Genomic DNA, 135,625 nt, shown 5'->3' with positions numbered 1-135,625 from the left:
TCTAATAGTCAAGGGGAAACATTTTTTATATCGATTAACCGATTTGCAAATATTTTTTATTAACCAAAATTTAATACCAAATTTTTCGTTTTAAGTATTTGTTCAATTTGATTCAAATATAAATACATGTATATTTACAAATAATCAAACAGTATCCAATTTCACAAATAAAGTATTCTTTCTGTCCCACTCAATTATGCAACTTTCTTTTGAACATAGTTATTAAGAAAATTTGTTAGAAAATTAATTATTTTTAATTTAGTTGACGTGATAGTTATAATCGAGTAAAATATATTTATTTATTTAATATTTTATTAGTGAAATATATATTAATTAATTTTGACATAAATAATATTTGCATTTAGACAAATTATTTATGTAATTATTCATCATAATACTAATTTTTGAAATAAAAAATAATAGTAAATTATTTATATCAAATTATTGTGTAATTACTTAAAATATAAATTAAAAAATTTGTGTTTGGTTGGATTTTATCCAAAAGAATTTACTATTCACCAATTTTTTCTCTTAAAGTTATCAATATTTTTATTGTTGATATTAAATTAAAAAATATTTTTATATTACAAATACAACATTAATAAATATTTATATAACATCATACTATTATTCAATTTTGAAAAATTTAATATTCAAAACTTAAACATATAACGAGCTAGAGTTTATCCCAAATTTTTTCTTCCAAAAAATATCAAATGAAATTCCTATTTTTTATTTTATATTATATTATATTAAAAATTAATTTATATCAAAATATCATATTAATACATATTCAAATAACATCACATAATTATTCAAATCTAAAAATTTTACTATCAATTCTCAAACTCAATATTCCAACTACAACCAAACACATTGTTAAATTTATTCATTGAATTTTTACTCCAAAAATATCATATCAAATTCTTATTTTTTTACATGATATTAAAAATTAATTTTATATTCAAAATATCACATCGATAGTTATTTATATAACATTAAATAATTATTGAAATTAATAAAAAAATTACTATATAATCAAAATTCAATCTCAATCTAAACTTCCAACAAAATACACCGTTAAATTTTACTATTTTTTTTTCTAAATATTAAATCAAATTTTTATTTTTTATTTTTATATTATATTAAAAATGAGTCTATTCACCAATTTCACCCTTCTTAAAATGTACAAGTTAAACTTTTATTTCTCATTTTTATGTTGTATTAAAAATTAATTTTACATTGAAAATAAAATATCGTATCAATACATATTTATATTATATCAATCAAAATACAAATCCAATTAAAGTTTATCAATTACAGAATATATATTTTTAAATATCAAAATTACTTTTATTTTTATTTTTGAAATTTTTTAGCTCAGTTTAGTTTAAGTCCGATTTTAGATAACATATCCGAGTCGAGTTTTCGGACTTTTAGGTCATTTAACTTTATCAATTGTAATTAAACATAACTAAAATTAAAATTTTGAAATAATTGTGAGTTAAAAAAAAAAAATTCAATTAGTTAGAATTAAATTTTTATAAAAAATTATTAATTTTTATTATTTTAAAAAATACTCCCTCCCTTCTATCACGGACATTTTTCTATTTTTGTTTATCCAGTAACAATTGACATATTTCTATTTTTGGATAAAATTTACTAAATCAAAACATATTTAACAATCAACTTAATTAAATCTATAACATATAATATCATAAATTATACAGACCTACTCAAAACTTCTTTATTTATATATCTTTCCTAAAAAAATGAATATTTTATCTACATTTAAAACTTAACATCTTTTATAAAATTAGTTTATGTTAATTATATATAAAAAAAAAAAAATTTTACTTATATTATCAATTATATTTTCTAAAAAAAAATATTCATATTGCATATATATATTTTTTTGAAATATAATTTTTAAAATATTTAAATATATATTTTTATTTTTTAGTTGTATATATTAAAGTTATTATAAAAATATTAATATTATTAATTATATAAAAATAATAAAATAATATTATATATTTCTATGATTAACTAATTAAAAAGGAGTAGCTTATTTGTATATGAAAAAAAAAAAAACACAAAATGATGCGGATGCTAACGAGTACTATCTTCAATTATTAAAAAAAATTATTCAAAATAATTAAGAACGGTTTTTTCAACAACTTTTAACTTATCGAAAAAGGCTTTTAGTTGTTGACTAGCGTTCAAATTAATTTTTTATTTTAATTTTTTTTATTTTTTATTTGTCTATAAAATTAATTAATTTCCACATATATTAATATATTACGTTTTATTATACTATTTATTACATATTTGAATATATCTCAAATATATTATTTTTTTAACTTAAAATAATCATTACACTAATAACTTATAAAATTCTTTTTATAAAATTTAAATAATTATATTTTTATTTTAACTTTTTTTTATTTGTCTATAAAATTAATTAATTCCCACATATATTAATATATTACGTTTTATTATACTATTTATTACATATTTGAATATATTTCAAATATATTATTTTTTTAACTTTAAAATAATTATTACACTAATAACTTATAAAATCCTTTTTATAAAATTTAAATAAAATTATTTTTTTATATGTCAAATATTTTATTTATAAAAATTTTAAAATTTGTTAAAATAAAGATATAAAGAATATAAATATTATTAATTCATCTTTATATTTTTTATTACATATTTTTTTTATTAAAAATAAATATATTTATTTAAAATTTATAATTTTAATGAAAATATATACTATTAACTAAAATTAATCTAATAAAAATACTTCCACCGGAAGGGTGTCATTTGTTTTTTGCATGTAAATTTTTTTAATATTAGTATTATGTTGGATTGTAGTAAAAAGGAGAAAAATGTCCCTATTAAGTATGGTGTAATATAAAAGTAATGACATTTGTGTAATATATTGTAAGTTGAAAGGATATTTATTATGTTAAGTAGGTAGTACAGTTACTAAATTAAGAAATGGTAACCTTGTTTTGTTTTGGAACGGACGAAAATGAAAAATGATAACCTTTCGATGGGACGGAGGAAGTATATATATACTAATAAGTTTTTTTTATATATTTATTAATTTTTTAATGCAATATATATCAATAAAATTACATTTAAAAAAAATTAAAAATAAATATTTTAATAAAATTTCCTAATTTTTAATAATTAATAATAAAATTTTAAAAAAGCCTAGCCACTAAAAGTTCAGCTAAATATTTTTTTAAAAAAATATATATAATATCTTTAATTGTATATACACAGTTTATACAAAATTGATTTTACCAACTAATACCTTAAACTAGTCAAACCTAATCGAATCAGCTATAAGTTAAAAACTAACAGCTAATTGTCAAACACCATTTTTATAAAATGAGTTTACGTGAATAAAAATTTTACTTACTTATATAATAAATTTTATTTTCTAAAAAACAAATATCCATATTGCATATATTTTTATTAAAATATAATTTTTAAAATATTTAAATACATATTTTATTTTTTTAATAATATATATTAAAATTATTTTAAAATTATTAACATTATTATTTATATATAAATAACAAAATAGTATTATAATAATTTTTTATTATTAACTAATTAAATAATATATTCTCATATATCCTACGGCCAAACGAGTAGCTTATTGTATATGAAAAAAAGAAAAAAGACTTAATTGGGCGGGGTACTAAGGAGTACTATTTTCAATTATTAAAAAAATTGTCCAAAATAGTAATAAGAAACAAATTCAATCACAGAAATAAATAATACTTTCTCCGTGTGCTCATTTGATCGGATACGGATTTTAATAAAAATAAAATATAATAATTTTTTATTTAAAAAAAAAACGAGAATATTTTTCAATAACAACTCACAGTAACAAGTATCTTATGAATATAAAAAGATAAATAATTCCAAAGTACATCCTGATAATACATCCAATCTTGCTTTCCTTTGGACAAAAAAATAAAATAAAATAAAAAAGAAAGAAAAAGTTGTGACATTCGAAAAGCAACATATATATATATATATATATGTTCTAGTCATAAACTTTATGTTATACTATACTATACTCAAGCTTTTGCATCTACTGAAGATTCACCTTCACTTACCTGTCCTGATGCTTCATCCCCGCCGTCGATTCTTCCATCGATCGACGACGGATGGCGATCTTGAGAGGGTGAAACGCCGAATTTCGACGGATGATCGTATCTACAACCGGGGCCGTACTTGCAAATGCCATAGCGATGATAGTGCGTGCATATCGGCTGATCCTGGACGACGATAACGAGCAGGATTAAGAGGAATGAACATGCAAAAATGTCGAAGAAGGAGAGTTGCCGTAATACTCACCGGTCTTAGCGGCAAACCTTTGTCGTTGAGCGAAAACAAATTCATCTTAGTGTGGGAGTCGCGGTTCTTCGGGTGGTGGAATTTGCAGTTCGATTTGAATTTGCAGTCTCCGGTTTTCAAAAAGAACGCGCATTCGGGCTCGCCGGGTCGTTCTGGATATTCCTCGACGGGAAAATCGCCGGGGAGATTGTTTAGAGCAAATGCCGGTGGCATTGGTAGACTTTTTTCTGATGTTTGGTAGCCAACAGCCTAAAATATCGACGAACATTAGAAGTTGAGATTTAGCTAAGAAATAATGTTTTAAATAAAGTACCTGATGAAAACCATTCCATTCGGGAGTTGGGGCGACGCCCCCACCTTGGGTCGGAGGAAACATTACTGGAACGAATGGAGGAGTATCTGCAAATGGGATAGGTGAACCCCATGAGGATCCAGTCGATGGAGAAATGCGCTGTGTTGAAAGTGTTCCGCCATTTCCGGGGCTGTTGTATCTTGAAGAAGAACCACCTCCGGCCACGGTTTCAGGTTCCGGATGATGGAATCTGCAGTTTGAGCCATACTTGCACGACCCGTTCCGCATGTAGTAGGGACATTCTTTTTCCCCCTGCAACGATATATCTCCAACTAAATGTAGTCACGAAAATGGATAGGAGGAAGTTTTTCTGTGTATTTTAATAGATCGATGCAGGTTCAAGTAATGGAAAGCAATGAAAATTGATAAGAAGAATTTCTGTGTGTAGTTAAAACGTTCGATTCAATTTCAAGTTGCTAGAAGCAACACAAATGGATAAAAGGAACTTTCTCTGTGTACTTAGAAAGTTCGATTCAAGTTCAAGCCATGAGAAGCAACAAAAATGGATAAATTAAACTTTTCTGAGTATTTAAAAAGTTCGATTCAAGTTCACGCCATGAAAAGCAACAAAAATGAATGAGAGGAACTTTTCTGGGTACTTAAAAAGTTAAATTCATGTTCAAGCCACGAGAAGCAACAAAAATGGGTAAGAGGAACTTTTCTGAGAAATTGAAAAGTTCGATTCAAGTTCAAGCCATGAGAAGCAACAAGTTCGATTTTTCTTCAAGCCATGAAAGCAACAAAAATGGATAAAAGAAACTTTTCTGAGTATTTAAAAGGTTCGATTCAAGTTCAAGCCATGAGAAGCAACAAAAATGGATAAGAGGAATTTTTCTGAGTATTTAAAAGGTTCGATTCAAGTTCAAGCCATGAGAAGCAACAAAAATGGATAAAAGAAACTTTTCCATGTAGTTAAAAAGTTCGATTCTTATTCAAGCAATGACAAGCAACGAAAATGGATGAAAGAAAGTTTTCTAAGTATATAAAAAGTTCAATTCAAATTCAAGCCATGAGAAGCAACGAAATCAAGAGTTTTCATATATATCCACTGGATCGAAACAATCTAGGCCAGAAAGGATTTACCAGTCGAATTGGCAGTCCCAAAAAGTTGAACTCAGGATTATTTTCTGAGAAACTTTTGTTCGAACCATGAGAGTATTTGCAGTCCTTTCCATATCTGCAGCCCCCAAACTTCAAATAATACTGCAGAAATTATGCAAGAACGAATCAGTTGTCGAATCAAACAAACATAAGACAATAAAAAGATTAGTAAAGAGAAATGGTGTGCCATGTAACAATAAATAAAAAGAAGCAGCAAACATTACAAGAACACCAAATAGCCGAACATGAGCCCCGCCAATATATATTACGGGCCTAGTGTGAGGAGCAAAAGATCTTTACCCAATTGGAACAGAAAAATTGAACAAAGAATAGACATGATAGCAATAACAAGAACATAAGTGATCGACCTTGCATTCAGTTTGCGCACCCCTTTCATAGTTTTCTTCCCAGATTTTTGTTTTCTCTTTAACCTACAAAAATAAAAATTCCTATTAGATAGATATCATGACTCGAAGAGTCGTACAAATAATTACCAAAATAAATCAATGTGCTATACTTTGGAATGAAGCTTATTGATCATTAGAATACCAAAACTACCTTCTTTACGGACTTTTAATAAAAAAAAAATGTCGAGACTCATTCAATTGATAACTACAGTCTTTGATCAAATAAAGTGATCAAAAAAGAAGGCACATACGAAACTACAAACATTCTACTAGTCCTTTCGAAGAAATCTCAACTATCTTCCTGGATGTGAATAACTCATTTCAAACCATCATCATTAAGCAAAGCCATTCGATTCGCAATAGTATAGCTGAAACAACAGTAAGGCTCTGTTCTCTTTGAAATTTTTATCAGTTTATTTCCTATACAATCCTTGCGATTTATTATAAAAATATATTGCTATTTTCTTTCGCTATTCATCACATCAAACTATTATTTAAACACGAAACACAAATACAAACAACACATCCTAAGCAGACATAAGCAATTTCTGTAGAACAAGAAAGACTGGGTTTTAACAAAATTGAAATTTTCAGTCAGTAAATGCTGGATCAAGAATCAGCAAATCAATCAAATGACTGGAAATCATAAACAAGAAGCATCCATATTGAAGTCTGTGAAAAAGATAATAACCAGCTTCGAAACCATAACCTTCAGTTCCAAGCTAATGCTAATTAATGGCTGCACAGAAACAAACCTGATTGTTCTTCCTAGGCGGGTGATTAAACTTGCAGCTAGAACCAAATTTACACGATCCGAATTTCATATAATAAGCACAATCATCGGCATCGGGACGCATAGGATAGTCGATCCTCCTCCGATTATTACTCCTGTTATGTCTCCCTGACTTCATCATCATCATCATCTCCTCTCTAGGCACAACTTCATCACCATTATTCCTTTCATTCTCAATTTCATCACCTCCATCTCCATCTCCATCGCCATCGCCATCGCCATCGCCACCGTTCTCCTCCTCAGCTGCTCGATCCTCCCCAACAAGATCCCCTTCCGCAATTGCCCTCGATTCAATCTCCGCCTGCTTAATCGCGAGCTCAAGCAACTCCCTCTCGAGAAATTCCCCCAATCGCACCTCCTCCTCACCGGCAAATGGCTGATCATCAGCAACCGGATCGCAACGCGACTCATCATCGATAATGGAAGGCTCCAATTCCCCCAATTTTGCAGCTGAGGGTTTCTCGGATTCTAGCGGCTCCGACGGTTCAGCCATTCTACATCTCAAAAACAAAAACACCAAAACCCTAAATTAATTGACTCGAATTGTCCTGCTACAACACAGTACAGTACAGTACACCAGGCACATCGTAGGGCGCATGAGGCTTGAAAATTGGTTGTGTACCGGGCGGCGGGCGCGGCGTGTGATGGGCGAGCGAATTCGTACTGGTCACGGACAGATGCTTTATTCTGGTCCTTGTCTTCCCCGACAGGTGGCCGTACGTCGTTCGCCCATGTCTGATGGCTGACTTTGAGAGACCTCTGTTTCTGCTGTACGTAACTGTGTGTGTGTGTGTGTGAGAGAGAGAGTGTACTTTTTGAGAAAAAGAAAGGCTCCACATTTTCTTTGCATGCATTTATTGTCATTATTAGGCGCTGTGCTGTATCATGTCTTCATTCTTATTTTGGACTCCCTCCATTTTTCACAAAATTTATTTATATTTTTTATTTTGATTTCGTCTAATGTAATTTATTATTTTTATTTTTAAAAATATAATTATACATTTTAATTATATTTTAAAATTTAAAATTTAAAATTTTATTTAAATCATTTATTTATTTTAATTTTAATATATAATTATTTTTATTAATATATTTTTTAATTACTTATTAATTATATTGTATCTAAATTCTCATATTTACAAGTAATAAATTCAAAATATTTTGGACGGAAAGAGTATAATATTTTCTTATTTTTACACAGGTTTTGTTTGAGCGTTTGAAATGATTTAAAATAAAATTTTGATTTATACTCCCTCCATCGAGGGATATAATTAGTAGATAATTAAGAATGTATTAATAAAAATAATTATCTTATAATATAAATAATTATAAATTCAGATTAAGATAACTAATTAGTTTAATTAAAATTTTAAAAAAATAAAATTTAAAAATTTAAAATGAGATTAAAGTGTGTAATATAAATAATTATAAATTCAGATTAAGATAACTAATTAGTTTAATTAAAATTTAAAAAAAAATAAAATTTAAAATGAGATTAAAATGTGTCATCAAGAAAAGTGACATGGCAAGTGGGACGGACAGAAACGGCAACGTGGACATAATATCTGAGACGGAGGGAGTATTTTTTTTAAATGATATTTTGATAAAAATATATATATAATTATTTTATTAATCGTATAAACAATTTTAAAATCATAGCCACACAACCTATTTACTACAAAAATAATGTCTCTTAAACTATTTTTAAGCAAAAAATCATATTGCAATAATATACTCACATTAAAATTTTATATCAAAAAATAAAAGTGTACCGATAGAGTATTAAATATTAGTTCTATTTAAATATATTTGGCAAAGTTATTCGTATATTTTTATTTTATTTCGAAATTCGGTATAAATTTTATATTTTACAAATTTTAAAATTGCACGTCTTTCTTATACTTTAACAAATATTGCATTAAACGCTGTAATTATACTTAATAAATATAAATTAATTTTTTTACTCCCTTAGTTTCAATATAAATGACAGTTTTCTATTTATATTTTTAAGTAAATTTTTATTAGTTTTAAATATACTTAATAAATACATCTCAATTTGATTAAATTCTTTACATTTATACATCGACTCATCCAAAACTTTTTTAATTTTTATCTTTCTTTAATAAATAAATAAATATTTTTATAAAATTTAAAGTTTCCTATTTTTTTATAAAATGATTTTTATGTTAATTATAAATAAATAAATAATTTTTTATTTATTTATATTATATAAAATATAATTCTTTATAAAATAATATGTATTATATATATTTTATTGAGATATAATAATAAGAATATTTAATCATAGTTTTAATTATATACTTCAAAGTATATGATTAAAAAGTACTTTTGTATGTCTCAATAAAGTACTTTTTTACTATTCTTGTATGTTCATTTAAAAGAATTTTTTTAAAAATCATAATAATAATAATAATAATAATACAATAATAATAAAATACCTTTAATTTTTACATAAATTATAAATATAACATTACACATACAAATATTTATTATACATAAATTCAAAGGATAAAAATGTCCAAACCTCTTTCACACTTTCATTAACCAATAAAATATTATTATTTTTTAGTTTACTATAAAATTTCAAAGAGCCTATTTGAAATAGACACGAGGGAGTATATTAATTCATATTCTAAGATAATATCATTTATACTCCCTCCGTCTCATAATTATGTATCTATTTGTTTTTTGCACGGAGTTTTAGAAATATTAATATTATATTAGTATTATATTTGGATGTAATAGGAGTTTTATGAAACTTTTTTTTAGCAAGACACAGAAATATTTTCTAGCACTCTTTGTCCTGCATCTAACTATTTATTTCCAAATATATGTGAGGGAAGAGTTCAAATGTGATGGTTAAAGACATAGACGCAAAAAATATTAGTGAAATATGAAAAATATCGGAACAATTGACATATTATAATGGGTGTTGTTGCTGTATTGGATCTTTGATACAAATGAAGTTGGTTGAATTTTATTTTTCCTTGATATATGGTTATAATCGGTGAAAAAAAAAACGTAAAACCCGACAATATTGCTATAATATCTTGCATGAATACTATCAATTTAGGATAGTAAGTGTTTGATATTCTGAAAGTTTGAATTTTGAAATTGCATCATAGCATTTTGGAAAGGTTTCTGCAGGCCCGCGCCTTGGCACACGGTAGTCCCTCGTAAAGCAGCTCTGAGTTACAAGGTAGGACCTATACCCTGCAAACTAGGCGTTATATGTCCAACTCCCACACCACCAAGTCATCCTTACGGGACAGCTCCGCCCTTACCTTTTTTCTTTTTTTTTTTTATGACGTGAAAACCCGCAGCCGCTACTCGAAAGCACGCACTGGGTAAACCGTCCGAACCTAATATCCTGCAAACCAGATTCGACGGGCTTAATCTATAGGTTATAGGCTAAGTGTAAGTCAAAATGATAAAAATAATAAAATAAATATGTTTAGTATTAATATATAAATGAATAAAAATGTAATAAATTTATTTCTATATTTGTATATTTTTCAATTTCATAATATATATTTTTATTATACAACGCAATTATATATAATTATATAATTTAAATTATTATATCATATAGTAATCAATTTTATTTTAAAAAAAATAGAATATTTTAAAATACATAGTGCTCTTTTGGTGGATTTACATAAATTTTTACTATTTATTAATTTTTTTTCAAAAATATCAAATTAAATCCTAATTTTTTACTTTTTTATATATATAAAATTCAATTTTATATTCAAAATATTATATCAATACTTATTTATATCATATTATATAATAAATTTTAATTCAAAACTCAAACATTCAAAACTCCAAACAAAAACAACAAGGTGTTTTCAATTTTTACTTTATATCACATTATACCAAAAATTTTACTTGGAATTTTGAATGAATATAGTATTTGTTACCTTAGATAAATATATATATATATATATATTAAATTACTAACGTTTTGTGGATAATTAAAATACATATTATGTATATTTATTAATACATATTATATTTTTAATAGTATTCATAAAAAAAATGAATTAACTTAATAAAAATTAGTAAATTCATTCGTATAACTCTTTTTTTTTTCTTTTTTTTTTCTTTTTTTTCCGCCCCCAGCCGAGCACTCCGTCTCGGCCACTTATTAGATCACCAATTTTCATTAAATATTTTATTATTTTTAAAAAAGAAGAAACATAAATCTTCAAAACTTCTATTGAAAACCCACGAATACAGCCTCTGCTTCTTGTTAAACGAGCTAAACAAATTCAGATGTCATTGTTTGAATTCGACTCAAATTTGTTAACCTTACATATTTGGCTCGGTTCGTTAAAAATTTGAGCTAAAATAATAACTCGAGCTCAAGTTTAGCTTAAATTTTATGCATATTTTATATACTCTGTTCGTCCCACCTAGCATACCCGGATTATCGTAAACATAAGAATTTATAATAAGTATAATTAATAAATAATTAAGAATATATTAGTAAAAATAATTATCTTATATTATAAATAATTATAGATTTAGATTAAAATAACTAATTAGTCTAATTAAAATTAAAAATAATTACTATATATAAAATTTAAAATGAGAATAAAATGTTAATTTTTCAAAAAAAAAAAAAGCGACCTGAAATGTAAAATAGACAGGGACAGAAATGACAATATAGACACGCAAAGGACAGAGGGGTATTTTTTAATATATAAACCAAATATATCTAATTTTATTCATAATTATTATCATAAAAATATTTTATTAGTAAATATAAATCTTGATATAAAAAATTATGAATATATAAATAATATAGCTGAGCTACACGCGAGTCCGCGAGACGAACTCAAACTTGGTTTGTTTATCTCTATAAACGAGTCGAATCGAGCTGTTAACGAGCCGAGTCGAACTTAACTCACGAACTATTTAATTTGTTTAACAGCTTTACCGACGACAAGAACTTCCCTGCATGCTTCAAATGCGCGCATATGTTCACAAGATCATCATCATATAAGTAATTCATTTCCATATCCTTCGAGGGCGCGCTAAGCAAAAGGTACTACAAAGTTGCAGCTAATGGACAACCGATTCACTAGATCGAGAGCATGTTGGAATAAATACGGTTACCTACCAAGAAATTTGTACCGTATCCTTTTAACAGTGGCTTACCAAAGTTAGTTACCGTTGGGAACCGGGCTTGCATCAGAGAGTTCTAGAGATACTGGGCAATGGTCGCTGCCGTAGAAACCTGTAATAGTTCAAACCCGATGTCACACATTAAGCACACAATACAAGAGTTTCATAAACCTCTACCATTACCTTCTAGCTCGATTCCTTTCCCATGGATTTCACAAGCGACGATTCTCTCTTTCAGCTTCTCTGAAACAATGAAATAGTCGATTCTCATCCTCTTACCACGATACCTGCAAAAATAAGATTCACGAGGAACAAAGATTCATTTCTTCAATAGAAATTACAATATGAAGAAGATTCATCTTTTCAAATATCTACGAAAACTTGGGGATTGTTCTTTGAGTTCTTTTTTTTTTACTAAGCAATCAATACGTTTTCCCATAAAAGTACATAATTAATTCTCATAAAAGATTTATATCCAACCACTATGTTTTTGTGCTGCGGTACTTTGTAAAAAAATTTGAATTGAAAATTTGTTTGATGTAAATAGAGATAGGTACCTAATGTGATGATGTTTCGAATAGAAAATAGATTGTATATTTCATATATTAAATAAAAAAATAAATATATGATGTCATTTAAAAATAATGTTGAAAAATGTTCTAAACAAACTCTTACTTCCCAATAGGATTGCCGGACCAAGAGAATCCACTCTCCATGTCTTTATCCTCGTGCAGGTTCCTATACGCATCCACAAGCTTTCCCCTGGGATATGATGGATATTAATGTTTGAGCTACGTCGACCATGTTCAAGCATATGCACTATAAAATAAGCTGTCATTTTTAAAAATCCAATATAGTACCTATGGGTACATAAGAAATGTATTGAATTGATTCTTTTTAATGAACCGATCCTATCGCAATTTAACTCGCAGGTCATGCAAAGGTTATGGACAATTAGCTCACTATTGAAATAGAATCATAAGGAACCAGATTCACTGAAAGAATCAATAGCAACATAGGTTGTAATAAATCACTATCTCAGCAAAGCAAGAAAGAAAATGGACTAGTTTACCTTGTTGAATGAAATTATAACTCAAATTTATTATTCTAGCAAAAGTTTATATTTTCCAACAGGATCTGATTCAATTTTATCCAGCTCTATTTCAAGTAAGGGGTCCTAATTACTTCAAAAAAACGAGTAATTATAGTGAATTTTGAAGAATAATTTACCTACCTAATCCTTTGTAGTTAACATGGCTAGAAAATATGAAATTCAACGGGAATTACTATAGACAATTATATAAATAGCCGTTTGGATTCATAAGACGTACTCCTTTAGAATGGAACCAAATCGTTTCCTCTCAGATATTGTGAATCCAGGTTGTCCGCAATCCTGCATCATGTTTTTTGGCAGATGTTAGTATCAATCCACTTTAAAATGCTCTCTTTTTTTTTTTTGCTTTCTCACTGAGTAAGCTTTCAGTGAACCATACGACCAGTTATCTATAATAAGATCATCAAGGGAACATATCTGACATTAGAATGCCCTTATTCATGCTTGTCGATAACTTCTTCAATGACTGGAACTATTACTCTACATCCATACTGCGGTTATTTAAAATAGCAAAGAGTATAAAGGATTACCTCTTTGTTAGGTGGAACATAGCCATTGAGCTTTGCTGCACTGAAAAATTCTGGATGACTTACATCAATATCTTGATGGCTGCAGAAGGTGACAATTACCGAGATAAACGGACAGGATGTCTAATTTATTAAGTGTGCACAAAAAATATAAATAAATCAAATAAATGCTTTTGCAATTTCTTTGGCAAGAGTACATCGTTACATAGGACAGAAACAGTCTATCGCATTACATCATACAAAAATCTTCACATTTAGTTTTCACACTATGTTTAGTGTCAAAATCCATTCTACAGCACCAAAGTAGTAGAAATGTAATTATGTATATTATAAATAGTAGGTGGTACGAAGGCCTCCACCAAAACCTAGGATCTAAGACGCAATACTTCTTGGCATACCACCAGAACCGAACCGTAAATATAACAATTCAGGGGGAATAAAGAGGAATGCAGCAGACAAAAGGGCGATATGGTAATGCAGAATCTGTTAATAAAAATACCTTACATTAAGATCTCCACACCAGATAAGGGGCTTATCAGAAGTTCTAAGAACAAATTCGAGCATCCTCTTATCCCACTTTCTTCTCCTCTGAAATGATGATTCCTCATCTTTCCATCCATTGTTAGGGACATAAGTGTTTAGCAGACGGAAGGATTCAAATTCAGCCAGAATAACCCGGCCATCTGGTTCGTGCTTGGAACCTAAAAGGGAAGAAATAATATGATCGGAATATTCCCCATTTGTATGAATAAGTGTTAAGCAACGTGATCTAAAAGCCAAATAATGCATACATCAATTCGCCCTACTGTTAAATTCCACAAGAATGAATTGCTAGAAAAAATATTTCTTTCTAATATTTGATGGAGCGTACAATAGTTTTAGCTCAGGTACACAAGAAAGAGAATCTTAATTGTAATCAAGAAACCAGAAGTCTTTCTATCACTTTATTTTTTCTCATTTTGTTGAAATCAAATAAAAAAGTATTCGGTTCCAAAGTATGAACTACCCCCCTTACTATTGAAAGACCCTATAAAAAGGGTTTCAAACAAACCTGTCTGGTCAAGTGAGAAAGAAACCTTTTTCGGCTGGAAGCACTTTTTTATAAACAATGCAGTTCCGGCATACTTTGAATCTGATAAAGACCACCACACGTTATAGTTTTTAAATGGAAGACTTGATAGAGCACGCATCACAACCTGTATAGTCAAACATAACAGATTCATTATAGAACTCATACATTTGGGTTCATCATCATAAACATCATTCCATTTAAATTTTCTGGTTCGGATCCCAAACAACACATTGCATCTTCACATAATCAGATTTTCATAGTTGAGCATATATGAAGCTACAATATTCATAGCAGATCAACTTATAATGTCTTCAAAATTTTCAAACATGAATATAAAGCACCTGCTTCTCCTCACGTGAGGAGCTTGTATCATCTTTGAGATCCCTCGGATTTTTGGGCGCACCTTTAGAACCAGCAGCAGGCATTCGAACTTCCTATCACCATTGAGTACACAAATGCTCATTCAAGGTTTCTTATAAGAGATCAAGACACTATGAGATGGAATATGAAAAGCAAAAAAAAGACCAAAAAGTAGGATAGAAACAATCATATATAATCACAAAGCATACAGAAGGAACAATCCATAAGTTCGTGATTTCGAACCTATTTTCACAAACATTGCATCAAACACATAATTACTATTAAAAAGATTCAAATCTAAAAAATACTGAACACTGCCATGCCACATCAGTTTTCTGAAATCCTTCATAACCATACACATTTGCTTGCATACGAAAAAATCAAATAAGATTCAATCAAAACACTAATGATACATTTTCTGCTCTCTTCCATCAAGATCACTGGACAAGCAATAACAGCTATTCTGCCAATCAAAACACAAATAAAAATCAGTGTGTAAATTCAACAGACAATCAAAATGTCAGTTTAAATCCTTCAACGGTAACACGATACACACAATTAAGACAAAAGGCAAATACACCACTACCTCCGAAGTTTCCAAATTGGCCAAATTCCCAAAACAAAAACCTAAAATAACAACAGCCTATCTAAACCCAAGAAACCTAGAAACCAAACTAGAACAAACAATGTCGGCAAAATTGAACAAACTTACCTGTATCGCAATGACGTCAGGGTCCATGTTCTGGACAAACGACGAGAATTCGGTCCAGTTGTTCTTGATTCGTAAAAGCAAACTGTTGGCATTCCATGTCAAGAATTTCGAAGGATCTCCCATAGAGGGTTCGCAGGCCTCTTCAATTTCAGCCGCATGAACATTTTCTGCGGCTGTTTGGCAATCGTTGGCCGGCGAAGAAGAAGAGGAGAGAGCAGGTTTCTTGAAGGAACCGTCTTTCTCTATGGGCTTGAAAAATCTCTTCATTCTAAAATCTCTGGTCTTCTGCTGTGCGCTTCAGCCAATTGATACTGTATTTTGGTGCACTTGGAGTTGGCCGAGTTTTTTTTTTTTTTTTGAATAAAAAATGATTTAAGGAAATTATTGAATTTTAGTCCACTAATCAAGGTGGTTTGTTGTTCTTGATTTTATTTTTTTAGAGATAATTTGATGTGGATAATCTTTTATATTGTGATTTGATATTTATATGTTTATTTGATTTGTTTAAAAAAAATTAATTTGAATTTAATATAAAAATAATGTATAATGAATATTTTTATAAAAGAAAATATATATATATTTTATAAAAAAAAAAATGCAAAGTTTAAGCCATAGAAATTTGTCGTTTGAAAGCTAAATAAACATAAAATTATTTGTATCATTCCATGGATTTTAATCTGGGCTGTTTTAAGTATTTAAAAGAAAAAAAAAAAAATCAATGATCTTTGATTAAAAAAATTAATTATTTTAACTACTTGCTATATATTCGGAAAGTCCATCCCAATTAAAAATAGAAAAATTTACAATAATTACTTTCTTAAATCCTACATTTTCAAAATATAAAGATATATACAGTTATCACAAATGATAGTCTTTACAATACATAAATAAAATACATTATATAATTTACTGGAATGATGTTCTTATAAGAACATCATAATATATCTTTTTAATCCGTGAATTATTTATTATAAATAAAATAATAATTAATTATATAATTCTTTTAGCATTCTCACATCCTATTTATTTACTAGCCTTAATTTTATCGAATAGAGATTCTCTTTCTCGTCCGCCTGTCACCTTGTCTCCACCGACCATGCATTTTGCGACCACTGACGACCCCGCCGCCGTCAAACACGCTAGCCGTCTCCGCCCTCGATTCCCTTTATATTTACATCTATGTACTTGACAATCGCAGCCGATGATATCTCTGGCAGTGTCCAACACTGTGAAACACGTTAGCCGCCTCCGTCCTCGATTCATTTTCTATTTACGCATCCGCAGTTGACGACCGCCGATACGACATCTCTGGCCGCACCAGCCGTCATCTAATATATTTTCCGACCCCGCTCTTGATTTTCCTGGTCGTGTGAGGTAGGAGTAGGGGGAGAGGTACGGCTGGTTAACGATAAATAAATTTGGTGGTTGTGTTTTCAGTATTGCATAATTTTTTTTATTGTAATTGTGTGTAAATGCGCATTCTTGATTAGTCTCTTTTTTTAAAAAAAACATCCGCACAGTTATTCCTAAAAACTTTTTTGTTGGTCTTCGAACACGTACAATGTATATTTATAACACATATGTTATTTAACTCAGGATAAACTGATGATACTAAACCTTATTGTGCATACTTTTATTTCATATTATGGTTCATATTTATGATTTATATATTGCAAAAGTTATGATATATTGACCATATTTAAATGATGAATTATATTAGATATATACTTCACAATTATATTTATTAGTATAATATATAACTTCAATAAATATGATATATATATATATATATGATATAAATGATATAAATTGAATATAGGAATGTTGCACGTATAATTATGATACATTTTATTTTATAATTTATATATTGCATAGTTATAATGTATTGGTCAGGTTTAAACGATGGACTATGTTAGATATATTTTTCACTTTTTTATGATGGAGCGCCAACATCTGAATATGTTCAATTATTATTGGGTCAACTTTACTGTTATTTATGTACCATTTTTTATTGCAGCAATAGTGAATGTATTGCACATTATGATGATTACTTTTTTTCTTTTCTTTTTTTTTTCATTTGTTTTCGCACGGCAAATCTTCGTATGTGAGTATCTACAATATGACTTGCATAATTGGAGCTTGAAAAAAATGCATTAGTCCAATAGTCGTCACTTGAATAATCAAATTATATACAACGCTATAAAATATGTTGTTTATTTTAATGTAATATAGTTTACAGAATATAGTATTATGATGTCGCGAATATTGAGTAATTAAATTACTTTTCTTTCTTTTTTTTACACAGTGCATGACTGGATAAATATTTTATATATTTTTTAGCCATTTAAATAATTAAAAAATAATGGATATGATTTAATTGATTTAGAGATTATTTTAACTCTCCATCATTTTAGAAGGTTGACCATAATTTTAAAGGCAAATTAGTATAATTCAACACTTTTAAATTTGAATAAGGTATTATGCTCTTTACCTTATCGGTTTCAAATATGATTTCACAGAGCAATTGATTAAAATTTATTATAAAATTTATCGTTTTTAAGTGAATACTTACATAAATTTTACAAAAAAAAAAAAAAAAATGATCATATCTAAAATCCTCTCAAGAAAATCATGCAAACCATAACTATTGAGTTCGAAAATTCGAATAAATTTAGTGTATCTCATTGTACTATTGGAAGTATGCAATTCACCCACTATTTCGGTCATTGATTCAATAATTTTTGTGTTCAACTACTGATATGTTGAATGAATAATATGATTATGATGTGTGTATCTTTAAAGTGTTCCAAAAATAGAAATATGATGTAATAAAAATTTGTCAGTAGGTTACTTTAGCGATATATAAAAAATAGAAAAACTTACCGCATTCTGTATTTTCTAGAATGTTATTTTCGTCTATGCCATACGGGAACTCACTGGAATGTGCATCATTTTGTTCTATCTTGTTATGCGCTCCTAGTTCTTCACTATATTTTTTCTTCGATCAACGTCGGTAGATAATGTGAAATTCTTTTTTTTTTCTTTTTTGAACCGAAACATATAATAAGCATGACAAATATCTATCTATATTTGTGTTCTCTTGATTAATGCATAAATTAATAATTGTTTTATTTATTATACAAATCAAATTACATATCTACCCTTATATATAATCTCAACCGTTGATCAATATCTTTATCCGATGTCGGTGATTTTTTCAAAATCCTCCTAAATTATAAGATCAAGAAAATATCCGGATTGCATATATATATATTAAAATTAATAGATAAATTTACACTAGTATTTAATCCGTGCTATGCACAAATTATTTTTATATTAAATTATATATTGATTTAATCTTTTTATAAATAATACTTATAATTTATTTATATCAAATCAATTTTAAAAATAATGTACACAAAAAAGTTATTTTATAAAAAAAATAAGAATAACATAATAGCTAATTACAAAAATACATAAACAATAAAAATAAAACTACTACAATAAAAATAAAATTTTTATATATTAAAACTTGTCGTAATTTTCTGTATACATTTTTTTAAATATTCTTTCAAATAAAAAGATTCAAATTTGAACATAATTTACATAATTGAAAACTCTATTAAAATAGTATTATACTCCCTCCGTTTCATATCTAGAGTTTTAAAAAATATTCGTATTTATATTGAAATGTAAGTATAAATAAAGGTAAAAAAGACTAAACTACCTTTAGTATTGTATGATATAAAAGTACTAATATTTGTGTAATATATTATAAATTGAAAGAATATTTATAATATTAAATAAATAGTACATTACTTTAAAAAAAAAAAAAAAATACTTCCGGACAAAATAGAAATTCTACAAAGAATTTTGGGAAGAAAATTAATTTGCAGATAATTTGAAGAGAAAGTTTTTGAAAAATTGATTTTTAAGTCAAGCCCAAGCTTAAGCTCAAACTAAGCCTAAACCTCAAACCCAATTTTTCATTAATAAATATTGTTTGTTTGGGAGATTGGATTGGATTTACACTATTCATTCAATTTTTTTCTCAAAAAATATCAAATCAAACACCTATTTTTCATTTTTTATATTATACTAAAAAATCAATTTTATATTCAAAACATCACATCAACTCCTATTTATACAGCATCATACAACTATTCAAATTCAAAATTTTTATTATTCAAATCCCAACTCAAAATCCAAATCCCCAAACAAACACACTCGTAGTGGATTATTGTTGTATGATATTAACTTATTTGCTATATGTGTATTATATTAATATAAAATTTGTGTTGCTTTGTTTGTCGAATACTAGTGTTTATCAAATAAAATAGTCTTATAAAAAATATAGTAAAAAAATAAAAAGTTAAAATTAAATTCTAAAAAATCTATTTTATTCATAAAAATTATGTTATTATATTTTTCTTTTATTGCCCATAAGTTATTTAGAATCATAATAATCAATTTATCGTTATTTTAATAATTAATAACCAATTTTTTTTATTATTATATATATATTTCATTATTTTTTATTAATTATTTAATAAAATTTTAATACTATCTTCGTCCGGTTCTAAGAGTTTCATTTAGTTTTTTTTTAGTGTTGATCTTTGAATATTAATTATTATATCAAAACGAGTAAAAATTAAGAAAAATTGCAAAAAATGCTTCAATTAGTGTCTTATAATACTAATAGAAGGAAATTTGTAAAAAAAATTATACAAACATAATGATATTTTTAATATTAAGTATAATGATGCAAAAAATAAGCTAGACCTGGTCGATGGATGGATGGAGTAATACTTTATTTTATTTTTTTATCTATTCCCTATTTATATTAAAATATTATTATATTTTTAATTTTTGTATCTGTAATTTGATAGGAAAAAGAGACAAGTTGAAAATAAAAATAAATACTCCCTCCGTCCGTGTTAACGTAGATACAAAAATTTAGGTAAAATATAATTAGTAGATAATTAAGAGCTATATAGTAAAAATAATTATTATTTAGTAAAAAATTTAAAAGAAGATAATTAAATAATTTAATTAAGATTAAAAAATTAAAATTTAAAATATAATTAAAATGTATAATCAATTTTTTAAAATAAAAATAAAAATTTATATGGGACGGAAGAAAATAAAAAATTGTGACAATTACGCTCGCGACGGAACTATTTTGGTCAAAATTGGAAAAACGGTCAACTTAAATTAAACCAGAGGTGTAAAAACGGATAACGGCCAAACTGGTGAGTATCTGTCGGAAGATATTTCTGCGCTCTTCACATCCTCCAGACAAAATTGAACTCCATTCATTATCTTGCTCCTCGAAGAAGTAGCAGCAATGGCTGCTTTGCCATCTACATATTTTTTCAACAGGTCGATTTCTCTCATTGGCTTATCGGATTTGCCATCGCAAGAGCGCAGTGCAAGGGGAGCTCGGTGTTTCACGAAAGGTCTGATCGGAGATCCGAGAATGGATACTTACTTAATGATTTTACTTTTTAATTTCGATTTTTATGCACTATTGAGTGCTCTGGATTTTGAACTCTAGTTGCTGCGGAAAGCTCGAGTGAATTGAGTGTGGTGCTGTTGGAGATTAAGTTGCAGTTTTAAGATGCGCCGTTTAATATTATGAGCAAAGTTTACTTGGATAATCCCTTGATGTTTATATTGAGTGGAAGTGCTTTTGTTTTTGGATAATTTGGTGTACAGAAATAGGAAGCATGCCTTTGATGAACAATTTTAGGTATTTTGGGTTTTGTTTCGAAGAACTGATGCAAGCATAGTTTGAAGCTGAATAGTGCATACATGATTTGGGCGTACTTTTACTTTTTGTAAGAGCTTTTATGATCAGTTTTAGTGTTTCATTTCAAAGAATATTCTCTCTTTGTGCTAGAGGCATTAATTCGATGCTACTCCGACTTGAACTCTGTGTTCAATACAAGCTTTTCAAACACATTTCCTCAATGGATAATTTATAAAACATGTGTGTGAGGAATGTTTATTGACCATTTTAGAGAAAATTGTTTTTAGGTGGTGCTAGAAAACGTGTATGGAACCTTGTTTAGTTACATTGACAGCGTAAATTTCACAGAATGCTATGTCAATGTCTTCATTGCCTTAATTTACATGTTATAGTTCAGTAGATGTGTTTTACATCTTTGAATTATAATTACAGGAACTTATTCTAGGCATTTTTCTAATCGAGGAATTTCCCCGTTCCTCAAAGGTGTGTTTTTCCCCTCTCTATCGAAGACATTACACTCTAAAATTCCAAAATGCAGTGGCCCCTCAAACATAAGCAGTGACAACGGCAAGAGCTCAAACCAAGAGAAGGTATGTTTCGACACTCCTTTTTAAACAGTAAGTGTAGTTTATAATCTTTGTGAAAGTGAAGCTGTTTTATTTTTAAATTTCTGACATTTGCATTGTGAGTTCTTTTATCCATGTTCTGTTTGAAATTTTCAATGTTGTCAATCCTAAATTTGCAAGATTGTCAAAATGTACATACAAGAAAAAGTGACTGTAGCATGGCGGACGAGCATCGATCAGGATTTGTTTGTCAGAGGAATTAAGGAAATGATTAGTGTGTATCATTGCATTATATCTTAGTACTTTGTTTTCTTATATCTATGTCATAATTGTCAGCTTAATGGATGTTTGAAATGCAGATACCTTTTGGATATACAAGGAAGGATGTTCTACTAATTGGACTTGGCCTTACGGTTGTTGGAATTGGCCTGAAGTCTGGATTGGAGGTATCCCTTCATTCTTCACAACATTTTATTTTTAATTTCATTCGAATATGAACTATTCACAATTACATTTGTTGTCCTTTTCCTACTGGTAATACAGAGCTTGAAGATTGCAAAATCTCAAATGCTCGTTATGATACAAGCATATGATCTGTTTTGCTAGACTGAATCATTTTATTGGAATCTCTTGCAGTATCTTGGAGTCGATCCATTGCAGGCTGGGAATGTTGTTCAATTAGTTCTGGTTTTAGGGCTCACTGTAGGATGGATTTCTACTTATATCTTCAGAGTCTCAAATAAGGAAATGACTTATGCCCAACAGCTTCGTGACTATGAAGACAAAGTCATGCAGGTCAGTCGTGTTAACTCACGGAATTTCTACTTGCAACTACCCGAATTCCGTACTTCAATTTCAAATTCCACACGCCACCATTGTTATTTTCACTTATTCCAGCTAAATTTTGTCCCTTTTCTGCAAGGGTGTTGGGGAATCTGTGAAATACAGGGATACAGACGAATTAACTGGATAATCGAATGGATCCTGTAATGCATACCCTGCAAAAGTTATAACTCATCCCCACTGGATTGAGAGGCATTTAACTTTGGGATAATCCAATCTACACTCAAGAATTCTGGTCGAACATTGAGTCTAAAAACGAGATTATGTTTTTGTTCTTACTTTGAAAATGACCAAGAATCTAAATTTAAAACAGGGAAGTAGCTTTTAGTGTTAACGGTGCAGCCTTTAATGAATGGATGCGCCTACTTTTGAATGGACATGGATTTTCATTCGAGACATGTCCGTAAGAGTCCATTTAGCTTTCGGGTACTGTCTCACTGATTGACTCGATATCATTTCAATTTATACGAGCATGAACCTCTTAATTTGTATTATAGTTGAACACAATATCCCTTGAATCTTGAATAAATCCAGATCACACAAAAAATTGACAACATATGGTACTTCAATCAAGTTTAGATTGAATTTGGTTTGTACTTGAGTGCAAGTTTTGCACACAACTGCTCACTTAAAGTAGCTGTTCCCTTGTTTCTTAAGTTTCTGTATCTCGATTTGAAAGATTGAATTTCGAAGTATAAAAGCTGAAAATCCGTTGCAACAGAAAAGGCTGGAGAGCTTGACGGAAGCAGAGATAGAAGCATTGCTCGAACAAGTTGAGGAAGAAAAGAATCGATTGGCTGGTGGTGAACAAGTGAAATAACAATGGTCTTTCGAGAGACTGGATCAGTGGTGAACAGAAACCAGGTAACAACATGCCTTTCATGTACTGTTATATTCCTGTACAAATTAGTTGTCTGTCTTCACCTTAGAAAACTAGGAATAGAGAGAGAGATTACTTGTTTTATTGGAAAGCTTAAACTTGATTCCATATGTGTAAGGGTGATAATTATAAGAAATTTGAAAGAAAAATAAAAGATTTCATATGACAGCTTGAAGCATCGGGAGTTCTTCGTGCATGAATCATTCATTATTCAATATAGGATATGGTTTTTTTTATATGAATAAGTGAAACTAATGAAACATGAATATGGTAGTACTATGATGTTTTTCATGTATTCAATCTTTTATTTATTTATTTTTTTAATTGTGGGAATCCGCGGAAAGTGCCTGCAAATTAGGCCCGACAGGCAAGTCGGTGAACCATGTGTGGCAGGTGGACCTAGAGACATCGGGTTTGAACCCATGACCTCCCGGTCATAAGTTCACTTACGGGACATGTATTCAATTTTCAATTCGATTAAAAAAAGGTTTGCTTTTGTGTTTTGGAGTGTGTTAATTTGATTTGAAATGTGGTGTCGATTTGATATTTTATTAAATAGTATTTTAATATTGTTGTCGTAAAAAATCGCTACCGACGGCTTAGTCGGAAAAACCTGTCGGAATTGATTTGTTCGTAGGATTTTCGGCTTCAAGATCCAGGCTATCTGCTGATGATCGAAAAATTAATGTAAAAAGAAATCAGAATAAATAAGAACAAAACTGGAAAAAGAATAAGGAAGTTATAAATTAATTTAAAGAAACACTGAAAAAAATCTAGAAAAAATAGAGAAGAAGTAATGGCGAGAAACAAAATTAAAGAAGAAGAAGATGAATGGATGAATGGCGTGTTCTTCCTGTGCTTTTATTTCTTTTGAATCATGTTTGTAGAAGATCTTATCCATAATTATTCTAAGCTACCATCCATAAATTGCAATGGATCTTCTTGAACAATGGGCTAAGTAGGGCAGACTCTGGGCAGCATATTGGATCGCAAACCTATGGGCTAAGTAGGGCAGACTCTGGGCCGCATATTGGATCGCAAACCTCTACTGGGCCAGTTCAATTAATTATTTGGGTGTTTACAAATATAATATTTTACAAGAAAAATAATTAATTTTTATTTCAGGGATGCAAACTGAATAATGTTATTTTGATTTGAAATCACAGTTAAATACACATTATTTATTATTTTAACATAAATTATGTATCGCGAAAACAATAAGGGTTTGTTTTTGTATTTTGTACTGTGTTCGAATTTGAATTTGAATTTGAATTTGTTTTAATGAAAAATATATTGTGGTTTATATATTTATTATTTTAATATTGATTATGTAGTGCGAAAACGATGCTGACGTACCGTTTAGAACAAAGAGCTACGGCTGGTGACAATAAAATGTGAGTATAAGATGCTATGGCTTGTTTATATTACGTATATCTATTTTTCGAAGTGTTTTTTTTTTTTTTTTCAATTTCTTTGTTATGCTGAAGATTCCTTATAAAATTACACAGTTTCTCTTTTTTCATACCCCACATTCAACTATTGATTAACAAACCAAACACATTCTTGATAATTCAATCACTTAATTTTTATTGAAATTCATTCCTATGTTATTAAAATTTATGCAAAAACTAGAGTGTGTTATGTGTTTGTCAATGAATATACTTTTTATTTTAGGTATGAAGAATAATATCGGTAATAAAAAAATAATATTTTGTGAATTATTGAATTTCTGTGATTGAATATAGTATATATTCTGTAAATATATATATATATATATTACTTCCTCTGTCCATATAGAAAGTAATATTTACTTTTGGCGTGGTGCTTAAAAAATAATATTCCCTCCGTCCCAAACACCATGCAACATTTTCTTTTTTGTTGGTCCCAAACTCACTGCAATATTTTCAAATTTAGAAATAATTAATAATATTTATATACATATATTAATATACACTTCGGCTTTATCCCATCACATCACTCAAATAAAAAAAAAATCATTTATCTCTCAAATCACATCACTCAAATAAAAAAAAAAAAAATCATTTATCTCTCAAATCACATCACTTAATATACAAATATCTCAAATTACCATACTCAATACTCCCCACCTAAATTCTCGTGTCAAACACAAATGTTGCACGGTGTTTGGGACGGAGGGAGTAGTATTTTAACTACAGTGGATAGTTGAAAGTAGTATAATTACATTTTTGTCCTTGATTTTTGGTGTAAAAGTAATGATGTGATGTAAAGTAGGGGTATTTGTGAAAAAGTGATATATTTAATAAAATGCTTAGTAATAGTAATTGAATGTTCCAAAATAAAAAAATATATTTTTAGATATTTTTAGCTGGACGGAAAGAATATATTATATCTTTGTAATATATATATATATATGGGTGAGATTGCATGTTGAAAATTAATTATCAGCATTATGCTAATTGCATATTAGCCATTGTATTAAATTTTTTAATCCAATGGCTAATATTAGATTAAGGATGTAATTGTAATTTTAAAAACCCCAATTTATGTAATTACATCAAACCTCGCCCTCCATTGTTCTTTCACGCAGCAATGGGTGGGGGAGAAACGACATCCTTCATTCTTCACTCTCCTTCATTCTTCAATGGCTGATATCGACAAAGGTGAGCATAATCAGTTATCCATTATTTCAACCACATTCAATCGCTCAGCAAGTAATGGAGACATCGAAGAGTTTGCAATTTCAGATGAACCAGCGCCTTCGCCAATACCAGATGCGTTGGAACGAGAAATCGCTCAATCGCGTAAGTTATCCATTGATAATTGACTTGAAATCGTGAACATCATAACCTTCTGTGATTGATCTCATTGAAATTACGCGAGTCTGTTTAGCGGTTTGGAATTTCGTAAATAATCTTTAGCATTCGTAATTCAATCAGAGCTTTCAAACTATTACTAAAACTAAAATGTAGCATACCGTTCAAGTAAGTATTTCCATAGGAAGATAACAATATCTCATTTTAATTACCAGCATGATATGTGATTGTATTTGATACAGATATCAACATTTTGCCATTTATCTTAAAGCATATAGAAATATGGTGGTCAGCATTTTGATTAATAGAATCTAGCGTTCCATATGTGCAGAGTTTATAGATTGGCATGCTATGGAGTTTACAAAATCGAGTGAACAAACAAAACTATGTGAATGCGTAATGACATAAATTTTCCAACAACAAATTGAATGATCCTAAATATGTATAATAAATTGTATGCTTGATATTAAGTGGTGATGGTTTCGGATCAATATAAATATATAGATATTTTTTATAAAATAATGCCCGTCCATTTTTTTTTTTTTTCAAAACTAACAGTTAAGACATTTTTAAGGATGAGAAAAAAATAAGTATAAAATATCGTAGTACATTATAAATTTTGAAAATAGTCATATCAAAATATCATTTTTAATCTTCCACGAAATAAAAAATAATAATATGTTGAATGTTTGATATAAAAATGCTATTTTATGCTTTTTACAATGTTGTCAACATAATCGATACATGATGTGGCATAAAAATATTTACAAATTTTTCTTCAAAATAAAAATTTATGAGAGTTTGAAGTTCTCTTATTATAATCTTCATTGTTACCATTTCGAAATATGTCATATATTATTATATAGCATTGTATATTTCTTACCATTTTTGAAAAAAATTTCTTCGATTTGGTGATTTTGAGATACTAATTAAATTTTTTTGTGTGTGTATTTGTGTCAAATGATTCCCACACCAAATGAAAAATAATTTGTATAATCATATATTTTATATACTTGTAATGGTTGATTTAAATCTATAAATGGTGAAATCAAATAGTTAATGTGAATGATAAAATAATATTTTTATCGACAAAATTAATCTCATCCATTAATCTTTATTATCATCTAATGACTAAAGTTTATTTAGCTTGGTGCCCAATCATAAATTTAGCACCATAGCTCGCTCAATATAATACTCCCTCCGTCCCATATACCGTGTCTGCTACACTGTAGAGACGGTATTTTAGGAGGAGTGTAATTAGTAGATAATTAAGAATGTATTAGTGAAAATAATTATCCTATAATATAAATAATTATAAATTAAGATTAAGATAACTAATTAGTTTAATTAAAATTAAAAAATTTAAAATGAGATTAAAGTGTGTAATCATTTTTCAAAAAAGGAAAGTGACATGGTATGTGAGACGGACGGCAACGTGGACATGGTATCTGGGACGGATGGAGTATCTTTAAACCTTTAATGAAGAATAAATATTGTATTAAATGCAAGTAAAAAGGAAAACCAATATCAAAATGAAAAAATCTACCCTATTGAGAAAAGGAGAATGAGTACAAGAATGATAAGAATTAAGAGTTTTTTTTTTTAAGTTTGATTCGCTCTGAAAAGACTAACATTATAAATAATTATATTTTTACTTAATTTCAAGTAAAATATTAAATACTTCAAATATGTATTATTATAATATGTTGATAAGAATGAGAGAAAAATAAAATAAAAATAATAAAATAATAAAATTTTAATATGGGGATGACAGACATATTGTAACTCAACTATCGAAACTGGACGCTGTCGGGACATGTTATGTCTACTGCTATAGGAGAAACGGAAGATAATGCGTGAAACCGGTTCTGAAGTCTTTACTCTAACCGAATCCATTCCCTAAAACTAAGCAGCAACAACTGATCCGCTATACATCATGAACAATACCAAACTTCTAAATTCATTTTTATGTATATATACAAAAAATATTGTTAAATGCATAAGATACCCGATCTATGCGAGTAAGGCTGTCTATGTATGTGTAATAAAGTTGTTGTTACAACAATATGAATATGAATGAATGTATCATAAGTTTATGGAAATCGGAAAACCAAAGTTATGTTCACTTGAAGTTTGACTTTACTTTTTTTATCATGCAATTTTCATGTATAAAAGAAATTAATTTTTTCACAAAAATCAATATATTCAAACTATTGTTCAAATCAAAATATAAAACTAAAAATACAAATCATACTCAAGTAAACAAATATTTAATGGTCGAAACAAACATGTCCAATAAAAATGAAAAGCAAGTAACAAGGCCGTTTTCTATTTTTTCAGGGATTTACAATGAAATGAAAATAAAGCTTAAGCCTATTCCTCTAAGCTTCTGGTACCATTTTAGATGGATTAAATTACCGTCTACCTAAAAGTTTAAACTGTTAGAATATACATCATTTAATTATTTATCTACAAACAGAAGTCAACCAACAAGATCAGTTAGAATGTTAGTTTTAATTGAATATTTACATAGATGTCACAGAAGAGTGGGAATCAAAGTTAGATCAAATTGGTGATCAACCAACTTATTGGCATTTATCAATGTCGAGATCCAAACTTATTATATTTTTATAATGAGGCACGGACTTTATTACATGACTTTAATAATGTAGCTTTATGGCATGTATTAAAGCGAGATAACAATGAGGTGAATAATCTTGGGCAAGCTGCATCCGGATATCGAAAAGGTTTCTAAATCGGCAGGCCAGCCGGTGGCAATTTTGTGCAAAAGTGCAAGTGAAAACCAAGATCCAGATGCTGATCGGTGAAAATGGATTATCCAGTACCCCTCTGATCCTTCCCAAGAGGTGAATTCTAAGTTAAAGCGTAAGACATTCAAGTATACGTTGATCGACATGTAGTTGTACCGACAAACTGTAAGTTGTGTGTTGTTGAAATTCCTTGGTAAAGAACAAGCACAAAAGGCAATAGGAAAAATACACAAAGGTATTTGTGGGGCATACCATGTAGGCCCATATGAAATGGACTTTGTTGCGATATGGATATTTTTAGCCGAATATGGGAGAGGATTGTGTGCATATGTACCAATCAGTTGGGCGCCAGCTGAGGAATTACATCCCATGATTAAGATGTGGCCTTTTAGAGATTGAGCGATGGACATTATCGGGAAGATTCACTTGCCAGCTTCGAAGAGGCATGCATCCATTCTTGTAGCGACCAATTATTTTACGAAATGGGTTCAGGCTGCTCCATATGTAAGCATTAATTAGTTGGATGTTATTCAGTTCATCGTAGAGCATATAATTAATCATTTTGGGATTCCTCAAACGATTACAGCGGACCCAGACATATTTTTTATTGGAGAAAAAGTCAAAGCATCTGTGGTTCATTACATAATTAAACTTGTCCATTCATCCTGTGTTATGCTCAAGCCAACGGAAAGGCCGAGGCTACGAATATAAATATGGGGTTGATCATTAAAAAAATGCATTGGAAGACAACCCTCGAAGTGGCATGGAGTTTTGTATGAAGTGTTGTGGTCATATTAGAATGCTAAGAATATTGCGACTAGTTTTACACATTTCCAATATTTGACAGATGGACAGTAAGCCGTTTTGCCAATTGAGATTACAGTTCCTTCTATTTGGATTGCTTAGCAACATATGTGCACATTGAAGATTATCATTGGGAGTTGTTTGATACGTTTGATCAATTTGAAGAGGATCAATAGGCTGCTTTTGAGAATATTGGAGTGCATAAGGTTAAAATTGTGCAGTAGTATAATAAGATGGTAAAAGACTAATTATTATAAGAAAACACTTATATCCAGGGAATTAGATGTGAAAAAATAATAAAATACATATGGAAAATGATTTTGTTATAAAATTAACCAAAACCAAATATTTTGTAGTTATAATAGTGTAGCTAATTTGGACGCATAAATGCCATGAAAATTTGCAACATAATTCATAAAATTACTTGTAATATTATTTGCCACAAAATATGTTTGTTATAAATCTTGTTAGATATAATTTATAAAATAAATTTACAATATTTGTCACGTAATTTTCATGATTCATTATAATAAATTTTTCCAATAAAATAAATAAAATAAAATAATTATATAAAAAAAACTGTGCAATTTTCACGTAAATAATATGTGCAACAACAAAATCGTGATACAATCTTTAAATTCTAAAACTACAATATTATAAATATTAAGTGAATGCAAAAATAATTTTCTAAATATTAGCACAAAATTTAAAAGAGAAAATTGCAATAAATATCTCGTACCTAGGGTCATTATCACTCTTGTTCTTTAATTGTCAACTTTGGCAAAATATATTATGCAGGTGTCACTTTTTTGCCATAATTTATTCGTCCTCTTCTAAGCTTGACTTTAAATTGCTAGATTGGAGAACTTTCCGTGTTATCATTATGCGTTTGCTTCTTTACCCCAATTTTCTCTATGCTGATTTCTTGATCATCTGATGTTTGAATATCGTTCCGCCAAAATTAACAGAAATTTACTTGAACATTTATATAAAAAATTATGTTAAAGTTATAAAACTTTATTGCAAGTATACAAAACAAAATACTACAAAAAATTTTAAAATACATATTATTTTTTGTAAAAAACAAACACTTATATAAACTAAATAACTAAACACAAGTTTATAAACATCACAACAACAATAATAATAAACATTCAATAAGCATATAAATTATAGAACTAACTTATGTTGGAAAGCTTGCAATTAACACAACATTTCATATTTTAAATCACTTAACAAGATATTTAACAATTACCTCAAAATCCTTCCAAGGACCACACCATTATTGATCATTTGTCATCCAACCACATTTCATCGATTCAAATATTGTCGGTTTCTTTCCCATAAAAAAATTAAAAATAAAAAATATTATCGGTTTCGTTCTCAATTCCAACATCTAATAATAGGCCTAGTTTGCAGGTTATTAAGTTCGGTCCGGAGTTCACTCAGAGTGCACTCGTCGAGTAGCGGCTACGGATTCTTACGTTATCAAAAACTATATATATATTGTCAGTTCCCTTCTCAATTTCAACATCTAATAAAAAAATTGAAATAATTCTATATTAATATCAAGTTTCATGAAAAATAAATAAAAAATTAAAAAGTTAACATATAGTGAAAGTACGAAACTATTACTATTTTTCTCCTCTGTTCAGACATTAAAAAGTTGAGCCCCCCTTATACAATATTATGTTGGTATTTGCATGTGCACTTCGACTCTGACGAGTTTCGTCACTAATATCTTTAAGTGATAGTGAGTTCCATTCTTGTATCTTTTTGTCCAATCTTCCTTCGTAATCCATTTCTTTTTTTCGTTGTCCAATATGTCACTTTTCTTGTATCATGTAACTTCGTGAAGGTGTTTCTCGTCCATCATCCGACTGTTGCTTTGAAGTACTTATAAAAGTGACTTTCGTCTATGCCATCCAAAGTGAATTGCCTATGTTTTTAAGTAAAAATAAAATATAAAATATTATAACTTATTGAAAAATATATATTATTGGAAAATTTAGCTTAAGAACATTTATTTGATGAAACCATAATTGCTTATGTTCGTTTGGAAATTTTCAAAATGAGATCCAAGGTCCATTTAATGAACTCTTGATGATATATCCTAAAACGTTTTCAAAATCCCGAACGTACTAAAAAAATAATTTAAATGACAAATTAAATGAATTTTGCACGAATTCTCCAAATTAGTTTTGAGTGCATTTTTTCCCATTGTGGTACTGTTGTTTCATCTAAATCATTTGATAGTAGTTGAAGCATTGGATAACTAGACGATGCAGTCCGTCATGGGATGATAATCTTTCTATGTTTTGAGAATTAGTCATTCTGATTTCATTGCTATTTACAAGTGTATAACATCTATTTAAATATCCAACTAAAACTAATATTCTAACTAATATAATTCTAACTAATCTAAATATTACTGTAAAAACCACTGGTAGTTAATAATAGTATTATTGTTTTCTGTTCAACAGACTGGCTATCTATATAGTTTTTTTTGGATGTCTAAACATCTTTAAAATATTGAATAAAACATCAATGGAAAATGTATATGAAAGTTACCTGAAATTTTTTGTTTTCCAAGACAAACCTTAGAGGAATAGGCCTAAGTTTTATTTTTCATCGTAAATCTCTTGAAAAAATAAAAAACGACCTTATTAATTTGCTCTTCATAATTTTATTGTACATGTTTGTTTTGATCATTAAATATTTGTTTAGTGGAGTATGATTTATATTTTAGTTTTGGATTTCAATTTGAACAATAATTTGAAAGTATTTTTTATTGAGAAAAAAAAAATAATATTTTTTTATACGTAAAAATGTACAATAAATAAACGAAAACCAAACTTAAAGTGAACGAGCTTTGGTTTTCAGATAATAAAATATATAGAACATATGTAACCATTATTTATTTCATAAATTTTATCATACACCCATTCATATTCATATTGTAGTAACAACAACTTTATTGCACATACACCGACAACTTTAACCACATGGATCGAGTATCTTATGAATTTAACTTATTTCTTGTATACATACATAAACATAAAGTAAAGGTTTGGCAATGTTCACGATGTGTAGCAGATCGGTCGTCGAAGCTTAATTAGTTTTAGGGAATGGATTCAGTTAGAGTAAAAACTTTAGAACCTATTTCATTATTTGGCATAATGATAATGCAACACCAAACAGCGCATTCTTCTCCGTTTCTTCTACAACAGTAGACATAACATCTGGGGGGACGGGGCCCACTTCCCCTAGCTGAGTTACAATATTTGTCATACCAAATTAGTTCATTGACTACAAATTTTCGGTTGTGAGTATATGTGCAATCTTAAATTTCAATGAAATAATAACTTTTGATTCCAAATATATACTAGATAAGTTTGCTATAAGTAGCTGATTAATTAAATGTTATATTTAATGTCATTTATAATAGCTGATTAAGTTGATGTTGATTGTAAATATGAGTCAAATTATGATGTATTATAAAAATAAATATGATGAAATATTTTAAATAGGATTGCTTGAATAAAATAAAAAAAAATTGATCAATATTTTATTTTATACAAACGGTGAAACAAATGATTGATCAAATTTTTATTTATTTTTTATTAAAAGAAAAGATATTAAGACATTTATCCCATTTATATACATAATAAATTTATAATTAGATTTGTATGTACAAAAAATTACACCAGCATTGGATGCAGAAAGAGTTTAATGCATATTTTAATACTCTCTCCCCTCATATTTTAACTCCCTTAGACTCGGCACCGGATTAAGAAAAATAAATACTCCTTCCGTTCCATATCATTTTTTTTTGGGAAAATTATTACACTTTGATCACAAGTTAAATTTCATAATTTATAATTTTTTAATCTTAATTAAATTATTTAGTCATCTTAATCTTAATTTATAATTATTTTTATTATACCATAACTATTTTTACTGTATCTATGGTAAACTTTCTAGACGGAGAGAGTATTTTTTATATAAAAAAAAAGTAGTTGATGATATTTTTGAATTTTAGTTAGTAATTAAAAAAATGGAGAAAAAAATCTAATAAAGTTAGTGACATTGAGTGTAAAAAATATTGAATAAAAGATAATAATTGAATATTGATTTTTTTTACGTTTCCAAATATTTTAAAGAAATAAGTTTAATGGATAAACAGAAAATAAATATTAGAATAAATTTGGTCGGATGAATAAAATATAAGATAAAGAAATTTCACACAATAAATAAATAAAGTGCATGTTAGTGTTATATAATCAATCATTATTTTTTATACATTCAAGATCTCAAATAGTTAATTATTATTATTATTATTATTATTATTATTATTAAAAGTGAAATGAATATTACATATCGATTTTTTTAATAGCAAAAGTAGGAGATTGAATATTGAGATATTTCCCAAATTCTCAATAATTTTAATATAAATGAGATAAAGAGTTTGAAATATTTATATAATAAAATATTCTTATTAATCAAATATATTTTTTTAATTGATAAACTAAAAATATCTAATGAAATAATTATAAAATTTTAATTTAAATAATTTTTTCTGAAATTAGAGTAAATAAAATTTAATAAGAAATAGAAAGTTAATTTTTTTGGTTGGCTCTCAAAATCAAAATTTTCAAAATTTATATTACAATATTCAATAAGAATATGTTATTTTTTCTTATAAAAAATATTATTTAAATAAAAATACAGTTTAAATAAAAATTAAAATAAACAAATTTAAAGTTAAAACACAAATCAAACAAATTAAGAAAACATGAAGAGTGTGTTCTTTTACACAAATTTTTTACATATATTCAAACTAAGCTAATTTTAGTATTTAATGATAAACATGTTTTCCCTAATTCATATATTTGATGTTTAGTTTTGTATTTTATAGATTTTAGTTTGAATAGTGATGTTCGCTCAACGTTTTAGATAAATTGATTTTTTTTTTTTTTTTTTTTTTGTGGTACAGGGAACTTAGTTAATAATATAAAAAATAATATTTTGTATTGAATGATTGATTTTTTATGAATAAATAATGTATATATTATATTAACGTGTGCATATTTGTATTTTTTGATAATATTTATGGAGAATTATTCTATTAAAAAATATTGGTAAATAGACCGAATATTTTAATTAAGAAAATAGTATATAAAAACGTAAAAGTTGTATGCTACATAGTTAATAAATTTTAAATAAATATTTTTTAATTAACTAATTTTATTTATTCAAATATTTACATTACCGTATATTTTTACAAAATATAAAATCAAACTACTATTCAAAAAAAACATGAAAAAAACACACACACACACAATGAAATTCCCAAACAATGAACATTATGTTCGGTAAAAATAGTATAAAAATAAATTATTAGGTGAAAATATATGAAAGCCTATATTTATAATTTACTTTAAAAGTAAAATACACTAACGTGGAGGGGGCAAGGAAGGATCGAATGAAGGGTTGGGCTCATCCGCAGCTGAAACTTGGGAAGAAATTAGGAAGGCTAAAGCCAAGAAAAGGGCAAGAAATAGTGAAGTTTTGGAGGCCATCGTGTTTGCAATAAATTGTTTTGTGAGATTAAGCTCGATATATAGACGAAGATACAAACATATATGTAATAAATCGAGTAGTAATTGAAAAGAGATGAAGAAATTTGTAAATTTCACACTATATGCTTGTATCTCTCATTATTGATTTGACTTTGTAACTTTCTACAATCTTATCTTGATTGTATAAATTGCATTAGTTTGTAGGTTTTTTTTTTAATAAGATCATATTGTAAGATATTTAAATTATAAGAATAAAAATGCAAATTGCTACAACTTACCGTTCCAAAATATGGCCGTGCCAAGTCATCGAAGAAGAATGAAAATTATAGATTATATGTGTTTTGTAAGTATTTTGGGGTTTTTGATTGATTAGAAAATGATAAGAAGTTTAACAGAAAGTATTTCGTATTGGACAAAAAAAAGAAAAAAAAAAGAAAAAAAAGAAGCAATTTCTTCGTAATAAATGAAAGACAATTGCAATTAGATTTTTTCATGTTGATATAACCTAATTATCACTTCTGTTTTAAAATTTTAAATTAGGATAAATAATATAACACCTCTTTGTATTTTAGTAAAAATGTACAAAATATTTCGTATTTTATTTACTATGTAAAATTCTCTTGTATTGAATTATATAATATGCATAAAATACCATTTTCGTTCAAAACTGATGTTTTATTGTAAACGAGCATTTAAATATGCAAATTTTTGACAAATAAAAAGGATAAAATATCTTAAATAGTATTTCTGAATAAAATAAATATATAAATAATTTATCAATCATTCATTTAATAATTTTTTTTTAAGACGAACTATTATTTGATTCTTACCAAAAACTATAACATAAAAGCTTGAGTAATTATCTTTTAATTTATTTTATTTAAATAAAATTATTTAAGATATTTTACATTTTTTATTAGTGCTATAAAACTTGCATAATTACGTGTGTATTTATAACTAAAGATCAATTTTGGATTAAAAAAAGAATTTTATGCATATTTTTGTTTAACATAAGGGAATTTTATAAAATAAATATGTATTTTGTGCATTTATATTAAAATACAATAGGGAATTATGTAATTTGTCCTTTAAATTATCATAAATATCTGATTTTGTCCTTTTATTTTCCCATAACTTTTTTTACCCTCTGTGTTTTTATTTGTATTTTAATTTGAATTTTTTTTTATTAGATAACAATTGTGTTTTTTTTTTTTCGTAAAAAAGTAGTATTATTTTTTCTTACTAAATTTACTAAAAGAAATCAAAATCAAAAAATAAAAGACAAACTTTCAAAGAATGCATCTTGAATTTTGAATTAAATTTTTTAGATTCTAGAAAAAAAAAATCTATATCAAACTAATAAGAATAACAATTATATACATACATTTATATATAATAAAAAATCGTTGCTAAGGATTGTTTCATATATTTTAAAATATTTTATAGTATTTAAATTTTTTTAAAATAAATAAATAATTAAATATTAGATGTTATATTTTGAATGCAATATTTAATGTATACCTATATATAAAAGTCAACTATTGTGTGAATTTGGTTTCAGTTTGGAATTGATTTTTTAATTTGAATTTTTGTTTAAATAGTATTTTTGATGTGATGTTTATATTTTTATTGAAAATTATATCGATTGAATAAATATAGTTTTGAGTTTGAAATGCAAAAAATTTATTCATACCAAATATTTTTCTATTATTTTTTAAAAAAAACTTTCGGATTTGTTTATTTTTTTTAGTCTATATAATTTTTTTGAACAAACGTGAAAAGCAGAATTAGCAAATTTATTAAGGTCTACGGAAGTACCATATCAAATGGCTCAGTGCATTCATCCATTCATTAACTCGATTGTGCCTTATAACTGGGGGAAATTGTTAATTTGACCATTCAATTATTTTACTTTTATTTAGTAGTTTATATTATATATATATTTTTTAAATATTATATTCAATATTTTTTTTTCAAAATAATAAATACAAAATAGAAAAGAAAAAAAAACAGGTGAATAATGAAGGCAAATTATATAAAATAAAAAGAGAATAAAAAAATATATGGGGATAATCAAGAAATATTCACTAAAAAAAATATATATATTTCGATTTACTTACACATCATATATATATATATATATAAACAATTCAAACTACTACCATAAATATATTTATTACCCTCATTAACTTCTAATTCAAAATTCAAATTCAAATTCAAATTATTCATTAATAATATTTAATTAACCAATTCAATTATCATTTAATTAAAATTCAATTTAATTTTCCATCAAATGCCTCCCGTAAATTGAATTTGCTCTTGACTCCCAAAGTAGCAACATTTCTTGAGAAAGCGGGTCCACCAAGCGATTTTGTGAAGATATCAGCCAACTGCTCTTCACTTGGGCAATATGTAATGTCAATGTCACCTTCATTAACAAGATCCCTTAAGAAGTGAAAGCGAAGACGGATGTGTTTTGATCTTCCATGAAAGACCGGATCTTTGGAAATAGAGATAGTCGATTTATTGTCACAGAACAATGTCGTAGGAGCATGCTCCTTGAAGCTCAAACTCTCAAGGATTCCTCTAAGCCACACAATTTGACTCCCAGCCAAAGATGCCGCTATGTACTCTGATTCGGTGGTGGAAAGTGCCACAATTTGTTGTTTTTTCAAACTCCATGAAACAACTCCACCTCCAAGGTTAAACACATAGCCAGATGTACTTCGAGAATTATCACAGCTTCCTCCCAAGTCACTATCCGTATAGCCAACAAGTTTGATGGGAGCATTAGCTTCATAATATATGCCATAATCCAATGTCCCTTTCACGTACCTTAAAATTCTTTTGGCAGCCTCCCAATGATTCGAGAATGGCTTCTCCATGAATCTGCTAACCAAGCTCACAGCAAACATGATGTCAGGCCGAGTGGCTGTAAGGTACATCAAGTTTCCGATTAGACTGCGAAACATTGTTGTGTCAACCATCTTCCCTTCTCCATTTTTGCTCAACTTCAAACCTGTTACGCAAGGGGTTGTTACTGAATTGGCATGCTCCATATTTAATTTTCTTAGAACCTCAACTGCATATTTTTCTTGAGAAATAAAAATTCCAGATTTTGATTGTTCAACCTTGATCCCAAGAAAATGATGCAATTCTCCTAAATCGCTCATCTCAAATTCCTTCATTATAGCCGCTTTAAATTCTCAAGCGTCTTCAAATCATTTCCAGTGAAGATAAGATCGTCAACGTAAAGGCTCACAATCATAACACCACCATTGCGACATTTTTTGACATAGAGAGTATGCTCGAGTGGGCATCTCTCAAAGCCAAACTTCAAGAAAAATTCATTAATCCTTCCGTACCATGCTCGAGGCGACTGCTTCAACCCATAAAGAGCTTTTATGAGTTTATAAACTTTATGTTCCTCGTCTTTTCGAACAAATCCAGGAGGTTGCTCCAAGTAAATTTCTTCTTTAATAAATCCATTCAAGAATGCGGATTTCACATCCATTTGGAATAATTTCCAACCATTTTGAGCTGCAAGTGAAAGAATCAATCAAATCGTATCAAGCCTGGAAACGGGAGCAAATACCTTATTAAAGTCTTCTCCTTCTTTTTGCTTGTAGCCCTTCGCAACCAATCTTGCCTTATATTTGTTGACTGATCCATCAAGATTTGTTTTTGTCTTGAACACCCATTTTACACCAATTGGAGATTTATGTGGAGGCAAATTTGTAAGCTCCCAAGTGACATTCTTCTCGATGGAATTAATCTCCTCTTTCATGGCTTGCACCCATTTCTTCTCCTTCGCTGCTTCTTCATACGAGATTGTATCTACCCCTGCAAAGAAAGCAAAGTACACTTGGTTTGGCCCATCAGTCGCTTCAGTTTCATTGTAAAGTTCTCTCAAAGTCCTTGTCCTTCTCGCTGTTGGAGCTGCAGAATTTTCAGCAGGTTCTTCTTCACCAATGTTTTGCTGCATTTGTTGAGTAGCAACATCTTCAAAATTAAGAACCTGCCAATGTGAGAATTCTGATGATAAATCTGAAAAATCATAGGAAGCATTCTCATCAAATCGTACATCCCTGCTGATCACAATTTTCTTTGATTTTGGGTTATACAACTTGTAAGCTTTTTTTCTCACACTATACCCAATGAATATGCATTTTTCAGATTTATCATCAAGCTTACTCCTCAAAGAATTTGGGATGTGTGCATAGGCAACGCTACCAAGTGTTTTCAAGTGGCTAACATTCGGTTTCTTCCCATACCACACCTCATTCGGAGTATAATTCTCCAAACTCTTTGTCTGCAATCGATTGATCAAATAGACAGCACATGAGACTGCCTCTCCCCAAAATTCAGCTGGCATATTTTTCCTTTTCAGCATGCATCGAACCATATCCATGATGGTTCTATTTTTTCGTTTGGCAATGCCATTTTGTTGTGGTGAATATCAGGCTGTCAATTCATGTCGAATCCCATGGTTCCGACGGAATTCCTCAAACATTGAGGACATGTATTCCCCTCCACGATCACTTCGCAGGATTTTTATGTGAGAACTAGTAAATTTCTCAACTTGAGCTTTAAATTCTTTGAATCAAGGAAGTGCATCAGATTTTTCTTTCACCAAATAAACCCAAACTTTCCTTGTGAAGTCATCAATAAACAACAAGAAATATCGGTTACCTCAAAGCGATGGAACTTTAATTGGCCAGCATAAATCTGTGTGAACCAGTTCCAAAGGCATTTTTGATTTCCAATCAGATTTTGATGGGAAAGACTCTCGATGTTGCTTTCCCAATTGGCACTCTTCACAAACCTCTTGTACTCCTCCGATTTTGGGCAGTCCATATCCTGCAAGCTCCCAAATTAAGGTGCCCAAACCTGTCATGCCACAGTTTGGATATTTGCTCATTAACAGCAAGATTTCCAGCATTATTTAAGATATCAAGCTTCAAAGCAAACAAATTGTTTGCTCCTAAACCAATTTTTGCTATGATTTGATTTTTCTTCTCCATAGTGCAAAAGTTGTCAACAAAATGAATATCAATCCCCTTTTTCATTAAGTGGCCAGCACTTAACAAATTGCTTTGTAATCCTGAAACATAAAATACCTCAGACATTTTCTCAAGTCTCCCATTTTTTGCCTTGAATGAGATTTCTCCAACGCCTTCGATCTTATATGCCTTGGCATCTCCAATAGTAACCTGCCCATGATTAGCTTCGACAAGAGTGGAAAACATATTTTTATTTCCAATCATATGTTTGCTTGCCCCGCTGTCCAAATACCAAATATCCCCAATATTTCCATTTGAAGCAATCAACAATGTTTCTGTAATTTCGACTCCTTTCTCATGCACAAAACTATTTTCACGCCTCTTTTCTGGATATTTTTCCCAACAATCAGAAATTTTATGTCCAGGTTTGTGACAATAATAGCACTCTACATAAGGTTTTGTACCTTTATAGTTACCACGCCCTCTTCCTCATTGGGTGAAAGATCGTAATTTCTCATCTTCACGCTGCTCTTTATTTTCTGTAGGTGGTTGGCCACCCCTTCCTCGTCCCCAGCTTTGATTTTGTGCTCGCCCGTGTCCACGAAAGAAACCACGCCCTCCCGTAAATTGGGACTTCAAAGCATGATCTTGAGAAATGGAACTTTGAGAATTCCTTTGAAGTATTCTTACTTCATGGGCCTCCAATCTTCCTTGCAAACTTTCTAACACCATCGACGAGAGATCTTGCGACTCCTCTATTGCTACCACAACATGGTCGAATTTACTTGGTAGGCTACGCAAGATTTTCTCGACTATCCGTTGGGTTTCAACAAATTTTCCATTTGATGCCATTTGATTCACAAGAGAATTCGCTCTCGTAAAATAATCTCCAATTTTTTCGTTATCTTTCATCTCCATTTTTTCAAATTCAGCCCTTAATGATTGCAAGCGAACTTTTTTTACTTGATTTTGCCCAGAGTATGTTGTTTGTAGGATGTTCCATGCTTCTTGTGCACTTCCAGCCTTGGATAGTCTTTCATAGACTGGAATCTCAATCGCTTGATATATTTGAAAGAGAGCTTTTCTGTCTTGTTGCCTTCTGTTCCTCAGAGAATTTCTTTCGGCATCAGTGAGTCGGGATTCGTCATCTGAAGCACCTACACCATCTTCCACAACACTCCATAAGTCTTGAGATTCAAGACATAATTTCATGAGATTGCTCCAGTAATCAAACTTTTCGCCATTGAATCGAGGAACGAGATAAACTAGATTGTTGGACATAGCCGAAGCTCTGATACCAATTTGAAGGCAAATTATATAAAATAAAAGGAGAATAAAAAAATATAAGGTGATAATCAAGAAATATTCACTCAAAAAAATATATATATTTCGATTTACTTACACATCATATATATATATAAACAATTCAAACTACTACCATAAATATATTTATTACCCTCATTAACTTCTAATTCAAATTCAAATTATTCATTAATAATATTTAATTAACCAATTCAATTATCATTTAATTAAAATTCAACTTAATTTTCCATCAAATAAGACTAAATGCAAGCAACTCAGTATATAAAAGGATTATGAAATTCATCATATATATATAAACACTTATATATGACTAGGGGTACGGATGATTACCTGAATTAACTTTTGTATCCCTGAATGTGTGAGAATTCATCATGTCTTTATTTGTCCAAATATGTGATTTACCTATCTTCTTTTTACAAATATGTAATTTAGAGAATGAAAAGTATTTTTGGCCGACAACATATTTTAGCCGATATAGAGACCCTCATCCATCCAAATATATATATATATCTTAGTATTAGGATATCAATATAATTTAATTTTATAATTAAATTATAAAAAATATATCAATATGCATATCATTTATCATTTTTTAGAGAATAATATTTTCTAATACCAAAAGTAAAAACCTAAAAACATTATAATTTAAAAATATATTCTAAAAATGACAATTATGATTAGATTGATTGCACACCCATCCAAAATTATCTTTAAATTATTTACTTGGCCACAATAATACCACATTATGGTTAAGGTATGGGACGGATTGGATGACCGATGGCGTTAGAATTCCCCAATGGCATTAGGTTGGCCAATACCTGATGCATGCCTCCCTCTCCGCCAAGGTTGGCCGCGCCTCCTTCTCCAGCCACTCTTCACCCAAGGTTGGTCGATGCTGATGCACGCCTCCCTCTCCAGCCAAGCCAAGGTTGACCGATATCCAATGCGCGCATCCATCTCCGGCCAATGTTGGTTGATGCCCAATGAGTCTCTCCCTTTTTAGTCAAGATTGGCCGATGCGCCCTCCCTCTCCTTGCAAATGAGCCCTCCCTCTCAAGAAAAGGCCGTTGAGCGCCGATCACCTATGCGGATGGTAGCCACATGAAGGTTAACTTGTTTTGAAGTAATGATTTTCTGTTCAAAGAGGACATATAAGTTTGTATAAGGAACAATTAAACCAAAACATCTTGAGAAAATTATAAGTTACATTTATGATAGAGCTTTCTCTAGGCAAACTCACCATCATTGTCAGTGCTGGAAAGTGTTTCTCACTTTATTCATCACATTATTATAGTTTTTTTTAAATTTATTAGTCTGTCTATAATTTTTTTGGCATTGTTGCGGATGCCTACCTGTTTTTATTTCATTTTAGCATTTTAATTCTTGTTTGAGTTTGAGGTTTACTCGAACCCAAGTGTGGTTGCTTGAGATGTTTAGTTTGGTTCACTAATTACTACTGTCGATTAGTTTTGTTTCTAGAATTTTTTGGTGTCATCGCAACTTATTGTTGATTATCAAATATTACAAAGATCTAATGAATTGGTTTAATATAGTTTTGTTGTTCAAGTGTTTTTGAAAAGATGGGGCATTATTATGATGTACAATATTTGATGAATGATGTTTCTGTATTTTAGAAGCATTGCTTCTGTATGGCTTCTTCGTAGTGATGTTTTTCTTAGGAAGTGAATATCATGAACATTTTGTAGGTCTTCCAGGGCTTGTTCTTGCCAAAGAAGTCCAGATTGCTAGTGTATCTAATATTTTCTCAAATGCATTTAAGGTAGCTTTTTCTGTGCAAATCATTATTTGTATAATCTGTGTTGTGTCGATTCGATGTAATGTTGTAGTGAAAAGTGTTAAATATCAAATATGGAGACACAAATACACACAAATGCAAAATACAAAAATATGAAAGCAAATACTTAAACACACACATATAAACACTAAAACATGAAGAACAAATACTTACTTGGCTATAATAATTCTCACTTTTCACACCTTCAAAATACTCCAACGGACTACATCATTTTAAAGCACAAAGATATATTGTATTTGACACATGCACCAATTCCAAACTTCCTTCATTCACATGATCTTGGAAAAAACTAAAGCAAACATCAATATGCTTACTTATTTCATGGTTCACTGGATTCTTTGCTAACTCAATCACAGATTTGTTGTCAAATTGAATTATAGTTGTATGTGGTTGCTTCTTCCATCTTACTCAACAAATTCCTTAACCATATTGCATGACATACACACCAAGATGCTGCCACATATACACTTCACACGTCGAGAGTGTCACGATCGGTTGTCATCACACCAATCACTTTCAGAGTACCCAATCAACTTGTAATAATTCATTTTCATGTAGAACATCTCAAGCGGTACTGTTCCTTGAATGTATAGTAGGATTCGCTTCAAAGCCTTCCAATGTGAATAAATTGGGTCCTACCTGAACCGACTTACAACGCCAATGCTTAATAAAATATCCGGCCTTATGCATGTGAGATGGCGAAAGGCTTTATACCGAACTCCGGTATCTACTTGCATCTACACGTTCTCCTCCATCAAAATTTGAGATTTTTACACCCAATGCCATATGTGTTCATACCAGGTTCCAATCCGCCATATTGTACTTCTTTAAAATCTCTTTTGCATATTTTTTTGTGATACAAAAATACCCGTCTCTACTTGTCAAACCTCCAATTCAAGAAAATCTTTCATCAAGCCCAAATAAGTCATCTCAAATTCATGTGTCATCACTTCCTTAAACTTCTTTTATCATCTTATCGTTGCTACCTCTAAAAATAAGGTCATCAACATAAAGAACAACAAACATGATATTACCTACATTCTTCTTTGTATAAAGAGTGTGCTCGTAGGGACATTGGTTTAAACCATTATTCTTGAAATATGTATCGACGCATGTATTCCATGCCCGCGGTGCTTGTTTCAGTCCATAAAAGGGATTTATTTACTTTTAGCATCTTATTCTCTTATCTAAATTTTACACACCCGAGTGATTGCCCGATGTAGACATCTTCTTCAAGTACGCCATTCAAGAATGTCGATTTGACATCCATTTAATATATCAGCCATTTGAATTGAGCAGCTTGTGAGTGAGTAATTGAAATGTCTCCATTCTTGCAATAGGAGCAAATACCTCGTATCATAGTCAATTCACGCCCTTTGTTTGTATTCCTTCGCCACGAGTCACGCTTACCTTTCTATCTCCTCTTGAGCATTCATTTTTTTTCCTGAATACCCACTTCACTCCAATGGGTGGATTTCCTTCCAGCAATTCCGTTAACTTCGCATTCGGAGCTGTCGTGGTTCATCTTCATTTTTGATAATTACAGCGTATATTGGTATGATTATTGGTGTAGAAGTTGACGATTCCCCCACTCCATGAATAGCCTTCATTGAATTATTACAATCCCACTTGTTTGTTTCATCTACTTGCATGTCACGTCTCACTATCACCTTCTTGCGTATTAGGTCAAACAACTTGTACCCTTTTCTCTTCTCATCATATCCAATAAAAAATTATTTTTTGCTTTTGTCTTTAAGCTTCATTCTTCATTGATCTGGTATATGTGCATAAGCCACACTACCAAATACTTTGAGATGATACACCGTCGGCTTTTGTCTTCTCCACACCTCTTTTGGTGTTTGATCATGTAGCTTGGCATGTGGACATCTATTTTGTTTGATTACACATTGTACAACTTCCACCAAAACCTCTTTCAGCATACTTTTGCTCTTGAGCATTAATCAAACCATGTCAAGAGTAGTTTGATTTTTTCTTTTGGCGACACTATTTTGTTGAAGAGAGTATAGTGCAATTAAAAATATCCTTATGCCTTTCTCTTCAAAATACTTCAAGAAATCCATCGAAGTATACTCGCCACCTCGATCCGATCGTATGACTTTGATATGTCTACCGATTGCCTTCTCCACCATCACTTTGGATTTTATAAACACCTCGAATGCCTCGGACTTCTCTTTCAAATAAACCCAAGTTTTTTTTTAGAAATCATCAATAAAAAAAAAAAGATAAAGTACCTTTTTCCGCTGAAAGATTCGGGCTGATTGATCCACATATATCGGTATGAATCAACTCGAGTGGAAGTTTAGCTCGATATTTCGCCTTCTTTTGAAATGCTATTCTTTCTTGCTTTCCAAACACACGTTCTTCGCAAAATTCTCCATCATAATCTATGTTCGGCAACCCATGCACCATGTTCTTCTTTACTAGCTCTTTAAGACCACCATGGTGTAGGTGACCATAACGAAGATGTCATAATGACGCCTTGTCTTACATGTTCACTTGAAAACACCTTTTTGCATGCTTCTCAAATTCAATTTGTACATTCGATTTCTTCCTATCTCAACTTGAGCAATCAAGCACCCTTTCTTGTCCTTCAAGTATAGCACCCGATCATTTAAAAGTATCGAGTAGCCTTTTTTCGTTAGTTGCCCCGTACTTAAAATGTTGATCTTAAGATCTAGTACATAATAAACATCTTGAATTGACCTTATTAAGCCATCTTTTTGTAAGTAATGAACCATACATAATGCTATGATCTCCACTTTAGATGCAACTCCAAACGACTTGTAATCATCTTCAATTTTCTACATCTCCTTAAATTTATGCACAAAATCTAGTAACTAATTTTATCAACTCATAATTTTAGGATCTTACTTTAACAAATAATAACTAATTTGTCATTACTTTATATGTAACTTACCCTACTTTAATATTAAAATATTATATTTTTAATCTTCGTGTCCAACCAAACCTATATAATTTTTACCGAATGGAGAGAGTATATTTTTACAAAAATTACAATTATTGTATAATAAAAAGAACTAAAATTAAATTACAAATAAATACACCCAAGTGTAAGAAAATTATGGAAAAAAATGCACAAAATCAAATTGCGATGATTTAAAATTTTAAAACAAAAATGATAATTAGGTGCATCAACACGAAAAGAATTGCATTAATTTTTAAATGAAGAAATTGCATATTTTTTTGTCCCGTAAATATACATGGATAACCTATTTTCAAATGTTTGCGTTGGTTTACTTACGTTTCGAATTTGTATTTGCATTATCTATTTTAAAAAAAATCTATTTAAAAAATATTACATTCAAATTTTATTTTTAATTTAAAATATTACATCAAAGATATATTTTCATTCAAATTATCACATCTAATTCAAATTATCACATCTAATTCTTAATCATGTGGCATGAAATACTTTATGTTTTACTTTTTATTATTCTCTAATCAATTGAAAATCCCAAACACTTACAAAACACATATAAATGGTAATTTTCAATCTTCTACTATGACTTGGCACGACCATATTTTGAAAGGAAAAATTGAAATAAATATTATGTACCTATGGTCAATTATCACTTTTGCTTTTTAATTGTCACTATGGTAAAATATATTCCACATGTATCACTTTTTCGCAATTTTTGTCCTCTGGCCGCACGTGAAGTTCATGAAAAATACAATCTCACGTGCGTGGAGTGGAATTGTGCTACGGATGATGAAAATCATGAAAAAATAACACATTAGGATATATTTTTTGCTAGGGTAACAATTAAATACAAGAATGATAATTACTCGGAATTACACCTATTTTTAGACTCAAAATTACACAAGACTTACACGATTAATCTGAAATGACCAAAAGAACCAAATAATGATATTGTTTTGTCCACCCAAAGTCATTTAGGGCCCTAAAAATCCTAAATACTAAAAAAAAATGTACATCTATTTTCAGACTCAAAATTACACAAACTTCGCATGGTTAATCCGAAATGACTAAAAAAACTTACCAGTGATATTGTTTTGTCTATCCGAAGTCGTTTAGGGCCCTAAAAACTATAAACACTAAAAAAACGTAAAACCATTTATAGACTTGGAACTAGAGGAAATTCGCATGTTTCATCTTAAACAACCAAATGAAACAACCAATGATATTATTTTGTCCATCCAAGGTCGTTTATGATCCTAAAAACCCTAAACACAAGAAATGTAAACTTATTTTCAAAATCTGAATTAAACGGAACTTGCACGGTTTATCCAAAACGATCAAACGAAATGTAAACCTATTTTTTAATCACAATTAGACAAATTTTGCATAGTTAATATGAAACGACCAAACGCACTAACCAATAATATTGTTTTGCCAATCCAAGTCAATAAATAATTTTTTAGAGAAGAAATTGAATGAAATTTGCACGGTTCATCTGAAACAGGTATACACGAACCAACCAACAAAATATTTTGTTAGTCCAAGGTTGTTTAAAGCCCAAAAATCCAAAGCGCTAAAACAAAGTAAACTAATTTATAGATTCAAAATTGGACAATTATTATATTTGTCTTTTAATTGGTTACCATGGCAAAATATATCTCATATGTGTCACTTTTTTGTGATTTTTATCCTCTAGCCGTGCGTCAAATACAATCGTTGTGACATGTGCAGGTGTCGGTGCGAGTGGAATTGTGCTACGAATGACAAAAATTACATAAAAGTGACACCTGTAAGAAATATTTTACCAATGTGACAATTAAAATATAAGAGTGATAATTGGTCATAAGTACAAGATATTTATTGTAATTTTTCCTATTTTGAAACAGTAAGTTGTAGTAGTTTGCATCTTTATACTTATGATTTAAATATCTTGCAATGTGATTTTATCATAAAAAAAAAATCTACAAAATAATGTGATTTAATTTGTACAACCAATAATTAATTTTACAAAGTTACAAAGTCAAATTAATAATCAAATATACATGCATATATCATAATTTATAAATTTATCCACTCTCCTTTAAATTACTATTCAATTTATTTGATCTATGCTTTATATCTTCGCTTATATTTAAGCCTATTCTCATAAAACAATTAATTGCAAAACATGATGGCTTCCAAAGCTTCACTATTTTTTGTCCATTGCTTGGCTATACTTCTATGCTTTTCTTCCCAAGTATTTCCAATGGATCCACCCAACCTTTCCTTCGACCCTTCATTATTTTTAGTGTAAATTACAAATATAAATTTTTATATATTTTCACCTATGTAATGAGTTGAGGTTACTTCGCATTTAAGTGTAAATCAGTTGGATGTTATATAGTTTATTAAAGAGCGGATAAGTAATCACTTTTGAATTTCCCAAACGATTATGACGGAGCAAGACATAGTTTTTATTGGGAAAATATTCAAAACATTTGGGACTCAATATGTAATTAAAATTGTCCATTCATTGTCTTATTATGCTTAGGCCAATGGGAAAGCCGAGTCTACGAATACAAATATGGGGTTGATCATTAAAAAGGCATTGGAAGACAACTCTCGAAGATGGTTTGAAGTTTTTTTAGAAGTGTCATGGGCACATTAGAATGCTAAGAAAGTTGCAACTAGTCTTACACATTTTTTATTTACATATGGACAGGACGCCATTTTTCCAATTGAGATCATACTTCCTTCTCTCTGGGTTACTCAACAACATACGTTGGACATTGAAGAGTATCATTAAGCGTTGTTTGATGTGCTTGATCAAGAGGATGAGGATCAATAGGCTGCTTTTGAGAATATTTGAACGCATAAGGGTAAAATGACACGGTGGTATGATAAGAAGGTTAAAGGCCAATTATTTGCAATTGGCGATTTGGTTTGAAAGTGTACTTTTTCGATTGGGACAAAGGATCATAAAAAAAGAAAGTGATTTCCATGTTGAGAAGGCCCTTATGTGATCAATGATATACTATCAAATTGAGCGTATCAGATAATGCATTCCGATGAGTTGGAGTTGAAGAAGATTGTGAATGCTCGAGAGTGGTGTACTGTGAGATGATGTGTGAACAAAATGTTGTATGCGTTTTTGGATCATATTAATATTGTACTTCATATATGAAACAATTTAAATGTCCCTAATATATATATATATATATATGGGATAAATCAATTTCAAAAGGGTGGTCAAAAGATAAAAAATCAAGTGAAATTCAACAAAAACATTTAACATGCAAGTGTACACCACATAGATCAGCTAGGTTATAACTCGCTTAGAGATCATTTAGTCATCGGTGCTATGGCCGATGGGTCAATTAGAAGGTTGTATGATCAGATGCTATTGTGGGAATTTTGGCTTGAACAAATGAATTTCATGATCCAGTTACTTTATTTCACTCTTCTTCAACATTTGCGAGTTCACGAAATGAATATTTATTATTTTTTTTAAAAGAAAAACTCAAATTAATTTGATTTTAAATCAATTTTAAATAATAATCTAATAAATAATTTTTTGATATTGTTATTATTTAAACAGTAAATTAAATATAATATCTTAAAATAAAAATAATATTTTCTTTAAAAAATTATAAATATTAAATAATAGAAAAATACAAATAAACAGAACCCTTTAAATTTTATAGAAATTAATTAATAATAACAACATTGCAAAAGAAAATAAATAATTAATTGAATTAGGTAATAAGTGAAAATTATTAAAATTATGCTAATAATTATTATTTTTGTTATGACGTATTATATATAGGTGTCATTAATTTATAATGCTTTGATATGTGTCAATATTGTATTATGCCAACCAAGCTAAATTGGTGACTAATCTCTTATAAAATTCCTATAAATATGGTTTTATGGGACAAATAAAGGTGATATATACAATTCTCTCTATTTGCATGTTTCTCTTCTTCTCTCCCTCGGCTTTCTCTTTCTCTCTCTAAATTATATACACACCTATACATATATATATTTATCTAAGTTATCTTTATATACATTATATACATACTTATATTTATATTATATTTGATATATTTCATAACACGTTATCAGCACGAGGCTTTGCCGAGGAAGTGCACATAAAAGATAGCGTATTTTTTTGTTGTATTACTCGGAAGGTTGCGGAAATTCTTGTAAGTATTTATTTTCTTTTAACAATGTCTAATATAGCAAAGTTTAAATTTCCCCCACTGACAATTACCGGAAATAATTATATGCCGTGGGTAATGGATGTCGAAATGCACCTCGAATCCATGGGTCTTTCGAAAACAATAATTAGTGAAAATGAATGCACAAATCAAGAACGTGCAAAGGCAATGATTTTCTTGCGTCATCATATTGACGAAGCCCTAAAAATGGAATATTTAATGGTGAAAGATCCATTTGAATTATGGACAAATTTAAAAGATCGATTTGGACATTTGAAATCTGTTATATTACCGAAAGCGAAACATGCATGGCAACACTTGCGTTTCCAAGATTTTAAAACAGTTGCTGATTATAATTCCATGATGTTCAAAATCACGTCCCAGTTAAGATTTTGTGGAGAAAATATTTCTGATAGGGATATGTTGGAAAAAAACATTTACCACGTTTCATGCCTTTAATATAGTTTTACAGCAACAATATCGAGAAAGGGGTTTTAATAAATATTGTGATCTTATTACTTGTCTACTTGTTTCTGAACAGAATAACGAATTATTGTTAAAAAATCACGAATCGAGGCCAACTGGTGCGAGTCCATTCCCTGAAGTGAATGCGACTCAGTGTTTAAATAATATGCCTAGATTCTACCGCGGACGAGGTCGCGGACAAGGCAGTGGACGTGGATTTGGTCGTGGACGTGGAATGAATCGTGGACGTGGAGCCGACCGTGGACGAGGTCGTGGCAGGTTTGTTTATTACCGTCAGGGATATTTTAATGAGCAGGAATCAAATAGGCCTATGAAGCGGCCTCAGAACGATATTGGTCAGAGTTCAAAGAAAAACGAGGATAAGTGTTATCGTTGCGGAATGACAGGGCATTGGTTCAGAAATTGTCGTTCCAATTCTTATTTTGTTGAGCTGTACCAAAATTCCCTGAAACAGAAAAACAAAGTGCCTGAAAAAGTTAAAGCACCGGAAAATGTCAATCCCTCATAAATTAATTTTTCAGAGAACGTTGTCAGTGGAAGTGGGGGTGATAAATGTAATGATAATACACAGTTAGATGTATATGATTTTCTAGTACACCCTGAAGGTGGGTACTATGAAAATCCCGAAAATGCGATATAAATGCATATAGATATGTGTAGATATTTTTGTAACACATGTAATTTTTGCTCCCTACATTTTGTAATGATATGACAGCTATGTATTTTCTCCAAATTTTTGATATATTTATTTTTATATTTCTTCCAGAAAAAGAAATATGAATGATGAGCACGTTATAATGAATAATATGGAAGACAGTTCATGTCTCATTGATAGTGCATCAACGCACAACATTTTGAAATATAAGAAATATTTCACCAACCTGAAGTTGGGAAAAATTGAGGTGAATACCATAAGTGGTTGTGCGAAGTTAATTGAGGGCTCTGGAAGAGCAATAATATTTTTCCCCGAATGAGTAAAACTTGATATCCAAAATGCATTATATTCTAGTAAATCTCAAAGAAATTTGTTGAGTTTTAATGATATTCGCAGAAATGGATATCATATTGAGACATCAAGTGTGGCAAATAATGAATTTTTGTTGATTACAAAATTCATTGATGGACATAAATATATATTAAAAAAATTGCCTTCATTGTCTTCCGGATTATATTGCACAAAGATTAATGTGGATGAAACATATCTGGTAGACCAGAAGTCTAATGATTTTATGATTTGGCATGACCGGTTTGGGTATCCCGGTAATACTATGATGAGATGAATTATTGAAAATACCAATGGCCATAACTTGAAAGATCAAAGGGTATTAAATACAAATGAGTTTATATGTGTTGCTTGCTCAAAAGGGAAGTTAATAACTAGACCATTACCGGAAAAAGTGGGAACTAAATCCCCTTCATTTTTAGAACGAATTCAGGGTGATATATGTGGACCTGTAGATCCACCATGCGGACCATTTTGATATTTTATGATACTTATCAATGCATCTACTAGATGGTCGCATGTGTGTTTATTATCTACCCGCAATTTGGCATTTGCGAGGTTGTTTGCTCAAATAATTAGATTACGAGCTCAGTTTCCAGATCACCCAATAAAGAAAATTCGTCTTGATAATGCTGGTAAATTTTCATCTAAGACTTTTGATGATTATTGCATGTCTATTGGAATTGACATTAAACATCCTGTACCTCATGTACATACTCAAAATGGTCTAGTTGAATCACTTATAAAAAGGCTGCAATTAATTGAAAGACCTATGCTAATGAAATCCAAACTTTCTGTCTCTGCTTGGGGATATGCAATTATGCATGCAACAACACTGATAAAATTAAGACCGACAAGCTATCATAGCTACTCCCTAGTACAATTAGTGTACAATGAAAAGCCCAATATTTCACATTTGAGAACTTTTGGGTGCGCGGTTTATGTGCCAATTGCACCGCCCCAACATACAAAAATGGGCCCCCAACGGAAATTGGGGATATATGTCGGGTACGAATCACCATCTATCATTAAATATCTTGAAACATTAACTGGTGATTCATTTACGGCTCGTTTTGCTGATTGTAATTTTGACGAGTCGCATTTCCCGATATTAAGTTGAGAAACTGATCAACTGAAAAAGAAAATTACTTGGAAAATACCATTCAGTTTTCTTGATCCTCGTACAAGTCAAAGTGAATTAGAGGTACAAAGAATTTTACATTTGCAGCGAATAGCAAATCAGTTGTCTGATGCTTTTTGTGACGCCAGCAGGGTCACTAGATCTTATATAGCTGTTGAAAATGTACCTGCTAAAATTGTTATTCCTTGAGACAAAATACAAAGTGCTACTAATGAATCAAATGTACGCCTAAAGCGTGGCAGACCTGTAGGTTCCAAAAATAAAAATCCTCGAAAGAAAAGAGGAACAAATGAAAGGATTGAAGATTTGAATGTTAATCAAAACCCTCAAGAAACAGGTAGTAACATGGATCAGATTTCTAGAGAAATTGATCCTGATAAACTTGATGAGGATGTTAATCCTAATAGAATTTCTTCTGAAGAGAATGAAATTATTGAAAATTGAATAAATTATGTTACTACTGGAAAGCATTGGAACCGAAGTGATACAATTATGGATAATACTTTTGCATATAATGTAACACTTGATCTAATGGAAAATGACGAGGATCCAGAACCTAGATCAGTTGATGAATGTCGGAAAAGAATAGATTGACCAAAATGGAAAGATGCGATCCAGTCTGAATTAAATTTATTGGCAAAACAAAAAGTTTTTGGACTCATTGTTCAAACACCTGAAGGTGTTAAGCCTGTTGGCTATAAATGGGTATTTATTCGAAAGCGAAATGAGAATAATGAAATTGTCAAATATAAAGCGAGACTTGTTGCCCAAGGTTTTTCACAAAGACCTGGAGTTGATTTTAATGAAACATATTCTCCAGTAATGGATGGAATAACATTTCGATATCTCGTCAGTTTGACAGTACATGAAAATTTGGATATGCGTCTGATGGACGTTGTAACTGCATATTTATATGGCTCGTTGGATAGTGATATTTACATGAAAATCCCTGAAGGATTTAGTATGCCTGATGCATATAAATCAAAGCCAAAAGAATGTTATTTTATTAAGTTACAAAAGTCTTTGTATGGGCTCAAACAATCTGGTCGCATGTGGTATAATCGTCTCAGTGAATCATTATTGAAAGAGGGATATGCCAATGATTCTATTTGTCCGTGTATTTTTATAAAGAAAAATGGGAGAAATTTTGTAATAATAGCTGTCTATGTGGATGACTTGAATTTAATTGGAATCCCTGTAGAGGTCCAAGAAGCTATTGAATATTTGAAAAGGGAGTTTGAAATTAAAGATTTCGGGAAAACGAAATTTTGTCTTGGTCTACAAATTGAACATTTGGAAAATGGGATTTTGATACATCAATCTGCATATACCGAGAAGGTATTGAAACGATTTGTAATGGATAAAGCACATTCATTGAGTACTCCAATGGTCGTTAGAACTCTCGATCCTATTAAAGATCCTTTTAGACCAAAAGAGGAGAATGAGGAAGCACTTGGTCCTGAAATACCATATTTAAGTGCTATTGGTGCACTAATGTATCTGGCTAACAGTACTAGACCAGATATAGCGTTTGCTGTAAATTTATTAGCCAGATTTAGTGCAATGCCAACACAACGACATTGGAAAGGAATCAAACATATTTTTTGTTATCTCCAAGGATCCATTGATCTTGGTCTATTATATCCAAAAGGATCTCGACATGAATTGATTGGATATGCAGATGCTGGGTATCTTTCTGATCCGCATAAAGCCAAGTCTCAGACTGGCTATATGTTTACTTGTGGCGGTACAGTGGTATCTTGGAGATCCACTAAACAAACATTAACCGCCACATCTTCAAATCATGCAGAAATAATAGCAATTCATGAAGCCAGTAGAGAGTGTGTTTGACTAAGATCAATGATTCACCACATTCTACAGAATTGTGGTTTGAAATCTGAAAATGATAATCCTCCTACTATCTTGTACGAAGATAATGCAGCTTGTATAGCGCAACTAAAAGAAGGATATATCAAGGGAGATAGAACGAAACATATTTCACCAAAATTTTTCTTTACTCATGATCTCCAGAAAAATGGTGAGATAAATGTGCAGCAGATTCGATCAGACCAAAATTTAGCAGACTTGTTGACCAAGGCTTTACCGACCGCAACGTTCGAGAAATTAGTGAAGATCATCGGGATGCATCGGTTGCAAGATTTCAAATGATGTCCACATCAAAGGGAGCAATATTTCAAGTGATGTCCATAGGAAGGGAAGTATTTTTAATGCATGAATGACGTACTCTTTTTCCTTAACTAGGATTTTTATCCCGTTGGGTTTTTTCCTAGTAAGGTTTTAACGAGGCGTATTCAATGCAATTAAATGACACCTAAGGGAAAGTGTTATGACATATTATATATAGGTGTCATTAATTTATAATGCTTTGACTAATCTCTTGTAAAATTCCTATAAATATGGTTTTATAGGACAAATAAAGGTGATATATACAATTCTCTCTATTTGCATGTTTTTCTTCTCCTCTCCCTCGACTTTCTCTTTTTCTCTCTAAATTATATACACAGCTATACATATATATATTTATCTAAGTTATCTTTATATACATTATATACATACTTATATTTATATCATATTTGATATATTTCATAACAATTTTCACTTTATGCATCAATCCCCACTTATATATATAGGTAAGAATACATAATGCATACGAGACCTGCTACATAAAATATTTTTTAGTAAGTATATTAATTATTTTCATTTCTCAGGAAATTTAAAATACTACTACCACTTACTGTATTATTACATAAAAAGATTCTTTATAAAGGGAAGGGCAGAGATGTAATTTCGGAAAGTATTTATAAGAAATAGACGGCAACAGACAAACGAGATACCTCCTAATAAGCTTATTCCAGACCACGGTGCGCAAGGCTTTAGCGCCCGTTAATGAAATCAAACTACCATCGAATCATCGATATGTTTGCAGCAGGAGCAACAGCCAGAAAAGGAATCCCACCCGAAACCCAAAATCGTCAAAAACCATTAATGGTGAGAATCCACGGATTTGAAGTCCAAGAATTATCAAAATTTCACCCAATGAGGCAAAATCCGGTGGGGTTTTAACTTTTAAGAGGGGTGGGTGGGTGGTTCTGCCTGCCTGCATGGACGACATTCTGCAAAAGTCCCCTAATTTACTCGTCCGTTACTGACTGACTGACGTCATCGCCACCATTAGCATTAGCTAGCTGTTGCTGACTCACTCTGCTTTTCATATAATCGGGGCTGAGGAGGGGGAGGAGCTGCATTGTCTTGAGGAGAAGAGTTCAAAAAAAAATTAAGGGGATTCAGTTCAGTGGTGGTTTTCTCTGGAATTGCTTCGCCCTTTCTTTCTATATTTCAACAGGTGGATTCAGAGAATGGAGGTTTATACTCGTGATGAAGTTTACAATCCAAAATTCAGGAAAGTGTTTGAAGAGCATTTGGTGGCTGTTGCCAGCAAGTTTGTCAGGCCTCTTCCTTCATCCGCCCTCCAATTGAAAGAGCTTCTTGTGGTATATATATAAAAAAAAGTTTCACTTTGTTTTGATTAATAATGATCGTCGTGTTGGGTGTGCTTTATTGTATGTGTGTTGATTGAGAAAGTGATCACTTTGTTTTGAGCGTTTTGGAGAATTCTTGGATTTTGTGTACATGGATGGCTATTGTTTGCGCAAAGGATCCTTCAAAAATATGACCCTGTGAAATCTAAAATTTTTTTGAAGATGCGATTGTAGGCTCCTGTTTTAGGGACATTTTTCATATTTGATTAAAATCATTGCGTATTGGCATCTTTGGATGGTGTCTTGTATGTGTGTGGGGGTTCAGGTGTTCAAAGCACACGTCGTGTCTTGTATTCATTTTGGACTACATCATGTGGAGCAAAGGTTGGATTTGGTAGATGGCAGACAAATCAGCGGATTTGGTGTCTGATTTTTGGATCTTGGATGAGTTTTGTGGAATTGCTAGCCTAAGAATGTGTTTAATCATATGTGAACTGAGAAACAAGCATAAACTTAATGCTGGGAGATGTTTTCATTATGTTTTGGGGTTAAAATTTAAAAAATTAAACAAACAGATAAATAAAATGAATATAGATGTTTTCATTATGTTTTGGTGTTAAGATTTAAAAAATTAAACAAACAGACTAATAAAATGAATATGATGTGTGTTCGATGCTATTTGATATGAACTGTTTTGGTTTTGATCTCTCAGCAAGTGGAGGAGACGGTGAGATATGTATGGCAAGGTGCACCAGAGTCTACAAAGGAGATTCTTGCTCCAATAAAGGAATTGCTGCTGGTGGATGAATTGTTCCAGCATACAGATGCTCAGATCAAAATGATACACGCATCTATTATGAACGAGGTCTCCAAGATAGCTCTTCCTGAAGCCCCATACTCTGAAGATATAATGAAAGTAAGAAGTCTTTCAAACCACCATTGTAAAAACCTTACTCTTTAGATACTCGACTGACTATATTGTGGTTTGTGGTGACAGAAAATCTTCCAGTTATTCATGGTGGCATTGAAGGACCTTGCCTCCGGTGTAACTGAAACAACCGGACATCTTCTGAACAACAGTTCAAGAGCTCGGAGGATTCTTGATGTCATGGCAAGTTGTAAAACATGCCTGATATTGCTGGACATAGAATGCGATCAAATGGTCGTGGATATGTTCCAGCTTTTCTTCGACATTGTTAGGTATGTTTGCGATAAGTAGTCTTTGCTTTGACTTCCCTGAAATGTTCCGGTTTCATTTATTCTCTCATTACTCATCATATACCACTGATTTCCAAATACTATTATAGGTGTTGGAAGTATAAAATTAATGTGGTTATAACATCCACTTGATCTTACTTACTGTTGATATAATTTTTCAACAAAAATAAAGTAAAATTCAAAGATATAGAAAATATCCTTAAACTTGATTAATTAGTGCCTGAGATTAGGAATCTCTAAACACTGTATGGTACAGAAAATAAACTGGAAAATAAAAGACTGAAATTTAAAGTGGTGATCCCCAAATCTGACTTTGCTTTGTTGAAGTTGATTGAAGATGCCTTGCCAAATGATGATCCAAATCCTTAAATATTCTTTGAAGAAAATGTTCAGAACCGTCGCACTGTTTCACCAACCGTTCCCACCAGTTACAGAACTCAGAACTGCCTCTTTCATTGACACATGTCTTTAACCGCCTCGCCAACCGCATAACCCAACGACCGACCAACCGACCAATCTAGATACATAATTGGTCGCCAGATCAAAAGACTCACTGGTCGCCCCATCAAACGACCACTATTTGGTCTCTTCAATCGTCTGACCTATCAACAGACCTTTCTTCCCCCGACTTCCTTTTTCGACCGACCCCCATAGCAGCCAACCTTTGTATCAACCGACCCATTTATCCGACTGCGGATAATCCGACCTGCTTGCCCGACCGCGGACCATCTGACTTGCTTATCTGATTGAGAACCAACCGACTGAGAACCCACCGACTGACTCTGGATACCTTCTTATTATTATTATTATTATTATTATTATTATTATTATTTTTTGTGCGTAACAACATGCCTCCTCCTCAAGACTCTTAAGCATCATTTCTTATGATGTTTTAGGAGTTAGTAGGTTAGCATCCGAGGCTACGTCAGCCTCAGATCCGACCTCCATCCTTTGAGGCTACGTTGGAGCCGACCTCCATTTATCGCGGACTGGTGCTGGCCTGGACGTTGGTCGATCTTGCACTACCATTGTATTCAGACTTCCGTCCGACTTATTCCTCCTTTCGGCCACTGTTGTTCTGTCATTCTTTTGCTCGCCTGAAAAGTTATGGTCGGCGACCTGACCCGTGTCCGTCCATTCGGCGGGGTCCTCCTGACCTGTATCCGTCCATTCGGCGGGGTCCTCCTGACCTGTATCCGTCCATTCGGCGGGGTCCTCCTGACCTGTATCCGTCCAGGTTACGTAGTCCTCCCGATTTTTGTCCGTCCAGTCGACGTGGTCTTCCCGATCTGTATTCGTCCAGTCGGCGTGGTCCTCCCGACCTTTGTCCATCCAGTCGGTGTGGTTGTCCCGACTACGGTCCGTCCATTCGGTGTGGTCCTCCCGACCATGGTCCGTCCAGTCGGTGTGGTCTTCCCGACCATGGTCCGTCCAGGCGTCGTGATCCTGCCGACCTGTCTCCGTCCATTCGGTCGTCCCTGGTCGGGCCTGTCCTCCTGTTTGGTCCTGTCTCCAGTCTGTCTTCGATCAAACAACACTGGAGAATTCTTTGGCTAAGACCCGAGAATCTCTTCAGCAAACTACTGGAAGGTTGGGCGGTCTCCTTAGCACGAAGGCTCTAGTTGATGAATCCATTCAGAAAAAAGGAGGCAGAATTGCAGGAGCTAAGGAAAGAACAGTCCATCCTGGATAGTCAAATTGCCAATGAGCAGCGTCTGCTTGAGAGGTATACAAAGAACGAGGCTGAATTGGATCAAGAGCTGAAAACCCAAGCTCGATCTCAATTTATCAGAAGATATCAGATGGCTGCTAATACCAGAAGGCTATCCAGGGATGAGGTCAAATGGACAAATATAAAAACTGCCCTAGGGGCACTTTTGTAATACTTCCCTCTTTGTAATATAATTTGACTTAGTAATATATTTTTCCTTCTTCTCTCCAAACAAGGATCACCTTCCAATTTCCAACTTTTGAGGAACCGAAACAAACTCCTTCCTTAAAAGAACAATGTTTCTCACATATTAAGAAACACACCAAATTCCAAGGCATATTTTGAAAACCAAAACACTTGAAGTGTTAACAAACATGGCGAACGACCGACCTCATGTTCCATCAAGCAACTGGGAAGGTGTTCTTCAACCCTTCTTTGTAGGTAATCACCCTGTTGGTGGCCATGCAGAAGACTTGTTACATATACTCAAGCAACTAGACTTCAAATTCCGATTCTCCCAACGAGGTAGAAGAACCATTCATCGCGTCATCCGCCTAATGGAAAAAATCATTGAGGGGTATGAAACTCTTCGTGACATCCTTAGCCGCATTCCTGACCTCCATCATCACATGGAATTGATTGAACATCACGCAGCAACCATACTTCCAGACCTTGGTTGGGATAATATATTTTCCAATCAACGAAAAGTCTTTTCAAGATTGCGTACCATTGTTGACCGTGAATATCAAGCCATAACAGATATGCAAGCACGTACCAATCAAGATTTAGACGAAATGCAAAGCCAATGGGAGAGGTACCGACCAGATTTGGAAGATCTTATCGATGAAGAACCAGAACTAATATCCAATCATTGGGATGAAAATTCTGATCCAGAGGCAGAATACCTCCCACAAATACATGATGACTAACAGAAATGAACCTTAAAATAGGTTCGAACCCCATAAATGGGTTCTGGATAATATTTTGTTTCATGCAGTTTTGTTATCTGAAAAGGCAGGATAATACCTCTTCAGATATTTAGCATTAATACAATCATGTACTCTATTACCTTCATGATTTACAATAATGAAAGCGCCATTCCCAATATTTTTTTGAATAATGTATGGTCCTTCCCAATTCGGTTACCACTTTCCCAATTGGTCAGTTTTCTTATATGTAGGAAGAATGGTCTTCCAGACTAGGTCTCCCTTTTGGAATGTCCTGTAAAAAACTTTCTTTCCGTAATTCCTTGCTCTGATTTCACTCTGTTTCACACTTTGACCTATTGCATGGAGTCGGTTAACATCCAAATCCTCCAACTGTTGCAACATAAGCTGTTGGTATTCTTTTGTAAGATTACCATCAGTAAATTCTTTTCGGCCAGACGATACTCGGATTTCGGCTGGTAAAACAGCATCTTGGCCAAAAGTGAGTTGGTACGGTGAGAACCCTGTGGCCGTATTTCTGGTATTCCTGTGTGCCCATAAAGCCCGAGACAATAACAAATGCCACTTTCTTGGGTTCCCTTCAACCATCTTCTTTATAATCCCAATAATGATCTTATTTGCTGCTTCCGCTTGTCCATTGGCTTGGGGATAATAAGGTGACGAATGGTGTAATCGGACACCAAATTCTGCCAAGAAACTAGAGAACTTTTCCCCTGTGAAAACCAGGCCCTGGTCGGTTGTTATAGACTGAGGAATACCATATCTGTAAATAATTTGGTTCAAAACGAAGTCTATCACTTCTTTCTGATCTACATTTTTCAAAGCAACTGCTTCTACCCATTTGGTAAAGTAGTCAGTCGCGACCAATATGAAACAATGGTGTTTCGATGAAGCAGGATGTATCTTACCAATGATATCCATAGCCCATGATTTAAAAGGTCATGGTTTTACCAAAGATTGCAATTCGGTTACTGGCAAATGGTTTAAATTTCCATGTCTCTGACATTCCTGGCAGCCTTTGGCAAATTGTATGCAATCTTCAAAAATCTTTGGCCAGAAAAAACCCAAACGATGAATGGCCCACCTCATATTCAGACCTGCCCGATGAGCTCCACATATCCCACTATGTACTTCTGTCATTACCTCTAGAGCTTCTTTAGACCCCAAACATTTTAAAAGTAAACCTTCAAATGATCTCTTATACAAAATTCCATCTATCAATTGAAAACGTAAAGCCTTCAATCGTATCGCAATTGAAACATTCGCACCTGGATTTTGTAAATACATGATAAGTTCTGTTCTCCAATCGGTCACTGTTTCACTAGTATCTTTGTGTCCGACTGTAACTACGCCGTCGGGCTCCTGTCCGACAGTCTCTTGTCCGACCATTCGATCACATATTTGGTCTGTCTTTCCTTCTATGTCTGACTTGACCTCCGAACACATATCCTCCAGAATTCCTTTACAGGCCCTTTGAGCCAACTCATCAGCACGTTGGTTTTCTTTTCTTGGAATGAACTCAATTATTACTTCTGAGATTTTTGTCAGTAACCGACCCACAACGTCCCTGTATCTGCGAAGATGAGGGTAATTGCAAACATATTGATTGTTTACCTGATTGATTACTAGTTGAGAATCCCCTCTTATGATTACAGACTGGACCTTCCTGGCTATTAAAGCCTCCAAACCCAAAATTAAAGCTTCATATTCTGCCGAATTATAGGTCATGGCTTCCAATCGTAGTTGTAAGTTGATCTTTTGACCGTCAGGTCCTTGCAAAAAGACCCCTGCTCCTGATTTGTTTCCAGAGGTGGAACCATCAAAGAACATCAACCATGTTCTGGTACTTATATAAGGCACACATCCGACCTGTAGATTATTCAGATATGATGAACAACTGGGTGGTCGGACACTATCATAAAAGGAATATCCGACTTGTGAGAATTCTGCTAAGAAGTCGGCTACTGCTTGTCCCTTGATTGCCTTCAAAGAGGAATGTTGGAGATCAAAAGGAGCCAATTTGATGGCCCACTTCATGAGTCTGCCCTTGATAGTAGGTCTCTGTAAAATCAATTTGATGAGATCCACCTTTGATATGACCTCAATTCTTCTGGGCAGCAAATAATGCTCAAGTTTAGTGCAAGCGAAGACCAATGAATAACACATTTTTTCTGGCATAGTGTAATTCAGTTCTGGTCCTGTAAGGGTTTTACTGAGATAGTAAATTGCCCTTTCCTTCCCGTCATCACCATCCTGTGCCAATAAACAGCTAACCACTTCATGTGTATTTGCCAAATAAAGTTTGAGCGGCCGACCTTGTTTAGGAGGCATTAAGACTGGAGGGTGAACCAATGCTTGCTTGATGGCATCTAAAGCCGTCTGTTGATCTGGACCCCATTCAAAAGCATTTTTTTCAGCTTTTAACAATTTAGTAATTGGTCTGACCTTGCCAGCAGCATTAGAGATGAAACGCCTCAAATAATTCACCTTACCCAAAAGACTTTGGATTTCTTTAACCGTCTTGGGTGACCGACTGTCAAGAATGGCTTTAGCCTTATTAGCATCGATTTCAATTCCTCTCTCATGAACTAAAAATCCTAAAAAGCTCCCAGCTGATATTCCAAAAGCACACTTGGTTGGATTCATCTTCAACTTGTACTTCTTCATTCTTTCGAATGCCTCTTCTAGATTTCTCAAATGTTCGTTAAAACTGGAGGATTTGACAATAACATCATCAATATAAACTTCCATAGATTTGCCAATCAGATCATGAAAGATTGAATTCATGGCTCTTTGGTAAGTTGCCCCTGCATTCTTTAACCCGAATGGCATGACTGTCCATTCATAAATACCTAAAGCCCCTGGGCACCTGAATGCTGTCTTAGGAATGTCTTCTTCTGCCAGAAATATTTGGTTATAACCTGCATAACCATCCATCAAACTAAGGACTTTATGCCCTGCTGCTGCATCAATCAACATGTCGGCCATAGGCATCACATATTCGTCCTTAGAGGTAGCTAGATTCAAATCCCTGAAATCGATGCATATCCTGATCTTACCATTTTTCTTGACCACTGGTACAATGTTAGCCAGCCATTCCGCATAACGGCAAGGCCGAATGAAACCTACTTTGAGAAGTTTTTGGATTTCTTCCTTGATTTGAGGCATCAGATCCGGGCTCATTCGCCTTGGGGGTTGTTTATAAGGTTTGCAACCTTCCTTGATAGGCAATCGATGCTCTATTAGACTTCTTTTTAAACCAGGCATTTCTGAATAATCCCATGCTAAACAATCAATGTTGTTTCTAATAACTTCGAGCATCATTGTTTGTTGCTCTTCAGACAAATAACCACTTAGCCTGATCACTTTTGGAACCAATTCGGTTCCTAAATTGAACTCCAATAATGGGTCTTGTGATGAAGCTGTTGGTTCTGTTTTTTCTAATAAATCAGGCCAACGAAATTGTTCATCTTCTTGGAGGTGAACATCAAGAATCTCTTTACTATTTTCTGCTTTATGTAATAACTGCTTTAAATAGAACTTATTAATAAGAGAACTACATACTTCTAAACTTGTATCACCCATAACAGACAAATTATACGAGAATAGGTGTGGCTTTATCATGAGCCATACAATAAAGTTGTTCTTTTAATAGAACATCGAGTTCTGGCCAGTGAGTTTATAACCCTTGTTTGGGTATTCCCTGGCCATATATAACTGAGACATCGGAGCCAAATGACTGGAATAAAAAACTGACTCTTCAACTTGTTCTGATACATCGAATGGGTTGTCATTTGCTTCCATTTTGAAGACCTGATTTCCATCCCAGAACATTAATTGTTGATGCAGTGTTGATGGCACACATTGAGAGGCATGAATCCAGTCTCTCCCCAGCAAGAGAGAGTATGTAGTATCTGCATCCACAATAAAGAAAACAGTGGAGATCTTTTTTGGTCCGACTTCAATTGTGGCAACCATCATACCTTCGGGCTTGGTCGGCTGCCCTGTAAAGCTTGTCATTTCGAATTCCACAGGAGACAGATCATGAATTCCTTTCCCTAGCTTCTTGAGAGTCTTCAATGGCATAACATTAAAGACTGCTCCATTATCCACAAAAACCTTTGTGATTGGTTTCCCGCAAATGTCAGCATTAACATACAGAGGTTTCAAATGGGAGATCGCACCCTCTGGAATAGGAGGAAACACTATCGAAGGTGTCTCCGACTGAGACTCGGGATCTGAAGCCTTTGCCCACTCTGTTTCCTCCAATTCGTCATCTGCCAAGACTGCCCATAAAGGTTCGTCCGTAGGATCATCTACCAGACTCGCCCACATCGGTTCATCCTTCATCTGATTAATCTCTGTCATTCGACAAGGGATTCGTGGCCCTAGACGAGATTTAACAGATCTCGAATTTTCCTCTGCAGTTACAACTTCTTCCTTTGTCTTACTCTGAGATTGAATCGTCAAAGATTCTATACGGAATTCTTCAGGAGATGGATTGATGTTGATCCGTTCACAATGTTGGCATCTAAAACCTCTAATTATTTCATCTGATATTCCTTTACCTTTCCCCTGTCCCGACGAACTTCCTTTGGTATACTCCGAAACGCCTAATCCGTCGTTCGGTTGCTTTCTTGAACAGACCCGAATGGACCGATTTTTTGGAGATTGAATGGCTGCTCCCTGCTCGTTGGTTGTTTGTTCTGTTGAAAAGACTCTAATGGACTGATCTCCTGCCGAGTGGTCGGCTGCCTTTTGTTCGTCGGTTAGTTGTTTTGTTGAAGGAACTCGTTTCCCATACTTCGCAGCATACCTGCGTTTGGCATTACGAATCTGTGTACGATTCATACCTGGGAAACGAGGATCTATATCAACTGGTAAAGGCTTTTTATTTCGAGCCCAATTGTTTCCGACTGACCCTGTTTTTCTGGTCGGGTGGTCACGCACTAAAACCTTTTCTTTCACCTCCACATTAAAAGAACCGTCTGGATTGTCCCATTTTTCAGCGACTGGCTTTTCACAAACTTTGAGTCTTTCTTCCGGTCGGCCACTGTTTGGCTGACTTCCTCTTTTTGTTCCGGGGCTTGCCTGAGTTCGTTCCCCTGTTTGTCCACTATTGGCCGAATCTCTTTTTTCTGTTTCCGAACTTGGTAGTATGTCAACCATTGCCGTTGTTACTTTCGGAAACGGTTGCTGGTCTACACCTAAAGTGATGTACTTGAGCCGACCTGTCTTGATGGCTTTTTGAATTTCCTTCCTGAAATGAGTACACTGACTTGTATTGTGTGTGAAAGAATTATGCCACTTACAGTATGGTCTCCCTTTGATTTCTTCTTTAGTGGCCAATCTTTGCCCCTTTGGAATACGGATCTGGCCATCAGTCAACAGGATATCAAAGATTTCGTCAGCTTTCGAACTATCAAACGTCGGTTGATCCTTTCCTTCAGATCCTGGTACTGGCTTCAATTTGGGGCATACATAAGGTTTTCCAGAAAGGATTTCGGCTGCCATCTCTTCTGACTGATTAAAATCAAAGTCACATGTTTCTGTTCCCATACTCGCCATATGTTGGCCTCTATTACGCCTGTTATTCTAATCTTCTTCTCTGAACAAAGACTCTAAACGTCCAGCCTTAGATGCAAGACTTGCCAAATCCTCAACATCCAGTGCAGTGAGTGCCTTTCTTAAGCGAGTATGCATATTTCGGACCACTAAATTGGTCATCTCTTTCTCACTGATTACCGTAGGACATCGCCCTTTCATCAATCGCACCCTTTCTATAAACTGTGAAGCAGATTCTTCTGGATACTGTCTCAATTCTAGTAAATCAGTTAAAGAAACAATTGGTAAAGGATTGAAGAATCTGACATGAAATGCCATCTCCAGTCCTTCCCACGTCTGAATTTGTCCAGGAGGCAGACTTGCAAACCACGAAAACGCTGTTCTAGTAAGAGATAAACCAAACAGTTGCAACTTATAAAAAGGGTTATTACCAACTTCTCCCAATTGTACTGTGAACCGACCAACATGTTCTATGGTGGAAGATCCGTCCTCCCCTGAGAATGCATGAAAATCAGGTGGTCGATAATTCCTTGGGAGGGGGTGTTCATTAATGATCCTTTCTGGGAAAGGTCTCTGATATGCAGGGCGGTTAGCCATCTGAGGAGTTAGCCCAAACTGATCCCTTAATATATGTGCAATCTCATCTGGATCTACATGAAAGCGTTGATGATCAGGAACATGGAAAGGATCCTGCACAGGAATATGAATAGGATCATGTATATGTCCTCCAGGCCTGTCCTCCCTTGTATTGTTCGGCTGCGGACTGGAAACCCTTGGTCCCAGCGGAACAGTGTTGGGAAAAGTCAGAGGAGATTTTCCCCTATCCGTTCGGTTGGGATTTGTGGCACTTGGAAATGCACTATCCACGAATGATGGCCCTGCGAAATTTGCCTGTAGTCTAGATGGTGATACTCCTGGTGGAGTTTGAGTGGGTTGAAGACTAACCCTTGACAGTGCTTGATCTAACATGTTCTGCATCAGATTCTGTTGCTCACGCAACATGTTTAACCAAAGTTTGCTGGTTATTCATTTGTTGAACATAAGACCTCCAATCAGTTGGTGGTTGTGGGATTTCCCCAGCATTTGGCACAATAGGTGGTGGAACGGATTCTCCCACCGGTGCCGAAGATGATTGAGGTTGTGAACCTGCCATATGGACCCTTCCGATGATACGGCCGGATCTAAGATGTATGAAATTATCGCCGGAATTGGAATGAGCAATTTTGTCTTGCTCCCACTGTGGTCGCCAATTTGTTGATGTAATTTTTCAACAAAAATAAAGTAAAATTCAAAGATATAGAAAATATCCTTAAACTTGATTAATTAGTGCCTGAGATTAGGAATCTCTAAACACTGTATGGTACAGAAAATAAACTGGAAAATAAAAGACTGAAATTTAAAGTGGTGATCCCCAAATCTGACTTTGCTTTGTTGAAGTTGATTGAAGATGCCTTGCCAAATGATGATCCAAATCCTTAAATATTCTTTGAAGAAAACGTTCAGAACCGTCGCACTGTTTCACCAACCGTTCCCACCAGTTACAGAACTCAGAACTGCCTCTTTCATTGACACATGTCTTTAACCGCCTCGCCAACCGCATAACCTAACGACCGACCAACCGACCAATCTAGATACATAATTGGTCGCCAGATCAAAAGACTCACTGGTCGCCCCATCAAACGACCACTATTTGGTCTCTTCAATCGTCTGACCTATCAACAGACCTTTCTTCGCCCGACTTCCTTTTTCGACCGACCCCCATAGCAGCCAACCTTTGTATCAACCGACCCATTTATCCGACTGCGGATAATCCGACCTGCTTGCCCGACCGCGGACCATCTGACTTGCTTATCTGATTGAGAACCAACCGACTGAGAACCCACCGACTGACTCTGGATACCTTATTATTATTATTATTATTATTATTATTATTTTTTGTGCGTAACACTTACTAATTTGGGTTTTGTGATGTTGAAGGCCGGATCATCCTTCCGATGTATTTGAAAACATGGCAACGGTCATGTCAGTGATGATCAATGAAGCTGATTATATCCTGGCAGATTGTGTAAAGATCCTGCTATCAAGTATCAAACTTGATAATAAGGTGATGAAACTCTCCTCAATCTTTTATTCTGTTTCACTGGTTTTTCTTTTTCAAATATTTTGCGTTTTTGCTTTCCTTTCATTTTACAATGTAAAATAATATATATATCTTCGGCTGCAGTACGCTTCACCCAGGGCTTGGGAGCTAGGGAAAACTGTGGTAGAAAAGTGTGCCACCAAACTCCAGCCTCATGTCAGAGAGGCTGTGAAAATGCTTAACTTGGAGGTTAAAGCTTATGCAGGCATAGTTTCTTCCCTCTGCCAAGATATGTCTGATGGTGAAAAATCGGTTCGTTCTCGTACATGAATCTTATGAAATTAGAATTTGCTTTATCTTGTTTTGGCATTGTTTCCAAGTCAATCTTAGAAATCAATATCTTGAATAATTTGACATATCAAATTGCATGAGAGTCATCATATGTTTATGGGAGATGAAAAGATTGGTTGTAGCTATTCATAAGCTATTATCTTCTTTGAAAAATACATACATATATATATATATGCATACTTAATGTCAAAAAATTCTACTAATTTTATTTGGAAGTGTAATTATAGTGTTTACTTATAATATTATTGCTTTTGTGTTAGACATATGTAATTGTGCACCGTAAGAATTTGTTTCTGTGCATGAATACATTAGATGGGAGTAGCTATGTTCGTATATGTAGGAAGTAATATTATCTTCGAAAAGAAGTTTTTTAAGACATTGGATCTCTGTTCACATACCATTGATGAGATATGTTATGATGAGTTATTATTATTTAATGTTGTTACTTCACATATGCGTGTCTGATGTCCATTTTAGTTTGGATATAGACACTATGGGAAAACTGATTGCGTGGTGTCAATATTATTTTAAAAAGAATCGAACCATCACTACAAAAAAAATTATTTTTGTAACAAAATTTTTTTGTCTCTAAATCTACTTTTTTCGTTACTAATGACATTAGAGATGAAAATAGGAATGGAATTAACGAAATTCCCTTACAAATATACTATTTTTTTTGTAGTGCATGTATCTGAAATCTGTATGCATTTGTTAACTTTTATGAATTAATTAGTCATTGTGTTGTAATTTCTTACACAGTTAATCCATCTTATCCCTTGTAGCAACCACCCCCTTAATGTACTAATTTAAAAATAATAGTTGTCTATTATAACCAATAAACCCATATATCTTAATTGAAGTTCTACTAGGATATGTTTTTCTACATGGAAACAATATATAAATGATTCAATCAAGAGCATTATTTAGATTTGAGAGAAGCATCGAAGCTATTGATCGAATCAAATTGTTGGCTTCTACCATTTCATCTCCGACATGTTGTCTAAGACTAGAGTAGACAAGGTTTGCACAGGAATATTAAGAACATATGCTTCCTTGCTTTATCAAACCAAGTTAATTTCCCATGAATTAAACCAAGTGTGGGTATTATGTGGTAATAATTTTAAAATCACCAAGTTCACAATTATCACCTGTTTTCAATGTGGGTATTGATGGAAAAAATATGGTCAAGTCTCTGAGATGACGGATAATACAAAGATGGAATCCATTATCTTTCAATGGTGGTTTGGATGTGATGGTTTTTCAGAGGAAAGATTGTACTTTCATAAGGAATCTGTTGGGTTGCATAGTAGAAATATTAAAACAAACAAACAAAACGAAACACTTAAAATAAAAAAATTTGTAGAATTATTATGAAATTACTTTATGGAGATGAATACTTTTGAAAAATTTGTTCTTTGAGGGGATTAACATCTTCATGTTGTCTAGAAGACAACTGATTTTTCTTTTTATTCTATTCATTATACATATTACAAGTTGAGGGTCATGTCTAGGATTTGCTCAATATTTTCTAGAATTTTGTCAATCATCTAAATACTAGTGATCATTTCTATAGTGAGCCATTTCCCCCAAGAAAAATAAATCAATTAAATGGGGTTTATGTAGTGGAAATTTTAAAATGGGTAAGATTACAATATAATTTATATATTGATTTGGGGAACAAATAACAATGTAGACCTATGATACATCATTCCAAAAGATATCCATTATTTACTACCTTTCAATTCACCTACAACAGGCATTCATACTTGTTTCCTCATTATCTTTAAAGGATGTTTATTGTCATTGAGTGAAACCCGTTCTCAAAACTATTCTAAATGATGTCCTTCGATTGTGAGAGAAAATTTTCACAAATGACCTTTTGTATCTAATAATCGGTCATCATTGATGGAGATGGATACTTTCAGGATTTAGATTTTTTATTTTAAGAAGATAAACATTGCGATGTTATCTACAGAACAATCTATTTCGTCATTTATTGTAATTATTGCATATTGCTGAAAACTTTTAAGAATAATTAGAGACAATATCAAAGATTTGCTAAACATTTTCTACTATAATCTAAAACTAAATGTGCCTTTGTACACTGAGCCAATTTCCCAAGAAGAAAATCAATCAAGTGGTGTTTATGTCATGGTACCTGGTAAGTTTTAAAATGAGCACCATATAATTGTCATTTGATTTTTGAATGAAGGAACTCGTAAACTAAACATAGTGGATTGTTAGAACCAAATAAAAGTAATAAGATAATCAAACGATACCAATCATTTGCCTAAGGAACAATCAAACAGAATCAACTGTTTGCCCAAAAGTCACCAGGCTCCTATATTCCCAATATCAATAATAATGTTCTCCAAACCTTAGATAGTCTCTTTAAATACTAATAGTAAACCCTGCTTACTAAAAATAAAATATACCACTTAATAACTAAGAGCAAGCCCAAGTCAAATTATAATATGTTAATAGAAAATCAAATAAAGTCGTTGATATACAAGCAACGGCCGATACTCCACCTTCTATTTAATCTTAATTTTATGTTCCTTTCGATCTTGCTCCTTATCCGGGCAATTGGCATGCATGCCATTGCCATTCTGTGGCAATTGATGCTCACTAGCACTGACTTCCTAAAAGTATTTCAGAATAGATTGTTCATGCTTATAGCTTCACCTCATCGTTCAGTGCAATGAAAGAATCGATTTTCTTATCCATGCTATTGCCAAGCCATATCACCACAATTTTTTCTAAGAGAATATTTGATCTATACTTTTAAGATTTCCAAAGCCAAAGCATTAATGAATGATGTAAAATTTGATATCATTTATGTTTGCAACTCAATATTCGTATGTAATATCAGACAATCTATAAGTATCATGTGTTTTTTGTATAAATGTTAGTCTATGCTATTTGCATAGTGGTGACGAACAACAATTCTTAAGTATCCTTTTCAGGAAAGTAATTTTGAACATTACTTCTTTTATCTTAATCCATAAAGGCAAATACATATACATACCTATGTATATGTTACTTTAAAATCGTAAAATAGAAATACATTTGAAGATGTTATGACCAGAACCAAACACAACTAAATTTGCGAACCCTCACGAAAAGATATAAAAATGAAAGGACACACACAGGGCTCACAAATAAGATACTCGTTGGAGATGGTTTCCGGATAAAACCACCAAGGATACTGTCACTCACAAAGAGGACACTTTCCCTCCCTCTGTATATGGTTTCTACATTTTCAACTCCTCACTCCCTCTCAACCCTGTACACTAATCCCGAGTTCCAAATTCTATATAGTTAACAAATGAATGGATAGGAATATAAGATGGAAAGTCTAAGAATTAGATTGGGCCGTAGTCGAATGGGCCAATTTTTAATAATCGAGGAATAAAATTTTGTATGAAAGCTAAAACTCATGCATGCCCTCATAATTTATTTGATTCACTTCACAGTTCCATTTTGCATTTTAGAAAATGGACATGGGAAATATTATATAAGGTTAGTTTTCTAAACTACAGGTACAACCTCCAAAAAAATAATAATAATAATACACATTTTCCAATTAATATTACCAAAATATACACACAATATATATAACAGGGCTGCGGATCCTGTGTTGATCCAGCCAAGTAAACATGGTGCTGATTTGACCAGATCGGCATATGTCGTACAATACCAGCATATATTTATACATAATACAACATATGCTGAGTTATAATATAATATATGATGAATTAGAATATAACATATATTGTATTATAAATATGTTGAGATATGTAAAAATAAATGTTGATTACCTATATAGTATTTGTTTATCCCGTCAAATCAGCACCATACTGACTTGATCGGATCAGCAGCTAATCCATGCCCATATAATATACATAATCTACCCACTAACAAAAAGTTAACACTGAACAAACACACTCTACGTCTGAAGTGCATCGAACAGAACTTTAAGATGAAAGTACCATAATGAAACATGGTTTTAATGCCATGATATTTTTGAAATCTCCTCAACTGAAATTTTAAGCAGATGTACTCATGTTTTCCTATCAACAATAAACATGCAATTTCATAATGTATTGATTTAAATAGATTATGTTGTTCAGTCAAACCCATACGTATTAGGGTGCCTGCAAATTGAGCTTTTTTTGAGTTTCACATATCAAAGCTTGACTTGAGCATGTGAATTTGGAACACAAGTTCGGATCAACTCCTTTCTTTTGGATACTGATTGGCTCCATGAGCAGTTTATTACAGATGAGCAAACTTTAATTATATTTGTATGGCATTTTAAGGTAAGAGTTGAAATTATTATTTCCAATTCCCTATGTATAGTTCCTCAAGCCAATAATCTTGTAGATTGATTGACTTGAGCTCACACTTGGCAAATTCTTGTTAAGCCAAGCTTAGACATTGTTTCTCTTGACTAATTAAACTCTAACATAGGGCTTTTATTTTGTTTAGTCTAAAACTCAATTATGGTTGTTTGAAACCTTGAAACTTTCGGTGATCAGGAATTTCGCTCAAAGAGAAAAAAGAGAAAATCTGTGCCATCCAACACAAGAGAGAGGAATTCAGGTAGTGCTGGCCGCAGTGCAGCCATTAGTGGCGGTGAGCCTGAGCGGGAAGATGAACAATTGCTGCACCTGAGTCGTGGGAGGGATGATGCTGTGAATAAGGTAACCAATATATATATATATATATTTAACACATCTTGTGCTTTCTTAAATGTATCCTTCTATATTATATTCACCTGTTTGCAACAATAATTACAGACGGAACAACCTTCTCATTCCGAGCCTGCAAGAGATGATCAGCCTCGGAGTTTGAATCCTAAAAACGAAAAAGTATAATTATGGTTTCCTTATAAACTAATAACCGAAATATACTTTGTGAGGCAAAGTCTAATCATTGTCTTGTAATATTCACTTCATTCCAGAATTTTGAAGGGGTGCGTGTGGAGGATTATGGGAAGGAATTAATTAATGCAAGAATTATGGTTTGGTGGCCGTTGGACAGAACGTAAGTTCAAGAAATGCATTGTATTAATTTAGTGTGCTTTATTTTCCATCAAATCAAGTAGAATCAATCCTCTTGTATTTTGTTGAATTGCGCATTTTTGTAGATTAGTACAACCACTAAAGGGCTTGTTGGTCAGATTCTGTTAGATACGCCTTTGTGTTGGATCTGTGGTTTATAGTATTTTTATTGTTCTACTTATAATCAAGCTTCTTTTGGTATAATTTGGTTACAATGAATTCTGAATTGTGTTTTTGTTTCTTCTTTCCTCAACTATCAGGAGTTGTTTCTCATCCTAGCTTGTACTTAAACACCATTATGAAAGCCAGAATGGATGTGAATTGCATGCATAGTTTGTGCAAATTTGGAACCAATGTCTCATTCAAAACTGTGTGTGCCTGCAGGTTTTACACCGGCACTGTCGTGTCGTATGATCCTGAACAGAAAAAGCACATGGTAAGTAATAATGCTCTTCCAAGGTTGTCCTACTTCTGTGTCGTCTTTCCCTGTGTGTTTTCATTTCCATATAATCCTAATTTTCCATAACTGCTGGAGATTTTGCGCTGCGCCAAAGTTCATAGTTCACCTGCCTGTCCTGACTGGTTTCTTTGATTTATTCTAGGTTCTCTACGATGATGACGATGAGGAGACGCTGGACCTAAAGAATGAAAGATGGGAATTCTTTAAAGAAAGACATTAAGCATTTTCTTGGCATCCTAAAGCTTTCTGGGAACTGCGTCCATTTTAGACGCAACAGGCTCCAGCCAACAACGCCCATGCCCCATCCTCTTGGGAACAGCCTACTAAGTAAAAAACCATGAACCTGAGCATATCTTTTCGGCATTCTTTTCTAGATAAAGATTTACATTAGCAATGTACCTCCATAGACTAAATAAAATCAATGCTTTGTGTAAGGAGCAGGATGCAGAAAACAGCAAGCAGGCAGAGAGGATGGCTGGCTGTTGGGAAGATCTTAATCACCCATAAGGCTGGGTTGGGTTCGATCTTGTCAGCAGGATTCCAATGCTGTCTTTTACTGCTTTGTGATGAACAACGTCTTGGCTGACTGCACAGTGACTCCGGCCACGAGATGAATAGTACTTATCCTAACATTATACTTTGCCAAACAAGTGGTTGGTGAGGTTCATTTTAATTCCTCACACAGCCTGTGCATAATTTTTTACAGAACTAACATTAGAACAGAGGCTCAGGCTTTATATACATGCACAAATGTATGTGTATGTATGTATGTGTGTAAATATGCGTTGGAAGAGAAGTCTCTGCCTAAGACATTTTGCTCGTTTGTTCTGCTCCGAAAAGACTAAAATTATAGATAATTATAGTCTTAATTTGAAGTAAATTAATTAAATAATTCAAATATTTTTTATTATAATATGTTGATAAGAATGTAAGAAAAATAAAATAATAAAAATAAAATCTTAATTTGGGATGATAGATGTTTTGGATTTGGAGCACTAATAGGACAATAATAATTTTCATATTTAGAACTTAGCGGAATTAAACCCTAAGTTCAGGATAAGTAGTGTTGAATAATTGAGGTAAGAAATAAAACAATAAATATAATTTGATTTCATTAGGGTTGTCGGATTCGGATCCACAAATTAATGGGGTTTTGTATTCTTCAAGCGTGCAATCCCTCTCGAAAAAACTGCTAGAATTTCTGTTGTTACTGCCACCATAAGAAATAGATATAGATATATACTATTAAATATTGCATTCAAAATATAACATCTAGTATTTAACATTTTATTTAATTTTTATTTTTCATTTAAACTTATGCACAATTAATTTATAGTAAACAATTTTATCCATCTTTAATTTTTCACAAGATGTTCGGAATTGTATAGATGATCCTTTGTTGAAAACATTAGCATGGGGTATATCGAATAAAGTGATAAAATTTGAAGTATATTATGTATGAATGCATTCAATTTTCATACAGTGCAATATGATGATGGTAAGCAGATTATGAATATTAACTTCTGTATTGTCTCTAAAGCTTACGACACTATTGTGACTTGTATTAAATTTCAATACATATATTTGAAATCTATTTAATTAAAAAATTGAGAAATAAAATGCGGTTTTATTTTAAAAAATTTTAAAATATTTGTGTTCTTTTGTAATTTGAAACCAAAATTAATATTATTAATTATTTATAATTTTCAATACAAATATATATATATATTAATAAAATATTATATCAAAAAAACTATTTAAAAAAAATTCAAATCAATATTTCAATTTTAAATCAATTTCAAATTACAAATAAACAAATACATATTTTTTTGACATTTTTATTAAAAAAAGGATTAAATAATTTTTTAAATAAAAAATAAATTGTAATTTATAAAAATTATTAATACTATTACATAATAAAAATTACAAATAAACAAAGCCCTCGTATTATTTAGAAATTAACTAATAATAAAAATATTTATTGCAAAAAAATATAAATAATTAGTTGAATTTGGTAACAAACGAAAAAATTATTAAAATTATGATAATAATTTCTTTCTTCGTCCTATTTGAAAGTATCATCTTTACCATTTTTATCCGTCGAATTTTAAAATATCATTTTAAAAGTAATCCTACATTAATACTAAAATACTTTTATTTTTACTTAAATTACAAACGGTAATTTAGACATACAATTACTTTCATAAAGGCAAAAATGTGAAAATGTCTTATACACTTTTCTTACCTAATAAAATATACTACTTTCACAGCCAAATTTATTCTCACTTTTTTTTTTTTTTTGTCTGTTCGTTAAATTTATCATATTATTAATTTTGGCAATATTAACAAATTAATATTTAATTGGATGAAGGGCATATTATTATTTTAATTTAGTACAAAATCACAAATTGGAGGGAGTATTATTTTCATTTTCTACATCAATCCCCAATTATATATAGGTAAGAATATTTAATATATGAGATCCGCGGCCATAAAATATATAGTAAGTATATTAATTATTTTAATTTCGCATTAAAATTAAAATAATGCTACTGCTACTAAGGGTGCGTTTGTTTGGGGATTTGAATTTTGAGTTGAGATTTGAATAGTAAAAATTTTGAATTTGAATAGTTGTATGATGTGATATAAATAGGCGTTGATGTGATATTTCAAATGTAAAATTGATTTTTATTATAATATAAAAAAAGGGGGCTGATCTTTGAATAGGAAAAAGAGCGGATCAGAAAATAATGATTGATTCGATGTTTTTGGGGAAAAAAAATTGAATGAATAATAGAAAAAAAGTTCAATCCCTCAACCAAACACACCCTAACTGTATTATTGCAAGAAAGGATTCTCTATAATTGGGAGCGAGGGCAAAAATGTCATTTCAAAAAGTATTTATAATAAATAGACGGCAACAAACAAACGACATACTTAATAATAAGATTCCATCGCGAAAGGTTTTAGCGCCCGCCCGTTAATGAAATCAAACGTACTACCACCGAACCGTCGATATGTTTGGAGCAGGAGCAACAGCCACAGCCACAGCCACAGCCAGAAAAGGAAAAGGAATCCCGCGCCAAACCCAAAATGGTCAAAAACCATAAATGGCGAGAATCCACGGATTTGAAGTCGAAGAATTATCAAAATTTCACCCAATGAGGCAAAATCCGGGTGGGGTTTTAACTTTTAAGAGGGGTGGGTGGGTGGTTCTGCCTGCCTGCATGGACGACATTCTGCAAAAGTCCCCTAATTTACTCGTCCGTTACTGACTGACTGACGTCATCGCCACCATTAGCATTAGCTAGCTGTTGCTGACTCACTCTGCTTTTCATATAATCGGGGCTGAGGAGGGGGAGGAGCTGCATTGTCTTGAGGAGAAGAGTTCAAAAAAAAATTAAGGGGATTCAGTTCAGTGGTGGTTTTCTCTGGAATTGCTTCGCCCTTTCTTTCTATATTTCAACAGGTGGATTCAGAGAATGCAGGTTTATACTCGTGATGAAGTTTACAATCCAAAATTCAGGAAAGTGTTTGAAGAGCATTTGGTGGCTGTTGCCAGCAAGTTTGTCAGGCCTCTTCCTTCATCCACCCTCCAATTGAAAGAGCTTCTTGTGGTATATGAAAAATGTTTCACTTTGTTTGTTTTGATTAATAATGTTCGTTGAGTTGGGTGTGCCTTATTGTATGTGTGTTGATTGAGAAAGTGATCACTTTGTTTTGAGCGTTTTGGAAAATCTTGGATTTTGTGTACTTGGATGGCTAGTGTTTGCGCAAAGGATCCTTCAAACAAAAAAACCGTGTGAAATCTAAATTTCTTGAAGATATGATTAAGGCTCCTGTTTTAGGGATATTTTTCATATCTGTGTGGCTTTGTTATTGTTTGACTATTTTTATTAAAATCATTGCTTGTTGGCATCTCTGGATGGTGTCTTGATTAAAAGCACACATCGTGTACGGGTTTTGGACTATGTTATGTGGAGGAAAGGCTGGATTTGGTAGATGGCAGACAGATCAGCGGATTTGGTGTTTGATTTTTGGTTCTTGGATGAGCTTTTAAAAATGTGTTTAATCATATGTGAACTGAGAAACAAGCATAAACTTAATGCTGGGAGATGTTTTCATTATGTTTTGGTGTTAAGATTTAAAAAATTAAACAAACAGATAAATAAAATGAATATGATGTGTGTTCGATGCTATTTGATATGAACTGTTTTGGTTTTGATCTCGCAGCAAGTTGAGGAGACGGTGAGATATGTATGGCAAGGTGCACCAGAGTCTACAAAGGTGATTCTTGCTCCAATAAAGGAACTGCTGCTGGTGGATGAATTGTTCCAGCATACAGATGCTCAGATCAAAATGATACACGCATCTATTATGAACGAGGTCTCCAAAATAACTCTTCCTGACGCCCCATTCTCTGAAGATATAATGAAAGTAAGAAGTCTTTCAAACCACCATTGTGAAAACCTTAACTCTTAGATAGTAGACTGACTATATTCTGGTTTGTGGTGACAGAAAATCTTCCAGTTATTCATGGTGGCATTGAAGGACCTTGCTTCCGGTGTAACTAAAACCACCGGACATCTTCTGAACAACAGTTCAAGAGCTCGGAGGATTCTTGATGTCATGGCAAGTTGTAAAACATGCCTGATATTGCTGGACATAGAATGTGATCAAATGGTCGTGGATATGTTCCAGCTTTTTTTCGATATTGTTAGGTAAGTTTGCGAGAATTAGTCCTTACTTTTGAATTCCCTGAAATGTTCCGGTTTCATCTATTCTGTCATTATTTATATACCACTGAGTTCCAAACACTATTACAGGATTTGTGATTATAAAACTAATATGGTTATAACATCCACTTGATCTTACCTACTAATTTGGGTTTTGTGATGTTGAAGGCCTGATCATCCTTCCGATGTATTTGAAAACATGGCAACGGTCATGTCTGTGATGATCGATGAGGCTGACCATATCCTGGCAGATCTTGTAAAGATCCTGCTATCAAGTATCAAACTAGATAATAAGGTGATGAAACTCCCCACAATCATTTACTATCTTTCATCGGTTTTTTGTTTATTTTCAAATATTTTTCGTTTTTGCATTCCTCTATTGTTACAATGCAAAATAATATGTACTATATATAAATATATATATATATCTATCTATCTTTGGCTTCAGTACGCTTCACCCAGGGCTTGGGAGCTAGGGAAAACTGTGGTAGAAAAGTGTGCCGCCAAAGTCCAGCCTCATGTCAGAGAGGCTGTGAAAATGCTTAACTTGGAGGTCAAAGCTTATGCAGACATAGTTTCTTCCCTCTGCCAATATATTTCCGATGGTGAAAAACCGGTTCGTTCTTCTACGCGAATCTTATGAAATTAGAATGTGTTTTCTTGTGTTTTGGCATTCTTTCCAAGTCAATTGTTAGAGATCAGTATCTTGAATAATTTGACATATCAAATTTAATGATAGTCATCATATGTTTATGGGAGATGAGAAGATTGGTTGTAGCTATTCATAAGCTATTTCTTCAATGAAACATATATATATATATATGCATACTTAATGTCAAAAACTTCTACTAATTTTATTTGGAAGTGTATTATAGTGTTTACTTATGATATTATTGTTTGTGTTATACTTATGTATTGTGCAGTAAGAATTTGTTTATGTGTATGAATACATTAGATGGGATTAGTTATGTTCGTATATATAGGGAGTAATTTTATCTTCGAAAAGAAGTTTTTTTATACATCGGATCTCTGTTCACATACCATTGATGAAATATGTTATGATGAGTTATTATTATTTTATGTTGTTACTTCACATATGTTATGATATTATTATTTTTGTGTTATACTTATGTATTGTGCAGTAAGAATTTGTTTATGTGTATGAATACATTAGATGGGATTAGTTATGTTCGTATATATAGGGAGTAATTTTATCTTCGAAAAGAAGTTTTTTTATACATCGGATCTCTGTTCACATACCATTGATGAAATATGTTATGATGAGTTATTATTATTTTATGTTGTTACTTCACATATGTTATGATATTATTGTTTTTGTGTTATACTTATGTATTGTGCAGTAAGAATTTGTTTATATGTATGAATACATTAGATGGGATTAGTTATGTTCGTATATATAGGGAGTAATTTTATCTTCGAAAAGAAGTTTTTTTATACATCGGATCTCTGTTCACATACCATTGATGAAATATGTTATGATGAGTTATTATTATTTTATGTTGTTACTTCACATATGTTATGATATTATTGTTTTTGTGTTATACTTATGTATTGTGCAGTAAGAATTTGTTTATGCGTATGAATACATTAGATGGGATTAGTTATGTTCGTATATATAGGGAGTAATTTTATCTTCGAAAAGAAGTTTTTTTATACATCGGATCTCTGTTCACATACCATTGATGAAATATGTTATGATGAGTTATTATTATTTTATGTTGTTACTTCACATATGTTATGATATTATTGTTTTTGTGTTATACTTATGTATTGTGCAGTAAGAATTTGTTTATATGTATGAATACATTAGATGGGATTAGTTATGTTCGTATATATAGGGAGTAATTTTATCTTCGAAAAGAAGTTTTTTTATACATCGGATCTCTGTTCACATACCATTGATGAAATATGTTATGATGAGTTATTATTATTTTATGTTGTTACTTCACATATGTTATGATATTATTGTTTTTGTGTTATACTTATGTATTGTGCAGTAAGAATTTGTTTATGCGTATGAATACATTAGATGGGATTAGTTATGTTCGTATATATAGGGAGTAATTTTATCTTCGAAAAGAAGTTTTTTTATACATCGGATCTCTGTTCACATACCATTGATGAAATATGTTATGATGAGTTATTATTATTTTATGTTGTTACTTCACATATGTTATGATATTATTGGTTTTGTGTTATACTTATGTATTGTGCAGTAAGAATTTGTTTCTGTGTATGAATACATTAGGTGGGATTAGTTATGTTCGTATATATAGGGAGTAATTTTATCTTCGAAAAGAAGTTTTTTTATACATCGGATCTCTGTTCACATACCATTGATGAAATATGTTATGATGAGTTATTATTATTTTATGTTGTTACTTCACATATGTTATGATATTATTGTTTTTGTGTTATACTTATGTATTGTGCAGTAAGAATTTGTTTCTGTGTATGAATACATTAGATGGGATTAGTTATGTTCGTATATATAGGGAGTAATTTTATCTTCGAAAAGAAGTTTTTTTATACATCGGATCTCTGTTCACATACCATTGATGAAATATGTTATGATGAGTTATTATTATTTTATGTTGTTACTTCACATATGTGTCTTGATGTCCATTTTAGTTTAGATATAGACACTATAGGAAAACTTATTGCATGGTGTCAATATCATTTGAAAAAGGCTCGAACCTTGTATCTGAAATCTATATTCATTTGTTTCTTTTCATGGATTAAATAGTCGTTGTGTTGTAATTTGTTACATAGTTAATCCCTATCGAGAATTTGATGCGATCAATTAATCAAGACACGGGGATTGAATAATTCCAACTTATCCCATGTAGCAACAACCCCGTAAATGTACTAATTTAAAAATAATAATTGTGTCTACTAAACCCAATAAACCCATACATCTTAATTGAAGTTTTACTAGGATATGTATTTCCAAAAAATGTGGGGGAACAAACAAGGAAACAATACATAATGATTCATTCAAGAGTATTATTTAGATTTTTGAGAGAAGATCGGAGGTATTGATTGAATCAAATTTTTGGCTTCTACCATTTCATCTCCGACATGTTGTCTAAGACTAGAGCAGACAAGGCTTGCACAAGAATATTAAGAACATATGCGTACTTCTTATCAAGCAAATAAGGGTTCTACAGTAAGTCAATTTTCCATGAAGAAAACCAAATGTGGGGGTTTATGTTGTTATAATTTTAAAATCAGCAAGGTTACAATTGTCATCCATTCTTCAATGTGCGTATTGATGGACAAAATACGGACAATTTTTCAGATGACAAATAATACAAAGATAGAATCCACTATCTTTAAATAGTGATTTGGATGTGATGTTTTTTCAGAGGAAAGAACGTATTTTTATATGGAATCTTGAGGGTTGCATTGTAAAGAAACCTAGGGAAAAACAAACAAACAAAACACTTACATAAAACTCTGTAGAATTATTATAGAATTACTTTATGAAGAAGAATACTTTTGGAAAATTTGTTCTTTGAGGGGATTAGTATCTTGATGTTGTCTAGAAGACAATTGATTTTTCCTTTTATTATTTAAGAGTTGATAGTCATGTCTAGGATTTGTGCTATATTTTCTACAATTCAGTCAATAATCTAAACACTAGTGACCATCTCTATATTGAGCCATTTCCCTAAGAAAAATAAATCAACTGAGTGGGGTTTATGTAGTGGAAATTTTAAAAATGAGTAAGTATACAAATTTACAATATCATTTATTTATCTATTCAGGGAATGGATGACAATGTAGACCTATTCGTCATCGTCTATGTGCAATTTTCATAAGAGCGTACATCCACCTTGTACGTGAGGGGGCGTGCGTATTGATTGATTCCCGTATAAATAAATAAATTATGCATATCCCTTTAAGCTTAAATTTTTAGGTGAAATGACTATTTAATATGTTTTAATAATCTTTAAAGGATGTTTATTGTCATTGAGTGAAAAAATTGCAGAAAAGACCTTTTGTATATAATATTCGGTCATCATTGATGGAGATGGATACTTTCCGGATTTAAATTTGTTCTTATAAGTTAGATAAACATTGCAATGTTTCTTCATTTTTAATCTAAGAGGTAACGTTCCTTTGTACATTAAGCCAAGAAGAAAATCAATCAAATGGTGCTTATGTGGTAGTAGCATGGTAAGTTTTAAAATGAGCAAGGTATAATTGTCATTTGAATTTTTCAATGAAGGAACTTATAAACTAAATATAGTGGGTCCCTCAGACAATGAACCATTCCATAAGATATTAGCCACTATTTAAAGCATTACAGTTTACCCACACATGCCTCATTCATATTTTACTTCGCCATTATCTTTAAAGGATGTTTACTATGCTAGCCTAATTCCCCTTCTTACAATCTTATTCGAATAATAATATCCATTCATGAACAACCTTATTCTTAAAAAGGGTTTGCTGAAAAACACATGGCTCTTTCGTACTTTACTTCACCATTATCTTCAAAGGATGTTTACTATGCTAGACTAAATCCTTTCCTTACAATCTTATTCCACAAGAACAACCTTATTCTTAAGAAAAGGTTTGTTCTTTTATTCTTTGGTAATATACCTCTTTGATCTTTTTTATTAAAAATAAAAATAAAAAAGTTCGCTGAAAAACATTGTATATCTAATAGAAAGTGAATCATTAATCAATTCGATTACAAAACAATAAACTATATGAATAACTTTATTCAAAGCCAAACAACCAAAAGTTGTACTTAAGAACCTATTACTGAGAAAATAGAAAAACTAGCTATGAAATTTAGAACCTAAACTATTTTGCTTACATATTGACTAGACATGATTTTGAAACCAATAGTAAGATTTGGAAGCAAAAGCCACGGGGAACCTAGGCTTGTGATGGTGTTTCCTTGTGCGGACAATTGCCATGCATGCCATTGCCATTCTATGGCGATTGTCACTAATTAGCACTAACTCCATAATAGTACTTCAATAATGGATATTTCATGTTTGTAGCTTCACCTCATCATTTGGAGAAGTGAAAGAATCAATTTTCTTATCCATGTTATTGTCAAGCCATATCACCGTAATTTTTTCTAAGAAAATATTTATTATATCGTTATATATACTTTTAACATTTGCAAAGCCAAAGCATTAATGAATGATGCAAAACTTTTGTAATATCAGGCAATCTATAAGTATCATGTCGTATTTTTTGTAAAAATGCTAGTCTATGCTACTCGGATAGTGGTGACGAACAACAATTATTAAATATCCTTGTCAAGAAAGTAATTTTTAATGTTACTTCTTTATCTTAATCCGAAAAGGCAAATTCATATGCGTACCTATGTATATGTTACTTTAAAATCGTGAAATAGAAATATATTCAAAGATGCTATGACCAGAACCGAACACAAGTGGATTCAAGAATCTTCATAAAAAGATGCTAAAAGAAAGGACACACAAAGAACATACTCGCCGGAGACGGTTTCCGGCTAAAACCACCAAGGATACCATCACTCACACGGAGGGCACTCTCCCTCACTCTCTCTATATGGTTTCTACATTTTCAACTCCTATATCTCCCTCTCAACCCTCTACATTATTCTCATGTTCCACATTCTATATCACTTAACAAATGAATCAATAGGAATATAAAAGGGAAAATCTAGGACTTAGGTTGGGTCAGGCTACAAAATGGGTAAATTTTTAATAATCGAGGAGAAAGTTGGACTGGACCACAAAAGGACAAAATACCCAACATAAGAGTTATGTCGCTGTTTAAAATAATCTCTAAAATAACCCACAAAAACTAATGCAAGGATGCCATTGCGTTGGGAAACCAACTGTTATTGGCCTTTTGACAATGTAAAATTTTCTATGAAAGCTAAACCTCATGCATGAACTCCTAATTTGTTTGAATAACTTCATAGTTCCATTTGTATTTTAGAACATGGACATGAGAAATATAATTAAACAGTTTAATTTTCTAAACTATGGGTACATCCAAAAAAAAAAAACACATACACTCTTTCTAATTAATATTACCGAAAAATAAAAACACTTACACAATATATATACTCTACCCACTAACAAAAAGTTAACACTAACAAACACACTCTAAGCCTAAAGTGCAACAAAGAAAACTTGAACTTTAAAGTACCATAATGAAACGTGGTTTTAATGCCATGATATTTTTCAAATCTGCTCTACTGAAATTTTAAGCACATGTACCCATTCTTTCATAGCAACAATAAGCATGCAATTTCATAGCTTATTGATTTAAATGGATTATGTTGTTCGGTCAAACCCTTAGGAATTAGGGTGTTTGCTCATTGAGCTATTTATGAGCTGCACGTATCAAAGCTTGACTTGAGCATGTGAATTTCGAATACAAGTTCATCTCAACTCATTTCTTTGGGAGATTGATTGGCTCCATGAGCGGTTTGTTATAAATGAGAAAACTTTAGTTATATCCCCATGGCATTTTAAGGTAAAGATTGAAATTATTATTTCCAATTCCCTATATATAGTTTCTCAAGCCAATACTCTTGTAGCCTAATTAAGTTAACTTAGCTTATTTATGTTTTGCATGAGTTGAGCTCACACTTGGCAATTTTTTGTTAAGTAAGCTTGGACATTATTTCTCTTGACTAATTGAGCTCTAGCATAAAGTTTTTATTTTGTTTAGTTTAAAACTCAGTTAGGGTTGTTTGAAACCTTATAACTTTCGGTCAAATAATTCACTCGAGTGTGGATTCATTGAGTCAAGTTTAACAGTAAAAGTGAAGACTTGAAAGTTTGTTGTGCTTGGGCAAATAGTTGTAACCAAATAATTTTTATCTTAGCTTGAGTTGAACTCAAACTCAACCCGAGCTTAGGTCGTGAACTACTTGCCTGTAGCACACCTTTCGCGAAGCTTGATGGAGCTCGTGTGTTTTTGAAGCCTCATTGTGAGCTAGATTAGCTCAACTTATTTTCATTCTTAGTTTTGGCAGTAGGATTTTGTATCATTAGATGCTCATCACGAGCACATACAATTCATGATCCAATTACAAAATGTATCACATACTACAAATTAAATTTCTATCGATTGTTTTGGATACTCATTACACCTACCTATGGTGGATGTTGAATAGTTTCTAGAAAATATATGTATGTTACGTGTATCTTAAATAAAAAAATAAAATATAAACATCACACATTGTGCTTCAGTTTAGAAATTATTTTATGGAGGATACCTATCCCTATATCTCCATGTGTGATCTCATATATTTCATCCCTCAAATATAGTTATATCCTTATATATGTATTGTATGTATTTACATGTATACTAATCTCATCATCTTTCTTTATATCACAGGATTCAGAAAAAACTGTGGCAACCGTTCACCCCATTACAGTTGGCGCCTGTAGCAAAGAGGCATTGAGAGTGGAAGGAGAAAATGCAGAGGCTTGCCCAAAACAACAAAGTAGCCTGCAGGAGGAAGTTGAGGGAGTAACTACCAGAAGCAAAAGAGGTAGAAAACCCAACTCCTTGTTAAGGCCAGAAGAGGGATATGTGCACATTTGCCAAATAGGAAGGCCGGCTTCGTGTAAATTTTCTGTGGATGCTGAAATGGGGAAGGATTTGGCTTCTCCGTCAAGGTCTGGAAAAGCTGATGTGGCTTGTAGCTCTTCTGGCAAACTTGATTCTGTTCATGAATTTCCCTCGAAGCGAAGAAAGAGAAAACCTGTGCCATCCAACACAAGAGAGAGGAATTCAGGTAATGCTGACATTAGTGGCAATGAGCCTGAGGGGGAAGATGAACAATTGCTGCACCTGAGTTGTGGCGGGGATGATGCTGTAAATAAGGTAATCAATGTATATATATATTTATTTAATACATCTTGTGTTTTTTTCAATGTATCCTTCTATATTCACCTGTTTGCAACAATAATTACAGAATGAACAACCTTCTCGTTCCGAGCCTGCAAGAGATGATCATCCTCGGAGTTTGAATCCTGAAAACGGAAAAGTATAATTCTGGTTTCCATATAAACTAATAACCAAAACATACTTTGTGAGGAAAAGTCTAATTATTTTTCTTCTAATATTCACTTCATTCCAGAATTCTGAAGGGCTGCGTGTGGAGGATTATGGGGAGGAATTGGTTAATGCAAGAATAATGGTTTGGTGGCCGTTGGACAGAACGTAAGTTCAAGAAAATGCACTATTAATTTAGTGTGCTTATTTTCCATCAATTTAAGAAGAATCAATCCTCTTGTATTTTGCTGAATATCGTATTTTTGTAGATTAATACAACCACTAAAGGGCTTGTTAGTCAGCTTCTGTTTGTGTTGGATCTGTGGTTTTTAGTGTTTTTATTGTTCTAGATGATAATCCAGCTTCTTTTGGTATAATATGGTCTCAATAAATTCTGAATTGTGTTTTCGTTTCTTCTTTGCTCAACTATCAGGAGTTTTTGGGAGTAATTCTGATTAGTAATTTGGTTGATTATCTAGTTAGTTGTATATTATAATTTGTCAATATTTATTCCATTAATCTCCTAGGCAGTTATGTCTATTTGAACTCAAAATCAAGATGTCTGTTAGTGTAAGAAAGGCCATCTATTGGAATTGCAAAGTTGTGTCATTGGTCTTGTAGGATGTATTGTATACATATATTGGTTATATTACTAATAGAAAAGTGCTTTCTTTGATCGTAGAAATCATTCTGATTTCTTTTGCACATTCCTGGTCTTTTGAATTTAATTATCTTACAGGAGTTATTTCTCATCCTAGCTTGTACTTTTAAAAATTATTATGAAAGCCAGAATGTTTGTGAATTGCATGCATAGTTTGTGCAAATTTGGAACCAATGTCTCATTCAAAACTGTGTGCCTGCAGGTTTTACACCGGCAGTGTCGTGTCGTACGATCCTGAACAGAAAAAGCACATGGTAAGTAATAATGCTCTTCCAAGGTTGTCCTACTTCTGTGTCGTCTTTCCCTGTGTGTTTTCATTTCCATATAATCCTAATTTTCCATAACTGCTGGAGATTTTGCGCCATGCCAAAGTTCATAGTTCACCTGCCTGTGCTGACTGGTTTATTTGATTTATTCTAGGTTCTCTACGATGATGACGATGAGGAGACGCTGGACCTAAAGAATGAAAGATGGGAATTCTTTAAAGAAAGACATTAAGCATTTTCTTGGCATCCTAAAGCTTTCTGGGAACTGCGACCATTTTAGACGCAACAGGCTCCAGCCAACGACGCCCATGCCCCATCCTCTTGGGAACAGCCTACTAAGTAAAAAACACATGACCCTGAGCATATCTTTTCGCATTCTTTTCTATATAGATTTACATTAGCAATGCTCCTCCATAGACTAAATAAAATCAATGCTTTGTCTAAGAGCAGGATGCAGAAAACAGCAAGCAGGCAGAGAGGATGGCTGGCTGTTGGGAAGACCTTAATCACCCATAAGGCTGGGTTGGGTTCGATCATGTCAGCAGAGTTCGAATGCTGTCTTTTACTGCTGTGTGATGAATAACTTCTTCTTGACTGACTGCACGGGATGGGAAGCAGTGAAATAAACGAAACTACAGTAACTCCGGCGATGAGATGAATAGTACTTATCTTAACACTATACTTTGCCAAACAAGAAATCGGCACCCCATGCGTCCATTCTAGTGGTTGGGGAGGTTCATTTTAATTCCTCACGCAACTGTGCATAATTTTTGACAGAACTACATTAGAACAGAGGCTTAGGCTTATATATATGCACACATGTATGTGTGTGTAAATATGTGTTCAAAGAGAAGGCTTTGCCGAAGAGATTTTGCTCGTTTGCTCTGCTCTGAAAAGACTAAAATTATAGATATTTATAGTCCTATTTAATTTGAAGTAAATTAATTAAATGTTTCAAATCATACCATATATCTTATTATAGCACTTAGTGTGGACCACCTTTCTAATATTTGTAATCTTAGAATTTTGAGATTTTGTCGCTTCTTTTTTATTGACTTAGTGTATGGGCGTCAGGAAGCGTTCTCTTGGAGACCTTGTTCATAATAGATGCATGTATCATTATGATTTGAGCATCTGTATGCTTGAACAATTCATCCGCCAGCAGCAATTCCTTTACCTTGCCATACACATATCACCGCCTCCTCCACTTGCTGAGAGATCAAAAACCATTAATGGTGAGAATCCACGGATTTGAAGTCAAAGAATTATCAAAATTTCACCCAATGAGGCAAAATCCGACTGGGGTTTTAACTTTTAAGAGAGATGGGTGGGTGGTTCTGCCTGCCTGCATGGATGACATTCTGCAAAAGTCCCCTAATTTACTCGTCTGTTACTGACTGACTGACTGACTGACTGACTGATGTCATCGCCACCATTAGCATTAGCTAGCTGTTGCTGACTCACTCTGCTTTACATATAATCGGGGCTGGTCTGGTTGAGGAGGAGGAGCTGCATTGTCTAGAGGGAAAAGAGTTCAAAACAAAATTAAGGGGATTCAGTTCAGTGGTGGTTTTCTCTGGAATTGCTTCGCCCTTTCTTTGTTTCAACAGGTGGATTCAGAGAATGGAGGTTTATACTCGTGATGAAGTTTACAATCCAAAATTCAGGAAAGTGTTTGAAGAGCATTTGGTGGCTGTTGCCAGCAAGTTTGTCAGGCCTCTTCCTTCATCCGCCCTCCAATTGAAAGAGCTTCTTGTGGTATATATATAAAAAAAAGTTTCACTTTGTTTTGATTAATAATGATCGTCGTGTTGGGTGTGCTTTATTGTATGTGTTGTGATTGAGAAAGTGATCACTTTGTTTTGAGCGTTTTGGAGAATCTTGGATTTTGTGTACTTGGATGGCTAGTGTTTGTGCAAATGATCCTTCAAAAAAATGACTATGAAATCCAAATTTTTTGAAGATATGATTGTAGGCTCCTGTTTCATATTTGATTAAAATCATTGCGTATTGGCATCTTTGGATGATGTCTTGTATATGTGTGGGGGTTCAGGTGTTCAAAGCACACATCGTGTCTTGTATTGATTTTGGATGTATCGTGTGGAGCGAAGATTGGATGTGGTAGACGGTAGACAAATCAGCGGATTTGGTGTCTGATTTTTGGATCTTGGATGAGTTTTATGGAATTTCTTGCCTAAGAATGTGTTTAATCATATGTGAACCAAGAAACCTTAATGCTGAGAGATGTTTTCATTATGTTTTGGTGTTCAGATCTAAAAAATAAACAAACAGATGAATATGATGTGTGTTCGATGCTATTTGATATGAACTGTTTCGGTTTTGATCTCTCAGCAAGTGGAGGAGGCGGTGAGATATGTATGGCAAGGTAAGGAATTGCTGCTGGTGGATGAATTGTTCAAGCATACAAATGCACAAATCATAATGATACATGCATCTATTATGAACAAGGTCTCCAAGATACGCTTCCTGACGTCCCATCCAAGTCAATAAAAAGAAACGACAAAATCTCAAAATTCTAAGATTGCAAACATTAGAAAAGTAGGGTCCACACTAAGTGCTATAATTATATATATGATATGATATCAGGACTATAATTATCTATAATTTTAGTCTTTTCGGAGCAGAACAAACGAGCAAAATGTCTTAGGCAGAGACTTCTCTTCCAACGCATATTTACACACATACATACATACACATACATTTGTGCATGTATATAAAGCCTGAGCCTCTGTTCTAATGTTAGTTCTGTAAAAAATTATGCACAGGCTGTGTGAGGAATTAAAATGAACCTCACCAACCACTTGTTTGGCAAAGTATAATGTTAGGATAAGTACTATTCATCTCGTGGCCGGAGTCACTGTGCAGTCAGCCAAGACGTTGTTCATCACAAAGCAGTAAAAGACAGCATTGGAATCCTGCTGACAAGATCGAACCCAACCCAGCCTTATGGGTGATTAAGATCTTCCCAACAGCCAGCCATCCTCTCTGCCTGCTTGCTGTTTTCTGCATCCTGCTCCTTACACAAAGCATTGATTTTATTTAGTCTATGGAGGTACATTGCTAATGTAAATCTTTATCTAGAAAAGAATGCCGAAAAGATATGCTCAGGTTCATGGTTTTTTACTTAGTAGGCTGTTCCCAAGAGGATGGGGCATGGGCGTTGTTGGCTGGAGCCTGTTGCGTCTAAAATGGACGCAGTTCCCAGAAAGCTTTAGGATGCCAAGAAAATGCTTAATGTCTTTCTTTAAAGAATTCCCATCTTTCATTCTTTAGGTCCAGCGTCTCCTCATCGTCATCATCGTAGAGAACCTAGAATAAATCAAAGAAACCAGTCAGGACAGGCAGGTGAACTATGAACTTTGGCGCAGCGCAAAATCTCCAGCAGTTATGGAAAATTAGGATTATATGGAAATGAAAACACACAGGGAAAGACGACACAGAAGTAGGACAACCTTGGAAGAGCATTATTACTTACCATGTGCTTTTTCTGTTCAGGATCATACGACACGACAGTGCCGGTGTAAAACCTGCAGGCACACACAGTTTTGAATGAGACATTGGTTCCAAATTTGCACAAACTATGCATGCAATTCACATCCATTCTGGCTTTCATAATGGTGTTTAAGTACAAGCTAGGATGAGAAACAACTCCTGATAGTTGAGGAAAGAAGAAACAAAAACACAATTCAGAATTCATTGTAACCAAATTATACCAAAAGAAGCTTGATTATAAGTAGAACAATAAAAATACTATAAACCACAGATCCAACACAAAGGCGTATCTAACAGAATCTGACCAACAAGCCCTTTAGTGGTTGTACTAATCTACAAAAATGCGCAATTCAACAAAATACAAGAGGATTGATTCTACTTGATTTGATGGAAAATAAAGCACACTAAATTAATACAATGCATTTCTTGAACTTACGTTCTGTCCAACGGCCACCAAACCATAATTCTTGCATTAATTAATTCCTTCCCATAATCCTCCACACGCACCCCTTCAAAATTCTGGAATGAAGTGAATATTACAAGACAATGATTAGACTTTGCCTCACAAAGTATATTTCGGTTATTAGTTTATAAGGAAACCATAATTATACTTTTTCGTTTTTAGGATTCAAACTCCGAGGCTGATCATCTCTTGCAGGCTCGGAATGAGAAGGTTGTTCCGTCTGTAATTATTGTTGCAAACAGGTGAATATAATATAGAAGGATACATTTAAGAAAGCACAAGATGTGTTAAATATATATATATATATATTGGTTACCTTATTCACAGCATCATCCCTCCCACGACTCAGGTGCAGCAATTGTTCATCTTCCCGCTCAGGCTCACCGCCACTAATGGCTGCACTGCGGCCAGCACTACCTGAATTCCTCTCTCTTGTGTTGGATGGCACAGATTTTCTCTTTTTTCTCTTTGAGCGAAATTCCTGATCACCGAAAGTTTCAAGGTTTCAAACAACCATAATTGAGTTTTAGACTAAACAAAATAAAAGCCCTATGTTAGAGTTTAATTAGTCAAGAGAAACAATGTCTAAGCTTGGCTTAACAAGAAATTGCCAAGTGTGAGCTCAAGTCAATCAATCTACAAGATTATTGGCTGGAGGAACTATATATAGGGAATTGGAAATAATAATTTCAACTCTTACCTTAAAATGCCATACAAATATAATTAAAGTTTCCTCATCTGTAATAAACTGCTCATGGAGCCAATCAGTATCCAAAAGAAAGGAGTTGATCCGAACTTGTGTTCCAAATTCACATGTTCAAGTCAAGCTTTGATATGTGAAACTCAAAAAAAGCTCAATTTGCAGGCACCCTAATACGTATGGGTTTGACTGAACAACATAATCTATTTAAATCAATACATTATGAAATTGCATGTTTATTGTTGATAGGAAAACATGAGTACATCTGCTTAAAATTTCAGTTGAGGAGATTTCAAAAATATCATGGCATTAAAACCATGTTTCATTATGGTACTTTCATCTTAAAGTTCTGTTCGATGCACTTCAGACGTAGAGTGTGTTTGTTCAGTGTTAACTTTTTGTTAGTGGGTAGATTATGTATATTATATGGGCATGGATTAGCTGCTGATCCGATCAAGTCAGTATGGTGCTGATTTGACGGGATAAACAAATACTATATAGGTAATCAACATTTATTTTTACATATCTCAACATATTTATAATACAATATATGTTATATTCTAATTCATCATATATTATATTATAACTCAGCATATGTTGTATTATGTATAAATATATGCTGGTATTGTACGACATATGCCGATCTGGTCAAATCAGCACCATGTTTACTTGGCTGGATCAACACAGGATCCGCAGCCCTGTTATATATATTGTGTGTATATTTTGGTAATATTAATTGGAAAATGTGTATTATTATTATTATTTTTTTGGAGGTTGTACCTGTAGTTTAGAAAACTAACCTTATATAATATTTCCCATGTCCATTTTCTAAAATGCAAAATGGAACTGTGAAGTGAATCAAATAAATTATGAGGGCATGCATGAGTTTTAGCTTTCATACAAAATTTTATTCCTCGATTATTAAAAATTGGCCCATTCGACTACGGCCCAATCTAATTCTTAGACTTTCCATCTTATATTCCTATCCATTCATTTGTTAACTATATAGAATTTGGAACTCGGGATTAGTGTACAGGGTTGAGAGGGAGTGAGGAGTTGAAAATGTAGAAACCATATACAGAGGGAGGGAAAGTGTCCTCTTTGTGAGTGACAGTATCCTTGGTGGTTTTATCCGGAAACCATCTCCAACGAGTATCTTATTTGTGAGCCCTGTGTGTGTCCTTTCATTTTTATATCTTTTCGTGAGGGTTCGCAAATTTAGTTGTGTTTGGTTCTGGTCATAACATCTTCAAATGTATTTCTATTTTACGATTTTAAAGTAACATATACATAGGTATGTATATGTATTTGCCTTTATGGATTAAGATAAAAGAAGTAATGTTCAAAATTACTTTCCTGAAAAGGATACTTAAGAATTGTTGTTCGTCACCACTATGCAAATAGCATAGACTAACATTTATACAAAAAACACATGATACTTATAGATTGTCTGATATTACATAGGAATATTGAGTTGCAAACATAAATGATATCAAATTTTACATCATTCATTAATGCTTTGGCTTTGGAAATCTTAAAAGTATAGATCAAATATTCTCTTAGAAAAAATTGTGGTGATATGGCTTGGCAATAGCATGGATAAGAAAATCGATTCTTTCATTGCACTGAACGATGAGGTGAAGCTATAAGCATGAACAATCTATTCTGAAATACTTTTAGGAAGTCAGTGCTAGTGAGCATCAATTGCCACAGAATGGCAATGGCATGCATGCCAATTGCCCGGATAAGGAGCAAGATCGAAAGGAACATAAAAGTAAGATTAAAGAGAAGGTGGAGTATCGGCCGTTGCTTGTATATCAACGACTTTATTTGATTTTCTATTAACATATTATAATTTGACTTGGGACTGCTCTTAGTTATTAAGTGGTATATTTTATTTTTAGTAAGCAGGGTTTACTATTAGTATTTAAAGAGACTATCTAAGGTTTGGAGAACATTATTATTGATATTGGGAATATAGCAGCCCGGTGACTTTTGGGCAAACGGTTTATTCTGTTTGATTGTTCCTTAGGCAAATGATTGGTATCGTTTGATTATCTTATTACTTTTATTTTGTTCTAACAATCCACTATGTTTAGTTTACGAGTTCCTTCATTCAAAAATCAAATGACAATTATATGGTGCTCATTTTAAAACTTACCAGGTACCATGACATAAACACCACTTGATTGATTTTCTTCTTGGGAAATTGGCTCAGTGTACAAAGGCACATTTAGTTTTAGATTATAGTAGAAAATGTTTAGCAAATCTTTGATATTGTCTCTAATTATTCTTAAAAGTTTTCAGCAATATGCGATAATTACAATAAATGATGAAGTGGATTGTTCTGTAGATAACATCGCAATGTTTATCTTCTTAAAATAAAAAATCTAAATCCCGAAAGTATCCATCTCCATCAATGATGACCGAATATTAGATACAAAAGGTCTTTTGTGAAAATTTTCTCTCACAATCGAAGGACATCATTTAGAATAGTTTTGAGGACGGGTTTCACTCAATGACAATAAACATCCTTTAAAGATAACGAGGAAACAAGTATGAATGCCTGTTGTAGGTGAATTGAAAGGTAGTGAATAATGGATATCTTTTGGAATGATGTATCATAGGTCTACATTGTTATTTGTTCCCCAAATCAATATATAAAGTATATTGTAATCTTACCCATTTTAAAATTTCCACTACATAAACCCCATTTAATTGATTTATTTTTTTCGGGGGAAATGGCTCACTATAGAAATGATCACTAGTATTTAGATGATTGACAAAATTCTAGAAAATATTGAGCAAATCCTAGACATGGCCCTCAACTCGTAATATGTATAATGAATAGAATAAAAAGAAAAATCAGTTGTCTTCTAGACAACATGAAGATGTTAATCCCCTCAAAGAACAAATTTTCCAAAAGTATTCATCTCCATAAAGTAATTTTATAATAATTCTACAAATTTTTCTTTTAAGTGTTTCGTTTTGTTTGTTTGTTTGTTTTATAATATTTCTACTATGCAACCCAACAGATTCCTTATGAAAGTACAATCTTTCCTCTGAAAAACCATCACATCCAAACCACCATTGAAAGATAATGGATTCCATCTTTGTATTATCCGTCATCTCAGAGACTTGACCATATTTTTTCCATCAATACCCACATTGAAAACAGGTGATAATTGTAAACTTGGTGATTTTAAAATTATTACCACATAATACCCACACTTGGTTTAATTCATGGGAAATTAACTTGGTTTGATAAAGCAAGGAAGCATATGTTCTTAATATTCCTGTGCAAACCTTGTCTACTCTAGTCTTAGACAACATGTCGGAGATGAAATGGTAGAAGCCAACAATTTGATTCGATCAATAGCTTCGATGCTTCTCTCAAATCTAAATAATGCTCTTGATTGAATCATTATGTATTGTTTCCATGTAGAAAAAACATATCCTAGTAGAACTTCAATTAAGATATATGGGTTTATTGGGTTTAATAGACAACTATTATTTTTAAATTAGTACATTAAGGGGGTGGTTGCTACAAGGGATAAGATGGAATTATTCAATCCCCCATGTCTTGATTAAATGATCGTATCAAATTCTCGATACGGATTAACTGTGTAAGAAATTACAACACAATGACTAATTAATTCATAAAAGTTAACAAATGCATACAGATTTCAGATACATGCACTACAAAGTAGATTTAGAGACAAAAAAGTTTTGTTACAAAAATAATTTTTTCTTGTAGTGATGGTTCGATTCTTTTTAAAATAATATTGACACCACGCAATCAGTTTTCTCATAGTGTCTATATCCAAACTAAAATGGACATCAGACACGCATATGTGAAGTAACAACATTAAATAATAATAACTCATCATAACATATCTCATCAATGGTATGTGAACAGAAATCCAATGTCTTAAAAAACTTCTTTTCGAAGATAATATTACTTCCTACATATACGAACATAGCTACTCCCATCTAATGTATTCATGCACAAAAACAAATTCTTACTGTGCACAATTACATGTCTAACACAAAAACAATAATATTATAAGTAAACACTATAATTACACTTTCAAATAAAATTAGTAGAAGTTTTTGACATTAAGTATGCATATATATATATGTATGTATGTATGTATTTTTCATAGAAGATAATAGCTTATGAATAGCTACAACCAATCTTTTCATCTCCCATAAACATACGATGACTCTCATGCAATTTGATATGTCAAATTATTCAAGATATTGATTTCTAAGATTGACTTGGAAACAATGCCAAAACAAGATAAAGCAAATTCTAATTTCATAAGATTCATGTACGAGAACGAACCGATTTTTCACCATCAGACATATCTTGGCAGAGGGAAGAAACTATGCCTGCATAAGCTTTAACCTCCAAGTTAAGCATTTTCACAGCCTCTCTGACATGAGGCTGGAGTTTGGTGGCACACTTTTCTACCACAGTTTTTCCTAGCTCCCAAGCCCTGGGTGAAGCGTACTGCAGCCGAAGATATATATATTATTTTACATTGTAAAAAGAAAGGAAAGCAAAACGCAAAATATTTGAAAAAAAAAAACCAGTGAAAGAGAATACAAGATTGAGGAGAGTTTCATCACCTTATTATCAAGTTTGATACTTGATAGCAGGATCTTTACACAATCTGCCAGGACATAATCAGCTTCATTGATCATCACTGACATGACCGTTGCCATGTTTTCAAATACATCGGAAGGATGATCCGGCCTTCAACATCACAAAACCCAAATTAGTAAGTAAGATCAAGTGGATGTTATAACCACATTAATTTTATACTTCCAACACCTATAATAGTATTTGGAAATCAGTGGTATATGATGAGTAATGAGAGAATACATGAAACCGGAACATTTCAGGGAAGTCAAAGCAAAGACTACTTATCGCAAACATACCTAACAATGTCGAAAAAAAGCTGGAACATATCCACGACCATTTGATCGCATTCTATGTCCAGCAATATCAGGCATGTTTTACAACTTGCCATGACATCAAGAATCCTCCGAGCTCTTGAACTGTTGTTCAGAAGATGTCCGGTTGTTTCAGTTACACCGGAGGCAAGGTCCTTCAATGCCACCATGAATAACTGGAAGATTTTCTGTCACCACAAACCACAATATAGTCAGTCGAGTATCTAAAGAGTAAGGTTTTTACAATGGTGGTTTGAAAGACTTCTTACTTTCATTATATCTTCAGAGTACGGGGCTTCAGGAAGAGCTATCTTGGAGACCTCGTTCATAATAGATGCGTGCATCATTTTGATCTGAGCATCTGTATGCTGGAACAATTCATCCACCAGCAGCAATTCCTTTATTGGAGCAAGAATCTCCTTTGTAGACTCTGGTGCACCTTGCCATACATATCTCACCGTCTCCTCCACTTGCTGAGAGATCAAAACCAAAACAGTTCATATCAAATAGCATCGAACACACATCATATTCATTTTATTAGTCTGTTTGTTTAATTTTTTAAATCTTAACACCCAAACATAATGAAAACATCTATATTCATTTTATTTATCTGTTTGTTTAATTTTTTAAATCTTAACCCCAAAACATAATGAAAACATCTCCCAGCATTAAGTTTATGCTTGTTTCTCAGTTCACATATGATTAAACACATTCTTAGGCTAGCAATTCCACAAAACTCATCCAAGATCCAAAAATCAGACACCAAATCCGCTGATTTGTCTGCCATCTACCAAATCCAACCTTTGCTCCACATGATGTAGTCCAGAATCAATACAAGACACGACGTGTGCTTTGAACACCTGAACCCCCACACACATACAAGACACCATCCAAAGATGCCAATACGCAATGATTTTAATCAAATATGAAAAATGTCCGTAAAAAAGGAGCCTACAATCGCATCTTCAAAAAAATTTTAGATTTCACAGGGTCATATTTTTGAAGGATCCTTTGCGCAAACAATAGCCATCTATGTACACAAAATCCAAGAATTCTCCAAAACGCTCAAAACAAAGTGATCACTTTCTCAATCAACACACATACAATAAAGCACACCCAACACAACGATCATTATTAATCAAAACAAAGTGAAACATTTTTTTTTTATATATACCACAAGGAGCTGTTTCAATTGGAGGGTGGATGAAGGAAGAGGCCTGACAAACTTGCTGGCAACAGCCACCAAATGCTCTTCAAACACTTTCCTGAATTTTGGATTGTAAACTTCATCACGAGTATAAACCTGCATTCTCTGAATCCACCTGTTGAAATATAGAAAGAAAGGGCGAAGCAATTCCAGAGAAAACCACCACTGAACTGAATCCCCTTAAGTTTGTTTTGAACTCTTTTCCCTCTAGACAATGCAGCTCCTCCTCCTCAGACCAGACCAGCCCCGATTATATGAAAAGCAGAGTGAGTCGGCAACAGCTAGCTAATGCTAATGGTGGCAATGACGTCAGTCAGTCAGTAACGGACGAGTAAATTAGGGGACTTTTGCAGAATGTCGTCCATGCAGGCAGGCAGAACCACCCACCCACCCCTCTTAAAAGTTAAAACCCCACCGGATTTTGCCTCATTGGGTGAAATTTTGATAATTCTTGGACTTCAAATCCGTGGATTCTCACCATTAATGGTTTTTGACGATTTTGGGTTTCGGGCGGGATTCCTTTTCTGGCTGTTGCTCCTGCTGCAAACGTATCGATGATTCGATGGTAGTTTGATTTCATTAACGGGCGCTAAAGCCTTGCGCACCGTGGTCTGGAATAAGCTTATTTATTAGGAGGTATCTCGTTTGTCTGTTGCCGTCTATTTCTTATAAATACTTTGTGAAATTACATCTCTGCCCTTCCCTTTATAAAGAATCTTTTTATGTAATAATACAGTAAGTGGTAGTAGTATTTTTCTGAAAATAATTAATATACTTACTAAAAAATATTTTATGGTAGCAGGTCTCGTATGCCTTGAGTATCCTTACCTATAAATAAGTGGGGATTGATGCAGAAAGTGAAAATAATAATTATTAGCATAATTTTAATCATTTTCACTTATTACCTAATTCAATTCATTATTTATTTTCTTTTGCATTAAATGTTGTTATTATTAATTAGTTTCTATAAAATTTAAAGGGTTCTGTTTATTTGTATTTTTTTTTATTTAATATTTATAATTTTTTAAAGAATGTATTATTTTTATTTTAAGATATTATATTTAATTTACTGATTAAATAATAACAATATCAAAAAATTATTTATTAGATTATTATTTAAAGTGATTTCAAGTCAAATTGATTTGAATTTTTTTTTAAAAAAAAATAAATATTCATTCAATGAAATAGTCCTGTAAGGGATGGTCCGGTAGTGTAGGAGTTGGATTCATGACGTTCAAATCCCCGACGCTTCAGGTCACCTGCCATTCCTGATTCGCCTAGTGTAACTTTCCCTTAACGACTTCGGTCCTAAAGGTAAATATTGATGTTTATGCATTTTTTTTCCTTGTCTTTATTTTGTTCTTTTGAACTGTACACACTATACATTCAGCAAGACTGCAAAAATAAACACTAATTAGAAAAATTTATACCTAGGTTTAGATAGTGAAAAGTTTTAAGATATGGGATGGGCCAAGTTTGAGTAAATTCGTTGCAAAAATCTCTACCCGTCGAAGTTTCTACCATTGGTCGAGTTTTAACTATCATGTGTCACTGTCTTATCTGTAGTTTGACTAAGATGAAAGGATCCCATCTTCGGGAGAATGACTATTCAATGGTGTTTTTGAACTACTTTTTGAATAATGTCTCCTAGCTAGCTCAATTGAATTAGGGTTGAGGACAGTTAGCTAAGCCCGTGGTTAATCTTGTCTTTTTGGTGCATTGAACATTAAGCTTGAGTTGGTGACGTTGATTTATATATACGTATATATATGTGTGTATAGTTTATATTGGGATTGTATGTATGATCAGATTGCAAGAAATTCACGTGTTAATTTCAAGTTTGTGGTGATTTTTATGTTAGAATTATTCAGATTCTAAAGGGTCGTTATTGTCACTTCATTTGGTATGGTAGAAGTTGCCCATTGGATCATTACTTCACCTCAAATGGTTAAGGTAAAATACTTGGGTGTGTTTTTACCTGCAAATCTACAATCGAAATGCCAAGTACCGATGTTATGTATATATTACCTCACCTACCACCTATCAGCTTGTATCTTCAATCACGTGAATGGACTTGATGGATTGCTTTGCAGAGAATCTCTGCAGCTATCTTCAACCTATCCTGTAGGTTAGTAGGGTTTGAATTTTGATTTTTAAATTTGCACAGCAATTATACAATAAATATTAATTCAAATCCAGCAATCGAACACACTTTTTATGAATTAGTTTGGATAGATTTGATTTAGATTTGTCTTCAATTTAATTTAATTTTTTTTTTCTAAATTTTGAGAAGATGTGATTTTTTTAGATTAATATTTGTTTACATTAATAGATTTGATTTAGATTTAATAAGATTTTGATAGATATTGATTTGATATTTAATAATTGCATTAAGTTAAATAGATTGAATTTAGATTAATAATTGCCACCGCGTCGTCTTCGTTTCTTCTCACTCTTTTTTTTTCTTCTTTCTCCATCTCTGCTTCTTACTGTTTTCTCCCTTCTTTTTTCTTCTTCTTCGTGATCCTCTTTCCCTGAATTTTCTCCTACAAATTTCAGAAAATGGCTGGGAATTTGCCTCCGCGTGATGTCCCAGACCGTCTGATAGGGTTTCAGTGTAAATGAAGGAGTCCGTCCCTAGTAACGTTTGAGAAAATCAAGCCGAAGAAACACGCTCTCATTGGCGCGCGATTTTTATTTTTTGAAATAGAAGAACAACCAACTACTGCTGCTGCTGCTGTTCTGCCATTGCCATTGAGGGCTTCTCTTCTTGGCTTCGTTATTTTGTACTATCTCTGATCATGGATATGGGTGATGTTCCTCCGTTCCCTATGACTTCTCAACTCGACCACCCCGCTCCGCCGTAAGTGTTTTTTCAATTGATTTGATTTGAAATTGATTCTTTTATTTGAGTTCTGATTTAATAGGAATTTTGATTTCATGTTCTTTTTTAGAGGAAATCGAGTGTTTTTATACAGAATTTTTATTGGCAATCGCGTGGCGTGGCTGCTTTTGGTTTGAAGTAGAAACCACTAATACCTAGTTCTTTAACAATTTTACTTACTGGTTGTTGGGCGATCAACAAGATCAATGTTATAGTTGTTAAGAAAGGCTTCGGGCCCAAACTCAAACCAAATTGGTGATAGGTGGAGTGGCCTTCACCTTATATACTAGGGAGATCCCACACATTTTTCCAATGTGAGATATACTCAACAATAGTATGAGATAACTCCTGTCGATGATCTGTTATGATGATTAACCTCTTTTATCAAATGCGAGACTTGCAATGGAAGTTACCTTTTCATGTCCTGGTATTTTTATAGGCAGATAATTGTGTTGTTTAATCAATTTACAGGACGTCAATTACCAGCCAGGCTGGGGAATTTCTGGGAAGGGAGGATGCCATTAACTATCTACAAACGGTTGAAAAAGTTTTTCGTGGTAGAGAGGATAAATTCGATGAATTTATCAAAGTATTGAGAGATTTCAGGGTACAAAAGTAGGTTTTTGGTCTATTCTCTTATTATTTTTCATTAGCTTCGATGTAATACTAATAATATGTTTGCATATTTGGTTTCCGTAGAATCGTTGGGGCTGATGTTGTTTTGAAAGCCAAAGAGTTATTTGAAGGTCACTGGGACCTAACGTTGGGTTTAAATGTCTTTTTGCCGAAGGAAGCTCAAATCGATCTCCCACCTGAGGAAGAATCATTTCTGAGAAAAAAAGCAGTAGAATTTAATGAAGCAGTCGAATTTGTCGAAAGAATCAAGGTACAGCGCAGCCGTATAAAACTCAATTACTCATTCCCTTGTCAATTCTACCATAGTCGATCTTCATTGATTGATACTTGTAACAATTTATGCGCAGGCCACATGTCAAGATCACGATGATGATGATGTGTATAAAGCTTTCATTGACCTTTTAGATATGTACAAAATGGGCAGAAAGTCTGCAAAGGAGGTTTATAGTCAAGTATGCTCCTATGCCATCTTTTTCTTTGATAATATCTCGGTTTATAGAAGGAATGAAATTTGACAGTTGATACCGAGTAATGTTTTTTTTTTTTTTTTGGTAGATTTCAGTTCTTTTCGCGGACTATGTTGAATTTATTATAGAGTTTGCTCATTTTTTACCTTGTCTTTGGGGGACGGAAAGTGTTGAGCTTCCACAGCCTTACAGGAATACCATCCCATTCGGGGATGGTGGAAGTCCCTCCAATTATGAAAGCTGCACTCCAAGTTATCGACTTCTGTCTCCCAATGTAGGTGTACTTTTTATAAAATTTAACAAAATTATTTGATATTATTGATATTTTCTAATTACATTCTAATTTGAATAAAAACAGACTATGATCCCTACACCAAGTGAAAGAACAAAGATTGGCGATGAGGTTTTGAATGACAATTGGATATGTGTTGCTTCGGAAGAAAATAAGGATTATTCCTCCAAACACATGCTCAAAAATCCATATGAAGAAAACTTATTTAAATGTGAGGATGAGAGGTAAAAAACACAACTCTCTTGTAACTTTAAACTTTGTTCTACGCATTCCTAACCTGCTTTCACGAGATATATATTGATGCGACTATTGTTGATTTGATTATGATATTAGGTTTGAATTGGATGTGCTGATGGAATCAGCCAAGGCAGCATCTCATCGTATTGAGAGACTGTTGAGCAATATTGAAAGTCATAAAATTAAATTAGATGATTCATTCCGCATTGAAGATCATTTAAAAGGTATATTGAGTTCCTGTTAGTTAGTTTTGTAGTATTTATCATATTTCGAAGTTGATGGCTCTCAACTTTTATTTTTCAGCTCAAGATCTTCGGTACATTGAGCGTTTATACGGTGAACACGGGCTTGAAGTACTTGAGAGATCAATAAAGAGTGTTGAATTTTCACTGCCGATTATGTTAAGTCGGTTGAAGCAGAAATTGATTGAATGGACCAATTGCCATGCCAAATTGGATACTGTTTGGAGAGAGATTAATGCAAAGAACTACCCCAAATCCCTTGACTATAGGAGCTTGTATAAGCAGCAGGCAGATATTAACGACGTTAGTCCTAAAGGTAAATAGGTTCGATTGATTATTTTCATGTCGTACATTGGTTTATTGATCATTTATTTGCTACCTCTGTCATCATTGTACGTGATGTTTTGTGTTTTATTTTGCTCTTTTGAATTGTACGACTATGCAAAAACAAACACTAATTAGAAAAATTTGTACCCAAGTTTAGATAGTGACAAAATCAGTCATTGATTAACTTAAAGAATGGAATGGGTCAAGTTTGAGTACATCTGTCGCCAAAATCTCTACCTGTCGAAGTTTCTACCGCCGGCCAACATCACTCCTTGGTTTTTCTGGACTACTTTTTGAATAATGTCTCCTAGTTACTCAATTGAAGTGGTTGAACTTGTCTCTCTCGTGCATTGGGCATTAAGCAATAATGTAATAGTATTGTGCATCGTTAATGTAATCAATAATCAAACAAGCTTGAGTTGGCGACGTCGATTTATATAGATGTATATGTATGTGTATGTAGTTTATTTTGGGAATGTACGTGTGGTCAGATTGCAAAAAGTTCACGTGTTAATTTCAAGTTTGCAGTGATTTTTATTTTAGAATTATTCAAATTCTAAGGCGCTATTGTTGTCACTTGATTTGGTATGGTATTTCACCTTTGATGGTAAAATAAAATACTTGTGTGTTTCTTTTGTGAGGTTGTCGTATTGGATTTTGATTTTGAATAGTAAAAATTTGGAATGAATTAAATTTTAGTGTTTATAAATAAAAAGTAAATATTTTAATTTGATATTTTTTTAGAAAAAAAATAGAAAAAGAAAATCATTCTAAGATGTCTCAAGTAAATACATTCCTTGGTTGTTTTATTTAGATGTAAAAATAGAAGCTGGTTGTTGAGATAGTATATTTCTTACTAGCCTTTCAATATATAAATAAATACAATACCATGGTTTTCAGATGTTACGACGAAATATATACTGTGTTATAAATATGGTGTGCTACAGATAATATATGATATAATTTTATTACATATGTTGATCAACTTACTTGCCGGTTGTTTTTCTAGAAACTCTTGGCTCTCTAAATGACTTTTTGTTTTAACAATTAACTGTATGAGGTATTTGGTACACAAAAATAAAGAGTTGAATAAAAATATTTCATTTTTTTGTTTGTTTTACTAAAAAAAAATAATAATAAATTTGAAAATTAAATAAAATTTTTGTTTCTTTATTTTCATTTTTTTCATATATACAATATTTTAATATTACAAAAGTATCATATCTAATTTATTATTCAATTATTTAATTTTTTACTTTTTATAAAGATACTAATATATTTTAAAAAAAAATAATGTACTTAATTTAATTTTTAAAAAAATAATTAAAAATATTTTTATTTATAGATTCTCACTTGCTAATTCACTTAATTAATTCAAATCGCTATTTTTTTTTTATATTTTTTAATTGAATTATTTGTTTGATTAAATAAAAGAATTAATTCTCATTCTCTATTTAATTATTTTTCTCTATAATTCTATTATATGTTATTCTCTTCGTCCCAAATATCACGCAACATTTGAGTTCGGCACGATAATTAAGTGGATAATATTAAGTAGTGTAATTTGAAATAATTTAGAAATTAGATAATGTGATTGGAAAGAAAAATACATATTTAACTTTTTATATATAATTAATTATTTTTAAATTTAAAAATATTGCAGTGAGTTTGAGACCAACAGAAAATGAAATGCTAAAACATTCAAGAGGCATCCTAAACACTTTCTCTATATCAATAAATTAATCAACATTAGGAATAGGAGGGAAATTTTAAAAAAACAAAGAATTAAAATCATTTTAAGAGAAAATATTTGTAAGGAATTATAGGATCGTATTTATTAAAAAAAGAATATATATAAATATTATATAACACCAATTAATGTATAAATAAATAAAGTTTGCTTATCAATCCTCACTTTTACAATATATTTTTACAATCTATTGAACAATTTAATTTACCTTCAATTCTATCTATATATATAAAAAAAGACATTCTCTTTGTCCATTAAGAATTTTTTATTTGTATATATATAATAATAATAAATAAAAATATTTATATACATTTAAATTTTTAATTTTTACCTAATTAATTAATTTATATTAATTATGTTTAAATATATATATATATATTCCCACTGTCTCACGAAATCGGTCCATTTCTTTTTGGCATGCATATTAAGAAATATTGCATTATGTAGTTAATTAGTTTCATTAGATGATGTAATATTCGTAATAAAATATTATTTTAAATAATTTTATTTGATAAAATAATAAAATAAATGTTAAAATATTTTATATTCTAAGTTTTTAATATTAAATATTTTATATACTGAATTTTTTTAAAAAAAAAATTTGTATCTATTGTAAATTGTGCAAGTAGATAATAAAAAATAAATTGACTTTAATATTTTAAATGTGATTAACACGATATAAAATCACAATTAAAATAATAATAATAATAAATAATATATCAATTTTTTTGAATTTGGTTATTGGTAGGAATGGTTCGTTATGGCATACCAAAATTTGTACAGCATATTGTATACAGTATCAAAAATTTTGGTTGATATTTTATCAATCAGATTCCATATCAATAATTTGGTATACCGAATTTATGGATGAAGAAGTACCGAATTATCGAAATAGTAGGCATACAGTATAAAAAATACCAAAATATCAAATTTTCGGTATGATATGATACCGTACCGAATTTTTTTGGTATTGTAACAACTTACACTTTGATATTTTTAGTATATTCAGAAGATAAAATATTTTTTTTGATATTTTGTTATATATCGAATTTTTGGTACGGTATCGATAAACAAACTAAAAAATTTGGTATGGTATAATCTTGTATTTTTCGTATACCGAACCGAACCAACTCTAATTGAATTGCATATACGATATCAAAATATGATATTTTATACCGAAATACTAAAATTAAAATTAAAAAAAATTATAATTTTGGGTGACAAATGAGTTTTGTTTTTTTTTTTTTTTTTATCTTTTTTAACAAAAAAAAATTCAAATTACACTATTAACAAATTTTTTGATCATAAAATACCAAACCAAATATTATATTTTTTATATTATATTAAAAATTAATTTAAAATTTTAAATATTACATAAATAACTATTTATATTATATTAAATAATTATTTTAATTTTTATTATTCAAAATTCTAATCCAACTTTCAAATTTCTAATCAAACAAACAATAAGTAAGAAATATTAGTAATTTAACTAGAAATGTGGTGTTCTCCGACTCCATACTTGGTTTTTCGTCCGGTGTTTGCCCCCTACTCCATCTACTTCTGTGTTAGAGTAAATAATTTTATCCAATATTGATATTAATGACTCCCTCTCTTCTATATTTGCTTTACAAAAATCTAATGTCTCTGACATAGCTTCAAATTCTTCTTATGTCTTTAATTCCTAGCTCCACTCTTCTCCATCTATTTCCTCTCCAGCCTCTACTGCAACTCTTTCAACTCCTATTTCCATCTCCGATATGTTAAAGCCCACCAGACCAGACCGCACAGATTAAGAAAAATGCCTGCTAGATTTCGAGACTCTATGTGCACAACTCAGGAGGTGCAACTGTCAGCCTTCGTTAGAGAGGCTAGTAAATCTCAGGCGTGGACTTCAGCCATGGCCGAGGAAGTTGATGCTATGGCCCATAATGGTACGTGAGATTTGGTCACTTTGCCTCATTCCAAGAAACCTATTAGGTGTTGATGGATTTTTTGGGTGAAATATAATCCCGATGGCTCCATTCTCAAGTACAAAGCTCGTCTTGTAGCCAATGGATATCACCAAAAGTTTGGAAAAGATTATTATGAATCCTTTGCTCTTGTTGTGAAATAGGTTTCAGTTTGATTAATTCTTGCATTGGTTGCTTCCTTGCAGTGATCACTTACACCAATTACATGTGAATAATGCTTTTCTTCATGGGGATATCACTGAAGAAATTTACATGCCCTACCCACCTAAATTGTTGCACATTCTGATGAGGTCTATTGACTTAAGAAGTCTATTTATGGCCTCAAACAGGCCCCGAGGCAGTGGAATGCTATCCTCACTGCTTTTCTTCTATCCTTGCGACTGCAACAACTTTCATTCGATCATTGTCTCTTTGTAGAGTTCACTGATTTAGGTCCAGTTATCTTGGTGGTTTACGTTGATGACATTCTGATTACAGGGAAAGATGAACAAATAATTATTGATATAAAGTTAGCACTCCTTAGCACTTCGCTATAAAAGATCTTGGAGTTGTTTCCTACTACTTGGGTCTTGAATTACGACAAGGTAATGATAGAATTCGTGTTTCTCAATCCAAATTTACTCATGATCTCCTTGAAGAATTTCAGGTTTCTCAAAATTGTCGTGCTCACACTCCTCTTGGCACTATAAAGCCGTTGCACCGGGATGGAGTTCTTTTTAGCCAACCGAATCTCTTCCAAAAGTTGGTTAGAAAGTTGATTTATTTGGATTTTCTTGCTCAGATTTAAGTTCTGCGGTGCAGTGAGTCAGTCAATTCATACATGCACCGACGGAACACCATTGGCTCACTGCCTCCTTTAGTACTCACGCAAGACTTGGTCGCTTGGTCTTTTCTTTTTTTTTTTTCAGCTAACAGCCCTTTGGAGCTTACTAATTATTGTGACTCCAATTGGGGGAATTGTCTTTGACACTCATCGTTCATTAAATGGATATTGTGTTTTTCTTGTTGGAGCCATGATTGCATGGAAAACTAAGAAGCAGCAGGCTGTGTCTAAATCATCTATCGAAGCAGAATATCGAAGTATTGCCGCAGCAACCTCGGAACTCCTTTGGAATCATTATATTCTTGATTCACTCCATATCTCGGTTCCTCATCCCATTCATTTGTAGTGCGGCAATGAATCTGCCATAAAGTTAGTGTGCAACCCGATTCACCACGAGCGAACGAAGCACATAGATATCTCTCGTCATTTTATTCTTGAGCACTATCAGTCAAGTTTCATTCTCCCTACTTCTATTGGAACTGTTGTCCAGGTTGCTAATATCTTCACAAAAAGCTTGTGTCCCCCTCTTTTTCTCCTGAATTGTGGTAAGCTCAACTAAGATGGTTGTCTAGGTTTTGCTTGCAGGAGTGATGTAAAGGCAAGTAATATTGGAAATACTGCACAAGGCATTGGCTGATAAGAGAAAATAGTAGCAACTGTATTTTTTAAGTTTTCACTTTCTTTTATTAAAGGATTATGAAATAGACAACCTCAATTTCGAATTCCAATATCATATTATTAGAGTAGGAGAGTACATGATTTTGTTCAGTTTTGTTTGAGTGATTTTAGTTTTTTCTTGGTACACTTTTTTTTTTCATCTGTCTATGGCCATGGCCACCGTACATTTGTGGTTTGATCCATGTTAGTATCATTTTAAAGTATAAACGGTAAAATTATATTTTTATTATTCAATAAGCACAACTAAAGCTGACAAAAACTGATCCGACACGATAACCGACATGAAATAATTGGGTTTGGGTCAAAGATTTCAACCCAATTATATATACGGGTTGACACGAACCCGACACGATAATAAACGGGTCGGATTAGGGTTGAGACTCTCAACTCGACACGACAACCTGATTATAATATATTAATATTGATTAATATATTTATTATATATGTAAAATAATCATAATTTATTAATTTTTTCATAAATTAGTTTAAACTAAATTCAATTTTAAATAATTCAACCTAATTTACACTCAAATTAATAAAAAGTAACGTAACACGACAACACAACAAAAAATTATTTAATTTGAATCAAGAAATTCGACTTAATTATGTATACGGGTCAACATGAGTCAACTCGAACCTGACACGATAATAAACGGGTCAACACGAACCCGACACGATAATAAACGAGTTGGATAACGATAATAAACGAGTTGGATTAGGGTTTAGTAATTTAACCCGTTTAAAATATTCAACCCGACACGAACCCGACACGAATCGAGCCATTTCTGAGAAAAAAGGCAGTCGAATTCAATGAAGCAGTCGAATTTGTAGAAAAAATCAAGGTACAGTGCAACTGCATAAAACTCGAGCACTCATTCCCTCGTCAATTCTACCATAGTCGATCTTCATTGATTGATACTTATAACAATTTATGCGCAGGCCACATGTCAAGATCGTGATGATGATGATGTGTACAAAGCTATCATTGACCTTTTAGATATGTACAAAATGGGCAGAAAGTCCGCAAAGGAGGTTTATAGTGAAGTATGCTCCTATGCCATCTTTTTCTTTGATAATGTCTCGGTTTATAGAAGGAATGAAATTTGACAGTTGATACCGAGTAATATTTTTTTTTTTGTAGATCTCAGTTCTTTTCGCGGACTATGTTGAATTTATTATAGAGTTTGCTCATTTTTTACCCTGTCTTTTGGGGACGGCAAGTGTTGAGCTTCCACGGCCTTATAGGAATACCATCCCATATGGGGAGGGTAGAGATTCCTCCAATTATTAAAGTTGCACTCCAAGTTATCGACTTCTACCTCGCGATGTAGGTGTACTTACTTATAAAATTTAATAAAATTATTTGATATTATTGATATTTTACTAATTGCATTCTAATTTGAATAAAAACAGATTGTGATCCCTACGTGAAAGAACAAAGATTGGCGATGAGGTTTTGAATGATAATTGGATGTGTGTTGCTTCAGAAGAAAGTAAGGATTATTCTTCCAAACACATGCTCAAAAATCCCTACGAAGAAAAACTTGTTTAAATGTGAAGATGCGAGGTAAAAAACACAACTCTCTTTGAAACTTTAAACCTTGTTCTACGCATTCCTAACATGCTTTCACGATATATATATATATTGATACGACTATTGTTGATCTGATTATGATTTTAGGTTTGAATTGGATGTGTTGATGGAATCAGCCAAGACAGCAGCTAATCGTGTTGAGAGACTGTTGAACAATATTGAAAGTCATAAAAATTAAATTAGATGATTGATTCCGTATTGAAGATCATTTAAAAGGTATATTGAGTTCTTGATAATTAGTTTTGTAGTATTTATCATGTTTCGAAGTTGATGGCTCTAAACTTTTATTTTTCAGCTCAAGATCTACGGTGCATTGAGCTTTTATATGGTGAACACGGGTTTGAAGTACTCGAGAGATCAATAAAGAGTGTTGACTTTTCACTACCGATTATGTTAAATCGGTTGAAGCAGAGATTGATTGAATGGACAAATTGCCATGCCAAATTGAATATTGTTCGGAAAGAGATTAATGCGAAGAGCTACCCCAAACCTCTTGACTATAGAAGCTTCTATTTCAAGCAGCAGAAAGATATTAACGACTTTAGTCCTAAAAGTAAATAGGTTCGATTGATTATTTTCATGTCTTACATTGGTAATTAGGTTTGATTGATGTTTATGCATTTTTTTTGTTTACCTTGTCTTTATTTTACTCTTTTTGAACTGTACACACTACACATTCAGTAAGACTGCAAAAATAATGTGTCAGTGCATCATCTGTAGCTTGATTAAGATGAAAGATTACAGACATCCTCGGGTGAATGTGCTATGGACAATTCAATGGTGTTTTTGGATTACCTTTGAAATAATGTCTCTGTAGCTGCTCAATTCAATTCAATTCAATTTGGGAGGTCTTAAGTTGCAGAAGTATCTATAATTATAGATATAGAATCGAAGAATTCAGCTACATTGGTATTAATATAAGAAAATCAACACCGGTGTTGAAGCAGCAGTGGTACAAGATGCTGAAGCAGCAACAGTACAAAGTGGAATTGGCTAATACATTTGTTAAACCGTGTTTTTATATTTATAAAGTTGTTTTATGTTGTGCGCTTGCGCATCTTCCTTGTATATACACTACAAAATAAATAGTATATTTATAACGGAATTCTGTCACTAAAGATCACGTAGCTAACGTAATTCTATCGTTAATTCCATCTCTAATATCATTTGTAACAGAAAAAAAGTGAATTTAAAGACGGAAAAATCTCGTTACAAAAATGATATTTTCATGTAGTGATATACTATGTTATGTTCATTTCCGGTATGAATGAAAATCATTTTTTTCATTCTTCTCTTCATCTTCGATTTAACCTTCTACAATGTCCTTGTTGTTGCTGGCTATTTACACACAATCATGTTTTAGTGAACACTGTCGTATTTTTGTCCAAATTATTTATAATGAAATTAAAATTATTAAATAGTAGTATTATATATGTTACAATATTTCTATATCATTAATAATTATATATTATTTATTAATATTACCTATATTTTATAAAAATATATTAATATATAATAAATATATTATATTTGTAAAACTTGTCTTTATATAAGTTTATATAATTATATAAAAAAATAAAAAAAAATATTTTACAATCCTACAAATTCCATATACAACTATAAAAAAATAATATCAAATCTATAAAAATCCATTCAAATCAATTAATAAAAATCTATCAAACTCGGCTTTAACTTGTAACTTTCTAAATCCATATATATAGACTTTTTTAAATTAAAAAATTCAATAAAACTTCAAATGAATACACCCTCCTAAAATTTGAACTTTTTTTGTAAATTTCTTTTGCAACTTTGCAATCAGTTCTCAATAAAAACTGTTGGTTATTTGTTGTTATTGGATTTATCGGAATATAAGGAATATTGTATCGAGCTATTCTCGGGAAGGGTCGCGTGCGCGTGGGGTGCACGCTCGAGAATGTCTATACGACATTGAACGAAGTGTTTAATAATTACATGAATTTGTATACGGATTAATGGTTTAGTCATGCCCATGACTAAAAAGGGTTATATACTATAGTACGAAAAATCACTTATTTTCTAAATACTGTGATATATTTTGGAAATTATTATTTTCAAAAGTAGATAAAACTTATCTTCACAAATTCTATCAGACAGAAGAATAAAGACTATGGAGACTTTTGTCTGCAGAATTAATCTGCGGGCGCAAATAATCTCCCAACATTTTACTTGCTCGATTTTTCGCCTAAAATTTGAGCGTTGCTTTGTTTTATCCTCGGGCGTTAATAGGTTCGCAAAATCGTATAAGGAAAGTGAATCTACTCTATATCCAAGATCGTGTATACCTTTCAGAATTCGATTTGTTCTTATTTTCATTCAATCTAGATTATTTCTCCAACAATCTTATATGATAATTTCGAACGGTCATGGATGGGATACTTTGGCGGATATGAAAATAAAATTTGGAAAGATGTCCAAATTTGAGGATATTGGAATCTATTATTTCCAATGATCAAATCGATAGAATTGATTTTTAAATTTTGAAAAATGAATCGATGTAGGTTCAGAATTTTTATTTAAGAGAATAAAAATTTGCATCTCGAAAAGAATGCAGACATTATTTTATTCAGTTGGGGGAGGCAGCCGGCAATATATTTTGGCTTGTCTGCCGTGCAATTGATCATCGATCATCTAACGATTAAAAAAAAAAAGGCAGCCCATGGCAGGGCAGATTGGAAGAAGTAGAACGGCATTGGGAAACGACCTTGTATTCAATTATCTTTTCCTAGAATTTTATGGTAGTTTGTGAAAGAAAAAACAACTCCATGGAAGGGAATATAATTAAAATATTTATTTCTTCCAAGTTTCAGTACCAAGGATACGGGGGAGGTGAATATAATTCTCAAATTAAAATTTAGATGAGAATTATTGAATAATATTGAAAAATATTGAAAAAAGGATATAATAATCCTTTGAGTATGGAATTACTATTCCAATGGTTCAATATTATATATATATATATATGTATGTATGAATATTATAAATTAAACTTATATTTGTTTTACCAAATTGTCATGTAATCAATTTGACTAAATTAATTGATGTGTTTTTCAAAACACATGGAATAAATTTTGGTGTCGTTAAAATTAATTTTGTATAAATTAATATGTGAAAGGGTTGGTTCGCAATTCTTTTACGAGAATTGGACATTAGTGATTATTTGGGCACATTTTAAGAATCGTCAAATATATTTTGACTGCAATTAAATGTGGAGTGCGTAAAATACTTTGACCACCACAAAGTTGGGAGTAACATTTTGATGGCTTATGAAGATGGCAAATCGCAGTGAGGCGTAAGGCTATTGTTTATTATTTGTAAAACGTTAGTACTGTTTGAATTATCATGAAGTTGAAGCTTTGTATGTCGAATTTTATAGAGTGGAATCACTCAGATCCATTGGCCAAGAAACGGACATACAATATGTTATCGAGATGGTTAAAGTCCATTAAATTGTCTTAGCGTGAGACACCCAATTCCCTTCTAGTGGCGCTGGGAGCTGAATTCAATGTGGAAAGCTCACGTTTAGAAGATTGGAACACACGTAATTTATTCATCCCAAAGAGTGTGTTCGGACTTGCAAGAGAGTTAGGTTGAGGTTTAGCCTCTTAATAATTTATTTGAAAAATCGTCGTGCAGGGGCGAAATTAAAGGAATTACCTATACGAACATGAAGTTTTGCCGCTTCAAAAAATGCTACGGACTTGGCTTTCGATATGTTCATGAATGAATTGAGACACATGGCTTGTAAAGTGTCAAGTGTAAATTGTTGGGAAAGTGAAGCTTTTGTGTAGATTATCTTCATGTATTCATTATAAGTTGACCGGTTCAATCCTTGGGACACCTAGATTGTCGAATGCTTGGAATGTGTATTGTACTAAGATGAAAATTCAATCGTTATTGTGGACAAAAAATTGTGTTATTTTTAATAAACACAAAATTTGTACAAATTATATTTGATTTGAATTTAAAACGGGTCATATTCTCTAAATGGGTCATTTGATTCTCCTTCTGGGTCGATTTATTTTCCAACTTGATTTTCGATGGCTTCTTTGATCCGAAGAGGTTTGGTCTTCAGTTTGACTTTGCCGGCTTTTGGAGGGTTTTGGTCTTCGTGCGGGCGATTTGATCGTCGGCTTTGGATTTGATGTCTTTTTTAGACGATCCGAGGCTTTGATCTTTGATTTGGCTTTGCCGCCTTTTGGAAATTTGGTCTCCGCATTGGCGATTTGATCATCGTCTTTGGATTTGTTGTCTTCTTTGGATCCGCGACTTTGATCTTTGGTTTGACTTTGCCGCTTTTGGAGGACTTTGGTCTCCGTATTGGCGATTCGCTCGTCAGCTTTGGATTTGATGTCTTATTTGGATGATCCATAGCTTTGATCTTTGGTTTGGCCTTGCTGCCTTTTGGAGAGCTTTGGTCTCCGTAAAGGCGATTCGATCGTCGGCTTTGGATTTGATGTCTTCTTTCGACGATCCGGACTTTGATCTTTGAGGAGGTAGATTTGGTGCTCCGTAACACTTTTGGCGGCGTGTCCCTTTGACTTTTGGATCGAAGAGGGCCAAGTTGTTGCTTTGGTGAAGAATGCGATGAACACCTCGAAGCTTTTGGATGAACTTTGGATGCTCTTCCTTGGCTTTGAAGGACACTTCAATAGCTTTTGGAGCTTTGATCCTTGAGGTGGATTTAGTGCTTCATAACGCTTTTGGCGGCGTGTCCCTTTGACTTCTGGATCGAAGAGGGCCTGGTTTGCGCCTTTTATGAAGAACGCGACGGACATCTTGAAGCTTTGAAGAGCGGCTTTGGAGGCTCTTCCTTGGCTTTGATGGATTCCTCCATGGCTTTGAGAGCTTTGATCCTTCCTCCGGCTCGGACATACGATGAAGAACGTTAACTCCATCGATTTGCCAACCAATATTGGATCATTTGTCCAAATTAGTGACTTTCGACGAAAAACGCTTCGAAGGACAGGAAGAACATGAAAAACAATACAAAGAGAGTCTAGAGACTTACCGTTTGCTTGAATCCTCGATGCAACTTCAGTGTCTCAAATGAACTGATCATGGCTCCTATTTATAGGGGAGGGTGGCCTTGGCTTCCTTTTCGGATGGTGCCACGTCGATGGAAAGATTTTATAATCTTTCATTTTTCATCGGATGCTGTTTTCCATTCTTGACGGATTGGATTGTGCACCTTCCTTTCTCGCCAAAATCTTCATATCATTGCCTTTTTTGGAAGATATTAATTTATATACTTCCTTTATTGACAAGATTAATTTATTTTGCTGCCAAATTTATTATGGCTCTATTTATGCACTTAATATTTGTACGATATCTTCCATTTTAAGCATATTTTTGCATTAATGGTTGATATTTATTGTACAAAAATTAACATATATGCATAATTAAATACCATATATTTATATTATTGGAATTTTATTTTCTTCCAAAATACATGATATTTAATTTAATTTAGACATTTAATTTTTAATGTCTACCGTTATGATATTTTCATTTATGCATTAGCTTGTTGTGTATATTGAAAAGTTTGAGAATAAATCATGGATAACGACAAAATGGGGGAGGATTGTTGGTTATTTTGTTGTTATTGTATCTATTGGAAGATAAGGAATGCCGTATCGAGCTATTCTTGAAAAGAGTCACGTGAGGTGCACGCTCGAGAATGCCTATACGACATTGAACGAAGTGTTTAATAATTACATGAATTTGTATACGGATTGATGGTTTAGTCATGCCCATCACTAAAAGAGGGTTATATACTGTAGTATGAAAAATCACTTATTTTCTCAATACTGTGATATATTTTGGAAATTATTATTTTCAAAAGTATGAATTAAATTAAATTAATTCCGGAATAAAACTCTCAAAATTCAGATTAAATGAAATATTTGAATTGAAGAGATTTGATTTCTTAGATTTGAAATTAAAAGTTGCAAATTTTCAATTGACAACTTTTGGAATTTAAATATGAAAGGTGATCTTTTATTTGAATAGACGCTTCAATGTTTATTAAATAAAACTTACCTTCGCAAATTCTGTCTGTCTGTGGAATTAATGGGCGTGCGCAAATAATCTCCCACCATTTTAATTGCTCGATTTTTCGTGTTGAAGTTTTACACATAAAACAATATAGCTAAAAATTTTATTTTTAATTGTTGAATAGTTCTTTTTTGTGTTCAATACTCGGAGTAAAAGTTTACTATGGTTTCTTTTGAAAGTTTTAAATTTTGTAAATAAAATATTATAGGAGTTAAATGCTCAAAAAATCTAGAAAATTTATGTAAAAAACATAAACAAAAACAAGATTTTGAATTTTAGTATTAGAATATAGAAATAATCTTTTTAATAAAAATATATAGAAATAATTTATCAACAAACAAAATTGCTTTGTCAACAAAATAAAAACATCTTAATACTCAAATCTGTATGTACATATTTTCAACCATCAGTAACACATTATGTTAAGATTCAAATTAGAATTAATATATAATTATAGAAACTACATACATTCAGATCTCTTGTTTAACTGTAAACATATTTTCTTTTCTACAGGCCTGGTAGTTCAGAACAAATGAACAATTAATTGAAATAAAACATATATATATATATATATACTGCGATCCCAGGTAACAAAATAGGAATCAATGAATAAAAATCAAACAAAATAATGAATCAACATAAGTCTAAAACCACAAACATTTTTACACAACACCCAACCAAAAAAAAAAAAAAAAACAAAGAACACTCATCATCAAGCATGTGGAGGAGTTTCAACAATGGTTTCCAAAGCAGGCTCCCAAGATCTCTGCCTTGTCATCAACCTATCATTCATCTCCAGCCGGCCGGCCGAACCCTCGACTGCTCTAACCTCCGAAACACTAGGGAAGAGACAGAACTCCGGAAATATCCTCGAAAAACTAAGTGTACCTGCTGCATGCTTCCATCCTTTGGTAGTTACATGCGCCAAGGAATTCATCTCCTCGGTTGTAAGCACCGAGTAGAGCATTTCCATCGGGAGAAGGACGTAGAGCTGCCCTCTCTCCAGTTCTTCCTCGCCGGACATCCCTGCAATCCTCTGTCCCACTTTTAGATCGTTTGGCTCGCATAGAAACTGACCTGGATTTTCCGACATGATCTCTGCTGCTTTCAGGGGTGTTCTTGTGTACACCGTCAGCCTCCCATCGCTCGAAAGTATCTTGATTGCACCACTTGAGAGGATCGATGGCGCACAAAGTGCTGCATTTCCCATGTTTGTCTAGGCCAAGGAGGAGATGTGAAGCTGGAATATGAGTTATATATAAAGTTTAATTTGATGCTCGGCTTGGACACATGTCAAAGTCTAACTCAAATGAGTAGTACCTAATTTTGTCCTCAAGTTCTTGATAAATTAATTGCACTTACCAGAAATCTTAGAAATAAATAGATATAAACAATACTATTTATCATGTTAGTTATTTAAATGAACTATATCTTAAAATAATTCAATGTTTCACCTGTTGTCATCTAATTGTTTTAACTTTACACGCAACACTTTCGTAAGCATGTGGGAGTGTCAATTAAGACTAGTAGAGAAACAATGAGTGAGATACATACACGACCGAAATATCATTTTACTCAGGAATGAATAATAATAATAGCATGTTGTGTTTGTTTACTAAAGGGGACAGGAAGTGATGGTACTTTGGAATCCATTTCTGAGCTCAATCAGGTTTGTTTATTTCTCAGTGCACATGATGAGAATCATTCATGACTAAGCAAATGATATTATTAATCCGCATAGGACAAAGCACAAGTAGCATCAAGTCCCTACCAAACCAATCATAGGACATGTTCTGTAATAATAATATTATTATTATTATTAATCTAGTTACCAGTTTATTTTGGTGGTCCTAATCCCATTCCCAATCATGCAAATATTGGAAAACAAGATGATGGAGAGAATCTTAAATAGTACCTTCGCCGGAAATTTGGCAGTTGGCTGAATATATTAAATCTCAGACAGGTAATAAGGTGGTTGTAGAGTTTTCCTTCTTCCTGATTGGTTTGTGTGCTGGGAAGATTCACATGAAGATTGATTTCGCTCTGCTCCAAGCTGCCAAGTTTAAAAAAAATAAATAAATAAATAAAATTCGGATCATATAAAATAATAACCAAGATAGATAACCTTACAAATAAGCCATATTGAGGATCATCCCAGCAAGAGGGAATCATCCTTAATAGTTTCTTAGCCAGTTTCTGGAATGTGTTATACAATGAATGCAGATCTGTCTCCACAGATGTGTTTCTGTAGAGAAAATACGAAAAAGAGAGAGTGAAGTGTATGTATAAGCATAAGCTATGCATCTGCAATAAGTATATTATAAAGTTATGCTGCTCCATAACAAAATTACTTCTCCATAAATCTAAAATGGGGAAGAGGGTGAACTTTTAAATAATCTTAAAACCCCACCTTGATAAGTCAAAATATAACATGAAGTGCACTTATACAAATAAACCATAAGCATCAAGAATGCACATGGCATCTTGCAAAGGTCAATGACTTTCCTAGTACATGCAATCAAATGTCATCGACGCAAAAATAAAGTTTAGCTCCTAATGTATATGATTCAAAGAAACAAGTTCTAAACTTTTGACTTCATATCAGCGATCCTTCAGTACTGGCTTGCACCAATAGAGCTTATAATATAAGTCACATAAGTAAGCAAATACACATACAGATGAGATAGGTATTAAAATTGTCAATGAAGTGTTGTGTGACAGGATTAGATACATTCATTACAGAAACATTATAGATATCAGAATCCAATGGCCACATTAAAACATTAGAAGTTTTGGTATTGACATATAATATGCTCTACCAATACACTTCATTTACGTGCTTTATTCATAGCAGGTTCTCCAACAATGCTGTGAGAGGATTACATCCTTCCATAAGACCAAAATAAATAAATAAATAATCACAACTTGATGATGTGATTTCTATTAAGCACAATTTGAATACCCTACAGCCAAGAATAACTATCTGAGAGCCGATATTAAACTCATAAGAAGTAGCTCATGTATTTACAAAGGGTACGATATTGTAAGGGATAGTACAAAGTAAAAACCTCACAAAATATGTTGAAACTGAGGTAAAGGCCATATAATATGCAAGTTGTATATGGATTTTCAGATAGTTAAAAATAAGAAAATTCTTCTAATTGTCCTCTGATATATCCAGGAACAGGCAATTCCAGTGCCATATACTTCAATCAGATTTTCATTAGCTCCAGGAATAGCGATGGTCAGATAAACAATAATTTCAATGAACTTATCTTTCCCAACATTTGATGTTCTAACACCGAAACAATTTCCACTGTCACAGTTGCCAGACACATCAAGTATGTTTTCGCTGCAGAAAATTTTCTAGAATTAATTTCCACGTATCGTTGGCAAAACATGCATCTTTATTTTCAAACTTTATTACACTTCTGTAGATCTCTATCCGATCAAGTCCTTCTATGATGTTTCGGTGTCAATAAGGGAATAACACTGAATACAAGGAAATCATCCTTCTTTTGAGCACTCTTTTACATTTTGCATTCTCCCATCATTTTACTCAATACTAAAACACACTTAATTTAATCACCATCGTTCATGGGCCTCAGCATTTGTGAAGATATGCAGGCGTGGTTTGACGTTCCAAATCTCTACCTTCAATACTGATGAAATGTCCTTCAGTATGACACGATGTGCTCCCCATTTTGCTCCAGTGACAACTTTCTGTCATGATATGCATCACCCGTATCATCTTCATCAGAACATAGAAAAAAACCTTTTAGATTCCTTCGAGACAAGCTGTCAATAGCATATTGATCATCCAGAGATACAGAAAAGCCAAATTCTGCATAATCATCTTCACTACGACTTGTTTTGCCATCAGATGAGGCCAATGACAGGGATTCAGAAGATCCCTGCAGAAGTTCCTTTTCTGGATCATGGCATTGATGTAGAACACTTTCTTGGTAATGAGGGGGAGATCCAGAGAAAGTCAAGGCTGAAGAGAATGCAGTTGTATTGTTAATTGCAGTTGAGAGAATTGCATTCTTGACATTCATGTTGTCCCCTCTCCGTTCTGAAGGTTCGGTACAATGCATGTTTCCAGCATCCGAAGATCCAAAGAAATCACTATTTAAGGTTCTAGGTCCTCCCTGACTTAAATTCAACTGGTTTGCTAAAGGTTTATTTCTAACGTGAACCACATCATTTTTCGAAGCTGTTTCAGAAGTTAGATGAGATCTCTGCCATCTACTAGCAGAGGCCGATGCATCTACTAAGAGGGCATCAGAATCTAGAACAGCTGTGTTAACCTCACCCCGAGACAACTGGATATAATCACACACAACTTTATCTTGTTTCTCACCTTCCTTATGAATCTTTGTTTCCTTGAACAAGGTAAAATTAGTTGATTTACAATCATCAACAATATTGCCTTTGGTTTGGTTCATCCACTTTTCAAATTCCAGCAACCATAAAGCAGAATATTCCTTTTTCATGAAATCAATTTTCTGTCCTAGCTGTTCTATATCAGCTTCCCCAACTGAAATACCATTCTCATTTCTTCTTTGAATCTCATTCTCATTAGATGCTGAATCTCGACGAGAACATACATACGGTCTTTGCCCTTCACTCTCCAAATTGACAAGACGAGACATCCGCTTCTGCAAAGCATCATAGATGCAAATGCTTAAACAACGACACTATAAAATTGCAAGTCAAACTATAATTTTCATTGAATATATAGTTTCCTACCCTTTTAGTAAATACACTCTTCACTGAATCTGCATTATCTTTGGCTGGTGAATAAAATCCAAAACTAGAAGGCCGCTTTTTCCTAAGTGCAACTATAACCTGCCGCTTCATTGACTCACAAGCAGAGATTCTCTTCTCATCCAGGTTAAGCTAGGGAGAAGGCAAGAACAACAGACATGTGAGTCGAAGATAGCTCAGTGTTGGCTTGAAGCATATCAATGCACACTACCTCTCTTGTTAATCAAGTAAACTAGAAATGAAATGACAGATGTCAGACTAGCAACAGCTTACATTCTGTGGATGAGGAAAAAGGCTAAAAACTTGGGGGCGAAACCATCTGGCAAAACAGACAGGATTTCCTTCTAACCATAAGTTTCGAAGAGATGGAAGCCCAGAAAGGATCTCAACCTCCGAGAATCTTGAAATGACATTGTATGATAGATCGAGCCCCTCAAGTGACTTCATGTGTTCTATTCCATGCAATTTGGTCAAAGCATTGTTCCTCAGCACAAGCTTAACAATTCCACAAGAGACCTGCATAAACAAGCAATATCATTATTCATTTCTGAGCAAACTGTGGAGTTGTTAAATTTTACTTCATGTTTGATATTAGACATAAGCAAATAAAAATAAAAGCATCCAGGCACATTCGTTCAAGTATAGCTACCTAATTCATTGCTCCCAGAGAGAAATCTGAAAAAACAAAATAAATCAGAGGAAGAGAAAAGATTCTTATATATGTTTTTCACAATACAGGTTCATGTTTTCCACTAAAATGCTCATCTTATATAAAATTTCCTACAAAGTCAGATATAGCTTCATGTAGAGTCTCCATTTGAAACAAATAATGCTAAGCTTTCGCATATTCCGTAAACTTCTGCATTCTCACTCAGCCTACTAAACGCCTTCTTCTATTGATTTCTAAAACGAAGCACTCCACTCAGATGACAAGGCATTAAAAATATGGCATGGTCTGTACACTTGTGATCGACATGTATCGAAACTACATCTTCAACTGACTGAAACAAATCAAATATGCTCTCTTGAAATTAAAATTCAAAGGGCTACCTCAGTAAGTGATTCGATACTTCTTAGGCTGTTGAATCCCAGGTCCAGATGCTTTAATTTGGTGCACCTCTGAAGATTGATAGCCTTTGCAAATTTGTTCCGACTAAGATCAAGAGTTTCAACTTCCGGAAGAAGCTGCAAGGACTCATCCATCAGAACCAAACCATTCCACGCACACGAAACAGAAGACAATCTGTTCCACTGGTTTGAATCCTTTATCTCTGCAATTCTACTAGCAAATACATGCCGCAATGCATCCTAATCCATAAGAACATAAAAATTCTGTCAAAACAACAGCAGTTCCATGGGTGTGAACAATAACAAATATATATAGATGTACATTAATAAAAGCAGTAGTTTGTAGGTATTAGCAGTTCTCAAATGTAACTATACAACAATACAGCCTGTTTGATTCTATAAAATGCAAATAGATTTCAGAAAAAAAAAAAAAAATATATATATATATAGACAAGGACAAAGAGATGGAATTATAAATTTATTATAAATAACTTAGGAGCTAAACATCACATAATAGAAATCACACCGGCCAGATAATTTACAAAATTCTAAACATTTTCAGTTCTTTCTCTATAAAGAATTCATAAACAAATTTCAGTTTTCAAGAAAAGATATTATAACAATCACATCAGAAACGTGATGCAGAGCACATCCCGAAAAAGACATAAATAATATCAAACACAAAAAGTATACCAATAAGGAATAAAGTAAAAAAATCACACTTAATTTTAAGCCACACATTCTGCGTGTTCTTTTCTCAGCAAGACAAACGACGAATTGTAAAGCCAGATTTTCCAACAACAAAAATACTTTGTATTCATCATTCAGTACTCACTGTAGAGTTATGACAAATCAGTTTCTCGAGCGAAAACCTCAGCTCGAGCAACCCCTTGGCCGCCGACGTCGACAAATCACATCCATGCAATTCCAAAACCTTCAACCTCCAAAACGGCAACAAAATCAGAGGCGTCGGGTCTCTCGCCGGCGGCGACAGAACAGAGACAAGCTTCAAAGACGGAAGCAAGCACAGAATCCTCCGCAACTGCTCGAGCGCGCGGTGATCACCCAAATCAGAAACATACGCCCTCAAATAATCTACCGGCGCTCCCACCGACAAGCTCTCCAGCTCCTCCAGCGCCTCCAGCCTCGACTGCACGTACCGCAAACCCATTGGATTCAGCTTCAAAACCAGCTTCCCTTCAATGAGCTCCTCCGCCTCGTTCTCCACGAATTTCACGAGCGATTCCAGGTACTGATCCCCGGAAACAATCGGCATCGCCATAGCCGAGAGAATCGGAAGGTTTAGGGTTTCAGAAAATTGGAATGGGATTGAAGAAGGTTGTCGGAGAGAGTCAGAAGCCATGCTTGGCGGCGTGCACATCAAAAAACTATCTGACGATGTGGTGAGGCGGCAGTGAAGACGTAGGACACGTGGCAAATCGTGGGGCCCCCTTCGGGGGTATCTGAGTATTTACCACTTTTGTATTGTCGTCAGTGATATTAATTAGTCATAACTGCTTGGAATTAAAAAAACACGTTAATTAAAAAGAAAAACCTTAAAAAACACGGTTTTAGATTCTATGCTGACGCAGACATATGTTTCTTTAACCGATTTTCTGCGAATTTTACTATTTGGCTCGAAAAAATTACCTTTTTTTTTTTTTTAACAAAACATCTCATCAAAATATTATTTTCATATCAAATTCAAACTAATTTTTTTTCTTTTCGTTTATTTTTATATTTCTGATTGATTTTCAGCTGATTATATTTTTGTTCAGACCCGTCAAAATGGATTGAATTCGTCGCATTGACTCGCTCCAACTCACTTTTTAAGAAGATTGAATTGTAATTTTGTAAACTCATTAAATTGTTGGCCTAAACAAGCCAATCCACGTAGGCTGTGGATTAAAAATAGATTAGCCTGCAATGGGACGGATTAGCCTGCGGGTCAAAGAATTATAATAATTAGTACTCACTTAAAATTAATTTAATTTTATATATATTATAAATATATCATTATAAATACAAACTTACAAAGAAAAAAATATATATATCAAAATCATCTTGTATATTTTATTTAATAAATAACATATTATAATTTTTAATCTACTGAAAAAATATATTTTTAGTTAAGTCGAATTAAATTATCTTAAATAAATTAATCAATATTGTCTACAAGTTGCTTTTATTTTCTAACTTTGTTATCAACATCACTCTTATTTATTTCGATTTTTCATTGTTTGTTTTGTTTGTCTTTTATTTTATTGTTGTATAATATTTCTTTTTATTATAGAATCTACATATTCATAAAATTAATTATGATTTATTTGTAAAATATTTCTTATTATTATTTTTTTAAATACACTAACTAATAATATTTAGAATTGAGAATTTTTATATTTGTCATTTATTTTAAAATATTTATTATTTAAATTCTACGATAAAACTATTTTTAACTATTTTTAAATATTAATTACGAAAACATTTATAATATTAATATTTTTAAAAAGTCTAGGGCTAGCCCGCTTAGCTCGCCACCCGCTGGTAGGTGGGGTTGGGTTGATGAAATTTTGATCCGTTCCGTCACGGATTGACCCGCAAACAACCCGCTTATTTGCAAATTATGGTGGGTTGTGGGTCAATTTGCCCCACTAACCCGTTTTGACGGGTCTACTTTTGTTTAATTGTAGGATTATTATTAAAGAAGGCTAATTTGGTAAATTTGTATTTATTAATTTATCTATGAATTTTGCTTTTTTATTTGTTTGATTTTGCTAATATTTTCAGAGTAAACACTTACACTAAATGAGTAGATTTCAATGCATAGCACCCACCTTATAATATTAACATATTATTATATATTATTTCTACCGGCTCTGCATATTGATATTTGAATATTAATTATTATATGAAAACATAGTGCAAAATAAGGGAAAAATTATACAAATACAAGAATTTTTTTAATGTTAAATACAATGACGCAAAAGGTAAATAAAACCTTTGTAGCCGGACAGAGGGAGTATAAAATAACATATTTGTAATTTAGCACATTTTTATATTTAAATAGCAAATACTTACAAATTTCAACATACTCATTGTAAAACTTGCATATTATTATATTTAACATATTTTTATTTGTAGTTTAACACATTTATATTTTAATAGCAAATGTTTACATTATAATGAACACATTTTAGTATATAACAAACATATGCAAAATTAATATATTATTACATTTAAAATAGCACATTTGTGTTTAGTACATACTTATATTTAAATAGCAACCATTTATATTATAATGAGTACATTTCAACATATCAGTACCATCAAGTACATTGTAAAATTAACATATTATTATATTAAAAATAGCACATTTGTGTTTAACATATATTTATATTTAAATAGAAAAAGCTTATACTATAATAAGTCTGTTGATGTATTTTTTCAACAATAAAAAGTAAAATTTGAAAATAGAGAAATATCTTCGAATTTGATAGATGAGTGCCTGAGATTAGGAATCTCTAAACACGGTAGAATACATAAAATGAAATAGGAAAAATAAAATAAAAGACTGGAAAATAAAGTGGTGATCCCCAAAAGCAATTCTCTTGAATTTGATGTCGATTAAAGATCCTTTTTTCGAACAGCACCGGATCTTTAAATAACCCCTTAAAGAAGCGGTTTGAACCACCATTTGGTCGGTTACAGCAATTGTTGTCAACCGTCTACCAAGTTCTCCTCTGTTGACACGTGTTGCAACTTCCTTCAACCGTTCGCCGGTTGCAACTTCCTTCAACCGTTCGCCGGTTGCAACTTCCTCCAACTGCCCCAGAACTGCCTCTCACGACTTGAACCGTCCCAGAAATGCCTTTCGTCCGACCTGCATACCCACTGCAATGTCCCTTCTTGCCCGACTTCGTTTCGCCCGACCTATGTGCCACCCGACCAATCCAGAGACTAACTGGTCGCTAGACCAAACGATTCCTTGGCCGCCCCATCAAGCGACCACCATCTGGTCTCTTGTCCGACCACATATTGTCCGTCTCATTCTTCTTCGCCCGATCTCACTTGGTCCGAACTCCGCATCAACCGACCTCCATATCAGCCGACCTCCGTGTCGTCCGACTCAACCAACTGCGGACCGCCCGACCTGCTCAACCGACTTTGGACCATCCGACCTATTTAACCGACTGAGAACCAACCGACCGCAGACCAACCAAATGTGGTCCCGACCACAGAACAACCGACTATGGTCCCGACCACGGTCCAACTGACCTCGGTCCCGACTGCAAACCAACCAAATGTGGTCCCGACCACAGAGCAACCGACCGGCTCTATTTGCCTTATCTCCTTAGATGGACAGACTGTCCTCTTGACAGACCTCCGCGTCTGTCCATACTTCTTCCTTGCCCGACCTTCGTCTTGACAAACCTCCGCGTCCGCCGATACTTCTGCTTTTCCCGACCTTATCACGCCCGAGCCCTGTGCCCGACCTTGTCCTGTCCGACCTCCGTATTGGCCGATCATCCTTCCTTGTCCGACTTCTTTTTTCCCGACTTCTGGACCGTTTGGCTTATATCCAGACCCATCCAGAATCCTACTGCCATTATTTATTATTATTATTATTTTTTGTGCTCAACAGGAGTATTGAGCATAGGCTATGTATTTATCATAATCCAGGCTAGGGGGTGTCATTGTAATTAAAAGCATTCAAAGAAGGTATTTGACACAGATAATCGTGATGGTAAAATCCAATGAACAAGAGGGGGGTCTATCATCCTCTAATGACTCGGACACCTCCTATGTCCAAGAAAAATATATACCGTACATTGACATATGGAAACTGCAAGCAAAATATTAACTGCTTGAAATTGCCAAATCAAATTTATTATTATTATTATTATTATTATTATTATTATTATTATTTATCAAGTTTTACATAAGACAAAAGGAAATATCAAGGAAAGGTGGTGGCCGTTTAATCGGCCAACACTATTTTATTTAGATAGATAAAATATATATATATATATATATAAACAAATGCATCAGTCCATGAAACTGCGTCCATCTTCAGGATTGTTGAGTGGCAGGTTGTACTCTCGATGAATGAGACTCTTCGTTGGATGATCATAGTGAAAATATTTCCTTATCACGAGTTCGGACCTCTTCAAAACAGTCTCTACTAGCTCCCATCTAATGCGACTTAGTTGTTCCATTATTTTCTCACAACACAGATGGACAAATTCTGAATTAGAAGAGAAGCCATACCCTTGCATTAGCCACAAAGGCGTGTCACTATTATGCTTCTCTAGAAGAAACATATTAGCCTCAATTACGCTGATATGACCATAAAGTAAGTGCTCGTGATTGATGGTCGGATGCAATTCTTCATCTTTGGAATCAAAGTTCTCTTAGATTTCCTGAAGCGATCATTGGATGGAGCACAATTCTCTGGTTTCTTATGAAAAGCATCGGATTAATGAGTCGATCATTTCTTTGGCATATCAGAGATCAGTGATAAACTGCATTTTGTGCGAAAAAAAATTTCCACCATTCATTTTGATGATTTTGCGGTAAGAGGTTTAGCTTTTTTAATGTCTAGAAGATGTGGGCTCAATGGTGGTTTGAAATCTCGAATTGAGTTTATATAAGTATGCTAGTGAATGAAAGTAGAAATCAACTCTATGAAATGTGTAATTTTTTGCCTAGATCAACAGTTGGACCAAAGTTTATGGTGAAGGACATTTTGGGTATCAAATTTCCACCAATCTTTATGAAATTTTAAGCTTTAGTACCGAGTCTTATGGTCATGTATTCTAGTTACAAACAGCCAACATAAAATCTGAAACTACAAGAATGATTCGGGAGGATCATATGACATTTTGGTTCCAATTTTCAAGACTTGACAATGTTTAAACATGTGCCAAGGATAAGACAAACAACTTGTAAAATTTTCTTTGTAGACACCAACAAATATATATATATATATAATTAAATTATACGATATAAAAATAAATTGGTTAACTACCATGACACAAATATGCCAACATATGAAATATAGAAAAAGAAGTGCATGCATAACAATGATAATGGTGGTCATAGAAAGAACAAAAAATATATGTCTCAGAAAGCAAGATTAAAAAATATATAAAAAGAAAAAAAGAAAAGCTTCAAATCAAAATAAGGCTAGAAAGGACCATGTTGAAAGAACGTATGACATATGCTCACCAAGTTCCTCCACATGTCTCTAATTTTTGCTTTCTTGTGCATTTTAACAAACGTCCCGCCTTGACTACAAGATCTGCGCCCCTAACGTCATCAAGCTCCCCTTCAATACTTTGTATGGATGCAACTACTTGTCGCTTTTGTTCTTTGTTTGAAATCTTGTCAGCTTTCAGCTCCTGATTTCTGATACGAACTCTTTGTTGCTCTTCTTCTTTTTCTTTCGCTATAGCTGCATATAGTTGCTTATGGATGGAAGAAACACTTGCATCAAGTGTATTGGCACTAGCATAGTATTGTGTGAATCGTTCTATCATATGGGCGCTCGAAAATTTGAAAGTGTCTTCAGCACGGGTCTGAAGAAAATAAGGCAAATGAAGGGAAATAGAAAAGCTATCTACCTCATAAGCCCTTCGTGTGACCTGCGTCTTTTACTCATCTCCCAATTTGATGGCCTGAAAGTAGAGTTGTTGTAATCGCGAGTCATAAAGCATCGTGATCTCGGGGCCCTCCAGGGTTTTCTCTATTTCTTCAGCATAAAGGTCAAAACTATTATCCGAATCTTGACAAGAAATTCCCGGCACAAAAAAAAAAGAACTTTGATGATAACGAAAAATCATACAAAAAAATAAATAAAATAAGGGTTATGTCAAACCTCGCCACTAGAAGAAGATAGGCCATAAGAAGGTTCGGTGCCTCCCATTACAGTAGTAGAAGGAATTAGCTCTTAGGAACTTTCATCAGCAGTGTTCATCAATGAAGAACGAGGGGTGGTCATTGACTCTTCAAGGGCGGCTACCAATGTTTATGTATAAATATATATAAAAAAAACAATTATATAATAAAATTACTAAGGAACAAGGTTGTGTAAAAATAAATTTATACTACCTCATTAGCCGGAAGAGTCATAATAGCCACGGTTGTGTCAACATCGCCTTAAGAATGGAGATCAAAATGATCAAATAAGGCTGGCACATCTAGATCATCGCAGATTGTACCTTCAAATTCAAATGATCCCTTTTAGGATCCTCGTGAATTCGGATTCACAACCGCCTTTTTTGGGGTCTCACGACAACGTCATCCTCCTCATTAGTATTGTCCTCAGGGACCTTGATCATAGTACGATCTTGAATAAGGCGCCTCTTGTCTCGATTATCTTGGTCGGTGTCGAGTTCATTAAGTAAATGACGCTCCTACATAACGATACAAATATACTCTATGTATATATTTACTAGAATAATAATAAAAAATAGCAATGATATGAACCCTAGGTCGCGACAGAGAAATATCTGATCGACCCCGTTTATGTAATTGTCGACCCAAGGCATATGGTCTAGGTGTGGTGATTGGATCCCATATATGGGCCCCTCGTGGTCAGATAGGTGTATCATCTGAATTCGTGCTACTTTCACTAACAAGGCCTGTGTAAAATATACATATAAAGTTTGCTTGAAAAGGGCAAATGCAAAGTATAAAGAAAGCATATATAGGTTCTAACCTGATACGCTACCGGATCAGTCCCTCCATCCGAAGTCTCTAAAGAGCTTTCTTTTCTGTCTCTTTTTGGGATGCGTTGTATGACGACAAACTTGTACCTCGTTCTATTCTCATCACCATCAAATAAATATGTTGCGACATCTTCTGGAACATAAAATAGTTGCTTAACCATAACATCCCACCATTCAACAAAACTTGAGCGGGAAAATCACCCATTTTTACGAACCAAAAGGCTATGCAATCCATTTTTCATGATGGAGCACAATAGACATGGAAGTTTTTTAGGCCTTTCTGAAGTAAAGTATGAGGTATGGTTCGCTCTCGAAGGATAATCACGATATTACTACCTCAAGCCGTCTGTGGAATGCCCTGTTTAAGCCCAAATTTCCGAGCAAAGCAATGCGGAAAATAGGGTCCTAGTTGATAAGAAAAACTTGAACAACCCATCCCGTTGACCAGTTTACGTGGTTGTAGCCAAGCCTTCAATTCCAAAGGACCGTAAAAAAATCAGAACGGTTTGGGGGCTCGATACCCTGCCAATCTATATGATCAATTTTTCATCCCACAAAAATATAAAGGTTCGTCACCTGATGATATTAAATCTTGAAATAGTTGACGGGAAGTTTTGGGAAATATACATTTCACTCGTAAGACATCCCAAAATATGCCAACATATTCAACCGTGGTAACAGTCCTTGTAATTAATCGACCAAAGTATTTTGCACACCACATCTGAAGGAACCATGTTGAACCAAAAAGACTCTTCATTGTGGAACTCTGAAGTTCCCAAACAAACTTGTTAAGGGATGGATAGACGTAGGATAAGAACACCTCACCTAGCGAAAAAGGTTTCTCAAAATTAAAAATAATCCAAGCCAACGGTTCAAAAGTCTTGGCAACATGATCCAACCAATGCTTTCCGTAAAAATGCACCAACCAAACATTTAAGAATACAAACTGTTCCACCCTCTTACGTTCCCCAAAAGAAGAAGGGCTGGAGTTGTTTTCAAATATGCAGACCAAGAACGGTTGTCGGATCTAACATAATCCATAGAATTTACTATAGATATAGATTGATCTAGAGGAATCCCATCGGGTGGGAGACCGGTAATATTAGCAATTGTTGAGCACAAAAAATGATAATAATAATAAATAATGGCAGTAGGATTCTGGATGGGTCTAGATATAAGCCAAACGGCCCAGAAGTCGGGAAAAAAGAAGTCGGACAAGGAAGGATGATCGGCCAATACGGAGGTCGGACATAACAAGGTCAGGCACAGGGCTCGGGCGTGATAAGGTCGGGCAAAGCAGAAGTATCGGCGGACGCGGAGGTCTGTCAAGACGAAGGTCGGGCAAGGAAGAAGTATGGATAGACGCGGAGGTCTGTCAAGAGGACAGTCTGTCCATCTAAGGAGATAAGGCAAATAGAGCCGGTCGGTTGCTCTGTGGTCGGGACCACAGTTGGTTGGCCTGCAGTCGGGACCGAGGTCGGTTGGACCGTGGTCGGGACCACAGTCGGTTTTTCTGTGGTCGGGACCACATTTGATTGGTCTACGGTCGGTTGGTTCTCAGTCGGTTAAATAGGTCGGATGGTCCAAAGTCGGTTGAGCAGGTCGGGCGGTCCGCAGTCGGTTGAGTCGGACGACACGAACGTCAGCTGATATGGAGGTCGTTTGATGCGGAGTTCGGACCAAGTGAGGTCGGGCGAAGAAGAATGAGACGGACGATACGTGGTCGGACAAGAGACCAGATGGTGGTCGCTTGATGGGGTGGCCAAGGAATCGTTTGGTCTAGTGACCAGTTAGTCTCTGGATTGATTGGGTGGCACATAGGTTGGGCGAAACGAAGTCGGGCAAGAAGGGACATGGCAGTGGGTATGCAGGTCGGACGAAAGGCATTTCTGGGACGGTTCAAGTCGTGAGAGGCAGTTCTAGGGCGGTTGGAGGAAGTTGCAACCGGCGAACGGTTGAAGGAAGTTGCAACACGTGTCAATAGAGGAGAACTTGGTAGACGGTTGACAGCAGTTGCTGTAACCGACCAAATGGTGGTTCAAACCGCTTCTTTAAGGGGTTATTTAAGGATCCGGTGCTGTTCGAAAAAAGGATCTTCAATCGACATCAAATTCAAGAGAATTGCTTTTGGGGATCACCACTTTATTTTCCAGTCTTTTATTTTATATTTCCTATTTCATTTTATGTATTCTACAGTGTTTAGAGATTCCTAATCTCAGGCACTCATCTATCAAATTCGAATATATTTCTCTATTTTCGGATTTTACTTTTTATTGTTGAAAAATTACATCAACAATTTGGCGACCACAGTGGGAGAAAGGCAAGATTGCTGATCCTACATCCACAGAGAATTTCATACGACTGAGGTCCGGCCGAATCATCAAAAAAATCAGTATGGCAGGCTCACAACCTCAATCACCATCAGCACCGGTGGGAGAAAATATTTCACCACTTGTTATGCCAAATCCAGGGGAGACTCCCCAACCACCTACCGATTGGGTGTCTTATGTTCAACAATTGAACAATCAGCATACTCTGGCTATGCAAAACATGTTGCGTGAACAACAAAACATGTTGCGTGAGCAACAAAATCTAATGCAGAACATGTTGGATCAGGCGCTTTCCAAAGTCACACTACATTCGATTACGCCTCCAGCATTGTCTCTTTCTCGCTTTCGGGCAACTTTGCCAGGACCAACGTTTGCAGGGCCATTATATGTTGACAGTACATTTCCAAGCGCCACAACTTTCAACCGAACATATATGGGGAGACTCCTCTAACTTTCCCATATATTGTTCCTTTGGGACCAAGAGTTGATAATACTCAGCCGAATATCGTAAGAAAAGAGAGGTTGGGGGGACAGGATCATAATCCCATCCCAGCTGAGCCAAAGAAAGATTGAGAGATCATATTCATAATCCCACCCCAGCCGAGCCAGCCTTCGTGAGGGAACAGGTCCATAATCCTGTTCCGGTGTTCGACCCTGTTCCACCCAGAATAGATCCGGAGGACATCGCTCAAGTTTTGCGGGTACATTTCGGAATGAATCCGCAAACGGTGAACCGACCGGCATATCAGAGGCCATTTTTAGAGAGAATAATCAATGAGCATCCTCTCCCGAGGAATTACCGGCCACCGGATTTTCATTCTTTTTCAGGAGAAGATGGAGCCTCGACCATTGAACATGTGAGACGGTTCACGGCTCAATTGGGGGAAGTGAGCAATAATCCGTTTTACAAATTACAGTTGTTCGGATTATCGCTTACAAGAACCGTTTTTTCCTGGTTTGTTAATCTTCCGCCATGACGGTTGCGAATCTGGGAAGGTTTGGAGACAGCGTTTCATACAAGGTTTTTTAACCCTCTCCCGACGGTATCACTCACAGATCTCTTGGAGATCCGACAGATGCCAGACGAAACTGCTTATCAATTTATAGAGCGGATACGTCTAATGAAGGGACGTTGCCCAACGTTCATTGAAGAAAGCGAAATGACCACTTTGGTGGTCAGGAACATGCACACCAGTCTTCGGGAGGCTTTGACAGCCCACGATGTTCGAGATCTGGCCAGTTTGGCATCCAAGGCAGGGAGGTTAGAATCCCTTTTTAGAGTAAATGATCACGACTTACGTCGGGGGGAGGTGCTGAAGCAATGGTAGTGCAAGATCGACCAACGTGCAGGCCAGCACTAGTCTGCGATAAATGGAGGTCAGGTCCAACGTAGCCTCGAATGATGGAGGTCAGATCTGAGGCTGATGTGGCCTCGGATGACGGCCTGCTAACTCCTAAACATCACAAGAAGTGACGCTTAGGAGTCTTGCGGAGGAGGCATATTGTTGAGCACAAAAAATAATAATAATAATAATAAATAATGGCAGTATGATTCTGGATGGGTCTGGATATAAGCCAAACGGCCCAGAAGTCGGGAAAAAAGAAGTCGGACAAGGAAGGATGATTGGCCAATACGGAGGTCGGACAGGACAAGGTCGGGCACAGGGCTCGGGCGTGATAAGGTCGGGCAAAGCAGAAGTATCAGCGGACGCGGAAGTCTGTCAAGACGAAGGTCGGGCAAGGAAGAAGTATGGACAAACGCAGAGGTCTGTCAAGAGGACAGTCTGTCCATCTAAGGAGATAAGGCAAATAGAGCCAGTCGGTTGCTCTGTGGTCGGGACCACAGTTGGTTGGTCTGCAGTCGGGACCGAGGTCGGTTGGACCGTGGTCGGGACCACAGTCGGTTATTCTGTGGTCGGGACCATATTTGGTTGGTCTGCGGTCGGTTGGTTCTCAGTCGGTTAAATAGGTCAGATGGTCCAAAGTCGGTTGAGCAGGTCAGGCGGTCCGCAGTCGGTTGAGTCGGACGACACGGAGGTCAGCTGATATGGAGGTCGGTTGATGCGGAGTTCGGACAAAGTGAGGTCGGACGAAGAAGAATGAGACGGACGATACGTGGTCGGACAAGAGACCAGATGGTGGTCGCTTGATGGGGCGGCCAAGGAATCGTTTGGTCTAGCGACCAGTTAGTCTCTGGATTGGTCGGGTGGCACATAGGTCGGGCGAAACGAATTCGGGCAAGAAGGGACATGGCAGTGGGTATGCAGGTCGGACGAAATGCATTTCGGACGGTTCAAGTCGTGAGAGGCAGTTCTAGGACGGTTGGAGGAAGTTGCAACTGGCAAACGGTTGAAGGAAGTTGCAAC

General features: G+C 33.1%; 11 protein-coding genes and 2 long non-coding RNA genes across 27 annotated transcripts; 7 read left to right on the top strand and 6 right to left on the bottom strand.

Moving 5' to 3' along the window:
* Nucleotides 1-3,907: 3,907 nt before the first annotated feature.
* LOC127263119 (zinc finger CCCH domain-containing protein 67-like) lies at nucleotides 3,908-7,862 on the bottom strand. Of its 3 annotated transcripts, none has more exons than XM_051292083.1 (7): nucleotides 7,665-7,862; nucleotides 7,005-7,542; nucleotides 6,211-6,273; nucleotides 5,825-5,944; nucleotides 4,703-4,993; nucleotides 4,390-4,638; nucleotides 3,908-4,310 (listed from the first exon to the last, which is right to left on the bottom strand). In XM_051292083.1, the coding sequence occupies exons 2-7, from the start codon at nucleotides 7,533-7,535 to the stop codon at nucleotides 4,110-4,112; spliced, it is 1,455 nt and encodes a 484-aa protein (XP_051148040.1). In that variant the 5' UTR covers nucleotides 7,536-7,542; nucleotides 7,665-7,862; the 3' UTR covers nucleotides 3,908-4,109. The 3 variants fall into 3 exon arrangements, with proteins under 3 accessions (XP_051148040.1, XP_051148039.1, XP_051148041.1); XM_051292082.1 differs by having other exon boundaries at nucleotides 7,005-7,536; XM_051292084.1 differs by lacking the exon at nucleotides 6,211-6,273 and having other exon boundaries at nucleotides 7,005-7,842.
* A 4,118-nt stretch (nucleotides 7,863-11,980) lies between these two features.
* LOC127262771 (DNA-(apurinic or apyrimidinic site) endonuclease) lies at nucleotides 11,981-16,276 on the bottom strand. Its single transcript, XM_051291583.1, has 9 exons — nucleotides 15,982-16,276; nucleotides 15,251-15,343; nucleotides 14,889-15,033; nucleotides 14,337-14,538; nucleotides 13,841-13,919; nucleotides 13,528-13,589; nucleotides 12,872-12,958; nucleotides 12,380-12,483; nucleotides 11,981-12,308 (listed from the first exon to the last, which is right to left on the bottom strand). Exons 1-9 carry the CDS (start codon nucleotides 16,246-16,248, stop codon nucleotides 12,235-12,237), a joined length of 1,113 nt encoding a protein of 370 aa, XP_051147540.1. The 5' UTR covers nucleotides 16,249-16,276; the 3' UTR covers nucleotides 11,981-12,234.
* A 4,960-nt stretch (nucleotides 16,277-21,236) lies between these two features.
* Nucleotides 21,237-25,424, top strand: LOC127262729 (uncharacterized). Of its 6 annotated transcripts, none has more exons than XR_007841235.1 (6): nucleotides 21,237-21,440; nucleotides 22,166-22,323; nucleotides 22,659-22,745; nucleotides 22,936-23,094; nucleotides 23,869-24,006; nucleotides 24,367-24,838. XR_007841235.1 is itself a non-coding variant. In XM_051291526.1 (6 exons), the coding sequence occupies exons 1-5, from the start codon at nucleotides 21,329-21,331 to the stop codon at nucleotides 23,960-23,962; spliced, it is 615 nt and encodes a 204-aa protein (XP_051147483.1). In that variant the 5' UTR covers nucleotides 21,237-21,328; the 3' UTR covers nucleotides 23,963-24,006; nucleotides 25,357-25,424. The 6 variants fall into 6 exon arrangements, 5 of the variants coding, with proteins under 5 accessions (XP_051147483.1, XP_051147482.1, XP_051147484.1 ...); XM_051291526.1 differs by lacking the exon at nucleotides 24,367-24,838 and adding an exon at nucleotides 25,357-25,424 and having other exon boundaries at nucleotides 23,864-24,006; XM_051291525.1 differs by having other exon boundaries at nucleotides 23,864-24,006.
* A 17,672-nt stretch (nucleotides 25,425-43,096) lies between these two features.
* Nucleotides 43,097-52,271, top strand: LOC127262892 (uncharacterized). Its single transcript, XM_051291756.1, has 3 exons — nucleotides 43,097-43,268; nucleotides 44,007-44,080; nucleotides 51,819-52,271. The coding sequence occupies exons 1-3, from the start codon at nucleotides 43,097-43,099 to the stop codon at nucleotides 52,269-52,271; spliced, it is 699 nt and encodes a 232-aa protein (XP_051147713.1).
* A 16,570-nt stretch (nucleotides 52,272-68,841) lies between these two features.
* LOC127262891 (sister chromatid cohesion protein PDS5 homolog D-like) lies at nucleotides 68,842-74,075 on the top strand. The gene is made up of 3 exons (XM_051291754.1): nucleotides 68,842-68,952; nucleotides 69,073-69,240; nucleotides 73,821-74,075. The coding sequence occupies exons 1-3, from the start codon at nucleotides 68,857-68,859 to the stop codon at nucleotides 74,073-74,075; spliced, it is 519 nt and encodes a 172-aa protein (XP_051147711.1). The 5' UTR covers nucleotides 68,842-68,856.
* Nucleotides 74,076-74,079: 4 nt separating this feature from the next.
* LOC127263120 (uncharacterized) lies at nucleotides 74,080-75,106 on the top strand. Its single transcript, XR_007841369.1, has 4 exons — nucleotides 74,080-74,153; nucleotides 74,246-74,328; nucleotides 74,730-74,781; nucleotides 74,948-75,106. It is a non-coding gene; the product is annotated as an uncharacterized LOC127263120 (long non-coding RNA).
* A 2,809-nt stretch (nucleotides 75,107-77,915) lies between these two features.
* LOC127262890 (sister chromatid cohesion protein PDS5 homolog D-like) lies at nucleotides 77,916-89,289 on the top strand. Its single transcript, XM_051291753.1, has 12 exons — nucleotides 77,916-78,052; nucleotides 78,275-78,422; nucleotides 79,039-79,242; nucleotides 79,324-79,526; nucleotides 79,710-79,836; nucleotides 79,990-80,157; nucleotides 86,931-87,422; nucleotides 87,514-87,585; nucleotides 87,679-87,761; nucleotides 88,457-88,508; nucleotides 88,675-88,859; nucleotides 88,971-89,289. Exons 1-11 carry the CDS (start codon nucleotides 77,916-77,918, stop codon nucleotides 88,750-88,752), a joined length of 1,764 nt encoding a protein of 587 aa, XP_051147710.1. The 3' UTR covers nucleotides 88,753-88,859; nucleotides 88,971-89,289.
* Nucleotides 89,290-91,334: 2,045 nt separating this feature from the next.
* Nucleotides 91,335-97,643, bottom strand: LOC127263171 (sister chromatid cohesion protein PDS5 homolog C-like). Its single transcript, XM_051292178.1, has 7 exons — nucleotides 97,545-97,643; nucleotides 92,813-92,977; nucleotides 92,645-92,716; nucleotides 92,470-92,552; nucleotides 92,017-92,068; nucleotides 91,666-91,850; nucleotides 91,335-91,554 (listed from the first exon to the last, which is right to left on the bottom strand). The coding sequence occupies exons 1-6, from the start codon at nucleotides 97,620-97,622 to the stop codon at nucleotides 91,773-91,775; spliced, it is 528 nt and encodes a 175-aa protein (XP_051148135.1). The 5' UTR covers nucleotides 97,623-97,643; the 3' UTR covers nucleotides 91,335-91,554; nucleotides 91,666-91,772.
* A 4,165-nt stretch (nucleotides 97,644-101,808) lies between these two features.
* LOC127262741 (paired amphipathic helix protein Sin3-like 4) lies at nucleotides 101,809-104,634 on the top strand. The gene is made up of 9 exons (XM_051291547.1): nucleotides 101,809-102,228; nucleotides 102,721-102,864; nucleotides 102,949-103,135; nucleotides 103,233-103,337; nucleotides 103,441-103,626; nucleotides 103,711-103,868; nucleotides 103,978-104,105; nucleotides 104,185-104,439; nucleotides 104,608-104,634. Exons 1-9 carry the CDS (start codon nucleotides 102,167-102,169, stop codon nucleotides 104,628-104,630), a joined length of 1,248 nt encoding a protein of 415 aa, XP_051147504.1. The 5' UTR covers nucleotides 101,809-102,166; the 3' UTR covers nucleotides 104,631-104,634.
* Nucleotides 104,635-110,454: 5,820 nt separating this feature from the next.
* Nucleotides 110,455-112,099, top strand: LOC127262742 (uncharacterized). Its single transcript, XR_007841240.1, has 6 exons — nucleotides 110,455-110,516; nucleotides 110,614-110,718; nucleotides 110,816-111,001; nucleotides 111,088-111,241; nucleotides 111,356-111,484; nucleotides 111,564-112,099. It is a non-coding gene; the product is annotated as an uncharacterized LOC127262742 (long non-coding RNA).
* Nucleotides 112,100-117,901: 5,802 nt separating this feature from the next.
* Nucleotides 117,902-119,399, bottom strand: LOC127263180 (uncharacterized). Of its 2 annotated transcripts, none has more exons than XM_051292194.1 (2): nucleotides 119,277-119,399; nucleotides 117,902-118,601 (listed from the first exon to the last, which is right to left on the bottom strand). In XM_051292194.1, the coding sequence occupies exon 2, from the start codon at nucleotides 118,569-118,571 to the stop codon at nucleotides 118,074-118,076; it is 498 nt and encodes a 165-aa protein (XP_051148151.1). In that variant the 5' UTR covers nucleotides 118,572-118,601; nucleotides 119,277-119,399; the 3' UTR covers nucleotides 117,902-118,073. The 2 variants fall into 2 exon arrangements, with proteins under 2 accessions (XP_051148151.1, XP_051148152.1); XM_051292195.1 differs by having other exon boundaries at nucleotides 117,902-118,577; nucleotides 119,277-119,391.
* On the bottom strand, nucleotides 119,292-124,514 carry LOC127263179 (uncharacterized). 7 transcript variants are annotated; one of them, XM_051292192.1, is made up of 7 exons: nucleotides 124,035-124,514; nucleotides 123,182-123,439; nucleotides 122,405-122,647; nucleotides 122,114-122,263; nucleotides 121,725-122,022; nucleotides 119,487-119,606; nucleotides 119,292-119,414 (listed from the first exon to the last, which is right to left on the bottom strand). In XM_051292192.1, the coding sequence occupies exons 1-6, from the start codon at nucleotides 124,479-124,481 to the stop codon at nucleotides 119,536-119,538; spliced, it is 1,467 nt and encodes a 488-aa protein (XP_051148149.1). In that variant the 5' UTR covers nucleotides 124,482-124,514; the 3' UTR covers nucleotides 119,292-119,414; nucleotides 119,487-119,535. The 7 variants fall into 7 exon arrangements, 5 of the variants coding, with proteins under 5 accessions (XP_051148149.1, XP_051148150.1, XP_051148148.1 ...); XM_051292193.1 differs by having other exon boundaries at nucleotides 119,300-119,414; nucleotides 119,492-119,606; XR_007841386.1 differs by lacking the exon at nucleotides 119,487-119,606 and having other exon boundaries at nucleotides 119,300-119,414; nucleotides 120,951-122,022.
* A 4,813-nt stretch (nucleotides 124,515-129,327) lies between these two features.
* LOC127263163 (uncharacterized) lies at nucleotides 129,328-129,928 on the bottom strand. The gene is made up of 2 exons (XM_051292152.1): nucleotides 129,823-129,928; nucleotides 129,328-129,706 (listed from the first exon to the last, which is right to left on the bottom strand). Exons 1-2 carry the CDS (start codon nucleotides 129,906-129,908, stop codon nucleotides 129,424-129,426), a joined length of 369 nt encoding a protein of 122 aa, XP_051148109.1. The 5' UTR covers nucleotides 129,909-129,928; the 3' UTR covers nucleotides 129,328-129,423.
* Between the last annotated feature and the right edge of the window lie 5,697 nt (nucleotides 129,929-135,625).

The sequence above is a fragment of the Andrographis paniculata genome, unplaced genomic scaffold (genome assembly GCF_009805555.1).
Source record: "Andrographis paniculata isolate CXL003 unplaced genomic scaffold, ASM980555v1 Contig66END, whole genome shotgun sequence".
NCBI lineage: Eukaryota > Viridiplantae > Streptophyta > Magnoliopsida > Lamiales > Acanthaceae > Andrographis > Andrographis paniculata.
The sequence above is the reverse complement of the archived record's forward strand: the minus strand, read 5'-3'. Positions and strand labels throughout refer to the sequence as shown.

What these genes read in the sequence shown, in the direction of transcription:
- LOC127263119 (XM_051292083.1), bottom strand. Translation starts at nt 7,535, where the DNA reads ATGGCTGAACCGTCGGAGCCGCTAGAATCCGAGAAACCCTCAGCTGCA. An exon ending in GTGCGCAAACTGAATGCAAG is followed by an intron (nt 5,945 to 6,210) that starts GTCGATCACTTA and finishes TAATTTCTGCAG; the next exon opens with TATTATTTGAAGTTTGGGGG. An exon ending in TGGGACTGCCAATTCGACTG is followed by an intron (nt 4,994 to 5,824) that starts GTAAATCCTTTC and finishes ATATCGTTGCAG; the next exon opens with GGGGAAAAAGAATGTCCCTA.
- LOC127262771 (XM_051291583.1), bottom strand. Translation starts at nt 16,248, where the DNA reads ATGAAGAGATTTTTCAAGCCCATAGAGAAAGACGGTTCCTTCAAGAAA. An exon ending in TGTGGAGATCTTAATGTAAG is followed by an intron (nt 13,920 to 14,336) that starts GTATTTTTATTA and finishes CACCTTCTGCAG; the next exon opens with CCATCAAGATATTGATGTAA. An exon ending in TTTGGTTCCATTCTAAAGGA is followed by an intron (nt 12,959 to 13,527) that starts GTACGTCTTATG and finishes ATCATATCCCAG; the next exon opens with GGGAAAGCTTGTGGATGCGT.
- LOC127262729 (XM_051291526.1), top strand. Translation starts at nt 21,329, where the DNA reads ATGGCTGCTTTGCCATCTACATATTTTTTCAACAGGTCGATTTCTCTC. An exon ending in AGCTCGGTGTTTCACGAAAG is followed by an intron (nt 21,441 to 22,165) that starts GTCTGATCGGAG and finishes TTATAATTACAG; the next exon opens with GAACTTATTCTAGGCATTTT. An exon ending in ATGAAGACAAAGTCATGCAG is followed by an intron (nt 23,095 to 23,863) that starts GTCAGTCGTGTT and finishes CCGTTGCAACAG; the next exon opens with AAAAGGCTGGAGAGCTTGAC.
- LOC127262892 (XM_051291756.1), top strand. Translation starts at nt 43,097, where the DNA reads ATGGCATTAGGTTGGCCAATACCTGATGCATGCCTCCCTCTCCGCCAA. An exon ending in CGCATCCATCTCCGGCCAAT is followed by an intron (nt 43,269 to 44,006) that starts GTTGGTTGATGC and finishes AACATTTTGTAG; the next exon opens with GTCTTCCAGGGCTTGTTCTT. An exon ending in TTTTCTCAAATGCATTTAAG is followed by an intron (nt 44,081 to 51,818) that starts GTAGCTTTTTCT and finishes GTTTCTGAACAG; the next exon opens with AATAACGAATTATTGTTAAA.
- LOC127262891 (XM_051291754.1), top strand. Translation starts at nt 68,857, where the DNA reads ATGGCAACGGTCATGTCAGTGATGATCAATGAAGCTGATTATATCCTG. An exon ending in GTATCAAACTTGATAATAAG is followed by an intron (nt 68,953 to 69,072) that starts GTGATGAAACTC and finishes CTTCGGCTGCAG; the next exon opens with TACGCTTCACCCAGGGCTTG. An exon ending in TGTCTGATGGTGAAAAATCG is followed by an intron (nt 69,241 to 73,820) that starts GTTCGTTCTCGT and finishes TTCGGTGATCAG; the next exon opens with GAATTTCGCTCAAAGAGAAA.
- LOC127262890 (XM_051291753.1), top strand. Translation starts at nt 77,916, where the DNA reads ATGGCGAGAATCCACGGATTTGAAGTCGAAGAATTATCAAAATTTCAC. An exon ending in TCTCTGAAGATATAATGAAA is followed by an intron (nt 79,243 to 79,323) that starts GTAAGAAGTCTT and finishes TTGTGGTGACAG; the next exon opens with AAAATCTTCCAGTTATTCAT. An exon ending in CTGAACAGAAAAAGCACATG is followed by an intron (nt 88,509 to 88,674) that starts GTAAGTAATAAT and finishes GATTTATTCTAG; the next exon opens with GTTCTCTACGATGATGACGA.
- LOC127263171 (XM_051292178.1), bottom strand. Translation starts at nt 97,622, where the DNA reads ATGCTTAACTTGGAGGTTAAAGCTTATGCAGGCATAGTTTCTTCCCTC. An exon ending in TGAATCCTAAAAACGAAAAA is followed by an intron (nt 92,553 to 92,644) that starts GTATAATTATGG and finishes ACTTCATTCCAG; the next exon opens with AATTTTGAAGGGGTGCGTGT. An exon ending in TGGTGGCCGTTGGACAGAAC is followed by an intron (nt 92,069 to 92,469) that starts GTAAGTTCAAGA and finishes GTGTGCCTGCAG; the next exon opens with GTTTTACACCGGCACTGTCG.
- LOC127262741 (XM_051291547.1), top strand. Translation starts at nt 102,167, where the DNA reads ATGGATATGGGTGATGTTCCTCCGTTCCCTATGACTTCTCAACTCGAC. An exon ending in CTCGACCACCCCGCTCCGCC is followed by an intron (nt 102,229 to 102,720) that starts GTAAGTGTTTTT and finishes ATCAATTTACAG; the next exon opens with GACGTCAATTACCAGCCAGG. An exon ending in AATTTGTCGAAAGAATCAAG is followed by an intron (nt 103,136 to 103,232) that starts GTACAGCGCAGC and finishes ATTTATGCGCAG; the next exon opens with GCCACATGTCAAGATCACGA.
- LOC127263180 (XM_051292194.1), bottom strand. Translation starts at nt 118,571, where the DNA reads ATGGGAAATGCAGCACTTTGTGCGCCATCGATCCTCTCAAGTGGTGCA.
- LOC127263179 (XM_051292191.1), bottom strand. Translation starts at nt 124,481, where the DNA reads ATGGCGATGCCGATTGTTTCCGGGGATCAGTACCTGGAATCGCTCGTG. An exon ending in GTATCGAATCACTTACTGAG is followed by an intron (nt 122,648 to 123,181) that starts GTAGCCCTTTGA and finishes TTGTTTATGCAG; the next exon opens with GTCTCTTGTGGAATTGTTAA. An exon ending in AGAGTGTATTTACTAAAAGG is followed by an intron (nt 122,023 to 122,113) that starts GTAGGAAACTAT and finishes GATGCTTTGCAG; the next exon opens with AAGCGGATGTCTCGTCTTGT.
- LOC127263163 (XM_051292152.1), bottom strand. Translation starts at nt 129,908, where the DNA reads ATGACTCGCGATTACAACAACTCTACTTTCAGGCCATCAAATTGGGAG. An exon ending in TCACACGAAGGGCTTATGAG is followed by an intron (nt 129,707 to 129,822) that starts GTAGATAGCTTT and finishes ATACTATGCTAG; the next exon opens with TGCCAATACACTTGATGCAA.